Source organism: Lygodium microphyllum, chromosome 4, assembly GCF_053477565.2.
Source record: "Lygodium microphyllum isolate KBCC chromosome 4, Lygodium_microphyllum_v1.1.10, whole genome shotgun sequence".
Taxonomy (NCBI): domain Eukaryota; kingdom Viridiplantae; phylum Streptophyta; class Polypodiopsida; order Schizaeales; family Lygodiaceae; genus Lygodium; species Lygodium microphyllum.
The window spans coordinates 84,900,407-85,044,585 of NC_141138.1; the positions used below are offsets into that span (position 1 = coordinate 84,900,407).

The 144,179-nt window shown below is 40.6% G+C and overlaps 1 protein-coding gene across 2 annotated transcripts; it reads right to left on the bottom strand.

Annotated features, from left to right (window-relative positions):
* Nucleotides 1-87,585: 87,585 nt before the first annotated feature.
* On the bottom strand, nucleotides 87,586-90,872 carry LOC148037255 (F-box protein At5g46170-like). Of its 2 annotated transcripts, none has more exons than XM_087676181.1 (2): nucleotides 89,835-90,872; nucleotides 87,586-89,270 (listed from the first exon to the last, which is right to left on the bottom strand). In XM_087676181.1, exon 2 carries the CDS (start codon nucleotides 89,160-89,162, stop codon nucleotides 88,050-88,052), a length of 1,113 nt encoding a protein of 370 aa, XP_087532307.1. In that variant the 5' UTR covers nucleotides 89,163-89,270; nucleotides 89,835-90,872; the 3' UTR covers nucleotides 87,586-88,049. The 2 variants fall into 2 exon arrangements, with proteins under 2 accessions (XP_087532307.1, XP_087532309.1); XM_087676183.1 differs by lacking the exon at nucleotides 89,835-90,872 and adding an exon at nucleotides 89,398-89,815.
* Nucleotides 90,873-144,179: the final 53,307 nt, after the last annotated feature.

Sequence of the window (144,179 nt, forward strand, 5' to 3'; positions counted from 1 at the left end):
GGCATCAATCATTAGGAAAAAAATAAACTCACAAATGGGCCCTTAAAAATAATATAGTTTAATATGTGAGCCTTTTGGATTGTCCAATAGAAAGGCTAGATGTTGACATCCATGGAGGGTGAATCTTCTCTCTCCAAATCTTGGGCTTTCTATTAAAAAAACGGATAGTGTGGGATTAAAAAAAGGGTGAATGAATAGTACACAAAATTTGAGTTTCTCTCACCTCGTATTTTTCCCCTTTTTTTGGAGAATTTTCCATTTTGGTTTTTTTCCCTCTCATGAAATCAGCTTGACCCAAAATTTAAGCAACATACCACTTTTCCTCTCTTCTCTATACTCGTGAATTTTCGTCTCCATTGAAGCTCCCTGCTGAGAGTAATTAGGGTTTTGAGCATTCTGCTTACCTCTGCACTTTCTTCTCCATGCAGCTCCAGATTTTGGGCAAAACACAGGTGCCCATCTCTCTTTGCATTTTCTCTTGTTTGTTATTTTTTCAATAGGGTTTGATGTCGTTTCTTACTGTTGTTGTTGTTTTATTGTAGAGGTTGTTTAAGGCAGGAGAGAGAGGTGCTCATCTCTCTCTCCTTTCTTTCCCCCCTCTCTCTATGTGTCGTTTCCCTTTTATGTTGTGTTTTCAATAGAATTTGATGTTGGTTCTAATTGTTGTTTTCTTGCAGAGTTTATTTGGAGCAAGAGGCAAAGGTGTTAATCTCTCTCTCTGTTTGGTTTTTTTTTGCTGATATCTTTTCAATACAACATAATGTTAGTTCTAACCCTTGTTGTTGTTTTATTGCAAATATAATTTTGGGTGACATTGCATAAGTGCTTATCTCTCTCTCCCTCTCTTTCTCTCTCTATGTTTCCTCTTTTCTACTATTTTTTTAGTATACCTTCATGTAAATACTAATTCTTGCAAAATTGTCTTTTGCGGAGATCAATTTGGGCAAGATTGGATATGTGCTCATTTCTTTCTCTCTCCCGCGTACTCACACACTCTCTCTTTCTTCCTCTCTGCATTATCCCTTTTCTACTATCTTTACAATAGGATTTGATGCTAGTTCTAATTTAAGGATCAATTTTATTGCAGCACTTAACACAAGGTAGAGCAGAGATTCTGTATCTCAATTTATAGGTAAATCTGCCATATTTTGTGGTGCCAAAATTTATTCATTTAATTAGTGACTTTTATGTTTGATGGGATTGTTGTTTTCTTATGTCTATCATTTGCAATTATGGGTTTTGATTAGCAATGATTCAATCTTATCTTCAACAGATTAGCTTATAGATAAATTGTCTATGTTTTGTATTGCTTCTATTCATGCAATTATCTAGATATTTTTTGCTAAACGGGATTCATGCAAGTATTTTTGCTAAAAGGGATTCATGCAGGTGTTTTTTTGTACATGCAGGTATTGTACAAGGTTTAGGTGAAGCATATAATTCTTGATCAACTATTTTGATGTGGTGAGTGATTCCTTTGTGTTGGATGATATGGATCTGCTGGAAGTCGATGGTTCAAAAATCCTCTGCTTTATTGGTCCTATGTGTCCATTTGGATCTCCATGCCAATTAGCAATGATCCATGAAACTCTTATATCATATCATCCATATAACACACAATGTGTTGAGTCTTAGAATATCTCAAGTGTCAATCCAATGTGTCTATTAAGATTTGCATGCCATGTGGCTGCTATCCTTGTAACAACTACTCTATAATACCCACATTTCATACAATGTATTAAGTCAAATCAGAATCCTCTTCATTATAATAAATTTTATTTTTGCAAAATTCTTTGAGTATTCTTGTGCTATTCTTTTCATTATATTTCATGTAAATGGTATGATTAAAGTGATGTCTTGAAATTAAATCTATGCTTTGTGTTGATGTATATATCCACGTGTTTCGATATCGATGTTTATGTTTGTTTACAAAAGTGTAAACATCTCTTAATGCCATGTTGATTTGTATGGCATATTGGTGATTACTAGACAGACTTAAAATGCTTATTATTTAGGGATTAATACATACTTCTTTACATCTAATACGTAGATTATAATGCTTGAGAGAAGAACAAGGATTCTCTCGATAGAAGTACGTAATAGAAAAGATGAAGAAGGGAATTGGATCACTGATACATATCATTGCTCGTCTTGGGTACATATGCGTCCAAGTATGAAGGGAGTTTTCAAGGTGAAAGCATCTGCAATTGCAGATGTATCAAAGCACTGAAAGGGTAAAATTTTAGCTCTTAGACAAAGGAATGTTGATTCTCACCTTGTAACAAAGGCGTTTGTACAGCATGTATTCATACAAAAACAAATACATATTGCACCCACTATGCCCTTTCAACAAAACATTGCAAATAGTAAGTATTTGCAACTCATTGAGAATGAGAAATTTCATGATACCTACATAACAACTTGCCTCGTATTTACAGAAGTATACCCTTCGGATTGCTGTGAGTGGCAAAATGTTGAGAATCTCACTGATTCTTTTAAGTGTTACCACCTCAAAATTGGTAGATTGCTCTTTGAGGGGCATATAGCTAAGCAGCTCGCATAGGACCTTGTTTTTTTATATGACTCCAAGTACATATTGCCCAAGGGGAGTCGAGAATATGGAACCCTTGAGTCTATGCACATATCAAATCTCAATAGCATAGAATAGCTATTGTGTAGTAGTGATATTTTGCACATGTGTAGCACAAAAATTTCAGTAGACATATTGAATTCTATGCAGCCAAGCACCGGCTCAAAGAATGTACATCTAAGCTAGTTCATACTGATTGCAATTTTTGCACACATGTTCAAGGAATGTAAGGGTTTGAGACGTACCAAAAGCACGTACGTCATAAAAAATACATCAGAGGATTATGTAACAAGGATTCTAGGTAAAGCTTGGACATAAAAAATAACTCACAGTGTCCTGACACAGTGGAGTGTCGAGTCACAACAGGGGACATGGCTTTCAGGTAAAATTTTTCTCTCTTAGTTGACTATTATATTACTTTGAGATGAATCAGCTAACTTTCCTTTCCAATTACAGGTACTTTGTCGCACGACAAACTTTATGCCTAGTGTTCAAGTATCATAGATGGAGGATGCTCAAGGGTAAATGGTTGTGCCTTGATCAAGACATGCGTGAAAGTGTAGTTGTGGATGTTACTGTCATTTTTGAGGGCCGAGAGCCCCAAGTGTTGCAAATGGACGATGATTGGCCCTTGAGTATAATGCACCAGGAAATTACAATGTTAATGCAGAATCTACCTGTTAGTTTCTATTTTAAACTAGATGGTAGGAAAATTCAAAGCCGAGCTGAGGATACTGTTACCAGTAGAAAGTGTGTGGCTTCACATATTTTAGAAATTGTAGAGTCTACCTAAAAATCCCAACACCACAAGTTGTAATATCCAATGCCTATAAATTTTTGGATTTTTTTGGCCAATAGAATATTGTCGTTTACAAACTTGTAATATTTAAAAATTATGAAATTTATGCAAAATCATACACTTGTTATACACTTTCCACATTAACACATTTACATTTGCATGTAAACTTTACAAAGATGTAAGTAAAGCCATAACTAAATATCGTATGCGAACAAACCTTAATGGTTTAAAACTTAAGGTTTTTAAGGTAGAACTAGTTTAGTTCTTGTTTCATTGTTTCATTTCACACTTTCTCTCTTCATCTCTTTATATCCACCACATCCCTCCTACCTGCTACGATGGATGCTCGCGCACTCTTTGATGAGTGGATCCACGAGACTATCTTTGCCAACCAGGGTGGCGAGATATTCCAGGTTTTCTCTAAGACAACCTTGAAAGCGTGCTCTCATCGTTGGATCCCCCCCTTTAGGTTTTGGAAAACTTTGTGAGCACCATTGCTACATGCACATACTCCATCGAGGGATCCGACATGACTTGGGTGCCTCTGGAACAACTCACGGTATTTCAAGCAGGGAAGAATCACCAAAAAGTGGTGAATAGGTGTCTGGCCCATGTGGATCCTTCGCATAGAGTATGCACTGTTCCCATGGGAAGTGCACCATGTACATCACCTTTGGATCTCGTGGAGTGTGATTGCACATTGGCAATTTACCTCCTTGCATTGGATACACCCCTAGAGGAGGAGAGCAATGAAGATACAACTCCATAGTTTGTTTCTATCACATACACGGGGGAAGAACTGATTGAAGAGCTCATAAATGTTGAAGAGGAACATCGAGTGGTGGTAGAGCAAGGGTTGGCTCTCATGGTGCCATCTTCTTCAGAATAGCCACAAGTCGATAAACCCAACCTTGCCTCCTTGACACCCATTGAAGTAGATGGTGTACAATACTTGCTTCTATCAAATGTACTGCAATACTTGGAAATGAAGGAAGAAGAGTTGTTTTCTATCCTAGTCAGGGATTCAATGGAAGACCTGATCGATTATGATTACATGGATCATAGCAGCATAGAGCATATTACCTCGATTGAAGAAGATTACCTTGTGCTAGATGTTGAATTTGAAGCACTATAGCATGATTTGTTCAAACCAAGGCCCCATCTTCCTACCAAGGAGTTTGTAGATCCCTCTGCCCAAAGAGGTGCCTCCCTGACACAGGAAGAAATGAAGATACAAGATGATCTGGAGAAGGTGATATTTCTAACTACCATATATTTTTATGCAATGAAACTTGACAATAGGGTGTGTCGGGTCCCCCGAAGTCCACCGGTGAAATCTTGGCAAAAAATGATGCCTACAGCTGCTCTGCCCAAAGTCTGGGACACAAAGCAGCTACAGGCAACATTTTTGGCCAAGATTTCGCTGGTGGACTTCGGGGGACCCAACTCACCCTATCCTCAAGTTTCATTGCTTTCTGATAACTCTAGGTTAGGTGCTAAATATATTGTTTGATTTGACTTTGTCATTCAGGACATATTATATATAGATGAGTTTGCATCAAGGCAAGGAGGAGCTTGACATGCGGATCGACGGAATGATTCAGCTCTGAAGGAGTATTCCATAAGAAGTGCTCACCGGGAGGGTAAGAAATAATCATGAAAATTTGAGCTTTGGCCAAGTTTCGAGCAATGCCTGTGACATCTAGCTTGGAGAAGGTGATGCTAATCAAGCGGTCAAAGCATCTTTACTTGTTTGATCAAACACGTAGTGGAGCAATGTGTGTGCTTGCTACATTAGGCAATCTCGCTAAAGTGTCAGATCCGCTTCTCTTGGAGAAAGAGTTGAAGGGGAAGCGCATCATTTTTGAAGCAAAGAAGGAACTTATATTTTCATCGGAAGGTGTCCCCTCCTCTCCACCAATGAAAAAGCCAAGGAATAATTGAGAGTTCTTGTTGGCTATCGGCTTTTTGTATCTAACATCACTAACAGCCATCACATGTATTTTTCTTAATGAATATAAGATACTTTACTTTGTCCCTACAAATAAATATTTATTAAATAAATGTGTGGTTTGTATAAGTGTGACGATAATGTGTGGTACGTGAATGATGCATTCACATACATTAACATAATTCAACGCGTAGTACTGCACTTACGATTGTGTAAGTGTGATGATAATGTGTGGTACGTGAATGATGCATCCGCATATATTAACATAATTCAATGCGTAGTACTGTACTTGCAATTGTGCATAAGAAATAGCATAACTTGTATCCATACATATTACTACTTTTGATGCGTTTGTATGTTAAGCAAAAATTAAGAGTCATGCATTTCAAGAAACAAAACAAAACAAAACAACTTTACTCAAATCAGTACACATCGCATGAGATATTATGTATATATAAATAAATATTCCAATGTGGCAGAGTATACAAAATTTTTTGGCCTTCCAAGATGTTATGGCGCTATAACACTCATTACAAACCTTGCATCATTAATCTAAAAAACTATGGCGGAGTCCCCTTGTCGTGTCGAAGTCGAATGATAAAGTTCATGTCTTTATCTGTGATTATGACACGCTTTGCATGGATGGTTGCAAGTTTTGTATCATCGAACAAGTCAATGAGAAACCCCTCTGCAACTATTTGTAGGGCCTCCATAGCTGCAGCAGTCCACCTTCCTGCTGGTGGGCCATCCCGCACTCGTGCCCAAAATCTTCCCATCCCTTTCAGCTCCAAGTCTTGCATGACTTCTCAAACAACCTTATGAAAAGAACTTTTCAGGATGAGAAGCTCGTATCCGCGTTGGATTCTCCTTATCTCTCGAAGGGCGACAATGCCCAGTTTCCATCTCCTCTCCTTCTGTGGTGGTCCTAGTGCTCTACAGGGAGCACCTATTGCTACACTAGAGGAGGCTCCACCTTGCGCTCCAAGTGGTGGGCCTAGGCGTGATGTCTTCCCGGGGCCAAAACAACGACATGCTTGCTTGATGCGTGCCATGCAAGCTCAAGGAGGGCAAGATGGAGAAGAGACAGAGGTTGGGGATGTGAAAATGCAGGAAGCAAAGAAATCAAGATGTGAAAATGAGAAGAAGAATGAACTTTTAACCCATTTAAACCCCAAAACCGGGTTAATGCAGCTTCATACACACCGTCCATCGTGTGATCGTAAATCCATAACCTTTTATCAGAATACGACAAAACTTCACACGCACACTCGTTAGGTGGCCAAGAGCCCTTTTTAAAAAAAAAAAGTGCCTACAGGCCCCTGGTCCCATGTTTGGCATCTGGAGCCACTTTCCTACACGTTAGGTGGCCAAGAGCTCTTTTTTTTTGAAAAAAAGTACCTGCAGACCTCTGGTCTGAAGTCTGGCTTCTGGAGCCACTTTTTGCACCAGACGCCAGACTTCAAACCAGGGGTTTACAGTCACTTTTTTTTCAAAAAAAAATTGGGCTCTTAGCCACCTAATGAGTGTACGTGTGAAGTTTCATCGCATTCCGATAAAGTTTAGTATTTTAAAAATTATCCCACACCAAAATTATGGATGGATTGATAATTGAGAAATCAACATCGCGACTACTGGCCCTTAGAAACTTCGCACCACATAGACTATACGGAGGCATCAGGAGTAAAGTCTACAACAAGAAATTGAAAATTTTTGCATGTTATTCCTATTGAAATTGACATTGCTAACAAAAACTGTAAGTAAGAATTGAAACTACAACGAAGATGCACAGTCAAAGTTGAGATCAAAGGACAAGTGTAAAATTTTAATTCATATTTTAAGGGTGCATACAATAGTTTTGCACTAGGACATAGTCATATGTCCAATGCACGAGGATAACACTATGCCAAAAAAGATAACATTACAAACTGTGTTCATTCCATTGGAACGAATGCATCCTTCACTGCTTGAAGATTTCTTACAAGTTGGAAGCCCTGGGAGTTACAGTGATGCGCTTCACATGTATTGCACAACGTTGAGCATCAGTCATCAAGTCAACTAAAAATGCCTCTACAACACATTATAGAGCATGAAGACATTCTTTTGTGAAGCGATCAGGTCTATCCTGACCTTGTGCCAAAAACCACCTCCTACTTTCTGTGCAGTAGAGGTCTTGCACAATCTCGCGAACAAGTCTTGAGAAGCTTGCCTTCGGAATGATGAGATCAAAAGAGCGTTGATACCTTCTAATTTCTCTCAAGGCCACTGTATTTGGCTTCCACTTGTGTTTCTTATGGGGATGTTGAGGAGGACCCTTGTGAGGGTGGCTTGAGGAAGGTGGATTAGGTTGAGAAGGGGGTGCATCTGAGCTAGTAGATGCTCCAAGGGGCTGAATACGATATGGGACTCTGAGCGAAAGCTTATTTGCAACTACCTTAGACCTAGCCATCTTTCCTGCACAAGAGATGTGAGAACTCAATGAATAAGATAGAAATTGAAACCCTCTTTTATATAACCCTAAATTGTGAGACTCATTCACATAGATGCACACTCTCTCTTTCTCTCTTAAACTATGAATTGCATTCACACTAACTCACATTGTTCATCTTACTATCTTAGCTCTCTTCGAACCCTTTTGCTACCTTGTCGAAGCCTTGTTTCTAGCCACTTGGCATGGTTTTCTTTGGTACTTGAGGCTTCATAACACACTCTTTTAGTGACACGACGTGATTCCATCATGTCTGCAGCCGATTCATTAGCACTTTTATTTGCTCTCTTTTGCGAGAGTTTAGCTTTATCCGCTACTATAATCCTATACCACCAAGATAGCAATTGGATCATTGGATTACTACCATTCACCCCTCCACCATGATCAGTTTTTCTTTTGTATGCACCACATGCTATCCAATGTGAATTTTCCATCCCTTGTGTGGACCAAATTCCGATGCTTCCCTTTTCTGCAAAGTATGGCTCATGTGCCTCAAAGATATGCTACAAAGACACATATCACACATGAGTAAAACTATGCTCAATAGTTTATACAATTCATACAATTTTAAAATATTAACTTAGTACGCACCATGTAATGTGTGATAGAGCTTTTGCCCCATGCTTCCACCATGTTTTTCTAGAAGCTATGCACAGCATTGATAAATTCATGCTTATCTTCATTGTTAAACACCATCTTGCAAAGTAAGGGAGCCAATGTGTTAAGACTTATCCAAACCTTAGCTTTGGCCAATCTTGCTTTTCCTCCATTACTTTGATTAGGAACTGCAAAATGTAACTTTTTCCACCCATCCTAGTCCTATGGCCTACGAACCATGACATTCCCTTCCTCATTGATGGGTAACTTCCTAGCCTTTGCTCCTCCAAAGCAAGGCTTTTTTGGCAAGTTACCAAATTTTTCTGATCTCTTCTCATCTTTTTCAATCATCACTTGATGCTTATGTAGCCCAATTTCTAATAGCACTCGCTCCACATTCCTACACGTTGCAATGGCTTCTTTTTCTGGTTGTATCCTATAAGCAAAGCAAATGTATTCATATACAAGTTTCTCCATGATTCTGACAAAAGCATGCAATGAACAAATGTGAATACGATCCAAGGGAATGTTGAAGATGGGCTTCCAAGTGGGATCTTCTCTATTGCGCGTCGGTGCAGCACTTGTCACATTCTACCAGTTCTTCTTTTCGTCCTTTCCTTCCACCCTCTCTGTCAAGCAATATAGGCATGGATTCTTTGTATTTGTGCCATTGGAGATTCCACACATGCATTTTAAAGTTTTCAAGTCTCTTGCAAGATGCCATTCAACCAAGTATTGACCATACCCTTCAACTGAGAGCATCTCACCATGTTCGTGACGATCGATGATGCTTGGAATGCTTGTGTACATAAAGAATAGATGTAGCACCTCAAATGTTTCCTTAGGAACTTCAAATGCAGCGAGCCACCACACATGGTGCTCAGATTGAATACTAAAGTTCCCTGGGTTGTTCTTGTCGAATTGTAAATCTCTATTCATCAGAGTTACACTAACTCTTTCAAGCTTTACTCCTTTGACGATGTTGAGATATCGAGCTCCACTCGTGATATGCCAGGGTGACCGTTGTGTATTTATGTCACCGACTTGTCAGTTGTTGCAGACGCGGTTGGTACACCGCCCATGAATAATAGCTACATGATAGCTATCCTTATCTACTCTAGTTCGTGGCTCAGTTAGTATGCCACCTTAGTTAGTTGAGTTTGGTTTGAGACCCATATATAGGGTTCTTCTATTTCTTTGTACTAGAGTTCTTTTTGGCTTACACAACTAAGAAGAGAAAAACTGTTTTCAGCCTCCACCCTTGTGTGTCTTCCCCCATTGTGCAAGCAAGAAAGCTTCAAGCGAGACTCCTTCCTTCTCTCCCACAATCTTGACATGGTATCAGAGCCTTGTTCGTGGTAAGGAGCTCAAGAAAGCAAGCCAAGCTCGCGGTGTTCTGGTAAGAGGAGCAGTGTTGCTTTCATTTTCTGTTTTGGGAGCAGATCTCTGCAGGTAGCACAGCCGGAAAGTGCAGGAGTGCATTGTCTCAGGTTGAGACGCCCTTCGCGGTGAAGCAAGAGGGCAGTATATGCTGCGGGACAGAGCTTTAGCTCTTGGCGACCCTGTTTTTTTGATTTGAGGCCATTTCGGGGCCTATTTTGGAGGCGGAAGTTTTCTGCACGCACTCAGGAAAAGGCCCAGTTTTATGCTGTGCAGCCACTGTTCTACAGGTCGGTGAAAAGGTTCTGTAGAAATTGCATCGTATGCTTGTGCGCAGAGACATTGGGAGTTACAGAATCATCCCTGTTGCCTGTTGATGCAAAATCGTCACTAGGAAGTGACTGTGTGGTTAAATACCACTTTCGCCAATTTTGCAGATTTTCCCTTGTGAGGGTGAAGCTGTGGTTTTTGCAGTGACAGAATTTTTTGCAGTCTTCTGTAATGGCATCTGATTCTCTTTCACAGATTGTCACTGAAAAGCTTGACAAGAACAACTTCCAAGCATGGAAGTTTAGAATGACGAATTTCCTTATGGGAAAAGGATATTGGGAATTTGTTGCAGGAAATGAAGAAGAACCAGTTCTTCCTGATGTTCCCAATCAACAGCAAATGCAGGCATTTAAAGCATGGCATGAGAGAGCCAGAAAAGTTATGTATTGGCTGTCTATCAGCATTTCAGACTCTATGATTGTGCATATTCAGGATGCAAGTACGCCAAAGGAGGCATGGGATACTCTGTCAAAGATGTATAGCACAAATACGCAAGCCAGGAAAATGCAGCTCAAGCAAGAGTTGCATAATGTGCAAAGAGAAAGTATGAGCATCAACGACTACCACATGAAGGTGAAGAAGATTGCAGATGCACTTGCTTCCATTGGGTCGCCAGTGGAAGATGATGATTTAGTTTCCGTGACCTTGAATGGTCTAGGAAAGGATTATGCACAGTTTCGGACATCCATTTCAGTTCGTGAAAGATTTCCTGATTTTGAGGAGTTGATTGCTCTTCTAATTTCTGAGGAACAGAGAAATGGTGGTGCATCTTCTTCAGGAGGAACTTCAAAAGAAGCTGTCTTCTACTCAAATGCTGGAAGAGGTAGAGGCAGAGGTAGAGGAGGCCGATTTGGAGGCCGTGGCAGAAATCAGAATATGCAGCAAACTCAAGAAAACCAGTCCTATGGAGGAGGACGTGGTAACTCTAGAGGCAGGGGGAGCCAAAGAGGTCGTGGTGGATGGCAAAGAGGCCAAAATGCAAACAGTAATGTTGAATGCTACTATTGTGGTAAAATGGGTCATATGGCTAAAGACTGCTATAAAAAGAAGAATGACATCATGAATGGAAAACTGCAACAAGGGAATTATGCATCTTCTAGTAGACAGGGTGATGACAGAAATGAGCATTTGTTCATGGTGCAGCACATGAACAATTCTATGACAAGTGCAGAAGAAAGCAATGATGTATGGTATGTTGACTCAGGTGCATCAAACCACATGACAGGTCATGCAGAATGGATGGAGGATGCAAGGAAAATGGAAAAACCAGGATTTGTGGAGACTGGTGATGATACTGCACATCCTATTGTGCAGATTGGAAAAATTCCCTTGTCTATGCAGGGTGGGAAAAAGAAATACCTGTCCGATGTATTTCATGTCCCGAATATTACCAAGAATCTGGTTTCAGTTGGTCAAATGGTTGAGCAGGGCTTGCAGGTTAGATTTAATCCTCATGGATGCTTTGTTGAGGATATGAAAAATAAAGGTCGCTTGATAGCAAAAGGAAAGAAGAAGGGCAGAATGTTTACATTGGATGCAGACATGTCTGAATTGAGTGCAGCAATGTTTGCACATGGGACCGGTGTAGTTGCAGATATTGATATCTGGCATAAACGCATTGGTCATGTTAATGTACATCGACTTAAATCAATGCAGACCCAAAATATTGTTGCAGGATTGCCAAAATTCAAGGTTGCAGAAATGCATAAGGTATGTGAAGCCTGTCAGTTTGGAAAACAGGCAAGGAAACCATTTCCTAGACATGTTCAAGAGAGTGAGAAGCCATTGGAATTAATCCACTCTGATGTGTGGACTACTAAAGCTGCATCTCTTGGAGGCTGTCATTATTTTGTCACTTTTATTGATGACTATAGCAGAAAAATTTGGGTGTATTTTATGAAAAAGAAAAGTGAAGTTTTTGGACATTTCAAAACCCTTAAAGCTATGGCTGAAAAAGAAACAAGTCTGCAAATAAAATGCCTAAGGTCAGATGGAGGGGGAGAGTACCTCTCAAATGAGTTTGCAAAGTTCTTGCAGGAGCATGGCATAAAGCAGCAATATTCATGCAGTTATACCCCACAACAAAATGGAATTGCAGAAAGAAAAAACAAGCATATTGGAGAGGTATCTCGTGCCATGCTCAATGAAAAAGACTTGCCAGATTTTTATTGGGCTGAAGCAGTTGCTACAGCAGTCTATATAATGAACAGGACTCCCACTGCAGTAATACATGGGATGACTCCAGAGGAGAGGTATACTGGTAGGAAACCAGATATTTCTCATTTGAAAATTTTTGGTTGCATTGCCTATGTACATGTGCCAGATGAGTTGAGATCCAAGTTGGATCCAAAAGCTGAGAAGTGCATCTTTATTGGTTACTCTCTGCAACAAAAAGGGTATAGATGCTATAACCCTTCTACTCGTAAGTTTACAGTGAGCAAAGATGTTGTTTTTGATGAGATGAGTAGCTGGTATAAACCAGTAAATGTGATTGATGATGTAGATGTACAAAATGGTAATGCTGCACAAAATTCACAGCAGCAGTCACAAAATATTAGTGGACCTGGAGCGTCCTCTAGCAGTGGTTCACATTCTTCGCCATGGACAGGCAGATTGAGATCAGGAGAATCTTCTCAAAGTAATGCAGATAGTGGTATGCATGTATCACGAAAAGGAAAAGAGAAGGTTGATCAGCCCATGTTTGATGTGAATGCAGGTCACTCTTATGTGGATGGTGAATCCAGTGGCTCAGAACAGAGCATTGATGATGAGTTGGGTATTCCTTCTATTGTTACACCTGGAGTAAGGAAGACCAGGGATGTTTTGAGAGCACCTGGGAGTGAACCCACTTTGCGCAGGTCTACCAGAGTTAGGTATCCTGTGGATAGGCTGAAATATGATGGATTTACAGCCATTCACTATGCATATATGGTCAAGGTGATACAGGAACCAGAACCCACTTCTTTTGAGCAAGCCATGGGAAAAGAAAAATGGGAGAAAGCCATGGATGAAGAAATGGATGCCTTGGAAGCAAATGCTACATGGGAATTGGTACCTTTGCCTAAAGGTAAGAATGCAATTGGCTGTAAGTGGGTTTATAAAGTGAAGCACAATGCAGATGGTTCTGTGAATAGATACAAGGCAAGATTAGTAGTCAAGGGGTATGCACAAACATATGGCATTGACTATGAAGAAACATTCAGTCCGGTTGCAAGGATGGCAACCGTAAGAGCAGTCATTGCTATGGCTGCATCAAAGGGATGGTCTTTACATCAGATGGATGTAAAGAATGCCTTCTTGCATGGTGATTTGCAAGAAGAGGTCTATATGGAGCAGCCACCAGGTTATGTGCATGCTGTTCATCCTGAGTTTGTTTGCAGGTTGAAGAAAGCCTTGTATGGCTTGAAGCAAGCACCTAGAGCATGGTCTGACAAGATAGGACAGTATCTTGTCACTATTGGCTTTCAGATTTCCAAGGCAGATTTCTCACTTTATGTGAGAAAAACAGAGAAAGGTATTATGCTACTTGTCATTTATGTTGATGATTTGATTATGACAGGTGACAGTGATGAAGATATCCTTCATGTGAAAATGCTATTGAAGCAGAAGTTTGAGATGAAGGATTTGGGAGAGCTGCGTTATTTCTTGGGCATTGAGGTGATTAGATCACCAAGTGGGATACAGCTCTTGCAGAGGCAGTATGGATTGGACATGCTGTCCAAATATGGGATGACAGGCTGTAAGCCTATTTCAATTCCTTTGGAGCAGAATGTGAAGCTGAGCACAGATGCAGGTGAGCTTCTAGAAGACCCTACTATGTACAGACGCATAGTAGGAAGTTTGATTTATATGACTATTACCAGGCCAGATTTGAGCTATGTTGTTGGATTGGTAAGTCAGTTTATGCAGGCTCCAAGGAAACCGCATTTGGATGCGGCTAGACGCATACTCAGGTATGTGAAGTCCACATTGCAGTATGGACTATTTTATGAGACTGGGGTTCAGATACAGTTGCATGGATACACTGATGCTGATTGGGCTGGTAGCATTTCTGATAGACGATCTACCAGTGGATATGTGTTCTCTTTCGGGAGTGCTGCAGTCACTTGGAGCAGCAAGAAACAGCCTACAGTTGCCTTGTCGAGCACAGAGGCTGAGTACAGGGGTGCAGCAATGGCTGCATGTGAGGTAGCTTGGTTGCATAAGCTACTTTATGATATGCATCAGTCTACAGATGGACCAGTTGTCATTTATTGTGACAACATGAGTAGTATACACTTGGCAAATAACCCAGTCTATCATGCTAGAACAAAGCACATTGAGGTGCATTATCACTATGTGCGAGAGAGGGTTTTACTAGGTCTTATTGATCTAGTTTATGTCAGCACAGAGGATCAGGTAGCTGACATATTTACGAAGGCATTGGGCGCAGAGAAGCTGCGCAAGTTCAGAGACCTGCTTGGTGTGCAGGAATTGGGATTGAGCTCGAGGGGGAGTGTTGAGATATCGAGCTCCACTCGTGATACGCCAGGGTGACCGTTGTGTATTTATGTCACCGACTTGTCAGTTGTTGCAGACGCGGTTGGTACACCGCCCATGAATAATAGCTACATGATAGCTATCCTTATCTACTCTAGTTCGTGGCTCAGTTAGTATGCCACCTTAGTTAGTTGAGTTTGGTTTGAGACCCATATATAGGGTTCTTCTATTTCTTTGTACTAGAGTTCTTTTTGGCTTACACAACTAAGAAGAGAAAAACTGTTTTCAGCCTCCACCCTTGTGTGTCTTCCCCCATTGTGCAAGCAAGAAAGCTTCAAGCGAGACTCCTTCCTTCTCTCCCACAATCTTGACAGACGACCTCACTTTCATCTAATTTTATAACAAACTGCAATTTACCATTACATTCCTCAATAGACATATTGTAGTACATTACCATTGCCGACTACACCTTGTTGAAATCTAAATAGTAATTGTTGAGTTCGGTGAACTTCACCTCATATGCATTTTTAGTCCCAACCTTTAGTGTTTCCACACATTGAACATGCATGGGATCTCCTATCAACTCCAAAACCTTTGTATTAAGTTGCCGTTGGGCCTCTATTAACTTTGAAGGTTGAGGAAGAGGCATGATTTTATTTCTCTTCAGCACATGACCAAACCCAGCCTTCACACCTTTGAATATCTTTGAGTAAGTCATTGTGCTAATGCCGGCCCTGTCACAAATAGATTGTGCATCCACAGCTGAGAACTCATTTGACACATCTTTTAATGTGCACTCAATCACCTTTTCCTTCACAGCCTTAAACTTAGGATTGCTCAAAGTGTTTTCCAATGTACTTGCCTTGAGAAATCTACTACTACACGATCCAACCTCACCCTCACCTAGGTTCTCTTTCTGAGCTACCTTACATGCTTTGATACGTCGCTTCCACTGGCCACTATTCACAATTAACTCATTGATTGGCTTCTTCTTTTGTTTGCGCTCCTATGTTAGCTTGTTGTTGATCTTTCTCAAGTTGTCCAATTGTGCCTTTGCCTCCTCATATGAGATACCAATGTCATGAATAGTGTCCTGCATTGAAATAATTTGATTGTTTTGTTGAATTATAGTGTCATTCAGTTGTACCACTTGTCCTATGAGCTGTTGTATATGAAGTTGATGTGCAGCGATCACATCATGGCAACTTTTAATGGTTGCTTGGCAAGTTGTAAATACTTTGAATGTCTGATCATTGAGCTACCTAGTATAACCAAGTAACCCATTTTCACCCTCGCACACATACTTCAGCAAATTTGTGATTCTTGAGAAAGTTGGAGGTCTATTGTTTAAGGGGTCAATTGGGTAGATTCCCCCATCAATCCACAAATCCACATGTTTCAATCCCATTTGCATGTAACTCTGCAAAACCTGAGGGTTGACACTGGTACACTGGGTTCTTTTGAATAATGGGGCATATTCAATCTCTACCTCAATACATAGCTTCTTCTTTCCTGCATTCATTTTACTATTAATAAAAACGGGGAGCCTACTTGGTTGTCACAAGAGGTAGAGTGGAGATGCACAGAGAGGCACACAAAGGTACCAAGGGAAAGGAGGGTGTAAGTAATTCACTCTATTAATGAAGGTTGCATAAACATAGAGAAGAGGTCACAATAGAGCCATGAGAGAGTATAGATATGGGGAGAAATAGCTCAGAGGGTAGGGATGTCCACCAAGACTTTCCGTATTTTAGATATTTCTATTTTGCCTCCAAAAACATCTCCAAAAAACACAAAATTTGACCAGTTGGTTTGTTTTATGACCAAAAGCTAGGATATAAAAAATCCCCAAAATATCTTAAAAGGAACTTTCAAATTTTCATTTTCCTTGTTCTCGATTAAAAAATCAATTACCTCGTATCTACTAATCATTTGGCTTTGAAAACGAAGCACCACACTCCCATAACTAACTCCTTTTTTAATATAAAATTTGGTTGAAAAATACTTCTTGAATGAGGAGAGAGAAGGAATCTGAGTATATCTTTGTAGGTAATATAAAAAAGGAAAAAAGAGATTGCAAAAGTGGAGAGAGAGGAGGATTATTTTACTATTCTTCTCTCCTCTTTTCCTTGTTTTAAGGAGGAGAGATGGGGGAGCTAAAAGGCCCATTTGTGAGTTCATTTTTTTCCTAGTGTTCCTGGGGCTTTAGGCTGGCTGATAGCAGATACCTATGTTGTTCCCCTGGGCTTAGCCCCACTATAAGGGTTGGGAGGGCATTTGTAGCCCTGCACGCAGGGCTCTGTGCACTATGCTTAGTTTCTTTTTTATTACCTCCAAGGATTCCCCTTCCTCCTCATGAGTGACATCCATCAAGGTATTCAGGAAGATTCGTTGTTGAGTGTGGAAGGCCACTTGGGCTGCCTCTGCTTTGCCTTCTACTAGGATTTTCTCTTCCACCAGAGCCCAGCGACGCGCCAAGGTCTTCCCTCTTTGCTCATTCTGGCCTGCCCACTCTTCAGCCCTCTTTTTCATTTCTTCCATGCCTTCTCCATGTCTTTGCACCAAGGCTGTGAACCTCCATTGCTGATCTTCCAACTCTCTACTCATTTGCTTCTGTTCTTCTCTTCTGAGGCTCAACCTTTCAGTCATTGTTTCCATTTCTCGGTGGTGGTGCTCCTCTTCTTGTTTCCTCCCTTCCTCCCCTACAGTAAACTCCTTCATGCCCTGCTCGATCTGCCCTATTTTTGTTGCTAGATTGTCGTATTGCATGATCAATAGGTCATATTCTTTTTGCATCCTCTCAAGCTCTTGATTTTCATCTATGAGCTGTTGCCACCAACTTTGCTCCTTTTCTTCTTTGGTCTTTAGTTTCCTCTTTAGGTCGAGAATTTCCTTTTTTTGCGCAGTCATTTGCTTTGTTTTTTCAAATTGGAAGGCCGCTACCGCTTCCCTTTCTGCCTCCAGCTCAGCCACCGCAATCCTCCTTTCCTCCCTTGCCCTTTCTAACTACGAGAGCAATTCATCGGCGTATTCATCACAATTTGTGTGTGGCTTCATGGTGGTGGGGATTGGGGTGGTTGAGGCTTCCATTTTTTGGTGTTTTGGGTCTTGCCTAGATTTGGCATTTGCAGTTGGTTTTTTGTGCCCAATGGCTATGGCCTCCCCTCTCTTTCCTTGTGCTAGTTCCTTATTGATAAAGTATTGCATCCACGCCACAAAGCTGTCCATGTTGATGCTAGCCAGGATGCTAGGGGTGGTAGTGGTGGCTTCACTGGCGTGTACCAAGGGGGCCAGAATGGGATGGAGGGGGGCCTTACCCTTGCCCTCAATGACCATGGATGGCATGGATTCATGTACTTGTGCGCTTGAGCCGGGTCTATCTTCCCTAGGTGGACTTAAGGTCCCTAGGCCATCGAGTCAGCTTTGTTGTTCTATAGACTGGCGATTTGCTTTGGTCATGTCTTCCTCCTCTTGTTTCTCAACTCTGCCTCCTCTTCCATAGCTCTTCTTTCTATTTTCCTTGCTTCCTCAGCCAACCTTTCAGCTTCTTCCTTCTCTTCTTTTTCCACTCCGTTGCCTCTGTCAGGGATTCCTTTTTTGCTCTTTCTAGATCTTCTTCTTCCTTTTTCCTGCCCGCCTTCTGTTCCTTCTTCTGAGTTGCCTTCCCAGCAAACTCCTTTGTTTTTCTTCATCCGGATTGAGCCTCCCGCTCCTCCTTCTCTGTCTCGATTTTTGTCTGATCTCTCGATTGCTCCTCCTTTTGATGGGTCAATGACTTGTCTGGTGTCTCATATGCTCCTTTGCTTCCCTGTTAGGCCTCTTTCACAGCCTCTTGGATGATGGCTGTCAGTATGCTTCCATACACAATGAAGGAGGCTTTCGAAGAAGGTTTCTTCCTCTCTGTATTCTTATATGCAGGGGATTTTCCACCTGCCTATTTATTGCCCATGGCTAGTGCTTTGGCCGCTTGGTCTATTGTTTTGCACACATAGCCATTCCAATCCACCTCGTTCAGGGTGCGGACTGCCACATTCTCCAGTACAGGTACAGTGCTCTAGTGCATGAGGGAATTGTAGCGTTGGTTGGAGAAAAGGGCATGCACCAACTTTGCCTATATGCGAATCTCAGCATCAGGGATGTCTTGTAAGCTGATGCCATCATTTGTCAAGAATTCTTCCCTATTCATCTTCAACAAGGCATACACATCCCTCTTATGTTTTTTCTCCACCCTAGGTTCCAGCCCCAATGCTTTCTCCACCAAGGCCTAGGTTAGTGGTACTTGCACTTGTCGGGCATTTTCCCCCCTTCCCATCATCACCATTCCACACTCTCGGTCGGGGTTCTACATTCTCAAGAACTCTATACACTTCACATGGTTAGGTTCCTATCCAAACTTCTCTAGGTACTTGTGGAGGTGGCACTGTTCCACTATTCTCCTTGCGGCTTGCTCCTTGGCCACCATCTTCTCAAGGTTGTGAATGATGTGGAATTTTAGCTGACTATAAGCTCAATTTTCCAGGCTGATGCCGTACTGTGCTCTCTCTTCCTCCATGAAGAAGAGTCGGTGGGCACAGTCTTGTTGCGACATCTCTCGTTCCTGTCATGAACCATACTTCCCATTAGTGCTATAATTAATATACATACACGAATTTTTTGAAAAGAAAGATTTTATGTTTTTTGAATAAAAGCATTAAGATCCAATACAGAATCTTCCCTTCAGACTTCTTTTTTTAAATTTTTGTGACATTCCTCCTACGTCACATGTTTCTTATGTGTTTATTGTGTTTACTTGATCTTGATTGGTTTTAATTTGATTCACCTTCACGCTACCCTTGTACCCTTGATTCACCTTCACCCTATTCACCTTCACACTACCCTCGTATCCTCTCCCCTTCCAGATTGAGAAGAATCCTTCCTAGGTTCAAAGGTTAGGAGATCCAAGGCATTCAGCGTTCAAGTATAAGGGTTACTTGTGCATGAGCCAAGTATAGAATTCTGGGTTATATTCCAACTGAGCCTTGGGGTCTAGAGCGAAGGGTCGAGTACTTACGTGTGTGATGTAAGTGAGGACATCTGTTAGGAAATCCCCAGAATCGAAGCGGCTAGTGATGTGGAGCTCTTCCTTGGCCAAGAGACAATCAAGATATGGGTGTCCCTTGACATGCTCTTCCATGGGTCGGTCACAAAGAGTGGTTAACACTCTATATGAGGTGGGTGCAACATAGGTTGGGTTGTACTCCGATGTCTTGATTGCGCGGCGCTGCTCAACATTGGTCATGATTCGGCATCCTTCGAGTTCCCACTACAATCGCAAAGTGTACCAATTTCGTAAAAATGGGGAATCGGTATCAGCTAATGCTTTCAACTCCTCGACTTCTTTGTCAGTGTGATGGAAGAAGTCGCATGCTTATCGTAAGACATAATGAGGCATTGTTTGATGGCTTGTTCTCTTGATATCTCAGTGTGTAGCTGAGTGGGGTGTTTTGACAAATGTGAATTCGAATGTTTCCCAGGAACAAGGCATCGTGTGAACTTTCGTCACTAAAGACTCTTACAGCACAGACCTAAGTCCAAGCGATCATAACTTAGAGCCAATGACATGAACATGGCATCTAAGCGTCTAAGACAAGCAATAACATCATCCCCTATGTCTTTGACTAGGTCTGCAGCTAGATTTAAGAATGATTTTTGTTTGTAAGATGGTTTAAGGCCTGCAGGTGGCTGGGGTTTGATGGGGCTAGTAAGCGCGGCGGCAGATGGTGGTACTTGCCCATGTAGCGGTGGTTGAGCCCCATGGATAAGCGTCAAAGTAGTGGCTACTACGGATGGGTTGCTACACTCGGATTGGGTTTGGCAAGTCTTATCGACATCAGCACGGGTTGAAGGGGGTAACGTTGTTTGGGGTTTGGGCCAATAGTCTTGCTCAGCTCTTTGGAGCTCATGCGTGGGTGAGATGGTAGGAGGTGGGTTCGGGAAATGCGTGGGTGAGATGGTAGGAGGTGGATTCGGGAAATGCGGTGGCTTCTGGTTCCAAGATTCCATGGGGCTTGGGGTGATTAAGTGCAAGGGTGGCGTTTGAGTGATGTTGTGGGCCATTCTAGCCTTAGCGATCCATAGCCAGGCATTTTACTCATAGTAACCTTGCACGTGCAAGAGGGCTTTAGGAACCCATCTTTGCTTGATCATGCTTTGATTTCTATAACTGCATCTCAGCCTCCTGGGTTTAGAGTTTCTTGTGTTACGAAGACGCGAGCGTCTACTCCTAGGTGGCGATTGCAGTTGTTTAGGCCTCCATTGAAGCTTGGGTTGTTGGGCCTTAGCTTTTGCCGCTATGAGCGGCGGCCCATGAGACTTGGTGGATAATGGTTGAGCCCTATCCCCCTCCGTAGACTTGGCTACGAGTATTTCTACCGGTGGCCTTGCATACTTCAACGGGGTCATGTAGCCCTTGCTAAAGGTTGTATCAATACGGACGTTTCCTATGGCAAGGTGGATGCAGTGTGACTCATAATTGACATTGCAGTGAGTTTTCTTCTTGAAGGTTTTCCCTAGCAGCGACTCTGTGTCCGCACCTTTATTGTTTGGCAACACGTAAAAGATCATTGGTACAGTCTCAGACTCGATAGCAACAACGGTCTTGCACTTGCCGAGAAGTACGTATGAGCAACCCCCATATGGGTTTAATTGGGCCTTAGTGGGATGTAGTGGTGGTTTACCAAGTTGGGTCCAATGATCGTGAGTTAAGACATTGAAGTCTGCTCCCTCGTCGATTAAGGCATTGGCAGTGACTGTGATGTGGAGGTATGTGGGTTCTATAGCTTCCTCGTCCTCATCACTAATTTTCGTGATTGTGGCGACTCGTACCGTGATAAGGGACTCCAACATTGGTGGCTCATGCAGCGGATGCGTGGTAGGCTAGTACTTCTTAATTCAACTACCATTAAAGAAGCATATGGCCTCGCTGTCTAGAGTCTCGAGCTCAACATTTCCAATCTAGTTGATTGCATGAACTTTGAAAGGCCCAAGACCTCTAAACTTCATTTTCTGTTTGTGTCCTTTAACTGAGTACAAGAGCACTAAGTCACCCTATTCAAAGTCGCGATGTTTGATATGCTTGTCAAACCAACTCTTGCATCGTGCCTTCTCGCATATGAGCACATGAGTGGCTAGAAGGCGTGTTTCTAGGAGGCATTCAAGTTCAACCAAGCATTACGTCCATGCCTCCTTCCCTTCCCACCGTTCTTGAAGTGCTATTCTTGGGCTAGGAACAAAGAACTCTATTGGTAGAATAGTGGATTGGTGCATCAGTTTGGTGGATGAGTCACGTAGGGACTAGGCGGTCTTGGTATACCTGTAGGGTTTATGTCCATTCTAGGAACATCGGATTTAACATCATTAGGTGCAGGAAGGACCAATAGGACCCCCCTTCCGAAGAATTGTTGGGGTCTGCTCGCTAGATATGGCTGGCCATAGGGTTGTAAGTACGAGAGTCTTCTTGGTAATTTGCAATGCACAACGTCATGACCAAATCTACCGCAACTAGCGCAAGGTCGTGACCTAGGATCTTGCACTCAGTCATCAAATGGTTTCCACCACAGTACATGCATTAGACGTGCGGGCGTGTTGGTCATCTCAACATATCCTGCAATTTGGCTATCTCCATTTTTACCTCGGTCATCTCAGTGGCTTTCCCATTGTCCTGGGTTGTTGGACCTGATCGTTGACTAGAGGCTGACGCTCTCTCTGAACTTTGCTAGTTGGTCTCTTCTGAATTTAAGCTCCTAGATCTCTGCTCTTTCAGCTGGTCATCCACTCAAATGGCCTCTTTAAACACCCTAGCTATCGAGTCTCGTTGCAAGATCAAGTTGCCTACTAAGGCCTTATATATCTCCTCACTCCGTATTCCACTAATAAATACGGTGGACACCACTCTCTCAGTAGGTCATTCACCCATGGGGATTCTCTTGAAGAGGCTCCTCACATGGGTGACATAGTCACGAATGTCCTCTTTCTCTTTCTGCTTGACATTCATAAGTCTAACTAGCATATTGTCAAAGTATCCAGGCTCGGAGAATCTCTTGATGAAGAGGTTTTTGAGGCAGTTAAAGTTCACTCGTTCTCCAGTATCTAGACTCGTGTACCAAGTCCTACCCTTGTCGCCTAAGCAAAGTCCAAATGCTTGAGAGCGTTGAGTCAAGTCGGTAAGGCCATTGGCCTCGCAGACTTGCTCAAATTTCTCTACAAAGTTGCATGCATCATCATGGGGTTGGTACTTGTCGAGTTTCTTTGCAACAATTGGGATTCTAGACTGGCCCTTAGAGCCTTGGTTTGTTCCTAATCCTGTTAGTAATGATGTTGCTAGTGCTACAAGACTCTACTCCACTCCTATGTTGTCGAGCAATCACTTTATGAGAAGCTCACTCAATGTCAAATCTCCTTCCAGGGCTCTCTCGTGACCGGTCTGATTCCCACCTGCCAGGTTCAACACCCATTGTACCTCCCGCAATTCTGCATTCTGCCTTAAGCTTCTAGCACGCTGGTCTTGGTTGTATTTTACTATCCCTTGCAGTGCCTTGTGGGCTAGCTTCTATTCCTCTTCCAAGTTTGTTATGATGGCTTCTGTTGTTCTGCTGCGGTGGTCATACCGATCATGCACATCGTAGCTGCTTACCAGCTGCCGAATCACCTCTAGAAAAACTCCTAAGTTGAGTTTCTCGTTCGGCCTACAGTTTGAGCTTTCCTTTGACATGATCGCATTCTCGTGCTCCACCAAGCTGTCGATCAGGTTGAACAAGTTGGTCAGATCCACTTCTCTATTGCCGCTTGCTTGGTCCTACTTTGTGCTTTGGTTGTCCATCTATGTCTTGGGATCTTCTCCTACCAGTGGATTCCTTAAGGTGTTTATTTGAGTGAGTTCCTTTACTTATTGCATCCAATCCTCAATTTACCTCTACTCAACATGTGTGTGTTCTTTCCCGTGCACTTGTGCTCAATCAGGCTTTCAGCTGTCCTTAAGTGTACTTCAAGTGCAAAAATTCAGGGTAAGTGCGAAAAACAAGTGTCTAAGCTGCTTACGCACTCTCTCGCTTCGTTTTAGGCCTGATGGGCTTGTGGAATTGTGTCTGGTCGTCTTGTTCGTTTTTGGGTTATTCAAGATATTGGCTTAGCTGGATGTCACTAGGACTTTGGGTCTAGCAATAGCCTACTCGAGCTACTAAGGTGATCGTGTCTCCGAATTCACCTATTCCCTATGCCAGAATCGAGTTCCGTGCATCGGAGGTACTCACTAAGTTTTATGCGGTTGGAGAACTTGGAAAAATCTTGACTTGACCCAACTCGTCCAAGTTGCAGGGGCCGAGTGTGTTACTCGGACGGGCTGAGGGCTGAATGGAATTGTAGGCCGAGTGGATTCACTCGGATGGGCCAAGGGCCAAATGGAATTCTAGGCCAAGTGGATTCACTCGGACGGGCCGAGGGCCGAGGGCCAAATGGTAACTAGTCCCAATGGTGAACTCGGTTGAGGGCCGAATAATAGCTAGTCCGAATGGACCGAAGGCCGAACCGAAGGCCGAGTGGCCGAGTGGGCCGAGGGCCGAATGGTGAATTTGGCCGGGGGCCGAGTGTCGATTTGTCCGAGTGTTACTGGGCCGAGTTGGTAGGGCCAAGGGCCGAATGTCGACTTGTCCGAGTGTTACTGGGCCGAGTTGGTAGGGCCAAGGGCCGAATTTTAAAGTTGGTCCGAATGCTTCACTCAGACGGGCCGAGTGAAAGGCGTGGCCGAGGGCCGAGTGGTCAAGTGGGCCAAATGGTCAAGTGGGCCGTGTGTCGAATGGTCCGAGGGCCAATTTTGGGACTCAACCCAAAATCACCGACACTCGGACGGGCCGAGCCGTGGGTGATGACGGTCGTGTTGGGAATGATTTCGTGGAATCTAATGATCCGCATAACCACCAAGCACGCTGCCTTCCAGATCACAACAAATACATAGCAGGGAGGTCCTGACATACCTGAATCGTGCAGAGAAATCCTCAATGGTAAGATCGAATCGAATCAATGCTAGAAACACACTCTCGCTCTCTCTCAATGTTAGGGCATGAAATGAGCTCTTCCTTGTCCCCTTAGCTCTTAAATCCCTTCCCTTGTAAGGTTTTGATGTCCCCAATCACTCACTTGCCGACATTAACATCCCAAGCATTCTTTTTTCCCATTTTTGCATGAGTTGTGCCCTGTTTTACCCTATTTTACAGCAACAAACCCTACACTTTTCCTATCCAGTTTCCTAATCCTAACCTACTCTAAATGCAACAACAGTTGAAAGCAAAAAGCTGAAATGATTTCTCCATTTTTTCCAAACCCAAACTTCCTACCTACCTCAAGCTCCTATTCAGGGATGAATCCCTTACTTCAATGCTTGATATGAGGTGCACGAGGGCTCAAGCTTGAATCTGTTGGTCCCAGCAATGGAACCAAAATGTGAGAGCTTTCACTCAACTGCCAAGACCCATGGACCGCTTATTGCTTCAAGCGTTCCAAGCGAGCTCTCATGTCTATCTCTCACTTAGCTGATGCCCTGTCGATTCTCTCAGGGTGTAGTGAGCTTACCTTGATGCCGAAATGAGTTTCCTCCTCCCTCACACAAATCAGTAGCTCCACGATCCTAGAAGCTAGCTCGAGCATCCTCAAGCCTCCTCCATCTCCAAGCTCCATTCACCATAGCCATGTGCGAGGCAAGAGAAGGGAAGAGAAAAGAGAAGAAGCGAGAAGAGGAGATGGTAAAGAGCTTCACCCTCTTGATCCCTCACTCCCACACACTCACTCACTCCCTCAAGAGCTCACACACAAGCTAGAAGAAGAGAAGAAGAGAGGACTCTTGTTAGCCACACACCAAAGAATGAGCTTTCATTCTCTTTTTGAACTTTATATATACAAACCCTAAAACCCCCATGGGCGCCCATCCCTTGTTACATGACCAGCCATTGTGGCAAGGTCCCTTTTTTTAGTTCCCTCTTATTGCTTCATGCCCTAAGCCTATACCCGTCTATTCTTTTACAAGAGTTTTTAGAGTTTTTGAGGCGCCTTTCCTTTAAAATTACTCTTTTTTCCTTATCTTAGTTTTAGATGCCATCTCTACGCCTTTGCTCTTTTTCTATTCTTTTTGAGCTTTTTCCTTTATTTTTTTGCCATTCCAATTTGAGGTTAACATGTGGTGACCTTCATGTGTTGTGAACCTCACACAGCTCACCACCAAGTGAGAGAGCCCAGTCACAATAATGGATTTCTCTCGTACAGCTTGGTGGTGATCCTTGTGGGTGGCAAGGATGAGAACTACAAGCACCAAGAATGAAAGATTGTTGTGGGTGGTGATACATGTTGATCTCTGGGCTTTTAAAAATATAAATATTGAATATGGTATCTTAGGGAATTACATTGAGGAGGTGACCATTGTGTTAATATGACCCATTCACTTAGTGATGACCTTCATGTGTGCTATGAACCTTGCATGGGTCACCACTAAGCAAGAGAGCTTTGTTGTGGGTGGTGAGGGAGAGAACCGCAAGTTCCCTCCTATAGCTTGATGGTGACCCTATGTGGTGGGTGGCGAGGGAGAAAACCACAACTGCCAAGGGTGATGGGATGTTGTGGGTGGCAATGGTGGTGATCTCCGAGATTTTAAATATTGATTATGGTATCTTGGAAAATTATGGTGGGAGAGAACCACAAGTGCCAAGGATGATACGATGTTATGGGTGATCTTCAGGCTTTTAAATGTTGATTATGGTACCTTGGGGAATTATATTTAAGGATTTGACCATCATGTTAATATGGCTTGTTATCACTTGGTGGTGACCTTCATGTGCTATGAACCTTGCATGGGTCACTAGCAAGCAATAGAGCCCCACCACAGTGGTAGAGCTCCCTACTATAGCTGCTTGGTGATCCTTGTGGATGGCAAGACAAAGAACCACAAGTCCCAAGTATGATATGTTGTTATGGGTGGCAATAGGTGGTGATTTTTGGGCTTTTAAAAATGTAAATCTTGACTATGGTATCTTGGAGAATTATGTTGAGAAGGTGACTCTCGTGTGTGAAGGGCTCCAAATGGGTCACCACCAAGGTAGGGAGGCGCCTCTCGAGGGCATTTTAGCCCATTATCTCTTGTTGGATTCTTGTGTGTGGTGTAAACCCTGCATGGACCACCACCAAGTGAGAGAGCCTCATCCCAATGGTGGAGTTCCCTCCTATCACTGATGGCGGCCCTCATGTGTGGTGAGGGTGAGAACTATACAATGCCAAGTGTGGTTATAATAATATTCCATCCTAGTATTAGATAGTAGCCATCTATTATAGACCCCAATATAACTTTGGCATTATATTTTGAAATCGAATGTCTATTCTAGGATTAAGAAGAGTGCAAAGGAAAAATAGGGAACAATTTTCAAGTTTTAAAATAGAAGGTGATGGAAGGAGACAAAAAACCCCATGTGCATTACATTAATGATAGCATTGCTACACTAGCTACATTTTGCAAGCATAGGGCTTATTACAATGACCATGAGGGTGCTTCTTCCCTACCTTAGAAAAGACCTCCGAGAAGGTGCAATCACGTATAGGTTTTGTCACAACACCAGCCATGTTTCAATTAGCATCTAGCAATTCCTCTATTATTACCATGTAGGCTATTAACCATATCCTTGACTATCCCTATGTCATTACTTGCTCCCTCAGTAATCTCTTCATGGACCTTTGACCTTGTAGCCTCGTCTACCAGCATTCTATGACTGTCAAGAACCATGCCCTCCTTAGCATCTTTTTCCAACTTGTCAACTCCGTTGCCTTCCCTCTTTGACCCATCAATAGCCCCCTCCCCACTTTTTGTATCAATAGCATTCGAACCCCCCTCGACCCCAAAGACATGTGGCATCATCTCATCAATCGAAGAGTCTTTCTCATCCCTAGTGTGCTCCACATCTGGCACATCATCCTCAATGTTCTTAGGTTCAATAGCACCAACTCCTAGGTTTAGGTCCCATGGTGCATCTCTCACCTTCTTTGTAAAGTATGACTCCTCGAACATGGGATTGATAACAGATTTTACTAGCCCTAGCTTGTCATATTTCACTTTATTTAGTCTTCCCATCTTTGCTAACCTCAACCACATGTTTCTTGTCTATGCAGTGACTACAAGAAATCCCAAATGCTTGAGCATACTGAAATAACATTGTAATCCACATGTAAAATAACTGTAGTGCCTAGTTATCCATGCCTTTTTCACCACATGTTCTTCAATCTTGCACCTTCTTTCATGTTGAGATATCGAGCTCCACTCGTGATACGCCAGGGTGACCGTTGTGTATTTATGTCACCGACTTGTCAGTTGCAGACGCGGTTGGTACACCGCCCATGAATAATAGCTACATGATAGCTATCCTTATCTACTCTAGTTTGTGGCTCAGTTAGTATGCCACCTTAGTTAGTTGAGTTTGGTTTGAGACCCATATATAGGGTTCTTCTATTTCTTTGTACTTGAGTTCTTTTGGCTTACACAACTAAGAGGAGGAAAACTGTTTTCAGCCTCCACCCTTGTGTGTCTTCCCCCATTGTGCAAGCAAGAAAGCTTCAAGCGAGACTCCTTCCTTCTCTCCCACAATCTTGACATGGTATCAGAGCCTTGTTTGTGGTAAGGAGCTCAAGAAAGCAAGCCAAGATCACGGTGTTCTGGTAAGAGGAGCAGTGTTGCTTTCATTTTCAATTTGGGAGCAGATCTCTGCAGGTAGCACAGCCGGAAAGTGCAGGAGTGCATTGTCTCAGGTTGAGACGCCCTTCGCGGTGAAGCAAGAGGGCAGTATATGCTGCGGGAGAGGGCTTTACCCCTTGGCGACCTTGTTTTTTTTATTTGAGGCCATTTCGGGGCCTGTTTTGGAGGCGGAAGTTTTCTGCACACACTCAGGAAAAGGCCCAGTTTTATGCAAGGCAGCCACTGTTCTACAGGTCGGTGAAAAGTTACTGTAAAAATTGCATTGTATGCTTGTGTGCAGAGACATTGGGAATTACAGAATCATCCGAGCTGCATGTTGATGCAAAATCGTCACTAGGAAGTGACTGTGTGGTCAAATACCACTTTCGCCAGTTTTGCAGATTTTCCCGTGTGAGGGTAAAGCTGTGGTTTTTGCAGTGACAGAATTTTTTCAGTCTTCTGTAATGGCATCTGATTCTCTTTCACAGATTGTCACTGAAAAGCTTGACAAGAACAACTTCCAGGCATGGAAGTTTAGAATGACGAATTTCCTTATGGGAAAAGGATATTGGGAATTTGTTGCAGGAAATGAAGAAGAACCAGTTCTTCCTGATGTTCCCAATCAATAGCAAATGCAGGCATTCAAAGCATGGCATGAGAGAGCCAGGAAAGTTATGTACTGGCTGTCTATCAGCATTTCAGACTCTATGATTGTGCATATTCAGGATGCAAGTACGCCAAAGGAGGCATGGGATACTCTGTCAAAGATGTATAGCACAAATACGCAAGCCAGGAAAATGCAGCTCAAGCAAGAGTTGCACAATGTGCAAAGAGAAAATAAGAGCATCAATGACTACCACATGAAGGTGAAGAAGATTGCAAATGCACTTGCTTCCATTGGGTCGCCAGTGGAAGATGATGATTTAGTTTCTGTGACCTTGAATGGTCTAGGAAAGGATTATGCACAGTTTCGGACATCCATTTCAGTTCGTGAAAGATTTCCTGATTTTGAGGAGTTGATTGCTCTTCTAATTTCTGAGGAACAGAGAAATGGTGGTGCATCTTCTTCAGGAGGAACTTCAAAAGAAGCTGTCTTCTACTCAAATGCTGGAAGAGGTAGAGGAGGCCGATTTGGAGGCCGTGGCAGAAATCAGAATATGCAGCAAACTCAAGAAAACCAGTCCTATGGAGGAGGACGTGGTAACTCTAGAGGCAGGGGGAGCCAAAGAGGTCATGGTGGATGGCAAAGAGGCCAAAATGCAAACAGTAATGTTGAATGCTACTACTGTGGTAAAATGGGTCATATGGCTAAAGACTGCTATAAAAAGCAGAATGACATCATGAATGGAAAACTGCAACAAGGGAATTATGCATCTTCTAGTAGACAGGGTGATGACAGAAATGAGCACTTGTTTATGGTGCAGCACATGAACAATTCTGTGACAAGTGCAGAAGAAAGCAATGATGTATGGTATGTTGACTCAGGTGCATCAAACCACATGACAGGTCATGCAGAATGGATGGAGGATGCAAGGAAAATTGAAAAACCAGGATTTGTGGAGACTGGTGATGATACTGCACATCCTATTGTGCAGATTGGAAAAATTCCCTTGTCTATGCAGGATGGGAAAAAGAAATACCTGTCCGATGTATTTCATGTCCCGAATATCACCAAGAATCTGGTTTCTGTTGGTCAAATGGTTGAGCAGGGCTTGCAGGTTAGATTTAATCCTCATGGATGCTTTGTTGAGGATATGAAAAATAAAGGTCGCTTGATAGCAAAAGGAAAGAAGAAGGGCAGAATGTTTACATTGGATGCAGACATGTCTGAATTGAGTGCAGCAATGTTTGCACATGGGACCGGTGTAGTTGCAGATATTGATATCTGGCATAAACGCATTGGTCATGTTAATGTACATCGACTTAAATCAATGCAGACCCAAAATATTGTTGCAGGATTGCCAAAATTCAAGGTTGCAGAAATGCATAAGGTATGTGAAGCCTGTCAGTTTGGAAAACAGGCAAGGAAACCATTTCCTAGACATGTTCAAGAGAGTGAGAAGCCATTGGAATTAATCCACTCTGATGTGTGGACTACTAAAGCTGCATCTCTTGGAGGCTGTCATTATTTTGTCACTTTTATTGATGACTATAGCAGAAAAATTTGGGTGTATTTTATGAAAAAGAAAAGTGAAGTTTTTGGACATTTCAAAACCCTTAAAGCTATGGCTGAAAAAGAAACAAGTCTGCAAATAAAATGCCTAAGGTCAGATGGAGGGGGAGAGTACCTCTCAAATGAGTTTGCAAAGTTCTTGCAGGAGCATGGCATAAAGCAGCAATATTCATGCAGTTATACACCACAACAAAATGGAATTGCAGAAAGAAAAAACAAGCATATTGGAGAGGTATCTCGTGCCATGCTCAATGAAAAAGACTTGCCAGATTTTTATTGGGCTGAAGCAGTTGCTACAGCAGTCTATATAATGAACAGGACTCCCACTGCAGTAATACATGGGATGACTCCAGAGGAGAGGTATACTGGTAGGAAACCAGATATTTCTCATTTGAAAATTTTTGGTTGCATTGCCTATGTACATGTGCCAGATGAGTTGAGATCCAAGTTGGATCCAAAAGCTGAGAAGTGCATCTTTATTGGTTACTCTCTGCAACAAAAAGGGTATAGATGCTATAACCCTTCTACTCGTAAGTTTACAGTGAGCAAAGATGTTGTTTTTGATGAGATGAGTAGCTGGTATAAACCAGTAAATGTGATTGATGATGTAGATGTACAAAATGGTAATGCTGCACAAAATTCACAGCAGCAGTCACAAAATATTAGTGGACCTGGAGCGTCCTCTAGCAGTGGTTCACATTCTTCGCCATGGACAGGCAGATTGAGATCAGGAGAATCTTCTCAAAGTAATGCAGATAGTGGTATGCATGTATCACGAAAAGGAAAAGAGAAGGTTGATCAGCCCATGTTTGATGTGAATGTAGGTCACTCTTATGTGGATGGTGAATCCAGTGGCTCAGAACAGAGCATTGATGATGAGTTGGGTATTCCTTTTATTGTTACACCTGGAGTAAGGAAGACCAGGGATGTTTTGAGAGCACCTGGGAGTGAACCTACTTTGCGCAGGTCTACGAGAGCTAGGTATCCTGTGGATAGGCTGAAATATGATGGATTTACAGCCATTCACTATGCATATATGGTCAAAGTGATACAGGAACCAGAACCCACTTCTTTTGAGGAAGCCATGGGAAAAGAAAAATGGGAGAAAGCCATGGATGAAGAAATGGATGCCTTGGAAGCTAATGCTACATGGGAATTGGTACCTTTGCCTAAAGGTAAAAATGTAATTGGCTGTAAGTGGGTTTATAAGGTGAAGCACAATGCAGATGGTTCTGTGAGCAGATACAAGGCAAGATTAGTAGTCAAGGGGTATGCACAAACATATGGTATTGACTATGAAGAAACATTCAGTCCAGTTGCAAGGATGGCAACTGTAAGAGCAGTCATTGCTATGGCTGCATCAAAGGGATGGTCTTTACATCAGATGGATGTAAAGAATGCCTTCTTGCATGGTGATTTGTAAGAAGAGGTCTATATGGAGCAGCCACCAGGTTATGTGCATGCTGTTCATCCTGAGTTTGTTTGCAGGTTGAAGAAAGCCTTGTATGGCTTGAAGCAAGCACCTAGAGCATGGTCTGACAAGATAGGACAGTATCTTGTCACTATTGGCTTTCAGATTTCCAAGGCAAATTTCTCACTTTATGTGAGAAAAACAGAGAAAGGTATTATGCTACTTGTCATTTATGTTGATGATTTGATTATGACAGGTGACAGTGATGAAGATATCCTTCATGTGAAAATGCTATTGAAGCAGAAGTTTGAGATGAAGGATTTGGGAGAGCTGCGTTATTTCTTGGGCATTGAGGTGATTAGATCACCAAGTGGGATATAGCTCTTGCAGAGGCAGTATGGATTGGACATGATGTCCAAATATGGGATGACAGGCTGTAAGCCTATTTCAGTTCCTTTGGAGCAGAATGTGAAGCTGAGCACAGATGCAGGTGAGCTTCTGGAAGACCCTACTATGTACAGACGCATAGTAGGAAGTTTGATTTATATGACTATTACCAGGCCAGATTTGAGCTATGCTGTTGGATTGGTAAGTCAGTTTATGCAGGCTCCAAGGAAACCGCATTTGGATGCGGCTAGACGCATACTCAAGTATGTGAAGTCCACATTGCAGTATGGACTATTTTATGAGACTGGGGTTCAGATACAGTTGCATGGATACACTGATGCTGATTGGGCTGGTAGTATTTCTGATAGACGATCTACCAGTGGATATGTGTTTTCTTTTGGGAGTGCTGCAGTCACTTGGAGCAGCAAGAAACAGCCTACAGTTGCCTTGTCGAGCACAGAGGCTGAGTACAGGGGTGCAGCAATGGCTGCATGTGAGGTAGCTTGGTTGCATAAGCTACTTTATGATATGCATCAGTCTACAGATGGACCAGTTGTCATTTATTGTGACAACATGAGTAGTATAACTTGGCAAATAACCCAGTCTATCATGCTAGAACAAAGCACATTGAGGTGCATTATCACTATGTGCAAGAGAGGGTTTTACTAGGTCTTATTGATCTAGTTTATGTCAGCACAGAGGATCAGGTAGCTGACATATTCACGAAGGCATTGGGCGCAGAGAAGCTGCGCAAGTTTAGAGACCTGCTTGGTGTGCAGGAATTGGGATTGAGCTCGAGGGGGAGTGTTGAGATATCGAGCTCCACTCGTGATACGCCAGGGTGACCATTGTGTATTTATGTCACCGACTTGTCAGTTGTAGACGCGGTTGGTACACCGCCCATGAATAATAGCTACATGATAGCTATCCTTATCTACTCTAGTTCGTGGCTCAGTTAGTATGCCACCTTAGTTAGTTGAGTTTGGTTTGAGACCCATATATAGGGTTCTTCTATTTCTTTGTACTTGAGTTCTTTTGGCTTACACAACTAAGAAGAGGAAAACTGTTTTCAGCCTCCACCCTTGTGTGTCTTCCCCCATTGTGCAAGCAAGAAAGCTTCAAGCGAGACTCCTTCCTTCTCTCCCACAATCTTGACATTTCATACAAAACCCATTGTTATGTAGAACTATGATGAAGCAAAGGGGATGGTATTGATATTGGCACTCGAGCATGAAGCTACCCACAACATGTGTTGCTTCCAACAACTCCCTGCATGTAACACAAATGGCATGCACATGGATGGTCTATAACAATGTAGCTTGGGGAAGATGTTGAACCTCTTTCCTTGTTCACATTAGTGATCATTTGGTTGACAAAGTCCATGTCAACCTACATTTCCTTGCAAGAGGCCTCTAGCTTGTCATATTGTGACTATCACAATTGAAAGAAATAAACAGGATTAAACTTACAAAAATAAAACATCATAGGAACCAAGCAGCAAGTACCGAAACTTCAAATCATAATACCATTATCAATCATTGTAGCAATGACAATGAATGTATCAAATGTACCAAAGAGCACCAAATGTCTACCAAAAGATATCATTAATAGTGACAAGTACTACCAAAGGAAAGCTTTGTACCAAAAATAGTATGACAAAGTACCAATAAACACGAAAGGTACCAAAGAGTACAAGAAAACACATAGCACCAAAGGAACCAAAATGTACCAAATGAAACAAATTCAATAGCCTACTTTATGTACCATAGACTTTAATGAGTATACCAAGTACAAGAACCACCACAATATACTTAAAAGAGACAGAGGCAGTACCAATTAGCTTTTAGTAATAAAAATAGCGAGAGAGTATGTAGAATCTCTAGATATTACTGAAATGGTTTCAAAAGTAACAAATCTATCCAAAAATACAAAATGCTACAAAAAGATTAAGAAGAAGTACCAAAAAACACCAAAGGTTCAAAAACCACCAAAAAGCACCAATTGCATCAAAAGGTTCAAAAATAATGTACCAAGCTCTACCAAATGCTTCAAGTACTAGAGAGCTTAAAATATACTAAAGAGTACAAGAACCACTAAAATATCCCAAAAAGAGCATAAGGTAGTATAAATAAGCTTTTTACTAAATGAGAACAACTAAAGAGAGTACCAAGAAGCACTGAATGGTACTAAAACCATTTCAAGAGTACCAAAAGTATCCAAAACAACTAAATGCTCCAAAATGATTAAGAGGCATTAAAGCATTATTCCACAAAAGGTTTAAAAAACATCTTATAATCCTAAACTATCAAAAACCACTAAATGCACCCTACATTTTCAAGTGTACCAAATGCAACCCCTAAACCTAATGCATCAAAGAGAACCAAATGTGTCAAACAGGACCAAATCAACCAATAACTTTGAGAATGTACCAAATTCTACAAATGCTTCAAGTACTAGAGAGCTTACAATATAACAAAGAGTATAGGACAAACCAAGAAAAACTACATTAAGTATACCCGCCTAGAGAGCAGTATGAACAAGAGCTAGGTTGAATTAACCCTTTTTCCAACAATTTGTTTACTCGTTTTAGGATCTCCTCTTGCTGACTTGCACTTACTCGGTAAGGTGGTTGGTTAGATGGTGAACTGCCTAGGCTAAGATCAATTGTGTGATCTTTGGGGTTCTTAGGAGGTAATTGTCCTGGGAGTGAATCACCAAAACAATCTTCATATTGTTTAACAAAATCATGTCTCGCTTGATCAATTAAAGAGAGGGGTTCTTTTAAAGTCTGAGACTTAGAAGCATTAGTTGGTATCATGTGTTCATTAGAGGTTTCAAATTCCCTTGAATCATTAGATTCTTTTGACTTTCTCACAAAAATCATGTGCATAGAAATAGCTTTCTTCATTTCTTTAGAAATGCTAACACGACTAACCATTGGCACAAGCCAATCTCCAACATTAGCAATGCATACTATGTTCTGACCCTTGAATTGAAATGCAAGGGTCTTCTTAACAAAATCATGAAGAGGTCTAATCTTGTAATACCAAGGCATACCTAAGATAACATCATAGTTACCAATGGGTGCAAGTAGAAAAGATTCTTGGTCCCATTAATCCCCAATTCTAAGATTCAACTTCCCCTGGATAGAAGTAGAATTAGTTGTAAGTCCTTCAAATGCCAAACCTGATCCAATTGGTGTTCCCAATCGATCCGGTGGAATTCGTAGTATTTCAATAGTATCTACTAACACAAAACTATCTGTGGACCCTGGATCAAAGAGTATCAAAACTCTTTGATTGTTGATTGTCCCCCAACCCTTTAAGAGTTGTCCCTTCTTCTCATTTGAATTAGTGTTAGCTTGCGCATCTAGAATAGAATTTGAGGATGGCGAAGGAGAATCTTTAATCACATTTTCTTACTTCCTTTTGTGAGGGCAATCAAGCTTCATATTCCCAAAGATAACATCATAGTTACCAATGGGTGCAAGTAGAAAAGATTCTTGGTCATAGTAATCCCCAATTCTAAGATTCGACTTCCCCTGGATAGAAGTAGAATTAGTTGTAAGTCCTTCAAATGCCAAACCTGATCCAATTGGTGTTCCCAATCGATCCGGTGGAATTTGTAGTCTTTCAACAGTATATGCTAACACAAAACTATCTGTGGACCTTCGATCAAAGAGTATCAAAACTCGTTGATTGTTGAGTGTCCCCCAACCCTTTAAGAGTTGTCTCTTCTTCTCATTTGAATTAGTGTTAGCTTGCACATCTAGAATAGAATTTGAGGATGGCAGAGGAGAATATTTAATCACATTTTCTTACTTCCTTTTGTGAGGGCAATTAGGCTTCATATTCCCTAACTCACCACAAAGAAAGCACCTTCCTTCCTATTTGTACTTTTGTATCTCAAAGGGTGAGAGATACTTGCGCTTCTTCTTGTTACCCTCTAGCTTTGAATATTGGTCATGGGTAGAGGTAAGTCTTCTTTGATTAGTCATGTCTCTTGGTTGATCATAGAGTTGCTCTTGTCTAGCTCTATAAGAACTCATCTCCAACTTTTGAGATGTACCAGGTGTATGCAAACTTTTAGCTATGATGGCAGACTCCATGCAAGATAATGTTTCATGTGGATACACCTTCATGGTTTTGTGTAAATGAGGGAGCAAGCCAGCTTCAAAATTCCTTTTCTTCTCTTCATCACTGATCTCCATGAAAGGAGCAACCTTGAGAAGAGTAGACCAAAACTTGTTGTCCACATAACTAGTGACCTTCTCATGCTCTTTATGGCCTAGCCAATCCCGCTCCTTCTTGACATCATTCTCAAAACCAGGAGGCAAGTACTGAGCATAAAACTTCTTCTTGAACTTTTCCCGAGTCATAGGTTTCCTTCCCTTCAAAATGAGAGTCAACCACCAATTGCTAGCAGTGTCTTTCAAGTGCATGCCTACATGCTTGAGCTTGGACTTTTCTGAGAAATTACCATCAGAAAAAGCAACTTCAAATTGCCTGACAAAGGCTAACGCCTTATCAGGATCTCTCTTACCAGAGTAAGAGTTAAACTTTATGTCCTTATCCCCAAACTTGAAAGTCTTAGTCTTCTTAAGCTTGCTCCTCTTATGGTCCCTCTTTGTCAGTTTGTGGATTGCACGAGACTTAGAACCAAGAGAGTAGGAACTAGAATATGATGAGGAGGAGGAGGAACTTGAGTAATCAGGGGAGTAGCTAGTTGCTGAGGGAGATGACTTCCTCCTTTCACTCAAGGTGAGGTCTTTTTACTCTTCTTGACCTGAGAGTCCTTCTTCCTTCTAGGAAGCTTCTTAGCAATTAGATGCTTTGCACCTTCACCATCAATTGGTGCAATGTTTTTTCCTCCAATATCCCCATCTTTTGGAGGATCTGGTCCTTCATAAGTAGCTTCTTCCCTTGCCCTTAAGCTGTCAATGAATTGATGTACTTCGGAAATCTCCAACAAGCTACGATACTATGTCAATTGATCGTGTAATTGCTCATTTGTAGGTGCTTTGTCAATTGCCACCTTTACCTTCTTCTTGCAAGGATTGCCTTTACTTTGAGAAAAGCAAAGAGACCTACTCTGATACCACTGTCGTACGATCTAAGATATACACTCAACCTTCTTATATACTTAAAATATATGGTGAATATTATGCTGGCACTGAGAGAGAACAGATGAGAGAAAAGAAAGATGTAGAGAGAAAGAGAGAAAGATAGAGAGATTGACAATAGACTAGGGATTGGAATCCAATCCCCCCCCCCTTGTAGAGTTATATTACTGACAAGGAGCAAGCTCCTCCGTTGTTACACATAAACCAGTTCTTAACTTGTAGATCTTGGAAACAAGATCACGATTCCTTGCACGGTATACAACCGACTAACACTTGCATAGCTTGGAAGTTGGCCCCTTTTGATCCTTCTTGAGTCTCTCCTTCTCTCCTACACAATATGTGTAGGGATCTCCTCTTGGAGCTTGATTTCACTAGAACAATATGTGTAGAAGAGAGAGAGGGAGGGAGAAAGAGAGATAGAGAGAAAAAATAAAGAGCGAGAGAGAGGGAGAGAGAAATAGGAAAACAATAAGAGAATGAGAGAGAAGGTTAATAAAGAAAAGGAAGAGGGGGGAGAGAGAGATAAAGAGAGGTGGGGTGAGATTTCTTTCAATATATTTGTTTCGTAAGCTTTTTATTTCCTATATTTGATTGTCTTTGCAATGAGATGAGTTGAGTGAGAGTGGGTAGGGAAGGAGGGAGAGAAATAGAGAGAATAAGGGAGGGGAAGGAAGAGAGAGATGGAGAGAAATAAAAAATAGGAGAGAGAGGGGCTTCATAAAAATTTCTCAAAACCCGAGCATGGCATTTTATAGGTTTGTAAACAAGCGAGAGAGAGAGAGAGAGAGGCTGTCGCCACTGCCGCCATCCATGAAGAGGGAGGAGACAAGTGTAAAGGAGAAGAAAGGAACTCCCGAAGGAGAAAAAAATGAGAGAAGTAAGAAGGGATTCTTCTTAAAGCTTTGAGGTAAGTGTATTATCTCTTCTCTCTTTGTTTTTCTCTTTTCTTTACTTCTCTCTTTCTTTTTGTTGATGAAGAGTGTATTGAGAGAAGAAGTGAGAGAGATCAACATGTGCAAGGGAGATTGAGAGAGAGAGAGAGAGAGAGAGAGAGAGAGAGAGAGAGAGAGAGCTGCCACCGCCAATCCACCACAAAAGGAGAGGGGACAACTGCAAAGAAGAAGGAGGGAACCCGTGAAGGAGAAGAAAAAGAAGGATAGAAGCGCGAAGGGATTCTTCTTCAAGCTTTGAGGTAAGTGCATTATCTCTTCTCTCTTTGTTTTTCTCTTTTCTTTACTTCTCTCTTTCTTTTTGTTGATGAAGAGTGTATAGAGAGAAGAAGTGAGAGAGATCAACATGCACAAGGGAGATTGAGAGATTGAGAGAGAGAGAGAGAGAGAGAGAGAGAGAGAGAGAGAGAGAGAGAGAGAGGTCACTGCAACCGCCAATCAAACACAAAAATAGAGGGGACAACTGCAAAGAAGAATGAGGGAACCCGTGAAGGAGAAGAAGAAGAAGGAGAGAAGCGCGAAAGGATTCTTCTTCAAGCTTTGAGGTAAATGTATTATATCTTCTCTCTTTGTTTTTCTCTTTTATTTACTTCTCTTTTTCTTTTTGTTGATGAAGAGATGTATAGAGAGAAGAAGGGAGACAGATCAACACAAGGGAGATTGAGAGAGAGGGAGAGAGAGAGAGAGAGAGAAGCTGCCATTGCCACTACCATTTCCACCACATCCACTAAAAGAGAGGGGACAACTACAAAGGAGAAGGAGGGAACCCCCAACCTCTGTCTCTTCTCCACCTTGCCCTCCTCGAGCTTGCATGGCAGGCACCAAGCAAGCATGTCCCTGTTTCTCGGCCATGGAGAGGCCTCATGCAAAGCCCACCACCTGGAGTACAAGGTGGAGCCTCCTCTAGTGCAGCAACAGGTGCTCCCCATAGAGCACAACGACCACCAAAGAAGAAGAGGAGATGGAAACCAGGCACTATCGCCCTTGGGGAGATAAGGAGAATGCAGTGCGGATACGAGCTTCTCATCCCAAAAAGATCTTTTCATAAGGACGTTGTTCAGGAAGTCATGCAATACTTGGAGCTAAAAGGGATGGAAAGATTTTGGGCACGAGTGCGAGACAGCCCACCAGTAGGAAGGTAGATTGCTGCAGCTATGATGATAGAAAGAAGAGCCTACATGATGTACTACATGTACCTTCTATTACCAAGAATCTATTGTCGATTGGACAGATGGCAGAATGAATTTTGCAAGAATAAAGTGTCGGTTGGATAGATGATTTCAACTGATACACATGGCTGTACATTCGGAAGTACAAGGATGAGGTACTCGATGTCTTTAAGCAAATGGGTTTATAAAGAGAAATGCAAGTCAAATGGTTCATTGGAAAGGTATAAAGCCCGGCTCGTTACAAAGGGATATGCACAACAATACGGCCTAGATTATGAGGAGACTTTCAGCTTGGTTGCCAAGATGGAAATGGTGAGAATAGTCATTGCATTAGTGGCTTCTAAGGGCTGAAAATTATGAAAAGTGGATATCAAAAATGCATTCATGAATGGTGACTTGCTTGAAAATGTATATATGGAGTAGCGTGAGGGTTATGTATACAACCTGAGGTGTATATGGATACTAGCTAGCAACCTCGTCTATCATGCCAGATCCAAACACATAGAGATTCATTACGATTTCATCAGAGAAATTGTACTTGCGGGACAGATTGATCTAGTTCATGTGAAGACACAAGGCCAGGTAGCTGATATCTTTACCAAATCACTTGGTAAAGAGAAATTTGTTTGTTTCATGGATCTACTTGGAGTACAGTAACTAATCTGAGCTCAAGAAATGGAGTTTGAGAAGGGGGAGGATGAGCTTGATTCTTTTGATCTTAAAACACCTCCATCCATTGAGATTGAGGGTGAAGACAAGAAAGAAGAGATAGAAGGTGACTTAGACATAGGTAAAAACAAAAAGGAAGAAGTAGAGCTTAGAGACACTACCACTCCCTATATAAGGGTTTCTGGCTCCAACACCATGGTATAACTCTTACAGATGTACAAATGCTCCCCCAAAAAGACTTGAACAATTTTGGAATAAGCTGGAGTGAGCAGAAGATCAATGGGACTTATTCATACCTCAGGGTCCTGGCTATAATGAAAGCTTGAAGTGAAGCTCTTCTTCTTGGGCCTAACAAGTGATAAAAAAGCTCCTTGAGTAATACTTTTTTGAATTGATTATATCTAGCTTTTGTAATCACAATCTCTTTTTCTTCTCGAGCCTAAGCAAGTGATGAAAAAGCTCCTTGTGAAATACCTTTTCGAATTAATTATATCTTGCTTTTGCAATCAAAGGATTCAGTTTTTTTTTTTAAATCTGATACACAGTTTTTAGACATTAGATGTAGCTGACATTGGCAAATGAATTATGCAAGAATATTTAGTGCATATAGCTAGAAGGATGGCAGGGCTACATGCCCTGCCACCTATTTTTTTTCCCTCTGTAACCGTCGCTATTTGCGTCGCAAATTTACTCTGCAACCATCACTATTAGCGTCGCTATTTGTGTCGCTAACCCAATTAGCGACGCTAATAGCGATGATGCTAATAGCAATGCATATAGCGACGCATATAGCGATGCGAATAGTGATGACGGGGGTAATTTTTTCCATGAATAATTTCGTCGCTTTAAATGTCGCTATTAGGTCTATATGTTGTAGTGTTAGGCCTAGTAGTTTTCCTTTTGGTGCACCCGTCATATTAGTTAAGAATAAAAATAATACATGTAAGATATGCATTGACTATTGCGTCCTAAATAAAAACACTGTTAAGAGACCTCATGGATAAACTACAAGGGGCCACTATTTTTAGCAAGATAGATCTCAAATCTGGATATCATCAAGTATGATTGGATACACCTAACATTTTTAAGACTACATTTAGAACTCAATTTAGTCGTTATGAATTTTTTGTTATGCCTTTCTATTTGACCAATGCATGAGAATGAAATTTTGGTACTGAGAAGTGCTTAAAAATAGCTAAAAATTATGAATATTAAGGGAAAAATATTCAATGTCGAAGGCGACGGCTCGATCTAGGACGATTTTAAGCGCCAAAGTGCTTTAAATGCGCCCGAGCGACACTTGTTGATTTTTCATAATTTTTCAGACAGTCTTGCAGGTTGACAAGAGTAACTGGCCAATGCGAAATGCCAAGCCGGATGCCTAGGATTTTTCAGAGCTCCATTCCGAGTCCGGACGGGAAAATGGCCAAGAAATGGTCAAGATTTGAAAGGGTGGCCACAACATGGCCCAAAGGGGGGGTGCCCTTTGGGGGAATTTTAACCCCCCAACCAAAAGGCATGCAAATGAGAAGAGAAAAATTGTGGGATGAGGGAGAAGAAGGCGCCATCAACAAGCGCTGAAAAATGCACCATGGAGGATGGAGAGGCAACTTGCTTGCTACACACAACCCATGCAAATGATCATTGGCCTTGTCTACCTTCTCCCTACTGATCATATCGCCGCCTCTCGCCCGAGAAATGGCGGTCTCTATGAAGAATTCTGATTTCAGTCTTTCTCTCTCCTCCCTCTCTCTCTTCTAAGGGCAGATTCATGTGGTGAAGAAGAAGAAGTAGAATGGATGATGGATGCTTGTCCAATGAAGACCGGATTGCTCCGTGGTGCAAGAGGAAGGAAGATTGCTGATTGTGGACTGTCATGAGCATTAATGGTGGCTGGAAATCAGTCCCGAGATATGGCAAATAAAAACCCGCAACCCGCAAAGAACGGTAATCTCATTTTTACAAAGGAAATTGATGTTTTATGCAATTTGCTTCATGAATATTTGTTCCCATGGGATGATTATGCATTATGATGTTGTTTGCAATGTCTTCCAACTATTTGAAATCAAAAAATCAGAAAATCATAAGTGTTGTGGATGAAATTAATAGTGTAAAACACGTGAAATATGGGAAAATTGGGTGTTTTTGAGATATAAATGGAAAATATAATAAGACACACCAACTAAACTTGTGTTTTTGCTGCAAATGAACCTAAGGGCCACAATCCATAACTCATTTTGAATTTTTTATCATTTAATATTGCAAAAAATACAAGAAAAATAGGGAAAATAGAGAAAAATAGAGGGAAAATGAATTTTGAGTGCCGAAAATTAAGGAAAAATAAGATTCATGGTTGTGGATGTATGGGGGGTCTGAAGTATGAGGTTTAGCCTCAGTTCAGCCCTACCTTTATGGTTTAGTGAGTTTTTATTGCTTTTTATACAATAAAAATGCAGAAAATGAACCCTAAACCTATGCACCATGCACAACCTAAACAGGTGAGGGGGTAGAGTGTATGAAAAGTGTTTAAATGCTGAATGGAATGATGAAAAGCTTGCTGGTTTTTTATGCATACCATTTAGGTTGATTGATATCTAAAAATTAAGGACCTAGTAGCACGAGGGTTTCTCGGTGCTAGGTTCATGCAACGCTGCATACGAGCGATAGTCAAAATCATTGAAAGAAATGTTTTCCACATGTGCACCAATGCTGATTTTCTTAATTTTTTGAGCACATGGACATTCACAATTTGCATGAAGCATGAAATTTAAAAAATATTAGACAATACCTCCTGGATGCATGGCAATTGCTTTCTAGAGGGACATGACCAACATTGAGTGAGTAAGGTTGTCCAAGCTGTAGGCTAGGCGTTGGGTCTAAGGGGAAAGTAAAGTGAGGAAGTATGGTATATCTCCTGAAAACACGCGGATCATAAAAGAGAGAAGTTTGTGTGTGTATCTTATATATGTTTAGCGATGCATCCAAGGGCCAATCCCCAAGGTGTAGGAGAGTCGCAGTGAGGTAGCGGCAGTCAGCCCCGTGAGAGGACCTCCTATGTTTGTACTTCGTGCTATTTGGCAATGTGCTAGGAACTCCCTCTGAGGAGTGGTAATTGGGTTAGAGTTGGACTACGAGACGTGATATAAACGCAAGATGTTTAGGAAGATGATGTATGTGTCATCCACGCTCCTGGCCGCGAGGCCGTGGTGTTGTTGAGCGCATGATAGAGGTCCGGCTAGTGCATGAGCCAGTGCCGGCCCGCTTTAGGTCCCATCAGTGGTGCATCTACCGGGAGCTGCTTAGAAGTGGCGGTCCTCAAATCCTGGTTGTTTAGGGACCAGTTAGCAGTTTATGCCAAAGGATACTGAGATTGATCCATTATTCATCAATAAGCATCGTCTAGCCGAAATCCAAAAGCAAGAGAGAGACGAAAGAGCTAGGCGATATGCTGAAATTCTTAGGAGGTATTCCCCTAAGCGTAGCACTGCTGAACCCTTACAAGGGAGTGGAGCTAGTGGTCTTGGTGCCATAAGTAGTAAGTTAGGAGAAGGTGGAAGCTCTAGTGCTCCCCTTCCTTCAAGGCAGTCTACATCAAGTGCGGGAGGTGCAACCTCACCGTCCCCTATTCCTAGTGCAAATCCAATTTCCGTCATGGAGTAGCCCATTGCAATTCCTGTAGGAACGACGGATTTGCTGGCTCTAGGTTACCCCCTACCCATTTTTAATGGGCTAGTTGAGGAAGATGCAAAGCTCCATATCAGGGAGTTTCAAAAGCTTATGTTTAACTGTTGCATCCAAGAAGAAGGACATTTAATGATGTTCTTCAACATGACTCTCAAAGGAAGAGCTGCCATATGGTATCATGGTTTAGAAGCCAGAACCATATTGAATATTGATTCATTTTATGGAGCTTTTCGAAGGGAGTTTGTCCCTGAATGGGGTGGGCAATATTGGTTGCGTGTACTCAACGTGACCCGCCAAGAACCACACGAGGATATTCGTGCTTATGCGAAGAGACTAAAATAGGTTTTCCATAAGTTGGACACCTCTATTCATATCCCCGCAGCTGCCCAATTGCAATATTTTCTGCATGGTTTGGGCTTTAATATCCAGTTGCAGTTGAGTAGTGTCCCTTTGGGGGATATAGATACTGCCATTACACGACCACAAGAAGTGGAATCCCGACTACAAGTAGCCTATGCCTCTCGAGGCAATTCGAATATGAGTCTAGCATTGGAAAATAATATGGCGATAGCCAATGGCAGTGATAGCCAAGGGATAGCGATGGCTAATCCTAATGGAAGAGGGAACCTGATGCAAAATGTGCCTTTATTACCAGCTCCCCCTAGCATGTCGATGCCTACGGGTAGTCAAATGGCTCCAAATGGTGGAGGCCAGACAGTTAATTCTAATACCATGCCTGTGGTTCAATAACCAGTGCCTAATCGAATTGTTAGGCCGATGGAACGATAGGGCAATGATCAAGGCTACGAGTCGAGTGCTTCTAATGTTCTTGGCAAGGTTAAGGACATGATGAAGCATTATACCGACATGATTACGGAGCAGTATCGACAAATAGCCATTGATATCAACTTTCTTAAAAAACAACAAAATTTGATAGGAAGTAGATACCCAGATGAGGGTGCACCTTCGAGGTTTAGCTACAAATGGTGTGGTGGGCAACATTATCCACGAAATTGCCCAAATGTCAAGTGCGACATCTGTGGAAAATCCGGCCATTTAGCAGCAACTTGCTGGAGTAAGATTAGTTTCCTCCAGCAAGGTAGTCAGCAACCAAGGCCTATTAATCATCGTGCGCAAGGAAATGATTCCCAGCGAGAAGACGGGCCTAAACAAATACTCCAACGACCAAAGACTACAGTAGAGGAGCTGCCTAGTGGTAGTGGGGTTAGTTTGATTGAGGTTGTGTGTGTTAATGACGCTGAAACCTCTAATCTGTGAGCTGTCCTTATAAGAGGTCAAAAGGGTAGAGAGGCCGACAAGGATAAGCCTGTCGACGGAAACCCTAAACACGGCGACAAAGGAACGCAAGTTTTGGATCCTGTCATGGAAGGGGGACCTCTGAAGCCCGTGGAGAGTAAAGCCGATGTTAAGAAGGATAAAGAACCACCGAGGAAGAAGGTGAAAGTTAAAAAAGAAGCAATAAAGTCGGTTCAGTGACCTAAAGAGTGGATGGTTTGGCGTGAAAAGCGAACTCTACCGAACTATCGTGAATTCGATTTGGCGAGCTCCCTTTGTGAAGTCAAGCCGGATGTGAACCTTTTACAGCTTATTAAGCTTTCCCCAGGAGTACGCAAGGAATTTAGAAAGATCCTGCGTACCGGGTATATCGTAGAACCCTTGGGTATTGCGCGAGTTGGTGATGACTAGTTTGAGCATGCTGAGAAGCATTGCCCAAGGGTTGCAGCCTATGTCGATGGGATATTAGTAGATTATGCCATTGTCGACATGGGATCATCTGTTAACATTATGAGTTCTGAACTAATGGAAAGGTTGGGTCTTGCGATCCAAAAAGATACCTCCACAATTCTCAGAATGGCGGATGATAGTTTGAGACTGTCGGAAGGCTGCATTACTAAGGTCCATGTCACTGTTGAAAATGTAGAATGCCTGTTGGACATTGGGGTGATTCGTTTTGCAGGGCATCCAAGTTACCAAGTATTACTTCGACGACCTTGGATCTTGCAAGCGGACTGTCAAGTAGATATACCCGCTGGTTGGTTGATATTCGGTAGAGGTGCTTAGCATGTGGTGATTGATGCCTATCCTGAGTCCCCACAGAGTGAGAGAGCTCCTCTATCTTCCACAGAATTGGAGACATTAGAGGATTTATCTGCCAGTGAGACATCATCGAGTGATGAGTCCAAAGAGGGATCCACAATGGAAGACATCTATCAGATCACTTTAAATGAGCCAATAGAGGCCAAAGATCGTATAAGAGATGCAGATGTTATCGAGCTAGACCTTGGCACGCCAAATGATTCGCGGCCTATTAAATTAGGTTCTATGCTCAGCTCAGCAAAAAGGGAGGACTATGTGTCTCTAATTCAAGAATTCCGCAAGATCTTCACTTGGAGTTATGATGAGCTGAGAGGCATTCCTCCCAGCCTGGCCGTTCATACAATTCCGTTGAAGGAAGGAAGCCGCCCTGTACAACAGAAAGAAAACTATTACTCTTTATACACTACAAATAAGTTATATTTTAAGATAAGAAGCATCAATGCTTACCTGACCCTTTACCCAATCCTTGAATACTAGGAAGAAATCATATAGCACATTCATAGAGCTAGACTCTAGATATTCCAACGTCGAAGGCGGCGGCTCGATCTAGGATGATTTTAAGCACCAAAGTGCTTTAAAGGCGCACGAGCGACACTTGTTGATTTTTCATAATTTTTCAGACAATCGTGCGGGTTGACAAGAGTTACTGGCCAATGCAAAATGCCAAGCCGGACGCCCAGGATTTTTCAGAGCTCTATTCCGAGTCCGGACGGGAAAATGGCCAAGAAATGGTCAAGATTTGAAAGGGTGGCCACAATATGGCCCAAAGGGGGGGTGCCCTTTGGGGGAATTTTAACCCCCCAACCAAAAGGCATGCAAATGAGAAGAGAAAAATCGTGGGATGAGGGAGAAGAAGGCGCCATCAACAGGCGCTAAAAAATGCGCCATGGAGGATGGAGAGGCAACTTGCCTGCTGCACACAACCCATGCAAATGATCATTGGCCTTGTCTACCTTTGATGGACCTAAAAACGGGCCGGCACTGGCTCATGCACTAGCCGGACCTTGTCACTGCGCACAAGACAACCCCTCGGCCTCGCGGCCAGGAGCGTCTATCAAAATCTCTGCCTTCCTAAACATTGCGTTTGTAATACGTTGTAGTCCAACTGATCCTAACCCAATATTACTCCTCAGAGGGAGTCCCTTTCACATAGCCAAAAGGCTCGAATCACATACACATGGGGTTCCTCCTACGACTGAATGCCGTCAACCCTCTGCGACTCTCCTACACCTTGGGGATTGGCCCCTCGATGCGTCGCTCAACATTTAGACATTTCGCACAAACGTCGCTCAAGGTACCCAATAAGCGTGTCCAAGAATGTACCATTGTCCTTACTTGATTTCCCCTTTAGGATCCCATGACTAGTCTACAGCATGGGTATCTCACTGCCTCTCAACGTAGGTCATATCCTCATAAACCAATTGCAATGCATTTCCAGGAGCTGATCACTGATACTTTTAAATTATTTTTCATGCTCCATGCATTTGGTGGATGCCTAGTGCTCAAGCATTTAGTAAAACAGTGTCGTGCACAAGTGCAAAACATCCTTTTCATGGTTCCTTTCTCACGATTGTGCTTCGTTGCATGGTATTTTACGGCTTTTTACCTTATTTTTTCATATCAAAAGCGGACAAAACCGAACTAAAACACAAAAACAAGGTTGATCTGAAGCAAATCTTCATGCCTCAGCCCTGTTATACATTCACGGACATTACTCATAATTTTTCCAATTTTCCGAAGCCCAAAATATAATTTTTCCCTATTTTTAGGGTTTTTCCATCATTTTCTTGCAAATTTCCCCATTTTCTCCCATTTTTTAATTGCTAAAAATTAAGTTCAGTTTATGGGCTGTGGCCCTTAGTTCATTTCAGTAGAAACAGAAATTTTAGTAGGTGTAGATTAATTTATTGCATCATTTTTAGCCCAAAAAAAACCCTATTTCCCTTCATTTTTATGGTTTTTCGTGTCTCGGTTTTCTATTTTTTGCTATCCCACACATGTTTTTCTGATTTTTTAAATGATAAACAGCTAGAAAACAACTCAAAGCACGACATACTCAAAACTCTATCCATATGAACACATTTTTATCAACCAAATTTGCATCAAAAGACCATTTTCTTTGTAAAAACAATTATTACCGTGTCTTGCGGGTTTTTCATTAAATTTGGCACGTCCCACGATTGATTTCCAGCCATGAATTCTGCTTGGAATCAGCAATCTACAATGGTTTTGCATTGCTCTTTCATCCCGTCAAGAATTGGCATCCATCCGGCCGTCCATCTCTATCCTATTCCTTCAAGCACGAACGAGGGCTAAGAGGAGAGAGAGGGAGGAGAGAGAAAGACTGATTTTCTCTCTCTCCAACCAGTCCACCATTGCGGGAGTGGAGACCGGCAATTTGATCGGCACAATGTCTTGATCGGGCCTGAGTGCTCGTAGCTATGGCTTACATGTAAGCCATGAATCGATTATGGGGGGGGGGGGGGCGCGATTTTTTCGACGCTGTTTTTCAGCCGCCGCCCCCCCTCATATCCACGATTTTTTTTTGGAGGGGGGGGGTGCCAAAGGTCACCCCCCCTCTCTTACACCTTTTGGGATTTCCATTTTGGGCCCCCTATTGGGCACCCTGGCCGGTTTCGAGCCATCTTCAACATCCGAACTCCGAACTTCGATCTGAAAATTCCTGTAAGCTCGTCTCAACATCCCGGACAGGCTTGTAGCTTCACTGACTGGCACGGGCGCACGAAAAAATTATGAAAATTCCCGGAGTGTCGCATGGGTGCCCGTCAAGCACTTAATGAAAATCGTCCTAGGTCGAGCCGCCGCCTTCGCGATCTGGTATTTTTCCCCGCATTTCCACATTTTTCTACTATTTTTAGGCACGTTCCGGGGCCTAAAATACATCCTTCATTGGCGACCACGGGATAGGACGACTCAGTCCGTCGAACCCACGAACATATCTGCACATAAACAACCAAAGGAGCATCAAACTGCTACAAAACAAAAATGCAATAAAACACAGCACAATGCTCACCCTACCCCTGACAAAACCAAGGCATGAAATCCACAAGGAGTAGGCCCAGCATAATCTGCCAGAAAGCCTGAAGCCAATCACTAACCGACTGCTCCAACACGGCCAGACTAAAAGAACTATCATAGAGGTTGCCCTAAGTGGTGGTCTGAACTGCCTACCTAACGAAGGACAACAGAACCAGGAGTTCCTCCTAGGCGAGGACTCCTATAGCCTGATCAAAAGATATATATATAATTTTTTTTAGCACATTTCAACTTTTAGGTTTTTATTTCCATACTCGGGCGTGTAAAAAGGAGGGAGCTGAGCGTTCTGACCCAAGGAGGACAGGGCATCGGCCTCGGGTCCTGTCTCGGTACCCAAGGACCTACCAAGCCCTCGCGAGGCGACACGTAATCCTTTTCTGACGCTCACTTTTGTTTTCGCTCCAACCGTCCTGATTTTCTCTTTTTTTTTCCTGGCAAGATGTCACCCCTAGGAAGGGCAAGGCATCGGCCCCGGGTCTGATTCATCCCCAGGAACCTACCAGGCCTTCGCAAGGCGATGATCAACTGCTTCTAAGATTTTTCTTTTCTTTCCTTCTTTTAGGGGTTAGAACTCCTTTTTACACACCTCCGTATTTATTGTTTTTTTTTCCTTTAGGGATTCAGGGTTTTGTCCCTTTTATCATTATCATTTTTTCCTCTGGCAGGCTTCTCTATCGGCCTCACAACTAACAGGGACTCCTAGAACGGCTGCCTAGCAAGTCAACAGAACAGGGTCACTAGAACTGCCTTCTAGGACAGATCTTTCAATGTCTGGCAATGCCTTCACAGGAGGCAACAACTAGTCAGACCTCCTTCAGATATACTGAACCTAAACCTGGGACTTCATGCCTTGGTTGCCGGTCCCCAACAAAAATATATCCCCTCGACAAGTACAAATACACATATAACAGGAAAGAAAATTACTCGTAAAGGAGAGATATCACCTGGATTGGCCACAAGAAGCTTCCATCGCAGCAAAGGCTCTTCCAGGCTCCACCAAATTCCATGAAACACGAAACCTGTCCAGCACAACACTTAAAACAAAAACCCGATTAAACGCACCTGCACTAGACAGGGAAATGGCCCTCTTGGCCTAATGAAATCAAACACTTCACTACAAAACTGCATCGGCCCTCTTGGCCTAATGAAATAAAACAATGACTACGTAGAACATCCTCCTGGAAACAACTATGATAGACAGCAAAGCATACCATTCCCAGGGGAACAGGGCTTGTAGCCCTACACTAGGTGCATTAGATTATGACCTATCCCTCCTGCGTATATCGCAAGAGGTGTTCGCATTACATGTCATCAAATCAGTCTGTGGGTCTGAGATAATAAAGGCAGATGAGTCTCGCTTACCCTTTGCATCACCCAAAGCAACCATCGTCTGCCAAAAAGGGCATGTTCAGAAAGCATACCCCACAAACGACCGGGTCCTGTCTCACCATCAATAGATATATCGGCACAAGGGCCACAATTAAAGAAGAGGTCCTCTTCATACGCAAGATTAGCCAAAGAATCGGCAAACTGATTCCAATTCCATGGAATCAGCTGAAAAGACACTCTGTCAAATTCGCCTAGCAGGGCCATGGCAGTATGATGGTACATACAAAGGATGGGGTTTCATACCATGTACGTCCCATTGAGTTGATTTAAAACCAACTGAGAGTCCCCTTTCACCAATAACTGACGGATACCACCCTTCTTTGCAATATTCAAACCCATAATCAGGGCTTTGTATTCTACCATATTATTGGTAAAATTTGCCCCGAGATAAGCAGCTAACTTTATGACAATGCGTCGTCGGGGGTCTCGGATGACAACTCCTACACTTCCTTTTTTGCATGGACCCCTGGACGCCCCATCAAAGTACAAAGTATACGTCCATAAAGGGTTTACATACCCTGCCATCCTGAACTCTACTCGTAATTATGGTAATCGAAATTCAGCATATTCAATGGGTGGACTGTAGGTTCCATCCCTCCATCGTCATTGAATTCAACAAGGATACTCGTCAATATTTGTAGGCAGTGATGGCAGAAGACCTTGATCTCCCAAATAAATGTCCCGCCTTCTTGCTCAATCACCTTGTATCCTTTGCTCCACCAAATGAGCTTTCCCTGATGATACCTCTGTTCCAAATATGGGTGTTCTAAATAAGGGATCAGACGACCCATCAACCTCTATCACGATTTCCTTGCAGATGTTTGATCGATCTCGCCTAGACCTACAAGGCAGTCATAGCATTAGTGCAGTCAGAAATAATAAGGTTTAATCTTATTAAGATTAACCTTATTTTTAAATTCTATCCCCTCAAGGTCAGCTAACAACACTGTAGATTTATTCTTTCCTATCCTAACAATCCTATAGGGCCCATCCCATCTGGGTTCTAGCTTGCCTGGAAATAATTCTCGTCGTGCGTCATAATACAGAACAAGCTGTCCTTTCTTGAAGGTGTATTTCTTGGCTTTGAGGTCGTGTAGCTGCTTCATTCGGCGCTTCGCCACTTCTTGGTGCAATAAGCTCTGCAGCTTAAGCTCATCTAAATGTGCCAGTGTCGTCAAGTGCTCAAAAAGTGCGTCTTCATCGCTCAAAGAATGATTGATGGCAAACCGAATAGTCGGCAGCTCAATCTCTAAAGGCAAGACACACTCCTCCCCGTATACTAACTTGAACGGGGTATGGCCAGTGGCTCGTTTGAAGGTTGTATTATAAGCCCACACTGCCACGCATAACTTTTTATCCCAATCTCGTTTCTTTTCCGACACAATTTTGGACAGGATACCCACAAGCTGCTTGTTGGTGCTTTCAACCTGACCATTGGCTTGCGGATTATATGGGGTTGTCTTGTTATGCTTGATTTGCCACATCTCTGTCAAACCTTTAATCACCTTATTCAGGAAATGGGTTCCGCGGTCCGACACTAATTCTTTCGGCAGACCAAACCGGCATATTATCTGCTCTAAAAGGAAACTAGCAGTTTCTTTAGCATCATCTTTCCTTGTTGCACGTGCTTCTGACCACTTTGTGAAGTAGTCAGTTGCGACAATGATGTACCTCTTTTGCGTAGTCGACGACGGAGTAATAGGACCCACAAAGTCTATTCCCCACTTCTCAAATGGAAGTATTGCCATAATAGGGGTGAGTGGTCGTTTCCTATTCTCTCGACTATCATGCCGTTGGCAAATATCGCATCGCTTAACATACGCAAACGCATCCTGGAAGATGGCAGGCCACCAATAACCTGCTCTTAAAGCCTTTTGTGTTGTAAGCCGTCCAGCAAAATGGCCACCACAAGCAGAATCATGGCACTCTTCCAAAATGAATGGCACCTCGTCAGGCATCACACACCGGCGATAGATATCATCAACCCCTTGCCGATATAATGTACCTGCGATCAAGGCAAACTTTAACGCTTGCTGCTTAATTTTCATTTTCTCAGCCTTAGATAGTTCGGATCCCGCCTCTCCCGTGGATAAATAATGCGTTATTGCAGCATACCAGGAGGGAATAGATGCCGTATCTATTTTAAACAACCACTCCATATCACTACCTTCAGCCACAGATTCTTTCGGCTCCCCAAAGTCCACAAGACATTCCACGATGCCTTGCAACCTTGGTGGCTTACTCTTGATTTCATAATCAAATTCCTGCAAAGTGATTAACCACTTTGCTAGCCGATCAGGCGGCTGTAACTTATTCATCAATAATCGAAGTCCCTCCGCCTTCGTATAAAGCACGACTTTCTCATAGAGAATGTAATGCCTGAACTTCTTGGTCCCAAAAACCATCGCTAGACACAATTTCTCCATGTAAGTGTAATTGATTTCGGATACCCCCAGCTTCCGACTAGCAAAAGCAATCGGGTGGTACCACTTCTCCTCCCAAATTTGGGCTAAACAACAGCTGGTTCTATACATCGTGGCTGCTGAAAATATGTAGAATACCTCACCTCTTTTAGGTGCTTTTAAAATGGGTGCTCTTGCTAGCTCCTGTTTCACATCCTCGAATGCTACCTTACAAGGGTCACCCCATACAAACGAACAGCTAAAGGATAATAAATTTGTAAGCGACAACGTTCTTTCTGCTAAGGCGTTGATGAATCTATGGTAGTAACCAACCGAAGACAGAAAGCTATGAACTTCCTTCGGAGTGCGAGGTGGACCCATGGCAACTATAACTTTAACATTCTCGGGGTCTGTCGCAATTCCTACCGAACTGACCACATGACCCAGCAATAGCCCATAAGGTACTCCAAAAACACACTTCCGTGGGTTTAAGGCGATGCAAAATTGTCTACAGCGCTCGAAGCATTTTCTTAAAATGATCAACTGCCTTTCTCTCACGGTGGCGGCCCCTAAATCATCAATAAACACCTTCAACTCTTCAGGGGATATGTCACCGAATGTCTTATCTGCTGTTCGTTGCCATGAACCAGGCGCATTGCATAAACCAAAGGCCATCACATGGTACGCAAAAGTACCAAATACAGTGATAAAAGTTGTTTTCAACTTGTCCTCTTCTGCAATTTCCATTTGGTTGTATCCTGCAAAGCAATCCATAAACGAATATATCTCCCTACCCGCTAATTGATCCAAAATCTGGTCAATAAATGGCAACGGGTAATAGTCCTTAACTGTCTGCTTATTCAGCTCCCTAAAGTCTACACATTAACGGATTTGATTATTCTTCTTCTTTCTAATCACAACTGGCGAACACCATTCCGTGTGTTGCACAGGAAAAATCAAACCCGCTTTTCGAAGCTTCTGTAACTCTTCAAACAGGCCATCCCTCAGTTCAAAAGGCATACGCCTTACTTTCTGCCGTACAGGACGACTGCCCTCCTTCAATGGAATTGTATGAATAGCAAGACTAGGAGGAATGCCTCTCAACTCATCATAACTCCAGGCAAAGATATCACGGAATTCCTGGACCAAGGCCACATAGTCCTCTCTTTCTGCTGTACTGAGCATAGAACCTAATTTGATTGGCCGTGAATTATCAAGCGTACCAAGGTCTAGCTCGATGACATCTGCATCTCTTATACGATCTTGGCCCTCTATCGGCTCGTTCAAAGTGATCTGATAGATGTCCTCCGTGGTGGATCCCTCTTTGGACTCATCACTCGATGATGTCTCACTGGCAGATAAATCTTCTAATGTCTCCAATTCTGTAGAAGCTAGAGGAGCTCTCTCACTCTGCGGGGACTCAGGATAAGCATCAACTACCACACGCTGGGCACCTCTACCGAATATTAGTCGACCGGCGGGTATATCTACTTGGCAGTCCGCTTGCAAGATCCAAGGTCGTCCGAGTAATACTTGGTAACTTGGACGCCCTGCAAAACGAATCACCCTAAAGTCCAACAGGCATTCTACATTTGCAACAGTGACATGGACCTTAGTAATGCAGCCTTCCGGCTGTCTCAAACTATCATCTGCCATTCTAAGAATTGTGGAAGTATCTTTCTGGATCGCAAGACCCAACCTTTCCATCAGTTCAGAACTCTTAATGTTAACAGATGATCCCATTTCAACAATGGCATAATCTACTAATATCCCATCGACATAGGCTGCAACCCTTGGGCAATGCTTCTCAGCATGCTCAAACCAGTCATCACCAACTCGCGCAATTCCCAAAGGTTCTACGATATAACCGGTACGTAAGATCTTTCTAAATTCCTTACGTACTCCTAGGGAAAGCTTAATAAGCTGTAAAAGGTTCACATCCGGCTTGACTTCGCAAAGAGAGCCCGCCAAATCGAATTCATGATAGTTTGATAGAGCTCGCTTCTCACGCCAAACCATCCACTCTTTAGGTCGCTGAACTGGCTTTATTGCCTCTTTCTTAACTTTCACCTTCTTCTTTGGTGCTTCCTTATCGGCTTTACTTTCTACGGGCTTCAAAGGTCCCCCTTCCAGGGCAGGATCCAAAACTTGCGTTCCTTTGTCGCCTTGTTTAGGGTTTCCGTCGACAGGCTTATCCTTGTCGGCTTCTCTACCCTTTTGACCTCTTGTAAGAACATCTCGTAAATTAGAGGTTTCAGCATCGTTAACACGTACAGCCTCAATCAAACTAAACCCACTACCACTTGGTAGCTCCTCCACTGTAGTCTTTGGTCGTTGAAGTATTTGTTTAGGCCCATCCTCTCGCTGGGAATCATTTCCTTGGGCACGATGATTAGCAGGCCCTGGTTGCCGACTACCTCGCTGGAGGGAACTGATCTTACTCCAGCAAGTAGCTGCTAAATGGCCAGATTTTCCACAAATGTCGCACTTAACATTTGGGCAATTTCTTGGATAGTGCTGCCCACCACACCATTTGCAACTAAACCTCGACGGTGCACCCTCATCTGGGTATCTACTTCCTATCAAATTTTGTTGTTTTTTAAGGAAGTTGACATCCACGGCTATTTGTCGATACTGCTCCGTAATCATGTCAGTATAATGCTTCATCATGTCCTTAACCTCGCTAAGAACATTGGAAGCACTCGACTCATAGCCTTGGTCATTACCATGTCGTTCCATCGGCCTAACAATTCGATTAGGCACTGGTTGTTGAGCCACAGGCATGGTGTTAGAATTGACAGCTTGGCCTCCACCATTTGGAGCCATTTGACTGCCCGTAGGCATCGATATGCTAGGGGGAGCTGGTAATAACGGGACATTCTGTATCATGTTCCCTCTCCCATTAGGGTTAGTCATCGCTATCCCTTGGCTACTACTGCCATTGGCCATTGACACATTATTTCCCAATACTAAACCCATGTTCGAATTGCCTCGAGAAGCATAGGCTACTTGTAGTCAGGATTCCACCTCTTGTGCTCGTGTAATGGCAGTGTCTATATCCCCCAAGGGGACACTACTCAACTGTAATTGGATATTAAAGTCCAAACCATGTAGGAAATATTGCAATTGGGCAGCTGCGGGGATAGGGATAGAGGTGTCCAACTTACGGAAAACCTCTTTTATCTTCTTCGCATAAGCACGAATATCTTCATGTGGTTCTTGGCGGGTCACGTTGAGTACACGCAACCAATATTGCCCACCCCTTTCAGGGGCAAACTCCCTTCGAAAAGCTCCATAAAATGCATCAATGTTCAATATGGTTCCGGCTTCTAAACCATGATACCATATAGCGGCTCTTCCTTTGAGAGTCATATTGAAGAACATCATTAAATGTCCTTCCTCTTGAATGCGACAGTTAAACATCAGCTTTTGAAACTCCCTAATGTGGAGTTCCGCATCTTCCTCAACTAACCCATTAAAAATGGGTAGCGGGTAACCTAGAGCCGGCAAATCCGTCGTTCCTGCTGGAATTGCAATAGGCTGCGCCATGACAAGGATTGGATTTGCACTAGGAATAGGGGACGGTGGGGTTACACCTCCCGTACTTGACGTGGACTGGCTTATAGAAGGAAGGGGAGCACTAGAGCTTCCACCTTCTCCTAACTTACTGCTTGTGGCCCCAAGACCACTAGATCCACTCCCTCGTAAGGGTTCAGCACCGCTACGCTTAGGGGAATATCTCCTAAAAATTTCAGCACGTCGCCTAGCTCTTTCGTCTCTTTCTTGCTTTTGGATTTCTGCTAGACGACGCTTATCAATAAAAAACGGATCAATCTCACTATCCTTTGGCATAAACTACTAATTGGTCCCTAAACAACCAGGATTCGAGAACCGCCACTTTTAAGCGGCTCCCGGCAGACGCACCACTGATGGACCTAAAAACAGGCCGGCACTGGCTCATGCACTAGCCGGACCTCGTCACTGCGCACAAGACAACCCCTCGGCCTCGCGGCCAGGAGCGTCTATCAAAATCTCTGCCTTCCTAAACATTGCGTTTGTAATACGTTGTAGTCCAACTGATCCTAACCCAATATTACTCCTCAGAGGGAGTCCCTTTCACATAGCCAAAAGGCTCGAATCACATACACATGGGGTTCCTCCTACGGCTGAATGCCGTCAACCCTCTGCGACTCTCCTACACCTTGGGGATTGGCCCCTCGATGCGTCGCTCAACATTTAGACATTTTGCACAAACGTCGCTCAAGGTACCCAATAAGCTTGTCCAAGAATGTACCATTGTCCTTACTTGATTTCCCCTTTAGGATCCCACGACTAGTCTACAGCTTGGGTATCTCACTGCCTCTCAACGTAGGTCATATCCTCATAAACCAATTGCAATGCATGTCCAGGAGCTGATCACTGATACTTTTAAATTATTTTTCATGCTCCATGCATTTGGTGGATGCCTAGTGCTCAAGCATTTAGTAAAACAGTGTCGTGCACAAGTGCAAAACATCCTTTTCATGGTTCCTTTCTCACGATTGTGCTTCGTTGCATGGTATTTTACGGCTTTTTACCTTATTTTTTCATATCAAAAGCGGACAAAACCGAACTAAAGCACAAAAAAAAGGCTGATCTGAAGCAAATCTTCATGCCTCAGCCCTGCTATACATTCACGGACATTACTCATAATTTTCCCAATTTTTCGAAGCCCAAAATATATTTTTTTCCTATTTTTTAGGGTTTTTCCATCATTTTCTTGTAAATTTCCCCATTTTCTCCCATTTTTTAATTGCTAAAAATTAAGTTCAATTTATGGGCTGTGGCCCTTAGTTCATTTCAGCAGAAACAAAAATTTTAGTAGGTGTAGATTGATTTATTGCATCATTTTTAGCCCAAAAAACCCCATTTCCCTTCATTTTTATGGTTTTTCGTGTCTCGGTTTTCTATTTTCTGCTATCCCACACATGTTTTTCTGATTTTTTAAATGATGAACAGCTAGAAAACAACTCAAAGCACGACATACTCAAAACTCTATCCATATGAACACATTTTTATCAACCAAATTTGCATCAAAAGACCATTTTCTTTGTAAAAACAATTATTACCGTGTCTTGCGGGTTTTTCATTAAATTTGGCACGTCCCACGATTGATTTCCAGCCATGAATTCTGCTTGGAATCAGCAATCTACAATGGTTTTGCATTGCTCTTTCATCCCGTCAAGAATCGGCATCCATCCGGCCGTCCATCTCCATCCTATTCCTTTAAGCACGAACGAGGGCTAAGAGGAGAGAGAGGGAGGAGAGAGAAAGACTGATTTTCTCTCTCTCCAACCAGTCCACCATTGCGGGAGGGGAGACCGGCGATTTGATCGGCACAATGTCTTGATCGGGCCTGAGTGCTCGTAGCTATGGCTTACATGTAAGCCATGAATCGATTATGGGCGGGGGGGGGGGGGGGGGCGCGATTTTTTCGGCGCTGTTTTTCAGCCGCCGCCCCCCCCATATCCACGATTTTTTTTTGGAGGGGGGGGTGCCAAAGGTCACCCCCCCTCTCTTACACCTTTTGGGATTTCCATTTTGGGCCCCCTATTGGGCACGCTGGCCGGTTTCGGGCCATCTTCCACATCTGGACTCCGAACTTCAATCTGAAAATTCCTGTAAGCTCGTCTCAACATCCCGGACAGGCCTGCAGCTTCACTGACTGGCATGGGCGCACAAAAAAATTATGAAAATTCCCGGAGTGTCGCACGGGCGCCCGTCAAGCACTTAATGCTTAAAATCGTCCTAGGTCGAGCCGCCGCCTTCGCGATCTGGTATTTTTCCCCGCATTTCCACATTTTTCTGCTATTTTTAGGCACGTTCCGGGGCCTAAAATCCATCCTTCAACCTTCTCCCTACTGATCATATCGCCGCCTCTCGCCCGAGAAATAGTAGTCTCTGTGAAGAATTTTGATTTCAGTATTTCTCTCTCCTCCGTCTCTCTCTTTTAAGGGAAGATTCATGTGGTGAAGAAGAAGAAGAAGAATGGATGATGGATGCTTGTCCAATGAAGACCGGATTGCTCCGTGGTGCACGAGAAAGGAAGATTGCTGATTGTGGACTGTCATGAGCATTAATGGTGGCTGGAAATCAGTCCCGAGATATGGCAAATAAAAACCCGCAACCTGCAAAGAACGGTAATCTCATTTTTACAAAGGAAATTGATGTTTTATGCAATTTGCTTCGTGAATATTTGTTCCCATGGGATGATTATGCATTATGATGTTGTTTGCAATGTCTTCCAACTATTTGAAATCAGAAAATCAGAAAATCATAAGTGTTGTGGATGAAATTAATAGTGTAAAATCCATAAAACACGTGAAATATGGAAAAATTGGATGCTTTTGAGATATAAATGGAAAATATAATAAGACACACCAACTAAACTTATGTTTTTGCTGCAAATGAACCTAAGGGCCACAGCCCATAACTCATTTTGAATTTTCCATCATTTAATATTGCAAAAAATACAAGAAAAATAGGGGAAATGGGGAAAAATAGGGGAAAAATGGATTTTGAGTGCCGAAAATTAAGTAAAAATAAGATTCATGGTTGTGGATGTATGGGGGGTCTGAAGTATGAGGTTTAGCCTCAGTTCAGCCCTACCTTTATGTTTTAGTGAGTTTTTATTGCTTTTTATACAATAAAAATGCGAAAAATGAACCCTAAACCTATGCACCATGCACAACCTAAATGGGTGAGGGGGTAGAGTGTATGAAAAGTGTTTAAATATTGAATGGAATGATGAAAAGCTTGCTGGTTTTTTATGCATACCATTTAGGTTGATCGATATCTAAAAATTAAGGACCTAGTAGCACGAGGGTTTCTCGATGCTAGGTTCATGCAACGCTGCATACGAGCGATAGTCAAAATCATTGAAAGAAATGTTTTCCACATGTGCACCAATGCTGATTTTCTTAATTGTTTGAGCACATGGACATTCACAATTTGCATGAAGCATGAAATTTAAAAAATATCAGACAATACCTCCTGGATGCATGGCAATTGCTTTCTAGAGGGACATGACCAACATTGAGTGAGTAAGGTTGTCCAAGCTGTAGGCTAGGCGTTGGGTCTAAGGGGAAAGTAAAGTGAGGAAGTATGGTATATCTCCTGGAAATACGCGGATCATAAAAGAGAGAAGTTTGTGTGCGTATATTATATATGTTTAGCGACGTATCGAGGGGCCAATCCCCAAGGTGTAGGAGAGTCGCAGTGAGGTAGCGATAGTCAACCCCGTGAGAGGACCTCCTATGTTTGTACTTTGTGCTATTTGGCAATGTGCTAGGGACTCCCTCTGAGGAGTGTTAATTGGGTTAGAGTTGGACTACGAGACGTGATACAAATGCAAGATGTTATGAAAGATGATGTATGTGTCATCCACGCTCCTGGTCACAAGGCCGTGGTGTTATTGAGCGCATGATAGAGGTCCGGCTAGTGCATGAGCCAATGCCGGCCCGTTTTAGGTCCCATCAATGCACCAACTACATTCAATCGTATGATGAATCATATATTTTTGAAGTATCAGTATTGTGTGATTATTTTCTTTGATGATATTTTGGTCTTCAGTAAGGATGAGAATGAGCATTGTGAGTATCTATCTTTAGTTTTCAAATTGTTGAAAGAGAATCAATTATATGCTAACCCTGACAAGAGTAAATTTTTCCAAACCCAGATTGAATACTTAGGTCACATTGTTTCTTCTTATGGTATTCGCGTTGATCCTAAAAAGATAGAGACAATTTTGAATTGGCCAATCTCTAAAAATGTACATGAGTTATATTCTTTCTTAGGCCTTGCTAGCTTTTATAGAAAATTTGTGAGAAATTTTTCATTGCTTGCATTGCCTTTGACGAAATTGTTAAAGAAAGCTATTGTGTATCGATGGTCTAACATCTGGCAAAAGTCTTTTGATTTGTTGAAACGTGCTTTAACACATGCACTTATTTTTCAATTACTTGATTTTAGTCAACCATTCTTCCTAGTAGTCTCACTGATGCTAGCAGATTAGGAATAGGAGCTATCCTCATGTAAGATTCAGATCCCATAGCCTATTCTAGTTATAAACTTAAACTTTTTAAATTAAAGTATTCCACCTATGATAAAGAATTGCTAGATGTAGTTCAAGCCTTACATCAATGAAAACAGTATCTGAAGGGATCCGAATTTATGATTAAAACTGACCAGAAAAGTATCAAACATCTCCTTAGTCAGTCACAAATTTCTAACCATCATATTAAATGGGCTTACCTGGTGGTTGATGCCACGAGGAATCCACTCATCAGCATAGGAGGGGATCATTGTTTTTTAGCAACCCATGAGGGTAGTGTTGATGCCAAGAGGCATATTCCACAGTGGATTCCATGAGGAACTATTTTTTTGTTGGGGTTCATACACAAGGTGGATTCCTCGTGCGAGAAGTTGACAGGGACGTCTATCCTTTTCGAGTGTCTAATTAATTTAATGTGCACGTGGGTGATTCTATAGCGGGTGATTCCATAAAATACATTTTAAATTGATCGATGTTTACGAGTTTAGAGTGCACACTCGAATTAAATTAAGGTCAGGACAGAGTTCCAACCTATTTAATTATTTTGTAGCTGACCACTTCTAGGTATTCACTTTTGTTGGGCTTTTATTCAATTATTTTCTAACAATTGTGAATGCTTCAGTTGATGTGTAGAGCAGGCAGCGAAGGCGTTGGGTAGCACCCGGGTGATGATGTGAATCCAAATGCCTAGAAGAATTACTATTTTGATTGGGCGCGCGCCTTATTACTATAGGCGTGGTGCCAATATTTATTTAAGCATGCTTATTTATTAAAGTGTTTGGCAAAACATTTATTATCTTGTATGCACATATGCACTCGGTTTAATATTTCATTATTTGATATTTGTATTTGGGCACAGTTGGATGCCCAAATGCCTTATTTTATATTTGGGCAAAAGCAAACGCAAAAGCAAAAGCATACTATTTGTAAAGTGGGCTATTTTTGGGCTTGAAGATAAATAAATCTATACATACATGCCTTGTGAAGTGCTCACATAAGGCATGGGGGGAGATTGCACCCAATTTGTATTTTTGTCTCATGTCGTGCAAATTCCCTTTTGCTTTGTTCTTGAAATTATGAAGGTTTGTAGAGTTCTTTGTTCTTGGGGACCTTCCAACATTCACTACGCACGCATGCAACATCCAATCTGCGCACTAAGTGTAATGTACAAGAGAGGGATACCCCACACCATTAGAACACAAGTACAAAGTGTGACTCACTTGTGGCATTCCTAATAATAAAACACGATTGCACAAAGTGCTACATATCTGGGTAGCAAAAGATGGCATAAACATGTGTGCAGATCATAAACATCATGTGCCAAAATGGGATGCCCTATGGTAGGTCTAAAAGAAGGCTCTAAGTATAATGGAGAGGAACCTTAATTTGTAAATGATTTGGGAGGGAAAGGTGGGACTTCGAAATCTGAAGCACCAAACTCATGCTCAAACAAAAGAGAAGGTAGATGAACTTTTGGAGAATTTCAAATCATAGAGTTTTCTCCATAACCATATTGCTATCATTTTCAATCTGTGTGGTGATATATAGATTGTTCATGTATGATAGAAGGAGCAACATAGATAGATAGAATCAATATTGCATCAAAAAATATGGTGCAACCCTTCCATTGGGCTTGATTGAGATGAAGACATCGAATCCCATTGTACTTTGAGTGGATTGTCTCTAGACCTGAGAGGTGATCAGTCTTATGAGTTGAGTGCCCCAATTGACAAGCACCTTGTGAAGAAGGATTATGAAAAGAAGATGACTTGGGCTCTAGTGAATGTTTACTACATGAAAAATAAGCGAAAGACAGTGATGGAGCATCATTCTCCACATTGAGACAATAATACCTCATCAAGGCCTCCATTGAAGTAGCAGCTAAGGGAGAGTATCGTAGAGTGGCATCCTCTAAGAACCAATCTGGAGTGCAAACAAACCACCAAAAATGATGTCAATACTATAGATTGAAGTTGAGGGTGAGCTAAGGGCCAGCTAAGGGCCAATCAATGTAGTAGATGACATTGCAAAAGCTAGCAACCAAAATGCAAGCCTCTTAGAGATGAAATACAACTCGAGTAGGTGACTATAGTTGCAATGATATTGAAACTAGACATTAGCCTAGACCTAAAATACAGCCTCTGAGGAAGAAAGATGGTTGGCAATAGCGGCTTGATGATGAGGGAGGATAGTAAATGTAAAATGCAATAACTAATATATCCAAATCATAGGCACCAAAGAGAATTAAGAGTGATGATACCTACTAGACCAAAAGTTAGTGCCTATGTAGGGTAGTAACCAAATGGTGAAAGTGGAACCTCCAATTTGAGTCAATGGCTAGGTCACAATAGCTATAGGTGAAGAATGATGCTGATGAAGAAAACATAGTAGTTGGCAACCTTCTAGAAGGAAAATGCAGCACTTGCAAGCCTCTTCAATGATGGTGACAATAGGTAGAACCTCCTGACAAGCTTGCAGCCCGAGTAGTTGTAGTGGCAAGTTGGCAATAAGGGTGGCTCCTCTTGGATGTCGAGCAACAACTTGTAGTGGATGGACAGCCAATGGGAAGATAGAGAGGTGGCTAGGGCACAAGAGATGACCAGTGGTTTGCAAATTGAATGTCTAAAGTTATGTACAAAATCTCTAGAGTGTCGTACAAAAAAGTAAAATGGCCTTTTCAAGACTGTTTAATGAGCCAAAAAATATGTAATTTAATAGGCAAGTTTTGGTATCTCTATAGGCTTTTCATGCTGCCCAAAACTCACTCAAGATGTGTATATACCAATGCCAATTGTGAAAACAACACAACTTCATTCTAGCAACAATCTGCCCATAGGGTTGACAAAATTTTGAGGTTGATTCACCTTAATATCATGATGAACCTTCCATGACACTCGTGAATGGTTCTTAGTATTGTTTTCTTATTAGGATGATTATTCTCGCTATATGTGGGTCCTCTTCCTAAAGGAAAAACTCCCCTATTTTGATACATGGGCTAAATTAAACTAATCAAAAGGGTGTCTACATAGGGGCAACAAGGAGTGACAATAATGATAAGTTTATCTCCCACAAATTTTCTGATATATTAGATTATTACAACATTCAACACAAACCCACTTGGTTCAACCTTCCATCCCATATAGGAGTGGTTTGAGCATAGGAATCACCAAGACACATGTGGTCAAAGGCAATGAACACCTTCTACATTCCTACAATCCAATTACAATGGCTTGAGCATAGGAATCACCGAGGCACATGGTCAAAGGCAATGAACACCTTCTACATTCTCAATTACAATCCAATTACAATGGCACCTACAAAGACCTCTTTTTAGGCCTTTTCTAGTGTTTACCCTTCAATTTCATGTTGGGGGTAAAGGTACCTCTGCCTAGCTGCCGACGTATTACTACACTGATAGTACCCATGCCTGCACACTGCAGGCGACAGGCGCCCATCACTTCACTTCATTCTTTATTTTTTCAAGGACATTTGAATAAAGGGAAGGCCTGTCACACATTGTGATTGTTGGAGTTCCCACATTGTGTGTGTGTCTCTCTCTCTTGCTCTTGCTCCTTCACCGTAGCTCTTGCTCCCGCTTGTGCTTCCACTTTAGGGGCTCACCTCCCTTCAATTGGTATCAGAGCCTTTTTCTTTGTGAGCTCCCAGCACACTCTCAACCTCCATTCGAATTTCTACAACAGTCATCTCTTTGTTGGCAGCCATAGCCACTCCATTTGAGCTTCCGATCAGTAGCATTCTTCTTGGGCACTCTTTGAGCCTTCTCAAGTAAGTTGGAGTAGCCCCATAGTCCTCACCTTGCTAGTGCAACATTACATTGTGTGAAATAGGCCCTTTTTTTTAGCAACAAGTCACGTTTTTCACCTCCTACACCATATCTTCTTCATTGGGTAGCTATACAAGCGCTTATACACTTGGTTTTGATACTTGGCATTGATCCTTCCACTCTTGGCACTAAGATTTAGTTTTGGATTGTTATAACAGTCCACAGACTGTCATAAAATAGGGTAGCACTTATCTTTGATGTCTACACTCATTGTCATTGGTTGGATGATACCCGGTTATGCCTGATTGATGCTTATATATTCGAGGATGCTATTTCATTGCTTGGAGTTGATTTTGGACTGATTTAACCACTTCATTTACTCTTTTTTGGTTGATTTTTGTTGTTTGTAAATATAGGACAGCACTCTATTTGATGCTTCTATGGTTAGCTTTGTTAGTCTTATGATGTCGGTAATGCTAATTGATGTCTACATGTATGGGAATGCTATGCCCATGTTATGGGTTGGCTTTGAAGCTAATTTTGGTACTAAAATAGCTTGGTTTGACAATGTATTCACTATTGTATATAGCAGGGGTGAACCTCTTTTAACATGGATTTTATGTGCCTATTGCTTCTGGCTATGATTCAGGTTTTCTATATGCACTCCTAATGTGTACTATTGATGCTAGTACATTAGTATATCATATACCCATGATTTGAGGTGGGTTTGAGCTTCATTTGAGGACTAATTTACTCAATTTTGGGAGTGAATTCATTCATGTAATAACCAGGGCTGAAGCCTATTTGGTCAGTGTATGCTCTACCTATTGGTCATAGGTGCTTGTACCTCAACCACTTTCTCACACTGCATATGCATATTGTCTTCATGAAAGATGATAGCATGGCTGCAGATCACTTTTTGTGCCTGCCGATCCCATAGATGGTAATCCATCTCTTCTGCATCTCCATAGCCAATGAAAATTCATTTGACACTTTTAGGATCCATCTTATTGCATTTGTCCTTGGGCACATGGTAGACTACCTCACATCCAAAGACATGCAAATGATCATAAGAGGGGGGCTACCTCCTCTGCAACTTGAAAGTCAATGCCACTACTAGGAAATCTATTAATGAGATGCACTGCAGTAGTAACTGCCTCAGCCCAAAAGTACTGTGATAAGCCGGCCTCACTAAGCATGCTACGGACCCTTTCCTGAATGGTCCTATTCATGCGCTCAGCCATACCATTCTGGGGTGGGATGTAAGGGGCGGTCAACTGATGCTTAATACCTTGCTCATCACAAAATTGCTCAAAAACACGTGATAGATATTCGCCCACATTATCCGACCTTAGGCATTTGAGCCTTTTCCCAGACTACTTCTCTACCAATGCAAGCCAACGTTGAAATGTGTCTAAGACATTAGATTTTCTGATAAGCCCAAACCTTACGTGAGTAATCATCTATGAAAATAACAAAGTACTTTGCCCCACCAAGTGACTGACAGGACATGGGCCCACATACATCTGAGTGCACAAGAGCCAAGGGCTCACCCATGAGTTTCTTACCAGACTTTTTATGTGTATTTCTAGTCTGCCTGCCATACAAACAATGATCACAAGAATCAAAATGTGAAGAATCAAAAGGCGGAAGATACTGCAGAGCATGGAGCATTTTCATTCCTTTAAGAGATATATGCCCCAAACGAGTATGCCAAAGGGATACATGGGGAATAGAACCCGCAGACAAAACATGATCCAATGTAGCTCCAGATATAAGTAAGGGATAGAGACTACCAGACTTGGCACCTCTTGCAAGTACAAGCCTGCCCCATGAGTAATCTTCCATGCAGAGTCTCCAAAAGACACAAAATACCATGCATCATCAAGCTGTCCATCTGACATAAGGCTACGAGTCAATGCAGGTACATGGCGTACATCATGCAAAACAAAAGAATTGCCAGAAGGAAACTACAGCCTAACATCTCCAATGCCTACAATGTCAAGAGACCTCTCATCACCAAGACACAAGAACCAGACATGGTATGATAGGTATGAAACCAATCTCGACAGGGTGTCACATGAAAGGATGCACTTGAATCCAAGAGCCAACACTATGCATACATAGAATATATCTCAAAAGCCTATAAGGCATCACATGAAGAAGCTACAAGTATGTAATCATCATCTGAATCAGTGGCCTGCATGGCATTAACCTCTTCTATCTTCACACTAGACTTTGCAGGTAGTAGAAGACAGCATCAGAAGACTTTTCCTACACTTTTTTGTTTCCCTTTCCTTTGCGCTTATCATCGCACATTTTATGGCACTGTGGCCTAATATGTCCTGCTTGTTAAATGATGCGGATCTAGGACATGACACAAGCTATGGTGGATCAAAGATGAAGACCAAGTTCATAATGACATGGACAAGTAGAGATAAGCTATTACACAAGTGAATTAGGTTCCAAGATAGATTAGCTTGGACTCATAAACACAATCTTGTGTAGAATTGACAATGACAGACACTTAACTGAAAGTACAAAGCATCATGATATTGTATTCATTTCATAGTCAAGTACAATGCTTTATAGGCTTTGAGTTGTTCCACTCTCCTCACTGTGCATATGGGATTCAGGACAGCTCCTCTTGGAGCATACATCATTTGTCTATTTCTCAACACCCCCCCTCAAATGATGAGTCCCTGCCCTTGCTGGCTTTTGCCCCCCCTACATGTAGACATGGACCAAGAGACTAGCTCTTTGGCAGCCTAGTCAAGTTAAGGCTTGAAACTTTACATTCTTGGTAAGGGTTGTACAAATCAAATTTACTAAGAAAGATCCACTATGGGAAAAACATATGAAGGATACAATGAAAGTTCTTCAAAACAATCTGTCAGAGTTGTTGATGGTAGTGGAAGCATATTCTTCTTCTCCTCTTTCTTCCATGTATTGGTTCTGGTGATGATCACTTTGCAATTGTTGGGCTCTCTTCTTGTGGAAACATTCACTGGCTACATGGCCAGTCTTACCACAATAGTGACATGTAATCCGATCCTTGTTATTGTTGTTGATGAATCCTCGACCTCTTCCTTTAGGTCCAGCAGCTCCTTTGGTGTACAAAAGATTTTCCCTAGATGATGAGACATTGTCTTTTGCATTCTTGGTTTTTACTTTGTCTTCTTCATCGAGTAGTGAGTGCTCAATATCTTTAAGTGTGAGGCTTGGAACATTACTCAAAGTGGACACAAGATTTTCATATGGATCCTTGTTTACACTTGCAAGCAGTACGGCTATTGCTTCATCTTCCTCAATATTCTTTTTAAGAGTTGCAGGTTGAGTTTTTAAACTCTTAAACTTATTAATGTGTATGGTCATAGAAGCACTGTCTTTGATATCCAGTTTATAAAACTGCATGAGAAGTTTTACTTTTGAATTCTTTGCTTGAGTACCAAACATTTTATCAAGTTCCTCCCAGGCGGTTCTAGCATTTCTAATGCCAGATATATGATGTAACACGTCATCACTTAGTCCCTAGGCAATGATGCCTAGTGCCTTATTATTCATCTTCTTCCATTCTTTGGATTTGAACTGTTCTTCTTCAACGAACCCGTCTTCATCATCTTCCTTCTTGTTATCTGCATCATCTTCAAACAGGTCCCACAAGTCTTTTCGCATTAGGTGATACATGGTCTTTTCCTTCCGGGCATGGAAACCTTCTCCATTGAACTTTGCTATTTGCTCAAGCTCTGCCATGTTGCTAATCTTCAGTTAACCAGCAAAAAATTGTATTTTAATGTGTCAAGAGACACAAGAGAATCAGTGTCAAATTGACACTAGTTGAGTGTTAATGGATACTAGTCGGTACTTGATCTGCTTCCTCTTAGGAACTTCATGGGTGGCTTCTGAGCTTCCTTGGACACTTCCAGACTAGTAATGATCTTCAGAGAGTATTCCTCAGTGATCAAAATCACTGTTGATGATGGTAATGAGAAAAAAGAACAAGGTTTCCAAGCTTCCAAATTTCTGGATATGGCTTCCTGGATTAGGGTTTCTGTAGCAGCCTGGTTTTTTGGTCTGTGTGCATTACACACTTGATCATTCTCAAAAATTTTTACATGGCCATGAAGCTTATCTCATGGGCTACAAAATCCCTATGGTTGATGTGTCGATTGCGCTGCGTGTTGTGCGTGCAGCTGTATGAACTGTCACGTGTTTCAAACTGCGCCGTTTCTGCAGATCGCGCAATGCTGCCTGCTGTGGATGCTAATGTTGTTGTCCGATGTGATAGGCTGAAGCGGCTGGAGCAAGGGAAGATACTTCCAGAAGGATTCACTTGAAGATATGGCCCGTAGAGAGAGATCCAAGTGCTCCAAGGTGGGTAGGTGCAGTCTGGCTATGGCTGCCACAAGGTCCAACTGAGATTTGAAGTTGAGACTGGAGATATGAGTTGAATGTGGGCTGGTTAGAGATTACCAGAGGTGAAGGGAGACTAGAGATTCAGAGTATGAGCTGTGCCATGCCCAACTGGGCTCTGATACCATGTTAAATGATGCGGATCTAGGACATGACACAAGCTATGGTGGATCAAAGATGAAGACCAAGTTCATAATGACATGGACAAGTAGAGATAAGCTATTACACAAGTGAATTAGGTTCCAAGATAGATTAGCTTGGACTCATAAACACAATCTTGTGTAGAATTGACAATGACAGACACTTAACTGAAAGTACAAAGCATCATGATATTGTATTCATTTCATAGTCAAGTATAATGCTTTATAGGCTTTGAGTTGTTCCACTCTCCTCACTGTGCATATGGGATTCAGGACAGCTCCTCTTGGAGCATACATCATTTGTCTATTTCTCAACACTGCTTTCCCACAATAATGATAGGTAAGATCAGACTTCCGTCCACGGGACTTACTACGACCACGTGACTTGGACCTGGACTTCTGGGAGTCCTTGCCCTTATGATCATTATCATGCATGCCATGTCTGCCACCTCTAATGGTCAATGCATGTGAAGAGCGGGAAGCATCATTGTTTCTCCTGTTGATTTCCTCAGTCAATAAAGCACTCTCAACATCTTTAATTTTTAGCCCATCAAGATTTTTTGCGCATATGGTAGTACGGAATACATCCCATGATTCAGGCAAGGTGCCAACCAGAAACAACGGGTGCAAGTTGTCTTTGAACTCAATACCTTGTGACAATAGACTCTTCATGATAGCATGAAACTGACTGAAATGAGATGAAAGGGAGGTCCCCTCCTTCATGCGAAGGTCCATTACAGACAAACTGCAGACATAAAGCTCTCAAGAGAGCAAATGCATGTAACTATCCCACAAGCTCAAGCTCATCTGTAAATAAGACTCTGTGTACATCCGAATATACCAAGAGACTCCTACTGGAAGTGAAGTCAGATGCAAAGAGAGCAAGCAATACTCTAATACATCAAATACATAGCATTAGACATGTGAAATCCCAGTAGGGTACATCCGAAGCATAAATCCCAAGCTATCTAAAACCCGTAAAGCATAAGCATGAAAGCAATTGAAGAGCATGTAACAGACAACCAAATGTAATGCCCAATAGATCTAAAATGCTCAAATATATTTGAAGACGAAGCTCCAAGTAAGTGTCAAGCATGGGCAAACCAAGTGGCATCCATATGTGACCAAAGCATAAATGCAAGAAGCCTAAATGTCGAGCAGTGACAATAGGCATAGACCGGTTCAAAGCATGCCAACTGAAGCCAAATGCCAGTGAAGAACGACCAAGTCAGATCTTAATCCAAGCTCAAAAGTATTCTAGAACCAAGAAGAAGCATTTGACAACCTCCAAAATACATCAGTTTGATCATTCAAACATCCAGGAAGCACCCCATATCCGTGAACCAATGCATACACCAAGTAAATGAGCTTCAGCCCACTGTATTACAGCAAGCAATTTATTGTTAAATGAAGCTCAAACAGTGCTCAAATCTAGTCCAAACCAGTCCCAAAGCATAGACATAGCATCCCATAACATCCAAGCATCATCGGGCATCAATAGGCATCAAACGGGCAATGCCAAACAGTAAATGTCAAGTGATGCCCTATTTTGACGATCTTAGGACTGTGTATACAACAAAGGGCTGAAGGGGGAAGCACTGGAATCGATCATCGGGAGTCAAGCACTAATACCAGGGAGTCAAGCAATGCTCGGGAAGGTTGCCAAGAGTGCCGAGAAGTCGAGGAGGAGCAGGGAAATGCCGAGAGCAAGTCATCCCAACCCCCTAAAAATGCACCAAAAATTGTGTTGGTTGTTCCTAGAGGCTGGGGGGTCTTCAACAGCCCTTGGGGGCACTTGGCAATGTCAATGGCGCTTCAATGCGGCCTGAGAAGAAGCCGATGAAGGTCTGAAAGCTCGGGGAGGAGGCGGGAGATCAAAACATATCTGCAAATGAAGGTGCCATGGCTGCCATTGAAGCTCTTCAAATCTGGGCTAAAGAGAATGCCTGGCAAGCTTCAATGCCTTTTCTCTGATACCAGTTGAAAGGGAAGTGGAACCCAAGAGGAAGAAGCTTGGCGGTGAGAGCTATGGTGGATGGAGAGCAAGAGCCGAGAGAGAGAGATACTCAAAAGTGGAAACTCTAACAACCACAATGTATGGCCGGGCCTTCCTTTATTCAAATTATCACTAAAAGAATAAAGAATAAGCGACTGTGACGGGCTCCCGCCACCTGCAGTGTGCAGTGGCGGGTACTATCAGTGTAGTAATACATGGGTGGCTAGGCGAAGGCGCCTTTACCCCCAACAATCTTGTCATTTTAGCTTGTTTTGGCAATGGCTTTAGCCTGTTTTTACTACAAATTACAACATGCTATTTTTTGCATTGTCTGCCTCTATTTGACTCATTATGGCTGGTCATCTCAAAGATATGGCTTTGTTTAACATTCCCAAGTTGGATGGCACCAACTATGGCTATTGGAAGTCTAAAATATGGCAGGTTTTGGTGCAAAAATTGCAAATTAAGCCACTAAGAAACAAATGTATTAAACCCGAGAATATGGATGATGATGACTAGGTTGATTTAGATGCACTATGCAAGTCCACTATCATTTTATCACTCTCTGAAGAGGTCCATAATAATGTTGTTGAAGATAAAGATCAAAGTGCATGGAATCTATGGGAAAAGATTCAGGAACTTTATGCAAAGTAGAGCCCCACTTCACAGATGTATTGGCTTAAACAGTTGATGGATCACCTCATGAAAGAGGGGATCCCATTGTCTTCTCACTTTAGCCAATTTCATTCTATCAAGAAGAATCTGCTTCAATAGGATATTGAGTTTCAGGATAATCTGCATCCTTTGTTTCTGCTTGACACTTTACCTGAGTCTTGGGATATATTTCACACTGCGATCTGTACCAACAAACTTGATGGGCTAAAATTGAAAGATGTAGAGAGTGCTCTTTTGACTGAAGAAATGAATAGGAAAAACAATGATGCTTCCCCCAATTCACATGCTTTATCTATTAGAGGTGGAGAAAGTGGTAAGAAAGATAAAGATCGTTATGGGAAGGACTCTCAAAAGTCTCAATCTAAGTCGTGTGGATGCAACAAGTTCCGTGGATGTAAGTCTGATCTTACATGCCATTATTGTGGGAAAACACGACACATATGGCCTCAGTGCCAGAAGATGCACGATTACAAGCGCAAAGACAAGGGGAAAGAAAAAGTGTAGGAGAAATCCAATGATCATAGCATTGTACTTGCAAAGTCTAGCTTAAAGATTGAGGAGATTAATGTCATGTAGCCTGAGGAGTCTGATGGTGACTATCTTAGCAGCCTCTTCATGCGATGCCTCTCAACTGACCGAGGCTCAATCTATGCTCAGCTGACCAAGGTTCAATCTATGCATGCACAGTGTTGGCTCTTAGATTCGAGTGTGTCTTTTCATGTGACCCCCTACCATGAGTGGTTTCATATCTATCGTAGTGTATCTAGTATTGTGCCCTTAGGTGATGATCTTGTTGGCATTGGTGATGTCACTCTAAAGCTTTCCTCTAGTAGCACTTTTATTCTACATAATGTACATCATGTGCCCACACTAACTAAAAGCCTTATGTGGGCAGCTTGATGATGCATGTTATCATATATGCTTTGGCGATTCTACATGGAAGATAGCTCGTGGTAGGCTTGTTCTTACAAGAGGTGCCAAGTCTAGCAACCTCTCCCCCTTGGTTGTATCTAGTACTATTGACCATGTTTTGCCAGTGGGTTCTATCCCACATGTATCTCTCTGGCATGCTCATCTTGCGCATATGTCGCTTAAGGAAATGAAAATGCTTACTCCTTTGCACTATCTTCCGCCTTTGACTACTCACATTTTGAGTCGTGTGATCATAGTTTATATGGTAGGAAGACTAGGAATTTGCATCAAAAGTCTGGTATTCCATGCATGGGTGAGCCTTTGGCTCTTGTGCATTCAGATGTATGTGGACCCATGCCTATCAATCATTAGGGGGTGCAAAGTACTTTGTTACATTTATGGACAATTATTCACGTAAGGTTTGGAATTATCCCATAAAGCATAAATCTTATGTCTTTGCCATCTTTCAACATTGGCTTGCTCTCGCCGGGGCATAGGCTGAAATGCCTAAGGACCAATAATGGGGGTGAGTACGTCTCACGTGCCTTTAAGCAATTTTGTGATAAGCAGGGTATTAAGCGTCAGTTGATTGCCTCTTACACCCCTCCCCAAAATGGTATGGCTAATCATATGAATAGGACTATCCAAGAGAGGATCTGCAATATGCTTAGCCAAGAAGGTTTACCACAACATTTTTGGGTTGAGGCAGTCTCCACTGTCGTGCATTTCATTAACAAGTCACCTTGCAATGGTATTGACTTCCAAGTTCTAGAGGAGGTATAGACAGGAAAGCCTCCCTCGTATGCTCATTTGCGTGTCTTTGGATGTGAGACCTTCTGCCATGTGCCCAAGTACAAACACAATAATTTGGATCCTAAAAGTATGAAATGCATTTTCCTTTGCTATGGAGATGCAGGTGAGATGGGATATCATCTTTGGGATCCGTAGGCGCGAAAAGTGATCTGCAGTCATGATATTTCGTTCCATGAGGACAAAATGCATATGCAGCCTAAGAAAGTTGTTGAGATACACAAGAATATCTTTCAAGAGGAGCCCCTTGCTCCCGCACAACCAGCTAGATAGCCTGCACCAGCAGCAGCCGGTCCTCATGGCTAGGATATTAGACAAGATATTGGATAAGTAGCACATCTTGCATTGAGGCGTTCTTCTAGAGATAGATGACCTCCTAACCGTTATGAGCCCTCCAAAATTTATGTCTTGGTTACAGATGCAAGAGAGCCTCTCACCTATAATGAGGTTATGTGCAAGGGTGACAGTCACTCCTGGGAGAGAGCTATGCAGTCTGAGATTGAATCATTGCATAAGAATCGTATGTGGGATTTGGTTTCCTTGCCTAGTGGCAAGAGAGCTTTGCCTTGCAAGTGGGTGTACAAGTTGAAAAGTACCCCTAGACACCCCAGGCCGGCATACAAGGCCAGATTGGTAGCAAAGGATTTTAAGCAGGAGCATGGTGTTGACTTTGATGAGGTATTCTCTCAAGTGGTTAAGATGATGTAATATTTTCGGCCTATTTATTTATGACCCCGCACACGATGCGTAAAAAGTGGTTCAAAATAATCTTCCATGTCAATAAATGTTGGTGGCTAAGTGTTCCCTCCGCGTACATTGATAAATTTCGGCTCCGTGACATGCATAAGAGCCTGTGGCTTGAAGACCGCAAGCCCGCACGGGAACACCTCTTCCAGGGGGAAAAAGGGGATAATGGTTAAAATTTTGACAAATTTTTTTATTATTAACCCCCTCCCCTCAGTCGATGCATGGCAGGGAGAGGGAGTGTGAGAGGAGTGATGAAGTAGGAGAGCACGAGGGGAGGAGGAAGCATGCAAACTAGCCACATGTGTGGCTATCTCCCCCCCCCCATTACACACTATATGAACCCCCCTTAGGCTTGAGGGGAGGAAAGAGGAGGGAGCCGTGCTGCTACTGAAGGGAGGAGAGGAGATCGTGATCGTGCTGCCCGCCTATGGAACCAGGCCACCGCCATCCTCCTCCACGCCGCCTGATGCCACCGCGCTGGCCCACTGCCACCTCATCTCCATCGCCATCACCTTCATATTCATCATCCTCACCTCCTTCGTCGTCATCTTCCCCCTTCCCAATTATTTCCTCCTCCCACGTCATCCTCAGAAGCTTAGAAGCTTCTAAATAGAAGCTTCTAAATAAGGCTTCCATAAGCCTTGTACACACGACCTTCCCCGGGTTTTTCATAAACCATGTCTTGTAAAGGAAATTCCTGCACCGCAAGGGGGGGAATAGGCAGTTTTTAAGATTGATTCGCCAAGTTTGGAGGGAGTTCGGAGATCGCATAAAGGCAAGGACAAGTTTGCGGAGCCAAGGATCTGTGTCATCGATGGCTCCAAAGCTAAAGACGCGAGGCGCACACGCGAGAGCCTCCAACCCAAGTTCACACGTGGGCAATGCTATGAGTCCTCATGCCCAAGTTCCAATTGCATTCTCGCATGAAAGGGATGTGTTAAGCATGATGGGTTTTAGGAAAAGTTTAAATGCATTTATTCATTCGTTTATGAAGTTAGTGCATGTCGTGCATTTGAAAATGCTTGCACTTCTAAACGCATATTGTATAAAAGGTGGATTTGTCTAAATGCATCCTTGATTTCCTCGTGAAAAAGAATAGCGCATAATCCATTTAGATAATAATCTCCTAGTGGTGATTTGTATGAGTTAATCATTGACATCCATTAGATGTTGTCCAAGTAGTTGCTTTGCATGAAAGGGATTTATGTACCTTGCAAATTACATGCGGTGAAAATTACATCCTAGGTTGGGCTAGGTGTCGAAGGACGAATTAAATCAATAATGGTCTCATGGTATTCGTTCATGCATGGAGTCTTTCCATTAAAGATTGTATTTAGGAAAGAATTGATTTCATATTAAAGCTTGAATTCAATGCATTAAGCGAAGGGTTATGAGCATAGTTCTTGATGAAATTCCACGTAGATTTTATACGAGTTAGCCGTAAATTGTCTATCATTATAGATTAGGCAAGGAAAAGAAATGGTCAATGTACATTTCACAATTGTATAGAAGGGAAAAGTCTATGAATCGCATTTCGCATGGAATGTTATATCTTGCAATTATTTACATCTTTTAGGACAAATATTAGTGACTCTAAGAAAAGATCGCTTCTTGTCGCAAGACAAGTAGATCAATTTAGGTAAATCACTTGTAACGGCATAATCCACATGGGATTCATAAAAGCATAAATAGCTAGTATGACGAACACCTCAAAGTGCTAGGTAGGGTTAGTTGCGTCAAAAATTCTACCTAGTATCGCACTTGGGATGCCAAGTCATGGCTTCCAATTCCCAAGGATCCTACCACATTCACGGAATGTTAGGGTTAGTTAAATGCAAGAACGATCTAAGGTTTTACCCTAAGGATCAATTGACCAAATTCTAGACTTCCATTTGAATTTAGAAACCCTAGGGCCAAACGTTGTCGGCCTAGTATGGTTAGGGTTGGGTTGAGTCAAGAAGACATCCCAAAATCCTACATCTCGACCAAACATATTTCTTGACCAAGGAACACCATTTGATGGAAGAAATAATCCCACAAGTTAGGTGCGACACATTTCTCGTGCAACAAGTTGCAATGTCGCATGGTTTTGTGTTTAAATCACAAAGTAGAATTGCCTCTCCTTAGAACAAGGTTGGCAAGTTCTAGCGCAAGTCTAACTTGCAAGAGGATGAGTGGTCATCCTGCTACATCACCCTTCCTTGGGCTGATTTGCCAAGTTAGGGAAGTTATGTATTGCCTAGCAAAAAATTGACCAATCAAGTTAGGGCGACGAGGTTGCCCAGGATTTGCTGTCTTAGTTTAAGGAACCTAAGGTGTTTGTTAATTTGGGTTAATAGGGTATAAACCCTAACCCAAGGATAAAAGGGTAAACAAACAACAAAACCCTTGAGGATCTTGCCAAGTCGTAGTTGATCCCAAATCGAATGTTGGATGCATTCGGAGAGAAGGAAATTCACACCTTAGCAATTGGCCAAACAAACAACCACTGGATTGATTGTGTTTGTACAGTTAGGAGCACTGTTTGTACTTCTTTGCTCAATGAACTAAAGCTGGAAAAATAATTAATGCTTCAGGTTGAAGGCTTGGAGGGAGAGGCAGCATCAATTACCCCCGATTGTCTGCCTGACCTTATCCAAGGGGGTTGTTAGTCATGCCAGGTACGTGCACCGAACCCGCCGCAAGAGGTCTCTCCGTGGGTGCTACTTGGAGCAGGAGGACGCTTGGGTGCCAGGGGGGCTCTGGCCATAAATCCCTTGCCTCCGAGTCCTGCACAAGAGGCCGATGTGACTCGAGATTGGATCTCGAGGCCCGCATACTAGTCTATGGGCGAAAACTTGGAATAGCGATCCCTAAGGATTGCTAGATTGCCTACGGGCGGATTATGGATTAGCCTTTGGGCAGATTATGGAATAGCCTTCGAGCTGGATTATATAATGTATTCCAAAAACTGATAAATAAGATCAATTGTTGAAAAGGAACTTGTTTGACATTGTTTTTCTATGTCAATGCTTAAGCTACATGAAGGAACCGGTGATTAATTGACTAATTAAGGAAGCTGTTTTTGCTTGTCGAACTAAACGTGATAGGTAATTAGACAACTAAAGCAACCCTGAGGAAAGTACGATGGATGTGACCATGGGTCTGTCCTACACGGAAGGGTGGTCCCGGTTGGCCGTGAACTTTTCTCAAAGGAAATTGACAGCAAGGAACGATGACCTAGAATCTAGAGTACTAGAGTCCCGATTTATGTTGTTTTAGGGAAATGGAATGGGACTATGTCCTACGGGCAGAGAGGTCGAGCTTGCATCCCTCTCGTTTTCCATTCTCCTTGAACCAAGTGCAGCATGAATCCGCTTCAAGCTGACATTTCTGCATAAAGTAGTTTGCCAGGGATTCGACATTAGCTACTATTCTAGGAATTTGACCACTAGGAAAGCCCTGATTTAGGTCGGTTCTAAGTGGGAACGGCCGGAATGCTTCCGCTTCGTAGCAGACTCGGGAAGACCTAGATCGCAAACCCCGTGACATTCCGTAGGAGTGCTAGGCGGCGCTTTTTGGACTTTCTTCCCGATGGGCTGCTAAGACGTGTCCCACAAGTGAACAGGTAGACACATTACATATGACCACCCTACGCTTAGTCTTGGCTTTGGCTGCACAGCTTGACTTGGACTTATATTAGTTGGATGTCAAGATGGCTTTCTTACATAAGGACTTGCATGATGAGATATACATGGGCTTGAAGCAGCTACCTAGAAAATGGTACCGCAAATTTTATGCATTCATGCACAGAGCTATAGCCATAGTGTTATGGATCCGTGCTTGTACATGAAGAAAGCCTATGATGGTTCATTACTGATTTTGGTACTCTATGTGGATGACATGCTTTTAGCGGGGAAACTTCATGATGAGCTAGATACTCTTAAGGCTCAGCCCAAGAAGAGCTTTAAGATGAAAGATCTCATGCAGAAGAGCTTTAAGATGAAATATCTCATACATGCCTCTCATATACTTCGTATGTGCATTACGAATGACAGGTCCCAGGGACTACTCTATCTGTCACCGGAGTATATCCATAAAGTCCTTGAGCGCTTCCATATGCAGGATGTGAAGCCTATTGGTTGTCCATTGCCTTCTCATGTGAAGGTATCGTAGGCCAATTGTCTGAAGACAGATGAACAAAGGGCAAAGATGGCCAAGATTTCCTATGCATCCGTACTGGATAGTCTTATGTATGTCATGATAGCCACCCGTCCAGATATTGCATTTGCAATTGAGGTTGTGGCACGTTATATGGCTACACTTGGTAAGAGCCATTGGGATGTCGTGAAGGGTATCATGATGTACCTAAAGGGAACTGCTGATATGTGCATATGTTATGGTAACCAAGATATAGAAGTTGTGGAATACACTGACTTTGACTATGCAAGACATGCAGATAGTAGAAAGTCCACTTCTTGCTTTGTGTTCACTTTTGCTAGAGGTATTGTTTCATGGATGTCCAAGGTGCAGAAATGCACGACCCTTTCTACTACAGAGGCCGAGTATGTTGTAGCCACTGAGGCTTGCAAGGAGGCCATTTGGTTGGACTGTTTGGTTGGTGACCTTGGTATTGCAGATGCTATCCCTACACTACATTTAGATTCTATGAGGATTATCTATTGGGGGTAAAGGCGCCTCCGCCTAGCCGCCCATGTATTACTACACTGACAGTCACCGCCATTGCACACTGCAGGTGGTGGGCGCCCGTCACCGTCACTTTATTCTTTATTCTTTTAGTGGCAATTTGAATAAAGGAAGGCCCTATCACACATTGTGACTGTTGAAGTTCCCATTTCTTGCCTCTCTCTTTCTTGCTCTTGCTCTCCCGCCATAGCTTTGGAGTGCAATTTTCGATCCTTCTCACCTTTCAACAGGTATCAGAGCTCGGCTTCCCGACTCTTAAGCTTAGTTCGTGGCATTCTCAACTTCCCATCAACTCCCCAGTTGCATTGGGTCTCCTTCCCGGCAGCCATATCTGACTCCTTCGAGCTCCCGTCACTCCTCGGCTTCCCGAGCACCTTCTCGGTCCCTTTGGACACCCTCAAGGCATTCACACAGAGGTATTGCTTCACTCTTTACAAGGTTTACCTCAGTTTTCAGCTGTCCTCTTGAAACAGGGCAGCCATTACACTCCCAGCTCTCATTTCATATGTGGGCTGCTCTCCCCTTGTTCTGGAGCTTGTTTAAGGCCTTCCTTGGCTTTAACCGGACCCCTCAGAAGCTTGGCCACCATTTTTTGCAGCCCCAAGACCAGCATTTACAGTTTTCCGCAACCCTCCCATATATGTCTTCAGCATTGACAGTCACAACAGCAGCTCTCCCCCTCCATTGGCACTTGGAAAGGCTACATTTCGGGCATATGAACATGCTTTGATGCTTGGTTTTGATGGTTGATGTGTTGGCATAGCATTTGGACTGATTTAACACTGTTTTGGGACTGTCATAACAGTCCACATGTAGTTTATGACAGTGTTACAGTGACATTTGATGCTACAACTTGTTTGGCATTGTCATTGATGCCCGGTTGGTCCCGTTTGATGCTCGGATGTTAGGGGAATGTATGCCTATTGTTTAACAACCATTTGGAGCTGATTTTTTGTGCTGAAATTCTCAGTTTTGAACAGTAAATCACTATTGTACATAGTTGGGCTGAAGTCATTTTACTCATGTATGCTTATACTTATGCTTTTTGGGCTATGTTTCAGGCATACATGGTGATATATTGATACTTGGGGCTCGACATAGAGCTTGGTTTTGATTCGGGATCATTGGTTGAGCTTGAGCTCGCTTTGCAAAGTATTTGGATGCTCCGTCTTGGATGTACTTATAGCATGTATGTTGCTTATGTCTGACCAGTCTTGACATGCTTAGCCTATGCCATTACTACATGCTACTTACATTGTTTTAAGCCTATTGCTATTGGAGCTTGGTCTTGGCTTGACCTTGGATTTTCGGAGCTTACTTGAGCTATTTATTGGCTTGCCAAAGTTGTATCTTGGGATGTACTTGATGTCTTACATGCTTATGGATGCTACATATGGATGCTCTACCGCCTACATGTTCGGGATGTACCATTGATGCTTGATCTTGAACACTTGTCACTGGTGCTTGTACATGCTTTGTTCAAGCTTTGTTACTTGATATTTACAGCTTTTGTGCTAGTGAGAGCGTCTTTGGAGCTTGACAGCGATTGAGCAGGCAGTCTGTGCTCTTTGAGCTTTTGAGACTATTTGGAATCTTTTACCCTTCAGGATAATGCATGGTTCATATGTCTTGGTTCCTCTGATGCTTATGAGCTGACTCTTTACTTTGGGTCCCTTTCTTTGTGAGCTAACACCTACTTGTGTCAAGTCTTGGTAGTGGCAGGAACACTTTGCCCCGTTGACTAGGGGCTGTGCCTACTCGCTGTGGCAGATGTTTGTATGACATGTTTAGATGTTGGATTCATGCTTACCGACTGCCATATGCCTATGGTATGCCTGCATGATGTCGACTTTGGTCTTGGCAGTATCTGATTGACTTGGGATCCGATTTTAGCACTGTTAGCTCTCATTTAACTGAAATCTGTAATTTATTACAGAAAGCATATATGTATGGACTGACATGGATTTTTCATGTTGAAATATTCTAAAATGATATACTTTCACTAGCACTTGGTGGGCAACAGCTTTGGTTACACTTTTCTCGCCATTTTCTCTCGATTTTGGTGATTTTTTGGTCATTTTCTGTAGTAAACAGCGAGCAGTTTTGAACTGTCTACAGTCTTCCAGCCTACATTATGGCGAGTTCATCCACTGAACATGCTATTTTCAACATCACTAAGCTTGATCGTACGAATTACTCTTATTGGAAGAGCCAAATTTGGCAGGTGTTGGTGTAGAAATTGCATATCAAACCTTTGAGGTTGCGGGCATCCGTGTGCAACTATGCCAGATGAGGAATGGCTTGAGCTTGATGAGTTATGCAAGTCCACTATTATATTATCTCTCACAGAATAGGTTCATTACAATGTATTTGAGGAAGAACAAAGTGCATGGCAGTTGTGGGATAAAATCAAGAATCTCTATGACAAGAAAAGTCCCGCGAGTCAAATGTATTGGCTGAAGCAGCTTATGGATCTGCGCATGAAGGAGAATGTGACCATGTCTACTCACTTGAGCCAGTTCCATGCTATACTCAATAACTTGACTTCGCAGGATATCACTTTTGCAGAGGATGTCACTCCTCTTTTCTTGCTTGGTACTCTTAATGAGTCGTGGGATATATTCCACAGTGCATTATGTGCCTCTATTGCTACCTTGAAATTATATGATGTTGAGAGTGCTCTTCTGCAGGAAGAGGTTAACCGTAAGAATTTGGATGCCTCTCGTATGTCACATGCTATGACAGTTTAAGACAGGAATGATGGATATGGAAAGCATGGCAGTGGCAGTGGCAGTGGCAGTGGCAGTGGCAGTGGCAGTGGCCGTGGATGGGATTCTCAGAAATCTCGGTCCAAGTCTCGTGGGAAGTCACGTAGCAAATCCTGTGGCAGGAATGCAGATGTTACTTGTCACTATTGTGAGAAAAAGTGCCATATTAGGCCACAATGCCATGAACTGCGAAATGAAAGGCGCAAAGATAAGGGGAAAGACAAAGTGCAGGATAAGTCTTCTGATCGCAGCATAGTGTCTGTAAAGTCCAGCGTTAAAATTGAAGAGATCAATATTATGCAACCTGAGGACGTTGATGATGATGATTATATCCTTGCAGCTTCTAGTACTTCGCAAATAACATAGATACACTCTATGTATGCACAGTGTTGGCTCTTGGACTTAGGTGTGTCCTTTCATGTGACACATTGCCAAGAGTGGTTTCATTCATACCATACTGTTTCGGGCTATGTGTGCTTGGGTGATGATAACTCTCTTGATATTGTGGGCATTGGTACTATTAGGCTGCAGTTTCCTTCTGGCAGCAGTTTTGTTATGCAAGATGTACGTCATGTACCTACTTTGACATGCAGTCTCATGTCAACTGGACAGCTTGATGACGCAAGATATCATGTATGTTTTGGAGACTCTGCATGGAATATCACTCGTGGCAAACTTGTGATTGCGAGAGGTGCCAAGACTAGCAGCCTCTATCCCTTGATTGTATCAGCTTCTTCCCTTGATCATGTTTTGTCTATGGGTTCTATTCCACATGTATCTCTTTGGCATGCCCGTTTGGGCCATATGTCTTTGAAGGGAATGAAAATGCTTTCTGGTTTGCAGTACTTACCGCCCCTTGATTATGCATGTTTTGATTCATGTGAGCATTGTCTTTATGGCAGGCAGACTAGGTCTACGCATAAAAAGTCTAGTAAGCCACGCATGAGTGAACCCTTGGCATTGGTACATTCGGATGTCTGTGTGCCCATGCCTTGTCAGTCTATGGGTGGTGCCAAGTATTTTGTTGCTTTCATAAATGATTTTTCACGAAAATTTTGGGCTTATCCCATTAAGCTGAAATCCGATGTCTTGGCTGTGTTTCAGAGATGGCTTGCATTGGTTGAGAATCAATCTGGGTATAGACTAAAATGCCTAAGGACAGATAATGGGGGTGAGTATGTCTCACGTGCTTTTGAGCAGTTATGTGATGAGAGGAGTATTAAGTGTCAGTTGACCGCCCCTACACCCCCCTCAGAATGGTTTGGCTAAGCGGATGAATAAAACCATCCAGGAGCGTGTATGTAGTATGCTTTAGCCACACAAGCCTACCACAGAGCTTTTGGACTGAGGTAATTAGTACAGCTATGCATATCATAAACAGATCACCTTCTAGTGGTTTGGATTTCCAAGTTGCCGAGGAGGTATGGAGTTGAAAACCTCCCTCTTATGCGCATCTCCGTGTCTTTGGATATGAGGCATTTTGCCATGTGACCAGGGACAAGAGAAGTAAGTTGGATCCTAAGAGTGTGAAATGCATTTTCCTTGGTTATGGGGTGCAGGTGAGATGGGTTACTGTCTCTGGGATCCGCATCTGCAGGGTCATATTTCAGGAGGAGCCAAGAGCTCCCGCACAGCCAGTTGGACAGCCTACAGCTGCAGCAAATGCTCATGGTCAGGGTGTTGGACAAGCAACTGGGCAAGCAGCAAAGCCTACCGTGAGACGGTCTACTAGAGACAGACATCCACCTGATAGATTTCAGCACTCAATGCATTATATCTTGGTTACAGATGCATGAGAGCCTTTCACTTATGATGAGGCTATGCGCAGGGGTGACAGTCACTCCAGGGAGAGGGCTATGCAGTCTGAGATAGACTCCTTGCATAAGAATGAGACTTGGGATTTGGTTTCCTTGCCTAAGGGCAAGGAAGGCTTTGCCATACAAGTGGGTGTACAAGCTGAAAAGTACCCCTGGACACCCCAAGCAGGCATACAAGGCTAGATTGGTAGCAAAGGGTTTTAAGCAAGAGTATGGTATGGACTTTGACGAGGTCTTTTCTCCTATGGTTAAGATGACCACCCTGCGCTTAGTCTTGGCTTTGGTTGCTCAGCTTGACTTGGATTTATACTAGATGGATGTCAAGACGGCTTTCTTACATGGGGACTTGCATGATGAGATTTATATGGAGCAGCCTAAGGGCTTTGCAGAACCTGGCAAGGAGCACCTAGTGTGCAAATTGAAGAAAAGTCTTTATGGCTTGAAACAAGCACCTAGGGAGTGGTATCATAAGTTTGATGCCTTTATGCAGTCACAGGGCTATAGCAGGAGTGCTATGGATCCGTGTCTTTATACGAAGAAAGCCCGTGATGGTTCTTTATTGATTTTGGTCCTCTATGTGGATGATATGCTGATAGCAGTGAAAGCTCATGATGAGCTAGATGCTCTTAAGGCTCAACTCAAGAAGAGCTTTGAGATGAAAGATTTGGGACAGGCCACTCACATACTCGGTATGCACATTAGACGCGACAAGCATCAGGGGCTCCTCTACTTGTCACAGAGGGAGTACATTCATAAAGTCCTTGAGCGCTTCCGCATGCAGGACGTAAAGCCTATTGGCTGTCCATTGCCTTCTTATATGAAGGTATCACAGGCTGATTGTCCGCAGATAGATGAGCAGAGGGTTGAGATGGCCAAGATTCCCTATGCATCTGCAGTGGGCAATCTTATGTATGCCATGATAGCCACTCGTCCAAATATTGCCTTTGCAGTTGGTGTTGTGGTATGCTATATGGCTACACCTGGCAAGAAGCATTGGGATGCCGTGAAGGGTATCATGAGGTACCTGAAGGGCACTGCAAATATGTGTATATGCTATGGCAGCCAGGATACAGGAGTGGTGGGATACACTGACTCTGATTATGCAGGACATGCAGATAGTAGAAAGTCCACTTATCCTCATCCTATTGTACATGTGTACATGTACTGTCTTTTTTCTTTTTCTTTTCACTCCTCACTAGGGAAAATTCGCCTTTAAGTGGGAGGTTGTTGGGGATAAGGCACCTCCACCTAGCCGCGCGTGTATTACTACACTGATAGTCACCGCCACTGCACACTGCAGGTGACGGGCGCCCGTCACCGTCACTTTATTCTTTTAGTGACGGTTTAAATAAAGTAAGGCCATGTCACACATTGTGACTGTTGAAGTTCCTATTTCTTGCCTCTCTTTCTTGCTCTTGCTCTCCCGCTATAGCTCTGGAGTACAAGCTTCGATCATTCTCACCTTTCACTATCCAATTAGCCAAGAATCCGATCTTCTATGCAAAAACGAAACACATTGAAGTGAGATATCACTTCGTTCGTGAGGTCATTGAGGATAGGTCTATTGACCTTGTTAAAATCTCAACTAGCCAAAATCCTGTAGACTTGCTCACGAAAAGCCTCTCTACAAGGCGCTTTGCCTTCCTTAGGAGGTTGATGAGCATTGGATGAGATGACATCTTTCCTCATCCTATTGTCTCTATGTATATCTTGTACTGTCTTTTCTTGTTTCTTTTTACTCCTCACTGAGACAAATTCGCCTTTAAGTGGGAGGTTGTTGGGAGTAAAAGCGCCTCTATCTAGTCGCATGTGTATTACTACACTGACAGTACACGTGCCTGCACACTGCAAGCGACAAGCGCCTATCATTATCACTTCATTCTTTATTCTTTCAATGGCATTTGAATAAAAGGAAGGCCAATCACACATTGCGATTGTTGGAGTTCGCACACTGTATATGTTTCTCTCTTGCTCCTTCCTCCACCATAGCTCTTACTCCCACTCATACTTCCACTTCAGGGCTCACTTCCCTTTATTTCCCACCTCTACGCTATCATACATATATACACACCCCAAATATAACCTCTTAGGTAGTGATTGTCATCCTACTAGATCTATCCACTACAACTATCGGTGATTTGCAAAAGACAATGACTAGCACTCCTAATTTTATCAAGTGCTCTCTCAAAGAAGCTGGTGAGAGAGGTATAAAAACTCAAAAGTATCCCCTTGTACCATGACAAACAAGGCAAGCTTGAGCCTCAATGTAAACTTCTCATTCTTATGGGTAGCCTTCTAAATCAATCAATCCTTAAACGAACAAGATCTTGGTTCAAAGAGGTTTTTTATGGATACCTAATATTTTACGATCTTTTGAGCATATCATAAACAATGCTCACTCTCCTATGTCTACTAGATCTCATTTACTTATATTGCTTCCCATCCAACTGCAAACACTCCTACCCAACTACTCTCTCCTTAAGACCCCTTACCTAGCCAATACCAACAAACCATGTGGGATTCAATAATATCCTCCCACTAGATTTCCTCCTATCATGGCCCTAGAAAGCCTACTAGGCTAAACTCTTCAACCTCCTACACATCTATCAATGAGCAAAACAGATAGCAAGACACTATTAGCATCTTGGTTAGTCCAAGCTATAGAAGGGAGCTTGAAAGCATTGACCATATGAAACTTGGACCTTAGAGGGGCATCCTCATCGCAAGAAAGTTGGGGACAAAGTGGATTTGCAAATAGCACCCTAGACAAATAAAAGGGTAGACAAATAAAAGGGTAGACTAGTAGCGCAAGGTTTCTAACAAAAGGGGGTAGATTATGAAGAAGCATTTTCTTTTATAAACCTCCTCACATCCTTTTGATTGCTGGAGTCCAAATGCCCATCAAGGTTGACCATGTTATGAAATGGATATGAATAGTGCTTTTCATCTTGGGTCATGAGAATAAAGTATTCCACTTGCATAGAACTCTTTATAAGCTGAAGCAAGCTCCCCAATCATGGTACCATCAAATGATGATTTCCTTAAAGAATTGTCCTATTCCTCTCCATGAGATTCAAACCTTTACATTCGTTGCTTGTCATATGGGTTTGGCTATATGCTTCGAGATTCAAACCCTACCTCCATAAATGCCATTCAATCAGTAGATCAAATCTTCCCTAATGGTGCTCAAGCAGTGGCCTTAACCCAGCTGTTAAACTCACAAAGGATTTAGATGCTCTGCTGTCCATCTGACTAGGTGTAACTTGAATATGAGGTACTCCCATGGCAACTATATGCTCTCCAAGAGAAACTAGGAAACTATTGCCACATCTCAACTGAGGCTGACACATAAACATTGGGTTCTGCCTGCTGATCTAGGATTCTGACCATCTTATTGTAAAACCAGCATGTCTAAGCTGTTAACTACAACATCAAGTCCAAGACCACATAAGCATTGGGTTCTGCCTGCTGATCTAGGATTCTGACCCATGTTATTGTGAAACCAGCAGGTCTCTGGACTGCACCTTCCAACATCAAGTGCAAGTTCCAACTTAAAGATGGTTTCTATCTGCATTTCAAGTATTCTGACCATCCTATGTTAAGCATCTGTAACTTCACGCACTGGCCATCAAAAAACTCAATCCTGCACTCATTCATTTTCAACAAATAAACCAACATGCTGGTATGATTTACTTGAAGTCTAACCCCATGTTAACTGTAACCAAGTAGGATTCAGCATCAACTCTTATTACACAATCCTCCGTACTTTGAGATCATATTACAATGTTTCTACTCACAGGCACAATATTTGAAGAACAATTGCTGCAATACTTCTGCAAGTCTATGTCTAAAACTTGCTGCCACACCATTACACAAAAACCAGTAAATGCGTTTGATTCACACTGCACAAAAAACCATACAGCAAGAGCCCCTATTAATTTAAGAGGCTTCACTTCATATATACAAGCTAGCAATTATGTTTTAAGCTCCCACTATCAGTCAACAGTTGCCTTGATTTTTTGGCTGCATGACTTGAGTGGTTGATGCAGAACAACTTTAATTGCCTCATTGCTGTTAGCACCTCCAGCAAGTCTAGTAGACTCAGAGACATGGTAAGGCTATATTCACATGCGAGCCAAACCTTCCTCAAAGAAGATTAAAGGCAAGCTGTAGAGATGCCGTCTTAAGCTTTTCCTACTCCGCAGAAAGCATACACAATCAACCTTGTGTATTGAGGTGCAGACAACAGAATGTCCAATAAAACCAGAGCACAGAGGTAGACATTATCCACTCTGGGCTCGTTCGCCACAGTAGAACACAACAAACCCACTATTAAAAAGAGTTCATCTCCAGACGGTAGGTGCGCCTCTTCGCAAGGAGAGTAATAGCCGACTTGAAGGGCTCTTCAAAAGCTGAAGATGCAAAGCTATCCAGGTCTCTCTGCACTGCTTGGTTGCTTGGTCTGATGGCAACTAAAGTAGCTCCTTTCAACCCAGTTTCATCAGGAAGCTCTAAATAAGGTGCATACCAAAGTTTGATATCCAAAGCTGGAACTTGTGTCCTATTCGCAGAAGCAGAGGCTGCCAAAGGCTTGTGTCTAAACTCCTCCAATTGCTCCTTACCCATGTAGAGCAATCCCTGTCCATCTGCATCAGTGAGAACAAGACTCACTAACGTAGGATGTTCAGATATGATTTGCTGAAGAAGATAATGCCTTGCTGATGCAGCTATGAGGGAACTTATCGTCCAGACAACGCGAAGCTTCAAGCCCCCATTAGTGTAGAAAGATTCAGGAAGGCTGCCAGTATCATCTTGTGAAAGTGATCTTTCCCTGCCTGCTGCTTCTTCAGGTTGTACATCATCATACCTGCCATGGAATGACCAGGATCTGCTAAGCTCAAACATGCTGCCTCTTTTTATCTTCTCTTTTTCAGGCCTGACAAGACCAGAAGCTCCTAGTATCACACAACTCTCCAATGTGCTACCAAATTCAGCTTTCCATTTCAGAATCACACCATCTTCTACACCTAGCTCACCTCCAGGCAGCTCAATTCTGAGATTCCTTATGGCATTGAAATTCTTGAGAACTTCTCCAGGAGAGTGATGGGAAACATCTGCTAGTATAGCTTTCTTAGGTCCCAACATATGCTGGAGCACCTGTAATGGTTTCACGATGCTCCCTACCACCAGACGCACAAGGTGGCCAAACATACCACTTGCTTGGACATTAAGCCCAGTGTCTTCACCCGAGATTACACAATCAACTTTCACTGTCACATTCTCTACAAGCATGACGAGTGACTGAAACCGCTTTGAAACTGCACTGCACCTCCCTAATACCTTTATATCGCCTACACAATTAAGAATGTGCAGAACCACAGAATCGTGCAGTCTGTCAAACGGGTCTTTGCCATCACGAATAGGAAAGGGTTGAGGAACAGACATCGTGTCAAGATGCTTGCCAACCGATACCACAGAATTTCTGTTGTAGATCAGAGCAAGGAAGCCGAGGTAGAACGGGAATATTTCTCAATTCTTATGTTTGCGCAGCACCTGCTTCCCAACAGAAAGAAAGACACACGCTAATAAAGTTATATTGGAAACATTGGATGTATAAAAGTAACCAAAAGCATCCTTTTGCAGACAAACCAATGTGGAATTGGGAAGCTAAAGGGTATACCTATATCATTGCTGTGCATGTATCCAGAGAGACAAGGTTATGACTTGTGAACATTAAAATACCTAGAGACGGACGAAGGTCTGTCCGGATTTCAGTGAAAAAAAAAGGTACTGTGCAGGGCAAGCGACATTGCTCAACAGGCATGAGGGCACAGAGTTTTACAGGGGGCAAAGAAAAAAGCAGCGCAGCTGAAGATTGCTCAACATATATGATGGAGAACATAGGGTTTTACTGGGGGTCACAGAGCACACGGTCAGGCTTTCGACTCAAATCGATAAAAGCGGAGGAAAGGAAGAATGAAGTAAAACCGAGGTAAGAGAATGCTAGGGTTTTGGCATCTACCTGATGCAGGTGGCAACAGCAAGGCACCCGAATAAATGCACTAAACAAGAAAGCAGGATTCCAAAGCAAAAGGAGAGAAATCTCAGTATAGGTACCTCTTCTCAGATCCGCGCCGAGACCCTACTGCACTTTGCCGTTTCCGCGCGCGCGGCCATGGCTTCTTATTTGCTGACGAGGGGGAAGGGGCTGGGGTCTGCTGCTGCTGGAGGCCGCACGAGAGGTGGGGGAGGGGGCCATGGCGGTGCGCTCACATGGGGGAAAAGGATTTAACGATGACGATGGGCAGGACAGGGCAGGACAGGGCAGGCGCAGGAGAAATGGGCAAGCACCGAAACAGGAGAGGCAGCAGATTTCAAGCCAAAAAGCAGGCCGAAGGCGGCAAGCTCTACAGGGAAAGGATGTTGGGCATTGAATGCCTCTCTCTCTCTCTCTCTCTCTCTCTCTCTCTCTCTCTCTCTCTATCTATCTAGACTTCCTCTCTGTCAAGACTCTCGCAGTCCGCTCTCTGTGTCTGTCGGTGAGAGTGTTCTACAGATTATCTACACTCGTGTTCTAGCCTTACATTCTTTCCTCTGTCTCTGAGAGCTCGTCTCGAGTCTCGTTCTCATCTTGTAAGTTGTCCTCTTCTTCTTCTCTCTCCCTCGATCTCATAGCCCGACTCAGTGTCTCTCTCTCTCTCTCTCTCTCTCGCCTTGTCCACGCTCCAATCTCACCTTCTCTCTCCCTATCTCCCCCTCTCTCTCTATCTCTCTCTCTCTCTCTCTCTCTCTCGCGTTGTCCACGCTCAATCTCACCTTCTCTCTCCCTATCTCCCCCTCTCTCTCTCTCTCTCTCTCGGGACCCTCGCCTGCACGTTTCCTCGCACTCTCCACTCTCACCCCTTGGCTCACATCATCCTAAGCTCATAAGGTTCCGGGATAGAATAGAGCCCTGGTCCCCAAGCCCCAACAAACATGAAATCACTTACCCAAGCCTACGAACCCCCAGTCCCTTACCCATTATGTTATATTCTAATCTTGCACATAGCGCAAACCATCCAAACGTTCGTTTTGTTTATTGTTTGTTTGTTTCTAGGGTTCATGAAACGCTTATCCATTACCAACGTTGAACTTTTCCTTAGCATTACCCCCATCAAAGACCTCCGAGGCTCCATGTCCCTTTTACACCTTCCCATCTCTGGGGCTCCCAAGCAAAGACAAGGCCAACTTGCTTCTGGTCAAATGCATATCAAATCACAATCATATCCAAGTCTTCATAGTGAAAGGTTTTCCTAACACCGCCTTCCCAAAGTTTACATTATGGCACTTGGGTGTAGGTTTAAATAAAAGGTTTCCTCCTATAGGCAATGTGTCTTCAAAGTGCCTCGTCTTCCAATCCACTTGATTGGAACACCTCCGTGACTGGATTGACATGGACATTATATTCTATTTAAATGTGCATAGTATGGTATGTACTCAAATGAGTATGCCTCCCTTTAGAGTTTGTACAATCAAGGCTAACAAAGGTTGCAATATGCATTCTAATGGCACACATTTGTATGGCACTAAACGTACATAGAAATAAATGCTTGCATTGTTTAAGAGATGCCAAGACTAAGCTCCAGGACAGAATCACGTAGCACATAGATGCAACTCCAATCTAATGTTTCCCATTGGTTGAATATGGAACATTGGTAACTCCAAGGCTCCTTAACATTGTTGCAACTATGCCACACCCAACCATCATAACAGAAAGAATCATGCAAAAATGTCACAATACCCATGCTGTAACTTTTCTACTAGCTTCCATCATTAGCTTATTATGCTTTTGTTGAGCAATGAAGGATCAATACAAGTTTATTCGAAGTTACAAGCAATGTTATATTTGACTAAGGTAATGTGTACCTATGGCAAATGTTCTTGTTTTCATCCATGATTTTTAAGGATGATTTACATGAGAGGAAAACCCTTCTTACATCTAATCTATTTCAAAAGCAAGTGAGACTTTGGATTGGGGTAATCATATAAAGGAAAGTTTTATAAATTTATTTTAGATGATGCACAGAGGAGCATATGGGTGATGACTCTTGAATGTGTTTAACAAAACTCAATTTAGGAGAGAGAAATAATAGCTCACTAATTTTAGAGTTTGAGAGCAAGCTTGGTCACATTTTGTTGAGAAGTTGGTCTATGTCCTTCTTTTCTTTCAATATTGTTCATTCATTAAATTGTGTATGTGACAATGTTGTGAGACACATGTCTAACAAGGGCAATCATCATCTATAAAGTCTCAAAAGCCCTAGCACTTCATCTACCACCTAAAGGTTTGGGGTAAGGATATTTGCATTTCTTATGGTGCCATTTGAGGTGCGTGCATCACCCTTTGTAGGACTCTTATATATGTTGCTTCATTTCTTTGTCAAGTTGCACTTGTTAAGGTTTTTTGTTCATATATGAAAGGTCATTGTGTCTATGCAAAAATTAAAGAAAGTGTGATCTCTTTCTCATTTGCAATTCAAGTTGTGGATTGACATATAACTTGTAGTTCAACTCAAAGGAACCACCCATGTGATAAGGTCTAGTTAATTTTAAGCACTACTAAAAACCTAATACCATGACGTTAATGGGCTCATTAACTTTAACCAAGTGTGAATGTAGAGTGTGATGAGGTTCTCTTACATCATCTTCATCACTATGGTGTTGTGTGATGGTATTGTGTTAGAACTATAGCAACAAATGTGGCTATTAGCCAGTATGTGTGTCCAAATGGATAGCCATGAGATATTTTCAATGACACTTTTAATGTGCCCATATGATGCGTCTGCAACTAGGAAGTACATATCTCTACAATCTAGATAGCATGTTGTCCTTTTCCATGACCATAATGCATCGATGGAACTTTTGATTATACCCATACAATGTAGTAATAAATAGGGGAGTACATATCTCTAGAGCTTGGATGGCATGCTCTCCTTATCAGGACCATACAAGTCACTTCTTGCATGCTAAAGATGCCACTCAAGTAATACAAGTAAAGTGTCATGCAATTGGTCCCTCTACACTTTGTGATGGTGAAAAGTAGCCCACCTTGTGTCTCATTCAAACATTCAAATATACATTAGATGTCCATTCATTGAGATTTCTATTTTAGCTAATGAAGAGTAGTAATACTTCAAGTTTTATCAGTGTGTTGATTGTCATTTATACATTTGAAAATCATGCAAGCATATCAAAATCTCCCCAAGCACCTTTGATAACCTAAATGATGAAAGATCTAACCTCCCACATCAAGAATGCTACATCTAAGAAATGATGGCTTAAACTACATTAGAATTCTAGCCTAACCACAACGCACTTTCAAGTTGCAATTTTTTCATTTTTCATTCACCAAGTGGAACCACACACTACCTTCTAATATCTAGATTATCAATTTCGACTAAATAAATGTGCCTTTCTATCAACCTCATTCAAAGTTAAATTATTTACTAAGTGGTTCATATAATATAATGGCACACTTTGAGCAAAAAGGAAGTATATATGAATATCACAAGAAGACTATTTTTTGTTAAGTGTGAGCATATTCCACCTATAAGGCAACGTCATAGGCCAAACCCAAAGTAGGTATTTATGCAAATGGGGAAATGTAATACTTTATTTGAGGTAGGTAATAGAGAATGAGCTTTGGTGTGTTTCTAGTTAAGATTGTAAATGTTCATAAGAATTAGGAAATTCTAAAAAATGGAGACAACCTTAGTAATACATCATCATTCATTATTCTGTAAATATATGTGTTAAAAACAAGATGCATATATTACTATCCGAACCAACTAAGACTTAGATATTTCTATAAATGTAGAATGGAGAAGTGATAGGGGTTACATAACTTTAGACTCATGGTTTTGATTAATCCTTTCCAAATTAACTAAATGAATAACAAATAATGGAGGCCATATGAAAGTGTTGGGTGCCTTTCTTTTGTAGCTTAGAAGTTAGGTTAAGTGTTTCAATCAAATAAGCAAGCCTTTGTGATAAGGTTTCTTTGGCCATGTTTGTCTTTTAACATTGCACTATGTTTAAGCATTCTTAAATCCATATTTGTATAAATGCCATGGTAAGCATTTTCAAAGCCATATAAGTATAATTTGAGTTTGATTAGACACATGCAATCTAAAGCATGCTTGACTACAAACCTCCACAAGTTTTGGTTGTTGCTCTCTCATATATGAGCTAAATTATACTACCAAGTGACTTCTTAAGCAATTTTCATAAATACAATGCCATATTGTTGTCATTCTAAGTTGTAGAACCCTATATCTTGTGTGACTATGGCTTTAATAGTATAGTACAATAGTTTTACATGTTAAAAGTTTTGCAAGTTATAAACCCTTAACACAAGTCAATGAGCACCAAGGCATGCCATTCAATTGTGAAAGCTTCCAAAGTGAAGAATTGTGGTTTTAGTTTGAGTTTTCATGTTGGTATTCCTTATAAGAATGTAGGAAACTCATTGGATGTTGGAAAACTTTAAAACTTTCTTGAATTTTGTTCATTTTTGCATTGAAAATGTGTTTGAAATGCCCAACATGTGTACCCATTTATGAGTTGTACATGTATGGATAAATTCATGAGTTATTTGCTCCATCATTTTGCTTGTCAGCGCAATTTTTCAAAGCATTTCACTTAAAGTGCCTTTAAAATGTTACTTTTAAGTGCTACATTGAACTCATGAGTCATTTGCATCAATTCTCTTTTTGAGCTCTTTTGTCCAAAAAAATTCACTTATAGTCCTTCTAACGACTTGATCTTGGTGAGCCTCGTTGTATGTTTTCTATGTGCATATTGATCTTAATTAGGCTTAGCTTATGTTTCAAATGTCTTAATTTTGCTAGTATCATCTATCGTGTGCTCACTTTCACCAAAAGAATGTTTTGAGATATCCTACAAGTTTGATAGCTATTATGTGGCTTTGCATGTTTTTTTGTGAGACAACTAAAACTTTCTTTCATTGTAACTTTATGGCTTTGCACGCTTTCCTAGCAAGGACGGTTGAAGTTTTTAGGATATGAAAGTTTTCTAGCTTATTATAATCCTTCTCTACCTTCTAGAATGAAAGAAAAAGGATAGTACAATGCAAACATCTTCATTTTCCTATCTCTCTGCTTTGAAGGCATTAAGAGAAAATTTAAAGTAATTATTTGCATCTCTAAAGCATGTGTTCTTGAAGGTTAGTAGCTTTGCACTAGTCCTTGTCATCATTCTCTTATATTGGTCATTGGTTGTCCACTCCACTTTGCTAAGAATAAGGGAGGTGACCTTATGCCATGTGGGTATTACTACTTAAGGACCATTAGTAGTGTGATATGCTAGATCACTTATTAAGTCATGGTGTGCGCTTAGTTTTTTGTACATACATATACAAAGGATAAGCTAATAAAATAGAACAACTTCTTCTACTACTATGTGGGAGGGTTACCCAATGGGAAACTACCTCAAGATCAATTTAAGTCTTAATATATGCCTTATATTTTCAGAAACCAATATACAAAGGATAATATGATAACACAGACATATCCTTCTTCCACTATTTGAGCAAGCTTGGTCTATTGGGATAATATTGTGAGAGAACAAAATCGAATATCTTCCTATTCTACCATGTCTAAGGAGTTGGCTAGTTGGCAAGTTACTTCTTCTAAATGAGTTAGTCCTAGGAGGCATTCTTTGTTCCCAAACTAGAAAGAAGTTCTTCTTTTCCTAGTACTTCCCTTTGTAATGTTGCCAATCTTGCAGAAACATGCCCTCTTCGTGCATTTAGGAGAATTATTCATGCTCATGGCATACCCAAACATGCAAACAAATGTTGATCTAGCTCATTTTGAACTCTCTCATTTCGATCATAAAATTATTGACACATGAGCATACAATCTTCTTGTTTCTAATAATGTGATTTTTTAACTTAAAATTAATATTTAGAGCATTTCAGGGATGTATGTGGGTAGAAGCCCAAAAGTCCATTGGCTCATAAAACACAGTTAATTCAAAGTAGCCTCAAAAAAGGTCCTACAATACAATTATATAGAGCCAATCTTTCCTCCTAAGCCCTCTTAACCCAACAAGAATTTCCTCGTTGCATTTACTCAACTAATCATCTAAAGTAGCATGTGCACAATGTTAACAATACTATGTGAAACATTGTGAATGGCACCCGCAAGTGTGAGGAATTCACCCCTGTGCAAGCAACCTTGCAAGTAAATAACATTAAAAATATTCCATGGAACATTGTGAATGGCACATACAAGTGCAAGAAGGAGGAATGCAATGAGTATGAGAAAAATAAATCGCACTCATGGGCAAGCAACCTTGCAAGCAATTAATTATCATTAACCATCTCATTGTAGGTGCACTTATGGCATTAAGACTGAAGGAAGTGCAAGGTTGAAGAAGATACTTCTTAGGACTAAAAAAAAGAATGAGGACAATGAACACCAAATTGAAGGCACAAGAACACATGCTAGTGTGGATTCAATGTAGACGGTGTGATGAGAATGTAGTAGGAATAGTATGGAGTACCCTTGTTGTATACTTCTCAAGAATGAAATGCCTAGTGTGATGACAAAGAGATAGAATGGAATGTAGAGGAAATTCTTATAATGCAATATGTATGAGCTAAGGGGAAGCAGAGTGTGAAAAGCCCTATGAAATAGGGGTGTGGAATTAGGGTTTTGTCGCTATAAAATGTAAGGTATAGAAAACCCTAAGAATACACATGAATCAACTTTCGTTTCGTATTCTCTCTCTCTCTCTCTCTCACTCGAGCCCCTCTTTCTATATTTCCCAGTTTGGGGGTGGGGGAGGGTAAACCCTTCCCTCACCCCTAAACACTTTGGCAACCACGTGTAGCATTCCTTCAACCTTTGAGATGCAGTCCATGGGTGTTGTCCTTGATGCCTTGTCACAATAGCACTAAGATGCTCCCTGATATTGTCTCCTTCCTCATTGTTATTGTTTCCACACACCACTTGAGGGTGTTTTCGACCTAGTTCCACTTTTTCCACGAGTCCATTTGGGGGTAGGCTCACTTGCACCTCCCAGCTCCTCAGCCTTGTTACGAGCTTTATGGAAGGTAGTCTCTTTCTTTTTGTGGGCTATAAATGGTCGAGAAAATCTCCCTCTCTTACCTTGCATGCTAGCTTCAACACATCATGCATTATGTACTACTGACAAGACATGTGTTAAAGCAAGGAGAAGCTATATTTCACTTGGGTGTGGCTGGGAGCTATGGCCTTGGTCCAGAGCTTTTGGGTAGTCTAGATAGTGCGACTATACACTCTGCACTATCCACTTTGGATTCTAGACTAGTCTAGATTTAGGATTCCCGACCACCCCATACTCCTAACCACCCTTGCACTCCAAACCACTTGGCACTCTCGACCACTCCACACTCTCGACCAATCCACACTGTCAAATAGTCAGCATTCCTATGACGACTAGTCCACACTCTCGACCAGTTTGCATTCCCAACTAGTCTGCACTCCTAACCCATTTGCACTCTTGACCAATCCACACTCTTGACTAGTTTTTACTCTAGACCCATTCACACTCCTAATCGATTTGCACTCATTTTCGAGTTTTCCCTCCTCCACTCCTTACTCACTACCATGGCATAACTTCAGTGTCTTCGACTAAAGTTCTCAAATTCATGAATTAATCAAGATGAAAAACTATGGTGGTTGTTGGGCGGCCAATGATTGAAGATCCCATAGGAGCAATGGGTGTATGGGGAGGCGCAAGGCCAACAAATGCCAAAGGGGAGTGGCCTTAGTACAACGTGCCTGTGGATCAAGGGTTATACTGGTGCCAAGCTGCTCTTCACATGCTTCACCTTTATCTATTTGGGATAGTGTACTTGAACATTGTATTTGGCTTATTGATGCACTATAACTCACTACAAAATTTTGTGCACTTGGGATTTGCACTATAAAACGGATAAGGCATTTGACCTCTATCAAGGGACACCATTGTGGGATTCAAGTCCTCTATGCATGCCACATGTATGAGGCAAGGGGAAACATGGTGTGAAAAGCCCTAAGAATTAAGGGTATGGAATTAGGGTTTCATGGTTATAAAATGTAAGGTATAGAAAACCCTAAGAATACACATGAATCATCTTTTGTTTTGAGTCTCTTTGCATTATCTCTCTCTTGCTCTAGTCTCTCTTTCTACATTTCCCTGTCTGTGAGTGGAGGATTCCCTCACCCCTAAACATAGTATGAATAGTATGATTACAAAACTCAAGAAGGGAATTCCTAGAGTGATGACAAAGAGATTTCATTTTATGATTTGGTAGCCTAGACCAAGAAGTCATTTTTTTGACCAAGTGGAGATGGCTCTTCCTCTTGCCAATTAAGTTATCCTTTGGGTAATATGTTAGTCCTAGATATTTAGGTATGTCAAATAGGCAAAGAGTATTCATAGGTCTAGTCCATTCAAGACAAAAGGGAAATTGTACCAACATGTAAAGTTGGACTAACAAGAGTAGAATTAAACTATGAAGCAAATTGTGGTGGACAAAGTGTACCGAAGCCTATGCGCTCACTTAGTTTTATTAAATGAATCAAAGTGCATCCCTTTAGATCTTTTTGGACATAGACTTACTCTTGTCCCTTTTGCATGTAAGACGACTCTCCTACTTTCTCACAATCATATCTCTTTTCTCCCTTGATTTTCCAATACTCTCAAAGTTAGGCCATGTTGGTCCATCACCTTACATAAAAAATAGATTCCTCTTTCTTTCTCTACTAACTTCTATATAAACTTTTGGTTGTAGGCAAGTACATGTCTCTTTAAAAATAAATAAAGCTTTGATTTCACTTAGATGATACAAAGATAGGTCATTTTATAATCCAAAAATTAACACATTTTCAATACTTCTTTTCCCTTATGGTAACAAAATTGTATATTCATGTCTTCATCTTCTATAACGATCGAAGTTTATTTGTGGTTCCTCTTCTTCCCTTCATTGAAACCCCTCTATACAACATATTATTTCTTGGGTGGCTCATTAACTTCATCTTGTTTTCATTCTCATGTAATTCTCCAAAGGAGATAATGGGAACAATTTCCATAAGGAAACAAAGTTATCTATCCACACTATCATGGGGAATTGTTTGTGCTTCATCAAGGCCCAATTTTATAGAGTTTCCTTAATGGATTTGGCTTTGAGTATTGGCTTTATTTTACTTATATTTTCTTATTTTGTCCATATTTTCTTTTCTTCCACAATACTTGATGTGTGGCTTCATATGATAAATGAGATGAAATATGATTGCAAGTTAAGTGTGCAAAAAAAGCTACAACATAAACAATAAAATGATAAGGACAAAGTGAAAGCTAGCCAACAAGATGGTTGCTCCAAGAAGTTTACATTGCTATAAATCAAGTACAATGAGCACAAAACTATTAGTAAGTGGGTTTCCATATCTAACCATAAACCTCTTCAAGAATAAAGGATATTTCCCCTTTTGCTTATAGAAGCAAACTTTCTTGACATAATTTGATCATCATCCTCTCTAGTGTGGGATGTTTTTCCTTTCTCTAAGTAGGTTAGACTTTCGAGACACAAATTGACCACATTTGCTAGCACATCCTAGATTCATTTTTGTGTGATTTTCATTGAGTTTTAGCTAGGTTCATTTTGTCTTCAGGAAAAATAGATTCAATTTATTGAAATCTTGATCTACACATGTTATGAGGACTTATAGACAATGCTTCTAGCTTCCTTCATTAATCAACATGATTATGTTTGTATTGATGGACTATGGTGTCGAATGATAGCTTATGATTCATGTCTATAGCATCATCACATCATTCAATGAGATGTGTATCTATGGGATAGTGACATGTGTCTATAGGTTAGCAACTAGTTGCCTTTGATGAAAGGGCAAATACAACATTGACTTGAGCAAGTGGGCTACGTCTGTAATGATGGGCCAATGTCCTTACTTTCTTGCAAAGAATTGCAAATGAGTGAGTGATGGCAAACAAGAGCCAAAAGTTGGTTATGGTCCTATCTCATAAAGAAAGAGGTAAGTAAAGAGTTTATTATATTACGGTAAGCAAAGATATCTCAAAAATGTGAAAGTAAGAAGTAATGTGTAAAATTACAAGCCAAAGATGGAAAACTAGTATAAAGCATTGAGTGTAAAAGAAAATGAAAAGAAGAAAATTAAAACCTCTACATGTAAAAGAAGTAATTGATAAATATTTTCCATAGTAGTTATAAGATTTATAGCAAAATTTAGTAGTCATGATGATATTGTGTGACCATCCAGTGTGAGGTTGCATTGATAATTAGAATCTCAATGTTGTCTCAAAGTACATGTTGATTAGTATTAGAATGTCTAGACGAGGATTTAAAGAAGTCTTTTGGTTGATTATTGGATGAAATAATGGAAATATATTCCAATTCGAATATCCTTTATTCAACATGTACTTTTGGTTTCTAATCATTTAACATTTATGGTGTGATGTCTAATTTGTCAAAGTTCTACATTCCAAATATTACTTTTATTATGCATGATTGTCAGTATCCGATACACGTTGGTGATCCTGCCACTTTGAATACCTTGATGCTAGATTTAGGACATTGTTTTTAGAATTCAAAAGATGTAGTCTACATCAAATGAACATCAAATCATGCTTCTACAAGTAGAGCTAAAGGTTGTTTTCTTACAAGTAGGGCTCATTTGCCAATAGAAGCAAGTTTGAATGTGGTCATTTTAGAAGATCCAAAGATGTCTTCATGAAGTAGAAGTTGAGTAGGCCTTTTCTCCTAATCAATGAGTGAGTTTTGATGTTTCTCAATATTTTGAAATGCAAATAAAGTGATTAATCAAAACATTATGTATTTCAAGGAAAGTAGCAACTTCAACGAGATTGAAATATATAAGTTCTTCAAGACAACCATCTTTAGCACCACTTTAGAACCCCAAAGTTAGGTCAACAAAATCTAGGGAAAAACCCAAATTTAATAGGACCTTGATTACCATCTAGCACACCACATGGCAAGCTAGTGTCTTTGAAAACCTATATGGGGATGATGCAAAAATGTAGCAATTTGAAGTAGCATTAGAGGGAGTAGCAATGTCTTGCATCAGTTAGTATGGATTTAGAATTCTAATTCTTTCGGACTAACAAGAGTCTAAAGACTCAAAAAAGAAAAGACATCCATTATATTATTAGAAAGTTTCAAGGTATGGAACAAAAAGATATGTTAGTGGAGGACTTTGCACAAAAGTTTAGGGTGTCGGTAAGGAGATTGAAAAGAGCAAACAAGCTTTATAATGAGAAGAAAAGAATCCTCTATTTTGAAATCTTGAGGTGTGAAATGAGATCTATTGTTGCAAGTGTGGATGTTGTAAGAAGATTTGATCATGGTGATGCATCTACATGAGTTGAGAAAAGAATTAGAGTCTATACATCCAAAGAAAGAAAACCATAGAGATGATTTAGAGTTTAATTCTAAATCTGATGATGGATCTAGTAGTGATGATGAAAAATATAATTCTGATTATGATTATGAGGATTTCAATGAAGAAGAGACCAGTTCCAAGAAAAAAAAAAAGGTTCTTCTAAGAAGAAGAAAAAGAAGTAGAATGGAAATTTTAAGAAGGGTGATTGACTACTGGATGATCAACTTTTGGAAGAAGTTGAAGTCCTTAGGGATGGCATCAACATCATCAAGAATAGGTAATTCTAGCATATTTGTGGAAGGATTGGCCATTTGACTTCTGATTGGTGGTAGAATCCTAATTTTGGTGGTAAGGCTCCACCCAATATTTTTCAAAAGAAGTAACAATAGGATCCACTTGCAATTTAAGTCACCCATTTGGTAAGGAAGAGGATTAATAGGTAACTTAGAGAACTTTATTAGAGACTTGATTGGTAGTAGTAGAATTTAGCGTGCCCTTATGGGTAGTAAAGATGTATTTATTGTGACAAAAGGGTTGTAAAGCTAGCCCATATTGTGAGCTTTATTGCGAAGATAAGGACGAAATAGGAATTCTAGTGGTTAGGCATTCTATAGAAAAAGGATTTAGCATGGCCTAATGGGCAACTAAGAGGTGCTTATTGTGAGAAGGAGGGTCATAAAGCTAGCATAGATTGTGAGGTTTGGTATTATCATAGGGAAGAATGACAAACCTTCAATGATTAGGCATTCTTTAGGAAACAAAATGCAAAGAATACCTATGGCTCAAGGGTAGAAATATGATCAGGGATCACATATAGTTTAGTGATCAAATCACTACTTAGCTATTTCAAGATTAAATATCAAATAAGGAGGAAAGAGCTAATGGTTAGAAATCCCAGCCAAATAAGATGCCTAAATTAAGGAATTTTGATGCTTTATTTTAGGCTTTGATGGATGTCACTACTCAAATAACTCTAGAGAAATTATTAAAATTAGTTCATGTGTTTAAAGATAATCTATTTTTGCAAGTTCAGAAGGAGAAGAGAATCCATTTGTTGGACAAAAGTTCTAATTGGAGATGTTGATTTAAAAGTTATTGCTATTATTGTTTACTTCAGAGGCAAGGAGTTTATTGTACTTTTGCTTGATGGTGGGTCTAGAGTTAACATTCTATGTAAATTCATGTATCTTAGTTTGTGTGCTTTGAAATTAGATCCATCCTAATAAGAGAAGCTTACAATCACACCTATTTTGAAGGATCAACAGTTTGTTGTTTCAAGTCAATCCTGTAAAGTTAAATTTTATGGTGTATTCAACCCATAATTTTGACAATGTCTTTACAATAGTCAAATACAGGATTATGGGTTCATAAATTAATTTGGCTTTTGCAATAGGGGAAGTCTCTAAAATAGGGAAATATGAAGAAGAGAAATATATTTAGGCAAATCCGGTCATTATCACAATATTTGATATTGATGTTTTCGCAATAGTTGGTAATTACAAGGAGTGTCTAATGTGTCTCCTTCACATTTGGTTATTAATGATTAGAATGGTGAGCTAAAGGTTGGGAAGGATGTTTAGATTAGTAAGGTACAAGTTTTGACCATGGAATATTTTAATTTGTTCCCCAAAAAAATTCTAGGAGGATCAAATGAAGGATTCAAAACAATTAAATCAAATTCCATTATTGCAGCTAAGTTGAAGCATGAGGCAATAATGAATACGTCAACTAGAGGTATTGAGGATGAGCTTTAGGATCTCAATTTGGGGATAGAGGAGGTTCTAAGGATAATCAAAATTAGTATTCAAGTTTAGAGAGAGTTTATGTCAAAATTGCAAAAGTTGTTGTTAAAACTATAAAGATGTTTTACCTAGGATTACTCACACATGAAGGTGACATATCTAAATTTTTATCAGCATAGAATTAATTTGAAGAAGCATATACTTCCAATAATTCACAACAATGATACAAGATGAATATGAAATATGCTAAGTAGGTCAAAGAAGAAATTTATAAGCTCATATAGTCTTGGGATTCTTTAAGATAGTCAATGAGGTCACATGGCTTTTAGCTATATTGATTGTGCCAAAGAATGGAAGAGCTTTGTGTGGTAGTCAATGCTACTAATCCTTTCTTATTATCTTTTTGTGATAATTTATTAGATGTGATTGTTGATCATGAGATTTATAGATCATAGTTGTATAGGGTATAGGAAGCTAAACTCGACAATGTAATTGATCCTTTCATGTTACCTTTTTGTGATACTCTATTGGATGCAATTGCTAATCATGAGATGTATAGTATTCTAGATGGTTTTTCACACTAAATAACATTTGAATGGCACTTAAAGATGGATAATATATTGCACTCATTATAGAATGTGGTGTTTTCATTTAGCCCCATTATGAGTTTTGGTTGAAGAATGTACCTCCATAATTTTCTAAAGTAGCACATAGAGTTTTTGAGTCTTATTTTTAAATCAATTTTATGAGGGTATTTATGGATGATTTAAGGCATGCATCTATAACATGTCGACTTATGTTTTTTGTTTGATGCATATACTTGAGTATCATATTTGAAAAAAGGGCTGATTTTGTTTGGGAAGACACTCAAGAAAGGGCATTTTGGATTTTGAGGCAAATGATGATGGCAGCTCTAGTTTGCATACACTTGAATGGGAATTGCCTTTTCATGTCCTTGTGGATGCCCTATATTGCAACATGCATTGTTTTGACATAGGGAAAAAGTTAAAGGATGGTTTTGATTGTTTTATTATGCAAGCAAGGCGATGACTACAATTGAAAAGAATTATTCAATAACAAAAATAGAAGCTTTAGGGATGATTAATTCTTTGAAAAAATACGTGCATTATTTGTTAGAAAGAAAATTCTATTTTCATGTGGATTATCAAGCTTACTTTATTTGCTAAAGAAGCTGCAATCGACTAGTTAGTTGTCTAGGTGGATTTTGTTACTATGCATAACCTAGGGAAGGACATGCTATTGTTGATTGCTTATATTTTTGATAAACAAATCTTTGCTTGAGTCTTTTACATTTAAATGATTACTAGTGCATTGTATAAAAAAGGTATATGTATTAGATTATCAAGCTATATGGCTTGAATTTGAACAACTAGTAGTTCTTTGATAGGCTCATGCATTTGTTGTTGGTGGACATTTTTTTGGTGAAATTGTAGGGAAAAAAAATTCTACAAGCAACTCGTGGCAGTCTATAGTTCTAAAATATGCTCATGATTATTCCAAAAAGTGCGTGATATGTCTAAAATTGGGATAGGGATATGATGTTCAATAATCTAGTTTTACCATCTTTTTAAAAAATGAGTATTAGAATTTGTGGGACCCATTCAGCCAAAGTCTACATTAAGAAAGGTGGTATATGTTGGCCACCCCCCACTCATTATTGCACTAAGTCATATGAAGTTATGTCTTTATAAAGGACTAGCATTCCGTGCGCGCTTCGCGCGCGCAGAATGCTAGGAAGTTGCATCGCACTGCAACTTCGCTCAATAATCCATTTCTCCTCTTTCTTCCTCCTATTTCCCCTCTCCATTTCCAAGATGATTTATTTCTCTCTCTTTCTCTCACTCACTCACTCACTCACTCACTCACACACACACACACACACACACACACACACTCTCTCTCTCTCTCTCTCTCTCTCTCTCTCTCTCTCTCTCTCTCTCTCTCTCAATCTCAATTCTCTCTAAGCACCCTCTCTCTTTATCTCTCTCTCACACACGCACACCAAACTTAAAACTAAAAGTAGTTTATAAAATTTGTAATAGAGAATGCCAGACATAGAAACAATCTCTTCCATGCACCATACTTACAAACTTTCCTCTCGACATCAATGTAAGCAATCATATGCTCGCATGCGCGATACTTAGAAACAACAATGCTATACTGAAACGGGTCATAAGAGGAATGTCAGACTTTGTGTGGTGGTGCCAAGAACCATAAGGATAGGCCCGTACTCGATCTCGGGAGGTGGCTCCATCGCATGGGCAATGCAATAGTCATAATTCTCTCTTTACCACTTGCATTGGAACAAAAATCACAATATAAGTATGTGGAACAATAACATTACACTGAAACGGGTCATAATCGAGACAAAGACCAAGCACCACAAAAAGAAGTTCTATAAGAGACCTAGTCAAAATGAAGCCACAAAGGCCAAGTATAAGGCACCGGAGTGTTTCCAAGTACCATAGGCAAATGGCCTATGCCAACAAAAAAAGACAATGTCTCTAATACGCCTAATGGAAAGAAAGCTTCCTCTTCTTTGAGGAATCATTAACAAAATCTTCCTCCTTGAGCAAAATATGTGAAGGCGAAGCAGGGAACGATCCCACAGTTTCCATTGGTAATTGCATGGGCGATGCAATGGTCCTACCTCTCTCTTTACCACCTGCATTGGAACAAAAATTACAATATAAGTACATGGAACAACTAACAAAGATCATTTCATCCCAATAATAATAATACCTGATCGAACATTTGTGAACCATTCTGTAGGTACTGACAAATGTTGATGCAGCGTCACAAAACAAGCCAAATCCTTGAACCCATACTTGAACCAATGCCTCGGTATCTTATCAATATGAGAGCATTGAAATCTCTTCTTATGGTCAACCTCGTACATATGCACCCGAAAACATTGCGTGTATCCACAATGTACAACTTCAATAAAAACTGGGAGCTTGATGTCAATATTAACATCATCATATAAACACTCGATGACCCTTGCAAGTGTCCTTCTTATGATATCATCAGGAGAGCTACTGTGAGCAACGTGCACTGTAGCTCCTTTTGATAGTCAGAAGCTGGGTAATAGTGCCACTCTAGGGTAGGCATATGCAAAAGTTAAATAAATAGCGAAATATGAAAAAAAATATACTTCCAAGAGAGTATATGCCAACCAAACAGGGCACAAAGGGCAATTCACATATATGCAAAACTAGTGTCCCTACATGGTCATCAATAACTACATCTCCACAAAGAAAGCAATAGAGAGCAATTCACATATATGCAAAACCAGTGTCCCTACATGGTCGTCAATAACTACATCTCCGCAAAGAAAGTAATGCACATTACTGCACCTTTCAAAGAACATCCTTGTATACAATGTTTGTGGTCATATCTACATCTCCGCAAAGAAAGTAATGCACATTACTGCACCTTTCAAAGAACATCCTTGTATACAATGTTTGTGGTCATATCCCCATCCTCTTCACCCAATAGCACTTTCACACCATGCAAAGATTTTACCTTTGAAAATGCAACATACAGCTAACCATGTGTAAATACTGGTGCCTTTAGATAAAGCCCAACAATGAACAAAGTCTGCCCCTGTGACTTGTTGATTGTCATAGAAAATGCTAATCAAATGGGAAACTGTCTCTGCTTCATAGTAAATGGCAATTGTGTAGCATTTGAAAAAAAAGTAATTCAGGGAATAAAAACACGTTCGCCCACATTTTTCCCTGTTATTATCTGAGCATATATCACTTTCCTATTGAAAGCTCTACATATCAATCACGTACCATTACACATACCCCTTCCTGGGTTTAGGTTTCTAAGAAGAATAATAAGTGCATTTATCTTTAGCAGTAATAAATGAGGAGGAAATCCACCTCCAAGGTCCAATGCATTTAAATACTCAACAAAGTACAAAAATGAGTCGTCGGTCTCTCCAATCGAATCTGCACTATAATACTGTCTGATCTCCCCTAGCATCAGTTGCAATGCATGATCATTCAAAGTATCCACCTTTGTATTTCGCGAGGCAAGTATAGCCCACTCACTAAAATACGATGTGTAGTCACCCACATTGGACACATCATTGTAGACACTATCAATCGAGGCTTCGATAGACTGCCCTTTTAATACCATGCTAGGTGGAACACACAACTTATCACAACTTTTGGTAATACCCACTCCATCCCCTATTCCTTGAATCCAACAGATGAACCCACTGTCCACCACACTACCAGTTGTTGACACTCGCATATTGCCAGATAGCCTTAGCACCCTTATATAGTGCCACAAATCAGAGTAACACAATGTAGCATTAACAATATCCTCACGTGTTCCCTTTACCACAACTGGAAAGACCTGCTTAAAATCCCCTCCAAACAAAACAACTTTTTCACCAAATGGCTTATCACAACTCATAACATCTCTTAGAGTTTCAAAGGCATATTCATGGGTCATAGGAGCCTCATCCCACAAAATAAGGCTCGTTTGTCTCAATAACTAAGCAAGGTTACTTTCAACAGGAATATTGCAAGTGGATCGATTATTCTAATGGGATTTTAAACTGTGAGTGAGCTATACGACCACCTGGTAAAAGCAAGGCATCAATGCCTCATGACGCTATTGCGAGTGCTACTGCCACTGTGCATCTTCTCAAGTAAACATTTATATAGGAAAGTCTTCCCAGACCCACTAGGACCATCCAAAAAGAATACATCCCCAGTATCTGTATCAATAGCATCCATGACTGCACTAAAGGCAATTCTTTGTCCCTCATTCAACATTCCCTCCATGGATTCAGAAACCCTATGTTTTTCTGATATGTTGTATGCATATTCATCTTGCAAAAGAGGGTTAGCATGCATTTGTGAGTTTGGTTGATGAGGTTCAAGAAACCCATCAAAATCAGAGAGTCTTCATCCTACATGACGCAAAAGGTCTTGCAGATGTAACAAAGCCATGGTAGATGCCTCATGCTGCAGAACACCAAGAGAGGCATGCACCTGTTGTAGCTGCAATATATACATCATATCCTCTACCATTGGCACCAAAAATATTTTCCATAGATGGCCTAGCCGAGTTGGCTCACAAAAGACCAAAATTGCAACAAACAAAGTACGAAGTTGAGTACCAGTTTGTGCAGAGGTAGCTTCTTCTAAGCACACAACATATTCATCATCACTCTCCAACATGCCCCTTGCAATGCAAGCATTCCTAAAAGTATCATAGATCACATTATCAATAGTATTGTATTTCTTACTCAAGAATGGATTATATGGAACAATCCATTGATTATCAATAACATTACCATTTATGATCACAGAGTTTCCATCATCTCGTCTTCAATAAATGGGATAGCCAGAACTATCAACCGTTGTCATGTCCACTAATTTTCGTGGGTAATCTTTAGTACATCTACCCTTGTCCATACAGGGACTCTTAGGGTTCAATCCTCCTCAAGGGCCATGAATGTTGTACTTTGAAATTGTCTCAAATAAGGCTGGAAACTTAACTCTATCGGGCAACTCAGCACAAACCAGTCTATCGTAGTGACATGCTTCAGAAGGTTTGAAAGATGGCTCTAAAATTAGCAAAGTATGAGAATGTGATAGTCCCCTCTTTTGGAATTCAATCACAGTAACATAGCCTACAACCTTTCCAAAGAGTTCCTTCCGCAACAGCGTGTACATTAAGTCAACATGCTTTTTATGAAACACGTGAGCAGTCAAATCCGGATGGTCATAAGCACTTTGCCCAGGCAATAAAGCATTAGTTATCTCCAACCACTTTGGATTGCATGTCATTATTATAAAAAGGTCAGGTTTCCCTTGCATCGCACTATAGCCATGGCATCATGATATAATTGATACATGTGCCTTGGCCCACCCGTTAATGACTATGCTAAAACTATCATCTTGCCAACAAAGGCACCAACAATCTGCATTGGCCCATTATTGTTTGCTCCCACCATGTCTGCCAGGCCTTTGTAGGCCTCTGATCGCAACACTGATTGATTCTGGCGACACCAAGTTAACCTGCACTGCTCTATACTACAATAAGCATCAACAAAAAATTGTTGCAATAGTCAACCACCACGCAATATGCACATCTCAGTATCTTCGCACACTTGAAGACGGAATGCATAAAATTGCATTTGGGTAACACAATTTTTATTGGACAATTCATATATGTTAACAGGAACACTAACATTACTGTAGGGAACCTTTACATGCCAACCATCATCTCCCATAGGAAAAAGGAGGACATATAGCATTGGCATATATGCTCTATGCAAGTTTGAAATATCAACACTTCTTGCCCTGGCATGATAGCTGCAACCTCAGTTGCTGTAGGAGTAGAGTATTGTTTACTGGTTCTTTGAACACCAAAAATACTCATTCTTAGTTCTTGCATGGGATTATTTTGCAATTGCAAACCCACTGACCTAAAAGTCGATGTATCATACATTGAAGCTCCCCTAGCAAATTTGGTAATAAATCATGCATAACCCCCAACCTATTAAGCAACTCATGCTCAGTATCATAAACATAGAGTTGTGCAAATCTTGGCCTTTCTTGACGCTGCACATTAGGAAGCAAACCTAGGCGGTGATAAACAAAGCCATGATAGCTCGTCAATATTAGCTCCGAGTGATACAAATGCAAGAGCACTATTGTATGCTTGTATGTTATTTTTAAATAACAGATAGCTCATCAATATTAGCTCCGAGTGATACAAATGCAAGAGCACTATTGTATTCTTGTAACCATTCCCGATAACAGATAGCTTGTCAATATTAGCTCCGAGTGATACAAATGCAAGAGCACTATTGTATGCTTGTATGTTATTTTTAAATATCCTACTCTGAGGGTGCATACCATGCAACAAATCATGCAATAGTTGTGGTGGATGTTGCAATGGTGGCAACATTACTTTTCCATTTCGACAACAGTGCCTTCCAAACAAAATCGACCCTTGCACCCAAGTTTTGCATCTCCACAACTTAGCTGAACACCTTTCACACATTACACAAAGACTTCCCATGGAATGCACATCCGGCTCTTGAAATAGCAGTATTGATGTTGCTAGGTGAACATCCGTTTGAAAGCTGAGAAGGATCGAAGCTTGCTTGGAAGTGAGCTATGGCGGAGAGCAAGAGCAAGAAGAGAGAGAGACACAAATGGGAACTCCAACAACCACAATGTGTGGCCGGGCCTTCCTTTATTCAAACTGTCACTAAAAGAATAAAGAATAAGTGACTGTGACGGACACCCACCACTTGCAGTGTGCAGTGGGGCAGGTATGTCAGTTTAGTAATACACAGGCGGCTAAGTGGAGGCACCTTTACCCCCAACAACCTCCCACTTAAAGATGAATCTGCCCTAGTGAGAGAGAAAAAGGAAAAAAGACAGTACAACAATATGTACACATATACAACAGGATGAGGAAAAAGACATCATCTCATCCAATGCTTAAGGAAGGCAAAGCGCTCAGTAGTGAGGCTTTTCATGAGCAAGTCTGCATGATTCTACTCAGTCGAAATCTTGACAAGGTCAACAGACCTGTCCTCAACGACCTCGCGAATGAAGTGATATCTCACCTCAATATGTTTTGTCTTCGCATGGAAGACCGGATTCGTGGCCAATTGAATGGCACTCATAGAATCCGAATGCAGTGTAGGCATAGTATTTGTCACACTAAGGTCTGCAATCAAATGGCCTAACCAGATAGCCTCCTTGCAAGCCTCTGTGGCTGCAATATACTCGGCCTCTGTAGTAAAAAGGGTCGTACACTTCTGTGCCCTGGACATCCAAGAGATAGCCCCTCTAGCATAAGTGAACACATAGCCAGAAGTAGACTTTCTATTATCTGCATGTCCTGCATAATCAAAGTCAGTGTACCCCACAACTCCTGTATCCTAGCTGCCATAACAAAGACACATATCTGTTGTGCCCTTCAGGTACCTCATGATACCCTTCACGGCATCCCAATGTTTCTTGCTAGGTGTAGCCATATAATGTGCAACAACCCCAACTGCAAAATAAATATTTGGACGGGTGGCTATCATGGTGTACATAAGACTTCCCACGACTGATGCATAGGGAGTCTTGGCCATCTCGGTCCTCTACTCATCTGTCGGCAGACAATCGGCCTATGAAACCTTCACATGAGAAGGTAATGGACAACCAATAGGCTTAACATCCTGCATGCGGAAGCGCTCAAGGACTTTATGAATGTACTCCCTCTGTGACAGATAGAGTAGTCCCTGAGATCGATCGTGCGTAATGCGCATACCAAGTATATGAGAGGCCTGTCCCAGATCTTTCATCACAAAGCTCTTTTTGAGCTGAGCCTTAAGAGCATCTAGCTCCTCATGAGCTATCCCTACGCCCGCCCATCTGTGTGTGTGTGTGTGTGTGTGTGTGTGAGAGAGAGAGAGAGAGAGAGAGCTTGGTTGCTGAGATAGAAGTAACCTTGGTAATAAACACATGCATAATTAATCCATTTCAATTAACTAACAAAAGAAAGTAAACATGCAACCACAGAAACGGTTATCAACACACTTTATCAAAGGCATGGTTTGATTTCAAAACTAAATGTATTGCATACATTTGATGTACGAAATATATCGAATGTAAATATACTAACCATCATTGGACTATCAAATCTGCTCCATGTAAATCTCAAGAAAGAGACATCACGTTAAACACACTCAATACATTTTACTCAAATATGTTTTGTTATATCAAAAGTGTTACACATCTTAGCACATTCCACGTAGGCTTTACAAAAAGGAAGCATATATTATCATAAAAAGTGCTAGTCCACACACTTTAAAATACGCAAGACAATCCGAACCTATAAGTTCCAGTCTAAGCAATTCTTTCTCCTTAGATGCAATCGTTCATCTGATGGCTCAATTGTTGCAGCAAAGCATTAAACCTACTAACATTCATTTGAAACTGCAAGAACAGCAACTGATAACCCCTCTGGCAGATCACAGGTTCGTGGTCATATCCCCAAACCGAAGCCCACATATCATTCACCAATAAATTCATCAATCTACTTGTCTTAGAAATAATTGCTGAAAGTGCCCTTACTTCACCATCCAGATCAGTCAACACTTGCTTGAGAACACCCTGTGTGTGCTTTGTCTCACACACAACACCATACAGACGTTTAGTCTGTTCATGTAACTCCATTGAGTATGTGGCAAGTGCATGATCAACACACGCACATAAACTAGTTTGCATTTCCATCAACTCATTCATCTTGGCCTCAAGTTTTTTAAAGTCTGAAGCACTTGAAGTAGCCCTCGTGTTTCTTCGAATCTTTGTAGCTCTTGTACATTTAGCAACATGCATCTCTTGTTCCCTTGCCACCTCTTTCATTTTTTGCACATTCATTCTATTAGAGCCCATACGTTGGCTACAATGAAACATTTAAACAATCATCTCCAAATATATATATAGTAGCACTTTGATGCAATCACAATTAAAGAAACTATCTTCCATGCGAATGGCTCCAAGCTGGCAAGTGTCGAAGAGATGATGTCGTTGCAATTTTGTTTAATTCAAATGAATCCACTACATTCAATGGAGTCGAAAGCACTACGTTGGGAATATCTCCTATGGCTTCGCTTTGTTCCATGGCTACACCAAACTTTAAAGAGAACATAAGAGTCGCATAAAAAATAAATCTCAAAGCTATTCACACAGCAAACTTCAAGACACAAGCGATAGACACATTCGCAACCACAAAAGCTAAATGCACGAAAGAATATATGTACGCTGCGCATGAGTGCTATCATGCACACATGGCACTCACCAAGTACCAGCCACACATTGCCTAAAGGCCTTGTCACTGGATCTTCATTCACGTACATCTGCACAATCTTGAGAGAAAAGAACATGTCCTATACAGGAAGGTGTCCCCAATTTCGAAATACTTATTGGTGCCAATCCCATAGGACACACAATAACTTACCAACTCACATTCGCAACCACAGACCCTAAATGCATGAAAGAATATATGTACGCTACGCATGAGTGCTATCATGCACACATGGCACTCACCAAGTACCAGCCACACATTGCCTAAAGGCCCTGCCAATGGATCTTCATTCACGTACATCTGCACAATCTTGAGAGAAAAGAACATGTGTTATACAGGAAGGTGTCCCCAGTCTCGAAATACTTATTGGTGCCAATCCCATAGGACTCACAATAACTTAGTAACTCACAGTAACGAAGAGAGAGAGGCATATGTACCTTGATTGCTGAAACCAAACTATACAAAGCGTGAGACACACTGAAGGAGCCACACATAAGTCACCTAACTAAAGAGAGAGAGAGAGAGAGAGAGAGAGAGAGAGGGGGGGGGGGGAGGGGGGAGGCATATGTACCCTAATTGCAAAACCAAACTATACAAAATGTCCCAACGTATCAAAGCTTAAATCATTCTATATATCTAATCCAATCTAAGTTACAAAAGTACATTAGCAAAATTGTTTAGTAATCGAGAGAGAAATATAGAGAAACAGAGAGAAAGAGGGACTATTAAAATGGTTTAAAAGTAGTTTTATAATTTGCAAGACATAGACGATGTGTTTCAAAATGGAGATTTTCATCAAACAATTCATTTAAGAAGTCTTGCAGGGATTACATATACCAAGCAAACCACGGCAAAGAAGCACTGGTTAACATTGCCAAAAACCTATTGTGAACCACTCTTCAAAGAAGCAACGTTCTCTAGTGCATATCAAGGGCAATGATCTCCAGTGCCAGAAGGTGAGCCTGCATGGCGATTCATCTGCGTTAACATTGCTAAAAATCTATTAAGATAAACTTTTAAAGAAGTAAGTTGCACATCAAGAGCAATGTTCTTCGATGCAACCAAGCTCTCGTTCTTGTGAGCAATCAACTCACATATTCCATCCTCTATACGACGACCTGCACTATTAAGATATATCTTTCAACTTCTCTTCTTGATCGTCCAAAGATCTAGCACATGGCCACCAATTTTTCCGGATATGTTCATAAATGTCACCTATATAACCCCTGATCTCTTCTAACTCGCCCTGTATCATTACTCCATTAGCAAGGTGCCCTTCATATTTCTCTTCCAACATTCTCTCTATCCTCTGAAGACGGTCACCAATGTTCTCAGAAATAGAAATCGAAGCTTTTTGACACCGAAATAGTGTCTTCACTTGCTTTCCAATCCCATCCAACCGACGAATAAACCTCAAGGAACCAATGGAACTATCATGCCCTGCAACATGCTTAAGTGCACGACGAACTGCCTTCTTCCTTGTGACCTCCTTTATTTTGCGTACATTCATTTGCATGTTAGGAGTGCACTGTATAATATCTTCTATAGACATATTCTTGTTTGCTGCAGAAGCCTCCATACTGGGAAAAAAGCACGCGTTAGCTTTGAGGGATATATAAAATATTCTTGAAATTTAGAAACAGCAAAAACTCCCATGTCTAATATCACCAAAGTTCAACTAACCCTCTCTCTCTGCTTCTCCCTTTCCCTCTCTCTACACCTAACCAACCAACCAATGCACTAACTAACCAACGTAACCAACACAACCAACCTATTCTCTCTCTCTCTCCACTAAACTAAATAACCAGCTATTAATAGACAATAATAAAGTAAATAACTAAACTAACCAACTAACCCTAAACTAAAGTAACCTACCAACTAAACTAACTAAACCAAGAAAGAGAGACATTGAGAGAGAATAGGGGGATGAAGAGAAAAATGACAAAGAAGAAGAAGAAGGAGAGACAGAGGAGGAAGAAGGAGAGGAGAGAGAGAAAAAAGAAGAACAAAAAGAAGCGAGAAGAAGTAACCTACTAACTAACTAACCAACTAAGAGAGAGAGAGAGAGAGAGAGAGAGAGAGAGAGAGAGAGAGAGAGAGAGAGAGAGAGAGAGAGAGAGAGAGAGAGAGAGAGAGAGAGAGAGAGAGAGAGAGAGCAAGGGAAGAGAGAGAGAGAAGAAAAAGAAGAGAGGGCGAGGAGAGAGAGATCTACACTCACACACACACACACACACACTCTCTCTCTCTCTCTCTCTACCTAACTAACCAACTAATGTAACTAACAACTAACCTACTCTCTCTCTCTTTAACTAAGCAACCTACTAATGTACGTGTGTGTGAGAGAGAAGAATGAGAGAGACATCATGCAAACCTACTAACCTAACCATCCAACGAACCAACCTACTGACTAACCAACTAAGAAAGAGAGAGTCAAAGAGAGAGAGAGAGAGCAAGGGAAGAGAGAGAGAGAGAAGAAAAAGAAGAGAGGGCGATGAGAGAGAGAGAGAGTTAGTGAGTGAGAGGAGAGAGAGAGAGAGAGAGAGAGAGAGAGAGAGAAGAGAGAGAACCTACTAATCGTTAACCAACTAACTAATATCATATCTCTCTCTCTCTCTCAGATTAACCACCTAACCAACTAACTTGCAACTAATACAAACACAAACTAACATCACAAAACCTACCCAACTAATAACTAACTAACCTACTCATCAAACCAGTAACTACAACAAATAAACCAATAAATACATTTAAAAAAATGTACAACTAGAGAGAGAGAGAGAGAGAGAGATCACCGACCTGAATAATAGTTGTAAATATTGGCTAGATAACCAATCCTCACAAACAAACTGCACCAAATAAACCAAAATACCAATAAATTAAACCATACCAAGCAAACCAACCTCTCTCTCTCTCTCTCTCTCTCTCTCTCTCTCTCTCTCTCTCTTTCTCTCTCTCTCTCTCTCTTGCTCTCTCTCTCTTCCATAACTACACATATATAAACTAAAACAAAAAAACAAACTAACCCTAAACTATATCCATAAATAAAAGATTAACATAACACACAATCTAAAGTAACTAACCAACCAACTAACTAACTAACCTACTAATTTGCTATATCTCACTAAAGTAATCTAAGGTAAGTAACTACTGCAAGGTAAAACCTACTAACTTACTAATCAATCATCAATTTATCTACTAACTTACTAAACTAAACCAACTAAACTAACTTACTATTTAACTAACTAACTTACTATTTAAAGTTAACTCCTAGTTAACTATCTAACTAAACTCATATGTACTATATCCACAAATAAAAAATCAAAATAACATAAGAAAATAACTAACTAACTTACTAACTTAGTAATCCAATCAATTAAACAAAAAAATAATTAAAACTTACTAAATAAGTATCTCACTAAACTTACTAAAATTAACTAACTAACTAAACTAAAGTTAACTAACTAACCAAACTAAACTATCCAATAGATAATAAACAAAAATAAACTAATCTAAGGCAAGAAACAAAATTAAACCAACATAAAAAGCTAACTAACTAACTAACTAAATTAAACTAACTAATCTAATAAGCTAACGTATCTAACTAAACTAACCAACAGTAAAAAACTTACTAAACTAGACCAACTAAACTAACTTACTATTTAAAGTTAACTCCAAGTTAACTATCTAACTAAACTAATCTATACTATATCCATAAAGAAAATAACTAACTAACTTACTAACTTACTAATTAAGTATCTCACTAAACTTACTAAATAATAAAAATAATTAAAACTTACTAAATAAGTATCTCACTAAACTAACTAACTAAACTAAACTAAACTAAAGTTAACCAACTAACTAAACTAAACTAACCAATCTATCTAACTAAACTATCCAATAGATAATAAACAAAAATAAACTAATCTAATGCAAGCAACAAAATTAAACCAGCATAAAAAACTAACTAACTAACTAACTAAATTAAACGAACTAACTAATCTAATAACTAAACTAAACCAACTAAACTAACTTACTATTTAACTAACTTACTTACTATTTAAAGTTAACTCCCAGTTAACTATCTCACTAAACTAAACAATCAATAAACCAGAACATAAAGTAAATCAAATCAAACAAAAAATTGGAATAACTAAATAAAATAACTAAACTAAACTAACTTATTATTCTCTAATCAATTCAAAGTAAACTAAAAAAAATATTAAACTAACCCTAAACTTTATCTACTAACCAACTAAACTAAACTAACTAAACTAACTTATAATTTAAAGTAAACTAAAACAAAAAAATAAACTAACCCTAAATAACTATATGTACTGACTTACTAACTTACTAGTCTAATCAACTAACCACAAACAATTAAAACCTACTAACTTACTAAACCAAAACAACAAAATTAAACCAACCGTAAACTAAACTAAACTAAACTAACTAATCTAATGTAACTAACTAAACTAACTAACACAAAAAACTTACTAATCTAAATAAATAAACAGGAAAAACACACACACACACACCCTACGAATGGTAAAATACTATTTCTCTCTCACTCTCTCTCACTTACACACACACACACACACACTCTCTCTCTCTCTCTCTCTCTAACTATATATATTAAGTAACTACTATGTCTATTACTAACTAAATATCTATTACTAACTATATATATTACTAACTAACTAACTATCTATTACTAAAACACACACACACACACACACACACACACACACATCTCTCTCTCTCTCTCTCTCTCTCTCTCTCTCTCTCTCTCTCCGCGTGCCATTGACGTTGCTTCCCCAGTCACCGGATGAGAGAGAGAGAGAGAGGCGACGCTGTTGACGTCCATTGACGTCTGTCTCTCTCTCTCTCCGCGTTCTGCCGCTGGATGAGAGATCTCTCTTTGTCTCTGCGTTCTGCCCCGCTGGATGATCTCTCTCTCTCTCTCTCTCTCTCTCTCTCTCTCTCTCCGTGCGTTCTGCCAGATGAGAGAGAGAGAGAGAGAGGCATCACCATCTTTGTCGGCCAGCACCTCCATGAATGGAGCTACGGGCTTGCATTCCAACTCCTCTTGCAGTGCCTCGTCGTCTGACTAGGCCCCTGCCGGCCCAAATCCGATGGTGCTGGGCCTCACGGGGGTAGACTAGCAGCAGCATTAGTTTCCACTTGCGGCCTCCTCCGCCTCCTTCACCTCCATTCTCAAGCTCTCGGACATAGCCTCGGCCCTCCATGGATTCTCCACCAGGAGCATGCCCCCTCACCTCCCTGCATTAACCCACAAGGAACGGCCTCTCGCGATCCACAAGGAGCAAGCTGTCGCCTTTCTCTCTCTCTCTCTCTCTCTCTCTCTCTCTCTCTCTCTCTCTCTCTCTCTCTGTTAGGTGCCTCTCTTTCTCTCATCCACGCAACTGGGGAAACACTAATTAACACGCGAAGAGAGAGAGAGAGAGAGAGAGAGAGAGAGGCGACTGAAGACAAAAATGTTGATTGCGGGATTGGAGACAAAAACATCTTGTGTGAGAGAGAGAGAGAGGACTAACCTGCATGCTACCTGTTGCTCGCCCCTGACTCTCTGCTCCTGCCTGCTGCCTGCTTGCTCTTGTGTCTTGTTTGGCTCCTGTCTGTTGCTCGTGAGAGTGAGAGTGAGAGTGAGAGTGAGAGTGAGAGTGAGGAGAAGGTGGTGGAAAGAGACCATGTTTCTCTCTACCCCCAATCACGTGATGTAAATGGCCACTTACGTTTCCCTCTGCCCCCAATCATGTGAGCAACAAATGCCACTTTGGTTTGGTTTGGGAGCTAGGTTCGGGAGCATCGTGGTGCTTTGACACTTTCCCGAACCTATAGCTCAAATAATAATGTAGTATAGATGTAGTATAGATAATAAGGCAAGCAATGCTGCAAAGCTTTTGTATAACAACACTATGACCAAGATTGGATGTTAAATGGAGCTAGTAAGAGATGAGGGTGCTCATTTTCTAAATGATGTCATTAGAAAATCGACTTAGATACACTTAGTTCACATAAAAATGTCTATATCATCCTTAGGCTTGTGGCCAAGTAGAGAGTTCTAGTAAGATCTTAATTTGAATTTAATAAGAGTGGAAGAGAATAGATAACAACATATTGGTGAATTCAAGAATTTTCAAGTTGGGACTCATGGTCAAAACTTTATTTTTATTATAACTTGTCACTTGTTACTCCAAACTTTACGCTTAGTATAGCTCAATAGATTCTGTTTGCAAAGTGCTTTCTGATGATATTTCATATGAAAGGGTTTTAAGATACTTGTGGACATGTTATCTTGACTCAACTATTTTAACTATCTAAAAGTGGGAACTAAGATATTCCAAAACTCATGAATATGGAGTTATATCCAATTAGGATGAGACCTTGGATTCAACTTTGTGGTCATTTAAGACAACTTTTAAGGTGACTGCAACCATGCCATCTTTCAAGATGGTTTGGAAGCATTGGTTTCGATGGGATATGCGGTGTTTGATTTGAGGGTTGTAGTAGATTAGAGAGTGCCAATTAGTGTTGGTTCTATATTGGAAAAAGTATTTGATATAGTTGGAGGAGGACACAAGTCTTAGTTCTTGAGAGGAGAAGACAAGCATGGGTTTATAAGAATGTGAAACTCACATGTTTTAAGGTGATTAGTCAATGCTATATAACTCCAAGCTAGGGCCTTATCCAAGCAAGCTAAAGTTAAGGTACATAGGCCCTTATTAGATTATTTAGGATTTGGGTAAAGGATACATTTTGATTGAAAGGTACATATGGTACTAAAAGCCTAGTTACTGATTTAGATTAAAGCCTTATATTGGCAAATAAGCAAAGTTTCTTCTTAGATGTGGATATTCTTCAAGTTTAGGTTATGCATTTTGTTGATATTTATTGAATGGTTCTAATTAAAGATTTTGATCATAGTTTTTATATAAAAGTGATCATGAAAATTTAATGGTGGTAAAGTTCTAGTAATTAATAGTCTACGAGCTTGCACTGCGAGCAAGTCTCAGAGATTTTGAACCAACTAGAAGGCTCCCAAGCCCATGTGGCACAAGGAGGAGAAGTTTGATATTCAAGGAATCAAGAGGGTTTTTTCTTGAAGGATGAATGAGGGCCATATTCTCTCTCTATCTCTCTCTCTCCCTCTCTCTCTCTCTCTCTCTCAATTGAACACATGCACATACACACACTTTCTCTTTAGTTGAACACGCACACACACACATACACACACACACACACACACACACACACACACACACACACTCTCTCTCTCTCTCTCTCTCTCTCTCTCTCTCTCTCTCTCTCTCTCTCTCTCTCTCTCTCTCTGTGGTTCTATTTTGATTTGTTTTCTTTCTCATTGAGAGGTTATGTTGCTACTTGAATGTTTTTAGGAATTATTGAGAGTGTATTGGATGTTTTTCTTATGGTTTGAGTTTGTTTTGGTTTGAGCTATATGGCTTTTATGCCTTCTGTTGACCTTTTGTGGAGTGTTTTGTAAAGCTTTTGTGAATCTTTATTTTATTATGTTTGCTTTTGTGAGTGTTTTGTTGGATAAACGTTTAGTTTGAGAATGTTTTGTAACATTGGAAAGAGAAGAATGGAAGCTCTTTAAAGCTCGAAGAAGTAAAACAAGTAGCTGACGAAGACTTGAAGTGAAGATTGAAGTGGCAGTGACAATAGTGAGCTTGTTGCAAGGGTCACTATATTGTCTCTGGTGACCTTTCATGTAAAATCGAAACCTTTTGGGAGGGGTATCCAAGACCAAGAGATGACTATTGTGAGTGTTATTCTTTATTGTTCCAATATACTATTGAGAGAGAGCATATGTGAGAGAGATAGTATATGAGAGATAGTCAATTTCCTATGAAAAACATTGCATTTACATGAGAGAAAGACTATGAAGATGATGAAATATGAGTACTATGTGATGAATTCCATTCAAAGTTGATCATTCCTTTGTGTTATTTTGATTCTTGGATGGTTTCTATGAAGAATATGTTAAATATTTTTTTTGCTTCCCTGTCTTCTTGGTGTTTCTCTTAGGGGCTCCATGTTTTTGGTGCGCAACCAAGGAAACTGCTATCAACAAGCACTAACAAAGGCTAGAAATGGAAGTAGTGGCATTGTTAAAGAGAAAGAAAGCAATGGAAGATTGTAGAATTCCTACTACCATCTAAGAATTGTAGATCTTCATTGCCAAATCCACTTTCTACAAGAAGTGCATTCCTTAATGGCAGAGACATGTCACTGTCTTGATGTGAGCTCTATGTGACGTACTGATCCCACTATCTTCTAAAGCTATAGAAATTTGTATCACTATAGCCAATTGTTTCCTACAAAATTGAAGAGCAAAATAGACAAAATCTTTCCCTCTATAGTGGAATGAAAGTAGAATTCAGAGCTGTTGAAAAGAGGAAGTAGAAGAAATGTTGGCAAGAGGGTCCTCTAAAGATTGATGGTTCCTTTTTGTGGAGTACATACAAACTAGGTGGATCAAACTCCTTGATGAATGACATGATCAAGAGGCAAGAATTAGAATGAATCTAGAGGTACGTGAGAAGAGAGAATGCAAAATTCAAAGTCAAGAACAAGCTAACAACAAAAGCCTCTTTTGATGCCCTTGTGGCACTCTTTGCAAAAGTCCCAATAGCAACCCAAGGTCCCCTTCCAAGTCAGATCCATCTTGGAAATGTTGATGATAGGCCAATGAATGTAGTGCCAATCTTTAAGGAAAAATACAATGAAGATCCTGATCTTCATGTAGTTGAGTTCATGGTAGCATGTGTAGCTAACAATGCCAAAATCCTAGAGCATTGGTTGGCGATATTCCCTGCCATTTTCAAAGGTGCAGCATTTCAATGGTATGAAAGATAAGCAATATGAAAATTTGGTGCATGGAGTGACCTTAAGGTGGCATTTCTCACCAAAATTAAGCAAGAAGGTTTTGAAGAGTGGATGTGAGAGGAGTTCATGAATTTAAGTCAAGTCCTCTGGTGAATGGGTGGAAGCATATGTCTCTAGAATGGAGCCCATATTGAAGAGATGGACCAACCATAACTTGGACAAAGGCATCCAGAAGGGAAAACTTCTTAGAGGCCTACAACCAAAAGCTCATAAGTTTATGGAGCTAAGAAGACTAGTCAGCCTGCAAGCTGTAGTGGAAGGTGCAAGATTGTATGATGAAGTTGAAGCAAGGCTATCAATGAGCTCAAGAAGAGGAGTCTTACCTCTTCCCATGCCAAGAATAGTATACCCACCAAATGCAATCCCATGGATTGTTCTCTACTCCTATCCATAAATGCAAATAGTACCGTAGTACAATGCACCAAATCCACAATGGTCACAGATAATAGTACCTCAAAGGATGGTTCAACCACAACAATAGTAGCCTCAAACCATTCTCATAATGGCAACTCAACAACAATAGTGGAATCCTACAAACTAGAACTAGCAAACCAATAGTTTCAATAGGAGCTTTGAATTAGAATCAAAACAAGGAACCCTCTGGACCAACTTGACTAGTCTATATAGTGATTACAAAGACTTTCCAAAATCTTATTGTGAGTACTCTAGGAAGAGAAAAATTGAAGAACTATTTGTCCAATTTAGTTGCAATCATCAGGAAAGAGTTGATGGATGTGATTATAGAACAACTGCAAAAGACAAAGTGAATATCATTAGCATATTCAATGTTGCAAGAGACAGAAGAGATGCGATGTGATTGAATATATAGTATAGAAAGTGCCATCAACCGAGACATTTAGACACAAAATTACCAAAAAACCAACCATTCCTATAGCCTTCTATTTGTATTGCCTAAGAAAGAACCACACAGAGGACATTTGCTATCTAAAGGAGATACATTGAAGAAGGAAGAAAGATGAGGAAGAAAGGTTCAACCTACTAGAATCCAAGATGACAACCCAAGATATCAGCCCAAAGCCTAGAGACTTTAGTCCTAATTTTGGCTCAAAGAGGTTCCCTATCCAAAGTTACAAAGGAAGACAATCTGGTGGTGGATAGAGATTAGAAGAGGAATGCTATAGATGTGAAGAGAAGGGTCACATCTCCCCAAACTATCCAAACCTTAGAAGGTCAATGGACTATAAGCCCTTATGCAATCAATGCAAAGGAGAATGCTACACTATTAAATAAGGATTGTCCTAGTCTTCCAGTCCTTTAAAGGCCAACACAACTAATAACCAAGAGAAGACCCAAGAACCTGCCTCTAACAGGGTGGAATCAGAAGTCACAATAATGCATGCCAAGAAAAGAGAATCAATAGTTCCAAAAGAGAACATTCCCCCTACCAAAGATGTGAAGTTCAAGCTCCCAAAAGAGCCACAGAGTAGTATAGTATAGAGTAGTCCACTGCCATAGAAGGATACAAAGACAGTATAGAAGCAAGACCACAAGTCTAGGAGACAGAAGAGGTGGATATACCCCTCACGATAGAAGAAGTGGTGATGCAACCCTTTCTTGAAGAAAGATAAAAAATGAAAGTGGATACAACACCATTTCCTAGTTGATTGGAAAAGCCAGTGGATCCAATAAAGGAATATGACTTGGTTAAGGACCTAGATATCTTTTGTCCTAACTTGACATTCTGTCAACTGCTAAAGTTGTCCCTCAATTTCCAAAAAAAGGTTTAAAAGTATTCTCACATGACGACGTGGTCTAAGGATTTTCAACCCTGCAATTGTTACAGAACCCAACAAAACCCTAGAACCTATGAAAGAAGTAGAGGTAGCCAACACCTTCTTGGATCTTGGCACACTAGCGACGATCGACTGACATCTAGACAAAAGTCTATTTCATTGCAAGTTCATTGATAGATGGAGGCTCTTTAGTGATTACTTGGTGGTGAAACAAAATTCTTATGGTACATCTTACCCTTTGTTGTTGGGAAGACTATGGATGTTTGAAGCACAAGCAAGAAAGGATTGGTTCAAAGGAACCCTAACCTTAGGAAAGGGACCAAATAAAGTAGTGTTGAAATTGTATGGTGCTCAAAAGGGACATGGATCCACCTCCATAGAAGTCTCCTTTGACTCTTCCAATGAAGTAGAGGATGGAATATTAGCCAAAGATGGTGCTATCTAACAAATTTTCATGAAGAAACTAGAATCAAAGTCACTAATAGTTGGCACTCAAAATCAACTATCAAGAGATGCATAGTCTTTGTTGATGGGTGAATACCTCCTAATGGGATACTTATGCCTATAGAGTGATGCCATTTGGGCTCTATAAAGGCCTTGCTACCTTTTAACAAGTCATGATGACTGCATTCCAAAATCACCTCCATGATTTCATTGAGGTATATCTAGATGATTTTTGTGCCTTCAATCCACTATGTAAGAATTGGGGACACTTGGAGCAGTACTTTGATCGATGCCAGCAGTATGGATATCTGTCAATCCCTACAAATGCATATTTGGAGTCTCCTTAGGAGTTCTACTGGGTCACATTGTCTTTCACAAGAAATAGCTAAATACCCTACAAAAATTAAGGTTTAATTGCGCCCACTAACCTAAAGTAGTTGAGAAGATTTCTTGGCCATGTGGGCTACTATAGGAGATTTATCACACATTTTGCAACAAAGGCAACCCCCTGCATAAGATCCTAAGGAAAGATGCAAAGCTCATTTGGACAAATGATTGTGAAGAAGCCTTTAATACCTTGAAGCAATGCCTCATCAAAGCACCCATCCTGCAACCCCCTGATTGAACAAATAAATTCCATGTGCATACGGATGCAGCGATAGAAGGCTTACGTGCAATCCTTTGTCAAAAAGAATCTTCAAAGCTAGATAAGCCCATCTATTATGCAAGCCAAAAAGTCACTAATAGAGAGAGGAACTATACAGTGATAGAGCTTGAGTGCCTTGCAATGGTGTTTGCCCTCAAGAATTTTTGACACTACTTATTATCGACGCACTTCAAGTTTTATGTGGATCATGAAGCTTTGTCCCTCATGATGAATAAGACAAATGTTAAAGGCAGAATGATCAGATGGGTCCTTTTGTTCTAGGAGTTTGATTTTGAAGTGGTCACTAAACTTGGTTGTTTCCATATCTGGCTGATCATCATCAGTCATGGATCCCTCAAACTATAGAAGGGGAACAAGATGATCATGACCTCCCCAATGTAGCTTTATTTCTAGTAGAGACTATGACTCCATGGTATGTAGCATTGTCGACCTCTTGGCCACACAATAGTATCCCTCTAGTATCTTTAGTAGAGAGAAGAAGAAGCTTTTGTTGGAATTTTCCCCCTATACCTTTCTAGGTGGTGCTTTGTACAAGAAAGGCAAAGATGAAGTATTGAGAAGACGTGTTGTAGGAGATGAGATCAGGATGGTATTGAAGGCATGCCATGATGAGCCATGTGGAGGACACTTTGCAAGAGAAGCGACGGCCAGGAAGGCTCTGCTCGTGGTAGGATACTAGTGGTCAATCCTCCACAAAGATGCCTATGATTACTATAATCACTGTATTGCATGTCAATGGATGGGAAAGCCTACCAAAACCAGTGCCATGCCACTATATCCTATCCTTCCTTCCCTTAAAGCCATTCGAGAAGTAGGGCATTGACTTCGTGGGCCCCATCAATCCTCCAACTAGAAAAAAATAGAACAAATACATTCTAGTATCTGTTGATTATGTGATGAAGTGGTGTGAAGCCAAAGCTCTCAAGCTAGATGATGGTAATAGTGTGGATTTATTCTTGTATGAGAACATTATTACCCGCTTTGTAGTCCCTTAGAGCTTATCAATGATAGAGGCACTCACTTTCTAAAAAAGACTATGGAAGAGCTAACATAGATCTACAAGATTCGCCATTGTAAGTCCGCAACCTACTATCCTAGATCCAATGGCCAAGTCGAAGCCAGTAATCGCATCCTTTGTTCGATCCTGGCAAGGACAATTGCCAGACATTGCCATGATTGGGGTACTCAACATATAGAACCCCTTTGGACGTAACACCAAGAAAAATTGGAAAAACTACTATAAGATAATCTATATTGTATTCATCAACAAGCTTGTTTTCATTCTTTATGTAACCACAACCAGAAAAAAAATACCAAGCACAACAAATCTTCACATATCATTATAGAAAGAATCTCCCACGACTTTATCTTTAAAAAAATTGATCACATTTTTCATATTCTTCATAGAATCCATCAAAGAACCATTAAAACACAAAAGAATGCTCCACTTTGAATGGAATTTCATAATATAGTATTCTTCTTCAATATCTTCATAGTTTCCTCTCAATCTCTCATGTAGTTATAATGTTTTTCAGCTTAGAAAATGACTATTTCTCATACTCTATCTCTCTCACAAATGTCCTCGCTCAATAGTACATTGGAATTGCAATGAACAATCCTCAATAACCCTTCCTTGGTTGTGGATACCCCTCCCAAGAGGTACGCTTGATATGAAGAGTCACTAGAGCCACTATAGTGTCCCTTGAGAGCTCACTATTGTTAGTATCATTGTAGTCTTCAACTTCTTCGCATGCTTCTTTTGCTTCTTTTAACTATTTTGAGCTTGTATTCTTCATCTTTCAATCTTAGAAAACATTCCCAAAGTAAACATCCATCCATCAGAGCAAATAGACGCTTACAGAACATAGACAAAGGCTCTACATAACACTACATAGAGGGTCAACATAAGGCATAAAAACCATATAGCTCCAACCAAAACCACTTCAAACCATCCAAAACCATCCAACACACTCTATTTTCAATGAGTAAAGAGAGAGTAGCTTCACAGCTACACTACCTAAAACACTACAACAACCATGGGTGTCTGGATTGGAATTATTTCTCAAAAACTTATTCACATTCTCAACCTCACAAATAGAAAGAAATAAAATCAAAACAAATACTAAACAGACCCTATTAAAAACAAACAAACACATCACAGAACCTATCAGAACATTATATCTCAACTAAAAACCATCATGAGCTTCTCAAACATAATCGACCCATCCCAACACATTTCAAAACACTTTCAGTACGTCAAAAATCAATCAATAAACCCTAAAAATCAACCATTCAGCACATAAAAACAACAAAAAATCAACTTAATAAATTAAGTCAATTCAATCCTCCACATATCCCCACACTTAATCAGAGAGCATCCTCGTGACCGTAGAAAAAGAGAATAAAAGCTCAAAATACTAGCTCATAACTTTATCTTTATAAGTAATCATATGATAGGTAGCAACCAATCATAACTCCATCCATTCTTTAAAATAACCTGGATCTATCAAACAAATTGAGGAAAGGAAAACACCTTAAAGTATAGATCAATTGGTAGTGGTCAAACTAGAACCAAATAAATTAGTTAATGATAAAAGAGTTCTCTACATTGCAGCACATAATCATCTAGACAATCTTTAACTTCAACCTCCAACCAGTTTTGATGCCAGGATGCATATTCCACAGTGGATTCCGTGAGGTTTTTATTCCATAGTGGATTCCGTGAGGTTTTTCTATGGATTCGTTGTTGCAGCGCATAGGGTTGAAGGTCACCATAGGGGTTTGGCAAGAAAATTGGACAAGATAGATGGAGATGTGTTTTCAAGAGATAACTAGATTACAATGAACGTTTGAAGGTTCAAGAGGTACACAGTCAATCACAGGGGTTTGAGAGAGAAGAATGTATGGGGGTTCAAGAACTTAGACTCTAGAGATGGTAGAGATAAGAGAAGGGTTGAAGGTTTCAAGCTAAGTTCTTGAAGATGTTGATAGAGCTTCCAACTACATGTTCTTAGCAAAGATCACAAGAGTATTATCTCATAAGTTCTAACTCAAATCAAGCTTGATTTCTTGACTGTAAGAGCAATCACAAATTATAAAATCAAGTACAATATGCTCTCATGTATCATAAACAACTTTGCATCCCATCATTCATACATGATGCCATAGCATGAATCAACTTTGCATGATTACATTCAATGTAGACTGTTAGGGACAAAAGCTTATGAGTCAATTACAAGGCTTGTAGGGAAAAGAGACTTGCTTCAAGAGAGCTTCGAATTGAGTTCCTGATAAGGACAAGTTACCACATCCAAGAAATAAGAGAAAAAGCTCCTCTTAATTCAACTCAAAGCATCTATGAATGATCTACAAACATTGCCCTACCATAGGGACACATAATACTTGCATATTTTGATAAGATGTCTTTCGTAGAGTAAGAAATGAATTAAAAGAATAATGTTATAGCTAATTATGTGAATATGGCTGAAGATATCAGCCCCAAATCAGCCCAAATATCTTTCGAGCTTCACCTTTGACAATAGCATAAACTTCCCTTAACACGATGTCGGTGCATTTGGTGTCGAGAGTCCACCACGGGGCTAAGAGACAACAGGGTGAAGCTAGATTCAGGGAGAGGAGTAGACGGAAGAGAAGGGGTTCGAAGAAATTGAAGACGTAGAAGAATACTCCAAAAAAGAATTAGAAAATGTAGAAGAATACTAACATAGATGAAGCCTGTCAGTTTATTCCTGCATTATGAGAAGATAAAACTCTAATAGAGAAAAACATGTATAAAATAATACCTTCCTCTACGCTGCTCAGATCGCTAATATGGTGCTTCCATTTGCTCCGAAAGGAGGGTAAAATGCCAGTACACCAAGCCAAAAATTTTGCCAGATTACTCCTTTTTCATCTCCCACTTCGGAGTGCTATTCACTGCCTGAAAACAACGATCGCGCATCGCACGATTTCGCCAATCTCTCTTTTTACATAAAATCCTCTGAAATTAACTGAAAGCTACATGCTTTCTTTTACCTGTAATCCTAATCTAGAAGTTGTCTATAGTTTTATGGATTTTTACAAGAGATAATATCTAGAATATCAAAAATTGGCTAAAACTTGTTCAAAAATTTAATATTTTTGAACCATAGACACTAACACTAATGTCTATAATGGCATTAGCTCTCTAAATCAATAAGAAAGCCACACTCTAGAATTTTTTACATGGTGTGCACGTAGCGGCACGACATCCACCCCCTCCTAACCTGCACATGGATGTGCCAAAGTCTTACGGATTTGCAGTGTTAGAAGAAGTATCTTCTGCCATGTCAATGCCTTCATCTTCTGCCTCTTCTTCTTCTTCTATGTCTTCATTCTCTTGAATTATATCCAAGTCTTTTAACCCATATGTTGAACTTTCTCTTCATTTGAAGAGCTTGATTCTTTTTCCAGCTATGGGTATCTTCATGCTTGTTCCATCTAATTCAGCCAATGAATATGTGGAATTGTCATGAACGACCTTTACCACATACAGGCCAAACCAACGCTTTACCATCTTCCTAGAAGCACTTAATTGATTGTCTAGGCTGCTGTCATAAGCAAGTACCCAGTCATTTTCTTGAATTGCTCTTGGCCGAAGTCAATGTCGCTTATCAAATCTTCTTTTGTTCTTTAGTCTTGCTGTCTTTAGCTTCTCAATAGTTGCTTGAACATCTTCAGGCCTTCTTTCTAGCTGATATACTCCATGTGAGAATAGATTCTTCAATTGGCATAATTGGTTGTTGTCCATGCATAAGTTTAGCTGGCATATAGCCAGTCACTGTACTGTGAGTAGCCCAGTCATCTCATAATGCAAAAGGTAGCATTTTTGGCCATTCGTTGATCTTTCCTCTACAAGAATTTGCTAGAGCTTTGAGAATAGGCTGGCGCTCTCTCTCTTTTTTCCCATTGCCTTCTTCAGGGTTGTAGGCTGATGTTAAAGCCAACTTAATACCCAATTGAGCAAAGAAGTTGCGTGCCTCATCAACACCCAACTCTCCTTTATCTGCAAATACTTTACCCACACAACCATATCTACAAAATACTTCTTCAAGCAAAAAACAACAAACAACTTGAGTGGTCTTGATTGTTAAAGCTTTACCTTCAACTTGATTGGTTAGATCTTCTCTTGCAAGCACTAAATATCACATATTCCATATTCCTGTAGGCATAGTTATAAGATCAATAACCCATCTATAATGTATAAACAAATGATAAGTTTGTTGTAACCCATCTCGATGCTTGACCATAGAATACATCTGACACACATAACAGGTTTCAAAAAAAAAATGCTATGTCCCAATACATGTTTTGCCACCAATATTTTCCTTTGACTTTACGAAAGGTTCCCCATATGCCTCTATGGCCAGCCCACAGGCTTTCATGAAATTCCTTCATTACCTATTGTTGCAATCTTTTGCTACCTAAAACTCGGGTATGCGCTCCTTTCTTCTTCTTTTCGTACTTCCATAGATGCCCTTCTTTAAGAAAAAAATTATAATCTTTCCTCTTAATATGCTTGAACTCTTCATCAATCCAAGATGACTCCTTTTTTATTGTGCTCAAATATTGGCCAATCTTCTTCATAATCTTCTTCAAGGAAATGAACTAGAACTTGAGCAATGCAATGAGCATGCTGGCTTCTAGTTGACCACCCTTCTTCCATAGATAAATCTTTGATCTTTGTTATTGTATGCTGATTTATAGTAGTACATTTTCCTGTTCTTACTGTACTTAATGCTATATCATTAAAAAGATAAGCTTTACCTACAAGATTCAGCTTTGGGTTTGTATATGCAGCAACTAAAAAGGTATTTTCAGTAGCTAAGGAATGAAATTTAGCAAGTATAGATTATTTAGCTTCATCTTCTTCCATCATCTCTTCTTCATTGTCATATCTTGCTCGTGATAGCATGTCAACAACTGGATTCTCCTTTTCTACAATATGCTTTAAGTCGGGGTTGAGAGATTTAATATATGAAATCCATCTTAGCATAGCAATGTTGGGTGTAGAGTAGTTGGTAATCATGCCCAAGAGTGGAAGAAAATCAGTTTCTACCACTACGGAAGCACCTATAAAGTATTCACGATCACACTTTAATGTTGTTACAACTCCCCACAATTCCCTTTTTACTTGTGCATACCTTCTTTGACGTTTATTGAGAACCTTTGCTCCAAAATGAATTGCATACCTGTTACAAGAACTTAGACTCCAGAGATGGTAGAGATAAGAGAAGGGTTGAAGGTTTCAAGCTAAGTTCTTGAAGATGTTGATAGAGCTTCCAACTGCATGTTCTTAGCAAAGATCACAAGAATATTATCTCATAAGTTCAAACTCAAATCAAGCTTGTTTTCTTGACTATAAGAGCAATCACAAATTATAAAATCAAGTACAATATACTCTCATGTATCATAAACAACTCTGCATCCCATCATTCATACATGATGCCATAGCATGAATCAACTTTTCATGATCACATTCAATGTAGACTGCTAGGGACAAAAGCTTATGAGTCAATTACAAGGCTTGTAGGGCAAAGAGACTTGCTTCAAGAGAGCTTCAAATTGAGTTCCTGATAAGGATAAGTTACCATAGCCAAGAAATAAGAGAAAAATCTCCTCTTAATTCAACTCAAAGCATCTATGAATGATCTACAAACATTGCCCTGCCATAGGGACACATAATACTTGCATATTTTGATAAGATGTCTTTCGTAGAGTAAGAAATGAATTAAAAGAACAATGCTATAGCTAATTCAGTGAATATGGCTGAAGATATTAGCCCCAAATCAGCCCAAATATCTTTTGAAGTTCACCTCTGATGATAGGATAAACTTCCCTTAACACGGTGTTAGTGCATTTGGTGTCGAGAGTCCACCACGGGGGTAAGAGACAACAGGGTGAAGGTAGATTCAGGGAGAGGAGTAGACGGAAGAGAAGGGGTTCGAAGAAATTGAAGACGTAGAAGAATACTCCCAAAAAGAATTAGAAAATGTAGAAGAATACTGTCAAAGATGAAGCTTGTCAGTTTATTCCTGCATTATGAGAAGATAAAACTCTAATAGACAAAAATGTGTATAATATCTTCCTATATGCTGCTCAGATTGCTAATCTGATGCTTCCATTGGCTGTGAAAGGGGGGTAAAATACCAACACACCTAGCCAAAATTCTACCAAATCACTCCTTCATCTCCCACTTCGGAGTGCTGTTCACTACCTGAAAACAGTGATCGCGCATCACATGATTTCGTCAATCTCTCTTTTTACATAAAATCCTCTCAAACTAGCTGAAAGCTACATGCTTTCTTTTACATGTCATCCTAATCTAGAAGTTATCTATAGTTTTATGGATTTTTACAAGAGAATATCTAGAATATCAAAAATTGGCTAAAACTTATCCAAAAATTTAATATTTTTGAACCATGGACACTAACACTAATGTCTAAAATAGCATTGGCTCTCTAAATCAATAAGAAAGCCACACTCTAGAATTTTTTACACGGTGTGCACATAGCGACACGACATCGTAAAACTATATTTATTTACCGGGGCTCATACACAAGGTGGATTCCTTGTGCGAGAAGTTGACAGGGATGCCTATCCTTTTTGGGTGTCAGGTTAATTTAATGTGCACATGGGTGATTCCACAACGGGTGATTTTGCAAAATACATATCAAATTAATTGGTGTCACTTGAATTCAATTTAGGTTAGGATAGAGTTCCAACCTATTTAATTATTTGTAGTTGAAGACTGCTAGGTATTCACTTTTGTTGGGCTTTATCTTATTATTTTCTTACAATTGTGAATGCTTCAGTTGATGTGTAGAGCAGGCCGGCAATGGTGTTGGGTAGCACCAGGGTGATGGTGTGAATTGAAAATGCCTAGAAGATTTACTATTTTTGATGGATGCGCACCTTATCACTAAAGACGTGGTGCCAATATTTATTTAAGCACGCTTATTTATTAAAGCACTTGATAAATATTTATTATTTTGTATGTGCACAGGCGCTTGATTTAATATTTCATTATTTGACATTGTATTTGGGCACAGCTCGAACTTTTGGGATGCCCAAATGCTTACTCTTTATTTGAGCAAAAGCAAACACAAAAGCCAAAAGTATGCTAATTGTAAAGTGAGCTATTTTTGAGCTTGGAGATAAATAAATCTATAAATACATGCCTTGTGAAGCACTCACACAAGGCATGGGGGGAGATTGCACCCAATTGGTCTTTTTGTCTCTTGTCGTGCAAACTCTCTTTTTGTTTTTATGAAGGTTTTGTAGAGTTCATTGTTCTTGGGGACCTTCCGGCATTCACTATGCGCGCATCCGATTTGCGTACCAGTGGTGTTAGAGCGAAGCTGAGATCAAGAGCTTCCAGTCACTTACCATCTTGTGCGAAGACGAATCTCCTAGAACAAACAGGCTCTATAGGCTGTCTTGCAATGAACTAACAATACAGGTGTGTTCTTGGTAGTGAAGAACCCCTTGCTGTACTCTTAGATTACAAAGGACCTCTCCCACGACGCGGAGGACCACTTTTGAAGATCCTTTGTAAGTCCTTTTTTGTTACAAGAAGCAGAGAAGAATTTTATGAAGTTTAACTTCATAAGCTTAAAAAAAGCTTAAGAAAGGCTTAATCCCCACAATTCAACAACCTGCGGCGGCAGCATGAACTAAACGACGTCAACGTCAATAAAAACATCCTACTGTCTTGAAACGAATTCCAAAATTTCTTAAGCTTTTTAAAAGCTTAAATTTCTAAGGCTTTACTAAAGCCTAAACTTCAATTTTCAATCTCCTCCATAGTGAGTGTTCACGATGTGGTAACTCCCAAATCACTTTCAAAACTCTAGCAAGCCTGTGTTCCCACCTGCAACTTGGTTACAACAAGCAGACCATTATCAATTGCCGTACCCGAGAAAAGAAAGATCGTAAAAGCAAAAGCCATTTAAAAAAAAAGCAAGCCTTGTAAACCCAAATTTGGGCTATGCTCATCCTTCTAACAAGGTCTTGAGTGTATGAGGTTGTCTGACATTTTTGCAGGATGTCCGATCATCACATGTATGATTTAATGGGCGATGGTGATTTGTCAAAGCATACTATGGAGCAAAATTTGGATCTGATCATGATGCAACTTCAAGAAGAGTGAAGAGCACATCAAAATTTTCAAGCACAACTTGAAACACTTCAACAATCCACTGTCGATCAAGATAGAACGTCACCTGAAGATGTCATTCGTGATGCGACAGTCGATGCACAAGCTCTTAGAAAAGAGGCCGAGATAAGTAAAAGAAAATTTAAATTTCATACTTATAATGGGCAACGTGATGGAAAAATTATTGTTACTTTCATTAGTCATTTTGATGACTATTTTCATGAAGAGCAATATGCTCAAAAAGATAAACTTAAATGTGTCATTAACCATTTAGCAGACAGAGCATCATTATGGTGGATTGTTGTCCGCAAGAGTGTTGATTATCCCTCTACTTGGGAAGCCTTTCAAAAGAAATTTTTGCAGAGTTTCCTTCCGTCTCAATTCTATGAGAAACCCATCAGACAGTGGGATCTCCTGCAACAAAGAGATCGTGAATCCATCCTGCAATACACTAAGCATTTCTGGAGTGCCTTACTTCAACTTCGAATGCTTGAAGATGTTCCTGAGGTGACCCACAAGTGCAATTATATATCTAGTTTGCTTGGTTACTTCTATGCGGAAGCGAATATATTCAAGCCAAAGACTTTCGAGGATGCAATTTCTTTAGTGCATGATGCATAAGCTAAAATTCATGGACGAGAAAAGTGACCGCAACAATTTTTTATTAACGATAACTTTGGTACAGAACAATTCAATTCTAACTTTCGAAGATTCAATCAAAATCTCTTTGTTCCTTCTTCTTTCCGTAAACCTTGGACTCGACCTCCTGCTTTACCAAAAACTACTAATTCAAACCCTAAGCCTTCTCTCCAGCCAAATCCCAATATACCCAAACTTCTAGCCGTTACCAATAATGTCTCCGAAGCAAAACCTATGGTTTGCTACAAGTGTCATCAACCTAGACACTTAGCAATGAACTGTCAATCCAAGAAGCAAGCTGTTCAAATTAATCACTTGGGAGCAACTGAAGACGAGGACCATGAAGATATGCCAGACTTCATTGAAGATGACGATGATATCGGCAATACTTCAAATACTTTACTAAGTATGCCAAATCCTCATTCATTATTAACAATGAAATGTTTTGTGCATGGTCAAGAGAAGATTGTTTTACATGATGATGGAAACACACATGATTTTATTTTTACAAAGTTGGTAAAATAATGGAATTTACCTACTGTTCCAACTCATTATCACATAAAGGCTACATTCTTGGGCACTAGATACAATGGTACACAAGAAGTTCATGATTTAGAAATTAAAATGGGTGATTATGTTGAGCACGGAAATTTCTTGGTTGTACCTTTGTAAGCTAGTGATTATTTTGGGAATGCCTTGGCATTACAAATATAACCTTGACATAGATTATTCCACACATTCCATGAAAATTCATTTTAAAGGGAACCAAATCATATTACATGGATTGCACACCTTTGATAATTTTTCACTACTTAATCACACACATGCTAAACGTGCATCGAGAAAATGTAGTAAATCATACTTAGTATGGGTGAATAAAATTGAAGCTAAGGAAAATCATGTGCATCCTAGGCATGCACAATTTCTTTCACAACTTAAAGATTGTTTTGATGTTGATTTACCATCTAGTTTACCACCTACACATCCAGAAGACCATAAAGTAGATTTAATCCTAGGTTCTCAACCACCATGTAAAGCACCTTATGGACATAATTAGATTGAAAAGAAAGAAGTCCAAGCACAAGTTAAAGAACTGTTGAACCAAGGACTTATTAGGCCCAATAGTTCTCCTAAAGGTGCACCCGTTCTATTAGTTAAGAAGAAAAATAATACCGGTAAGATATGCATTGACTATCATACCGTAAAAAAAATCACTGTTAAGAATAGATATCCGATTCCTAGGGTAGACAACCTCATGGATAAACTACGAGGGGTCACTATTTTTAGCAAGATAGATCTCAAATCTGGATATCATCAAGTACGATTGGATACACACGACATTTTCAAGACTACATTTAGAACTCAGTTTGGTCATTATGAATTTCTTGTTATGCCTTTCAGATTGACCAATGCACCAGCTACATTCAGTCGTATGATGAATCGTATATTTTTGAAGTATCAGAATTGTGTGATTGTTTTCTTTGATGATATATTGGTTTTCACTAAGAATGAGAATGAGCATTGTGAACATCTATCTTTGATTTTCAAATTTTTGAAAGAGAATCAATTATATGCTAACCCTGACAAGAGTGAAATTTTCCAAACCCAAATTAAATACTTAGATCACATTGTTTCGTCTGATGGTATTCGTGTTGATTCTAAAAAGATAGAGGCAATTTTGAATTGGCCAATCCCTAGAAATGTGCACGAGTTACGTTCTTTCTTAGGTCTTGCCAGCTTTTATAGAAAATTTATGAGAAATTTTTCATTGCTTGTATTGCCTTTGACGAAATTGTTAAAGAAAGGTGTTGTGTATCATTGGTCTGACAACCAGCAAAAGTCTTTTGGCTTGTTGAAACATGCTTTGATACATGCACTTGTTTTGCAATTACCTGATTTTAATTGACCATTCTTTCTAGTAGCTACTGATGCTAGCAGATTAGGAATAGGAGCTGTCCTCATGCAAGATTCACATACCATAGCCTATTCTAGTTGCAAACTTAAACCTTTTGAATTAAAGTATTCCACCTATGATAAATAATTACTAGCTGTAGTTCAAGCCTTACGTCAATGGAAACACTATTTGATGGGATTCGAATTTATGATTAAAACTGACCAGCGAAGTATCAAACATCTCCTTAGTGAGCCACAAATTTCTGACCCTCATATTAAATGGGCTGCTTTCATTCAAAGTTTTTTTCCACTTATTCAATATCAAGCAGGTAGAGAGAATGTTGTTGCAGATGCATTGAGTAGAAGACCAAGTATCCATAATATTTCCATTCTATCTTTTGATTCCCTTACTCCTATGAAGGATACCTATGACCATGACCCCAATTTTCAAGCTAATTGAAAAAATTAGTTGCTAATAACTGAATTTCAATTGATTCTTTGTCTTATTTTGATGGATTTATGTTTTATGAGAAAAGATTGTGTGTCACTTTTTCATTTAGATCATTTATGTTGCACGAAATTCATTTTTCTCCATATCAAGGCCATAGAGATATTATTTCTACTTTAAGAACATTGATTGAAGATTTTTATTGGCGGAAAATGGAATCTGATGTTTTTAACTTTGTTTCTAAGTGTTTAATTTGCCAAAGAGTCAAGTGACATCATGGTAAGCAATATGGTTTGTTAGTGCATTTACCAATTCCTGACCGTCCATGGGAACATATTTCAATGGATTTTATAACTGGTTTGCCTAATACACAAGCTAATCATGATATGATTTGGACTATAGTAGATCAATTTAGCAAAAAAGCATATTTTCTACCATGCAAGAAAACATCAACTGCATCTTAAGCTGCACAATTATTTTGGAGATTCTTTTCACTAATCATGGTTTGCCAAAAGTTTTTATTTCTAATCGTGATTCTAGATTTTAATAATTTTTGGACTACTTTGTTTGCTAATTTAGGTACTAAGATTGATTTCTCATTTGCATTCCATCCTGAAACCAATGGGCAAATAAAAGCTACTAATAGTACAATTCTAGATCTTTTGCGTGCATACAAAAACCACAAACATGGGATACAAATTTACATCTACTTTAATTTGCATACAATAATACACCACACAAAGCTACACATAAAGCCCCTTTTGAAATCATTTATGGACATAGATTGCCTACACCTATCACATCATTGTCAAACAAAGTTAAAGTTGCTGATGATATTGCCAATACACATGCTACTATTTTTTCTCAAGTTAAAGATATGATTGTGAAAGTCCAGCAATCATACACTAAACAAGCTAATAAGAAAAGAAAAGCCATGAGTTTCAAGTTGATGATTATGTATGGTTACGCATTGAAAAGAGAAGATTGCAAAGTGTTGAGAAACACCTTGTTGTTACATTAGTACCAAGATTTTATGGACCTTTCAAAATAATTCACAAGATCAATGTCAATGCATTTAAATTAGAAATACCCAAATATTGAAAGATCCATAATACTTTTCATATCAGTTTGTTACAACCTTTTAGAGGCCAACTACCTGTCCACCCTATCTATGAAAACCCTCCTTTGTTTGCAGAAGAAACTGAAATTCTTGAACCTGAAACTATTCTAGACACTGACTTTATGACCATTAGAACTGGCCGTAGATATTCTAGATAGTTGGTTAAGTTTAAAAATCATCATGTTGAAGAAGGCCAATGGATGCACGCCCGCGACCTAAGTGCTTACCCCTCACTGCTCGCTTTACATTGAGCTAAAGCAATTGAGGGCAATTGCTATCCCACTCTGGGGGTATGATGCCAAGAGGCATATTCCACGGTGGATTCTGTGAGGTTTTTTGGTGGATTTCATAAAACTATATTTATTTGCTGGGGCTCGTACACAAGGTGGATTCCTTGTGTGAGAAGTTGATAGGGATGCCTATCCTTTTCGGGCAACAAATTGATTTAATATGCATGTGGGTGATTCCATAGTGGTTGATTCTGCAAAATGCATATCAAATTAATGGACGTTTATGAGTTTAGAGTGCACACTCAAATTAAATTAAGGTTAAGACAAAGTTTCAACCTATTTAATTATTTGTACCTGAAGACTGCTAGGTATTCACTTTTGTTGGGTTTTATCTTATTATTTTCTAACAATTGTGAATGCTTCAATTGATGTGTAGAGTAGACGGCAATGGCATTGGGTAGCATTGGAGCGATGACGTGAATTCAAAATGCCTAGAAGATTTACTATTTTTGATGGGTGTGCGTCTTATCACTAAAGGTATGGCACCAATATTTATTTAAGAGCGCTTATTTATTAAAGCGCTTGACAAACATTTATTATTTTGTATGCGCATAGACGCTCAGTTTAATATTTCATTATTTGACATTGTATTTGGGCACAACCCCAATTTTGGGACACCCAAACACTTTACTCTTTATTTGGGCGTAAGCAAACACAAAAGCCAAAAGCATGCTAATTGTAAAGTGGGCTACTTTTGAGCTTGGAGATAAATAAATCTATAAATACATGCCTTGTGAAATGCTCACACAAGGCATAGGGGGAGATTGCACCCAATTGGTCTTTTTGTCTCTTATCGTGCAAACTCTCTTTTTGTTTTTATGAAGGTTTCGTAGAGTTCTTTGTTCTTGGGAACCTTCCGGCATTCACTACGCACGTATACATCATCCGATTTGCACACCAAGCTTTGATGAGCTTTAGCTTCAATCTTCTTTAACAACAACTTCATGGTCTTGACATGACAAAGATAATACACACATACAACACACAACACACAACACACAACACACAACACACAACACAGAACATAACACTCACAATCACAAATACAAAATAGTATGAATGGCAATTTTCCTCAACAATGAAAAGCAACCATAAGAGATTCCATTAATCATGAAAAAGAAGAAAAAGATATATCTCAAAACCAGTCGGCCTATTTGCTAGGATGAAGATACTTCTTCTTGAACTGCATACTAAGTTTGAGGTGGTCTAGGGTTTTTCTTTCATCCACAAAATGGAGAGGTACATTCTAAAGGAATTGCAAATAGCACATCCTTTCCAACAATATAATGAATCTGGTGGGGAAGGCTTAGGAAAAATAATAGAGCACACCCATTTGAGCCACTAGGACATCTTCATTAGGATTAATTATCAAATTTGATATAGACTTCATTGTGTTCAAATATGATTGATGATGCATAAAGGATAAGTACCAACAAAAATGTGATGCCAAATAGATGGATGTATCCTCTAATTGAGCCTGTGATCGAGAAAATTGAAGATAAGGATATGAACAGGTCAAAGGAGTGCTCCAGGACCTTAGAACGAGAGGCCAATTAAATACATGTCTTGTTAAAGAATCATGTAAAGTTCACTACTCTCGATTGAGAATGCCATTATCAAATCCAGGAGTGTCCAATACATAGTGAGGTGGAAGATTGATGTATTCCATAGGAGGTAGAATAGGAACGAGGGTAGAACATTAAAGAGGTGGATATGATAGATTATAGAAAGAGGGAAATTGTAAGGATAATGATGTTAGAAATGGAGGAGATAATACTAAAAAGGCTCTTAGTGATTCTAAATAAAAGGCGGAAGGAATAGGAGGAACAATAAGAGAAGGATCCGTAGGAGGAGAAGAGGTAGTAGGACTAGTAATAAAAGGGAATGAAGTAAAAACTGGAATATGAGGGGATAAAGCAAGGATAAAAGATAATATAGGAATGGAAATCAGGATTAGTAGGAAGAAGATGAATATAAGAAGGAAGGTGAAAAGCAATGAGGGAATAGGAAATAAGATCATGAAGATAAATAGAATAACAAAATTAAAATTTTGGAAAAACTCTTCAATAAACAAGGAATTATTAGCAATGTGTTGCAACACTTTAGCACATAATTGTTGGATATCATACTTATAAAAAGTACTATGTTGATGCCATGGACACATAACAGCATCATCCAAAGGAGGATGCCAAGCATCTCCTCTACACCATGACATGTGTTGATGAAAATCTTGCAAACCATCTACAAGATCTAATTCCACAGAATGTACACACAATATAGCTTGCAAAGCCACATACCCCACATAAATATTCAAATCCTTTTCATTTGGAATTTGCAAATCCCTTTAACATACATGAAAGAGAGCAATCTGACTTGAGGATCAAGCATGTCATCTAAGGCTCTGTCAAACACGGATTTGAACAAATCACTTGACCAAAGATCTTGCCAATCATCCTCTAGAGCTTGTAAATCCACATTGCTCAAAGAGATATATAAGGCCAACCTCTACTGATGATATTTAAGCCAAAAAGAGGGAAAAGGGGAAACCAATTCACTGTAATGAGTAAAACCTTCATATACACAATCCATACAATGTTGTAACCTTTCCACCTTGCCAACAAAGGCATCAACAACCTAGCATGTTCTTGTAAATGCTCCAACTCCTCCTTTGAAGACACAATAGAAGGAATAACAAGAGCAGAAGGGGAAATATAGAAGATAACTATTTTAGAGTGCAACTCATCAATATGCTTTTGTTGAGATTCCATAGTCACTTGGGTATGTTTTAATTCACCCTCACAAACACTAAGCTTCGTGGCTAAAGTAAGCATATCTGCCAAAGCATCATCCTTGTCTTTATTAATGGACATCTTATCTGTCTTTAAGGTTCTAACTTTAACTTCAAACTCTCTAATAGTAGCTTTCTAAGAATCCATTAAAATAGTAGCTCCTTGCATTATGTATGTCACTTAGGGCAGACCTTTCTAAAGCCAAATCTTCTAGTGCCTTACTTTTGTGAATCTAGTGTACATTCCCATTGTACCACAAACAAATTAGGACTTGCACAAGGAACAGGGGAAGGGAGCTACCAGACACCTCAAGTATTGGAGTCTGTACCATAGGAAATGGAATAGGGGCAAGATTAAGAGGACCTTGTGTGTGGCACTTCTTACACATCAGCTGAATCTGAGTTGGGTTGCATAGGAGAAGGACAAGGAACAAAAGGAGAAGACTGTTGAGGAAGTGGGGCAGGATCAGGCATAGGAATGCCACTTGGGAGAGGTGCCAATTTTTTTCTATAGAAAAACTCCAAAGGAAACAATACTAAGTTGATCCTTCTTTACACGCTAAAAGTACTAATTCCTTTTAGCCAACATAAATATTGTCCAGTTGAACTTAACCCCTTAGGGATTTCGACAGACTCAGTGAATAGTTCCCTAAACAAGCATTTGGATGCAACCTTGCTTGACATAAATCGGTTCTGGAGAAATTTCCACAATTGCTTCCATAGGGGAGAGGAAATATATGCCACTAATACTCCTAAATTGGTGATAACCTTATTCACTGCCAAAGGAGTAGAGGTCTCCTTTTGCAACAGGGCAAGAATCTCTTGGTGCGCAGATCGGACGCAGAATGCTCATGTAGTGAATCCCGGAAGGTCCCCAAGAACAATGAACTCTACCTTTTTGCACAAAAAACAATGTAAAAGCATGCATGACAAGAGGCAAGAGACAAATTGGGTTCAATCTCCCCCATGCCTTGTGTGAGCGCTTCACAAAGCATGTATTTTATGTATATTTCAATCTTCATGCTCAATAATAGCCCAATTTACAAAAATATGACAAGCTTTTAGCTTTTGAGTTTGCTTTCTACAAAAATAGGAAAATAAAGCTAATGGACGGTGCCCATAGAGTCTGGCACGCCCAATCTCAATGTCCAAATAGAAATAACATATCCGTGCGCATAGGCGCATACAAAATAATAATCAATAATCAATGTCTCAATAGACATAACAAAATATAGGCGTGGCGCCTATCAAAATATAGTCCAAAGGTCGAATACTCGCTAGACTCCAATGCTTTCCTCCGCCACTGCTGCTATCTCTACACATCAACTGAAGCATTCACAATCGTTAGTAGAATAATACAATTAAACCGACAAAAGTGAATACCTAGCAGTCTTCAGCTACATAAATAAATCAACTGGTTAGAAATAACCTAACCTTAATTTATTACGAGTGCGCACTCTAAACTCATAAACGTTTATTAATTTAATATGCATTTTGCAGAATCACCCGCTATGGAATCACCCATGTACACACTAAATTAATGAAACGCCCGAAAAGGACAGGCGTCCCCATCAACTTCTCGCACAAAGAATCCTCTTTGTGTATGAGCCGCGGTCATCTAAGTTTACGGAATCCACCGTAAAACCTCACGGAATCCACCGTGGAATATGCCTCCTGGCATCATACCCCCGGGGTGGGATAGCAATTGACCTCAATTGCTATTAGCTCAATGTGGAGCTAACAGAGTGGGGAAAGCATTTAAGTCTCTAGCGTGCATCCATTGTGCTTCCTCTACAAGATGGTTCTTAAATTTTACTAGATATCTAGAATACCTTCGGCCAGTTCTAGTGGTCATGTAGTCAGTGTCTATGATGGCTTCTGGTTCAAGTATTTCAGTCTCTTCCTCTAATAAAAGTGGGTTTTCATAAACAGGATGGATAGGTAATTGGCCTCTAAATGGTCTCAATAAACTAATATGAAATGTATTATGAATTTTCCAATGAGATGGCAATTCTAACTTGAATGCATTATCGTTAATCTTATGAATGATTCTAAATGGTCCATAGAATCTAGGAGCTAATTTGACAACTGGATGTCTATCTACACTTTGTAGTCTACGCTTTTCTATTCTAAGCTAAATATAATCATCAACTTTGAAATTCATAGCTTGTCTTTTCTTGTTGGCTTGTTTGGTATATGATTGTTGGGCTTTAGCAATCATATCCTTAACCTCATAAAAAATACTGTTATGCATAGTAGCAATATCATCAGCACTTTGAATTCTATTAGACAAAGATGCAACAGGTGTAGATAATCTATATCCATAAATGACTTCAAAAGGTGCTTTCTTTGTAGATGTGTGCGGTGTATTGTTGTAAGCAAACTGTAATAAATGCAAATGAGTATCCCATGTCTGAGGTTTAGAGATAGTATATGCACGTAAAAGATCTAAAATGGTGCTATTTGTGGCTTCTGTTTGTCCATTTGTTTCTGGATGAAATGCAGATGAGAAATCAATCTTTGTGCCTAGATTTGCAAACAGTGTTATCCAAAAATTATTACAAAATCTAGAATCATGATCTGAAATAATCACTTTTGGCAATCCATGGTTAGTAAAAACAGTTTTCAAAAATAACTGTGCTGCTTGTGATGCTGTTAAAGTTTTCTTACATGCAATGAAATATGCTTGCTTACTAAATCTATCTACAATTGTCCAAATCATGTCATGGTTAGATTTAGTATTTGGTAAACCAGTAATGAAATCCATAGAAATATGTTCCCAAGGTTTAGATGGAATAGACAAAGGCATTAATAATCCATACTGTTTACCATGATGTCTTTTTATTCTTCGACAAATCAAACATTCAGAAACGAAATTAGATACATCTGCATCCATATGCGGCCAATAAAAATCTTCAGTTAACATGCGTAATGTAGATATGATACCTCTATGACCTTGATGTGGGGGACAATGAATTTCATTCAAAACAAAAGATCAGAATGGAATAGTAACACACAGTCTCTTTTCAAAAAACATAAATCCATCATTATATGACAATGAATCAACAGGAATGAAATTATTTTGAACTAATTTTTGCCAATCAGAATGAAAAGTAATATCCTGGTGATATGTATCTTTCATAGCAATCAAAGAATCAAAAGATATGATAGAAATATTATGAATTGCAGGTCTTTTACTCAATGCATCAGCAACTACA

Bases quoted from the DNA above. Each gene is read 5' to 3' on its own strand.
- LOC148037255 (XM_087676181.1), bottom strand. From the start codon at position 89,162: ATGTCTGTTCCTCAACCCTTTCCTATTCGTGATGGCAAAGACCCGTTT.